Source organism: Melospiza georgiana, chromosome 6 (assembly GCF_028018845.1).
Source record: "Melospiza georgiana isolate bMelGeo1 chromosome 6, bMelGeo1.pri, whole genome shotgun sequence".
NCBI classification, from domain to species: Eukaryota; Metazoa; Chordata; class Aves; order Passeriformes; family Passerellidae; genus Melospiza; species Melospiza georgiana.
Genome location: NC_080435.1, coordinates 11,529,766 through 11,673,944, shown reverse-complemented (window position 1 = coordinate 11,673,944; position 144,179 = coordinate 11,529,766). Strand labels below are relative to the sequence as shown.

At 41.8% G+C, this 144,179-nt stretch overlaps 1 protein-coding gene across 1 annotated transcript; it reads left to right on the top strand.

Annotated features, from left to right (window-relative positions):
* The first annotated feature begins 30,006 nt into the window (after positions 1 to 30,006).
* On the top strand, positions 30,007 to 137,562 carry LDLRAD3 (low density lipoprotein receptor class A domain containing 3). The gene is made up of 6 exons (XM_058027196.1): positions 30,007 to 30,060; positions 65,060 to 65,206; positions 84,077 to 84,202; positions 86,605 to 86,739; positions 130,813 to 131,158; positions 132,760 to 137,562. Exons 1-6 carry the CDS (start codon positions 30,027 to 30,029, stop codon positions 133,019 to 133,021), a joined length of 1,050 nt encoding a protein of 349 aa, XP_057883179.1. The 5' UTR covers positions 30,007 to 30,026; the 3' UTR covers positions 133,022 to 137,562.
* The last annotated feature ends 6,617 nt before the right edge of the window (positions 137,563 to 144,179 follow it).

The window sequence follows — 144,179 nt, the reverse complement described above, 5'->3', positions numbered from 1 at the left end:
TTGGAGCAATATTAAATAATTACTCTTGGAAAGTTGAAATGGGGTTTGGACAGGCAAACAAAGAGACACAATTCAGTGATGCCAACTATCTGAAGGAAAACCTTTGGTCTTTAACATCAGTGCTGAGTGGCTGCTGTGCTCACACAGGCTTTACATTTCAACTGGGAGGCTTTTTAAGTAGCAAAATATTCGCAGATGGATATACCCAAACCACTGAAGTCCTGAGCTCTCCTGTGAGCCCTGTGGTGCATGGGTAGGTCTGCAGCACCTGTGGTGCAGTCGTGCACATGGGGCTGATTGCAAAACACAGGGGTTTGTGCTGGTGCTGGCACTTCTCTTTTCTATCTAATGCTTTTATAAGTCTCTTTCTTGGGGCAATGAGCTTCCTCTACTGCTTCAGAAGGGCTGACCTGCTCACCTGTAAGACAAATGCTGCAAGCAGCAAACCAGGGGCATTTCAGTGCAGTTGCTGAGGCTTTGTCCTCTGTTTGGATGAGACCATGCGTTTCTGAAGGTATCAAGATGTTATGTTCAGTGCTCCTACACTTATTCTTTGTGATTGTAGTCCAAAAACTGATTTGAGGGCTGGTTTTCTTTCTCTATTTTCTCCTTAGAGAAGCTGCCTACCTATGAACAGTTCTCTTCCATTGAGTCACTGAGAAAGAGACCTGGCTTCAGGGAGGGAGTCCAGGTAGATGAGGTGATGTGTTTTGGCTCCAAGACAGGAATTCAGGGTCTTAGCAGCTGGTTTGAGTGCCTAAACCAGGCTGAAACATCTGCTGAAGCAGGAGGGAACAGGCTTGGGATCCTGCCTGGGAACACATGTATGCCCATCCCCTGCTGTTCCCAGACTTGCCAAGTATTTAATCCTCTGTGGGCTGGGACTTGAAAAGGTTATATTTGACCTCCTCTGAATGGGAAACGCTCCTGACAGGGTACAACGGAAACAAAATCAAGTTCAAAGAAAGACAGGAATGTGGCTTGCTAGAGTTGGGATTAGGCTGTGTGGATTTATAAGGATTTATCCCACCCTGCTATTTGGTCATTACCATGTTGCAATGTGTGGTGAAAAACACCTGGCTATGGTCACCTTTTCCTTCTGCAGTACTGGGGCATCTCCCAGCAGTGTGTTTGGAGGCACTACAGCACATAGCAAAAGAGATCTCAGACTTTTCATCCTGGATCCATCAGGATTTAAATGCAAATATTGATGTTTAAAACTTGAAATTCCCCTAAATTTTGGAAAAGTTCATATTTGAATATTGTGCTTCAAGCCCCTTATGGCACTGCAGTTGTCTGATTGAGGTTAAACAAAAAACAAACAAACAAACAAAAAACCAAAAAAACCCAAACAATAAAAAAATCAACAACTCAGCTTTAAAAGAGCAGCAGCACTGAGCAGACCTCGTGTGCAGTAGCTGGCTTTGTCTTTTTTGTACAGCCAAATGTCACAACTGCAGGTAAAAATATTTATCTCTGTAGCATACATGAAGAGACCATGAGGAGTCATTGCATCTCCCTGCTGCTCTCTGTTCAGCAGCACTGGGGAGGGTAAACACCCTCAGTGTGCAAATGCCCCAAGTCAGGCCATTGAGAGAGAGCCTCCCCTCAGAATATTATCTCCCACCACAAAATCCCATTGTTAACTAATACCAGCTGAGATGTTTCCATAGGGAAGTAAATAAATAAGGGCCTTCCTCCCTTCCCCAGCTTGTTGCAGGGAAACCACCCACGATGTGTTTGAGGGGAAAGAAAAGAAACAAGCTCCCTGATGTGCAAATCCAAAGAAACTGAAAATGATTGATTCCTCCCTGTTGAGGTATATTGCAAATAAGGGCTTTGTCTCCCAGCTTTAGAAAAGGCAGTGTGTTTAGAGCACGTCCACTTCCTTGTGCCAGAGGGGTTTCAGCAAAGAACAAGGGGTGAAAGCAAAGCAGCCTCGTTGGGGGCTAGGGAGGAGCAGCCCGTGCTCCTCTGCGCCAGAGGCTGAGGCAGAGGATGCTGATGTGGTTCAGACAGGGCTGAGGAGCTGCCAGAGCCGCCTGCTCACACACCCAGGGAGTGCCATGGCCAGGAGGGCAAGGGTGAACACCCAGGGCTGCCTGCAGCTCTGTCTGCTGTGTGCAGTCTTGCCCTGGTGCTAATGTGAATTTATCGTCGGAGCTGGCTGCAAAGCCCTTTTTAATATTAGCAGCCAGGTCCTGTGGGGCACCACTGTGTGTGGCCCTGGAGAGACATGCCAGCAGATGGTTCCTATCCCTGAGAGCCATGCAGCAAAGAGGCAAAGCATCCCAGAGGAGGCACAAAAATCCTATGTATTTCTAAGTGGGGAAACTGAGGCATGAAGCAACAGCCACTGCAAAAATGTGATAAATAAATCCTCTGCCTCCACAGGCAAAGGGATAGGGAGTGCAGCCATATGCAAGGGCAGGCTGTGGGGAAGCAGCAGAATTATCCCATACCTGGGTCTTAGAATAGTTAAGGTTGGGGAAGACCTCTAAGATCATCTGGTCCAACTGTTAACCCAGCACTGCCATGTTCATCAGTAAACCATGTCCCCACGTGCCACATCCATACATTTTTGGAACACTTCTGAGTTTGGTGAGTCAACCCCTTCCCTGGACAGCCTGTTTCAATGCCTGATCACCCTTACAGTCAAGAAACTTTTCCTAATATCCCATTTAAACCTGCCCTCGTGCAATTTGAGGCCATTTGCTCTTGTGCTATCTCTTGTTACCTGGGAGAAGAAGCCAGCCCTCACCTGTGTACACCCTCCTTTCAGATAATTGAAGAGAGTGATAAAGTCTCCCCTGAACCTCCTTTTCTCCAGGCTAAACACCCCCACTTCCCTCAGCTGCTCCTCACAAGACTTGTGCTCCAGACCCTTCACCACCTCCATTGCCCTTCTCTGGACACGCTCCAGCACCTCAGTGTCTTTCCTGTAGGGAGGGGCCCAGGACTGAACACAGGACCTGAGGTGAGCCCTTGTCAGTGGGAAGTACAGGGGGACCATCACTGCTGTTACTGTTTGGTTTTTTATCTCATTGCTTCTTCCAGTAAATTGCTCTTACCTCAGCCTGTGATCTCTGCCTGGTGTTACCCTTCAGAGGGGAGTAGGGAGGAGCAGCTCACAGTTTTCTTTTTAATGGGAGCACTAAATTGGGAGCACCATTCCTAAAGCATGACACAGGGGCTTTATTCTACTCCCTATTTCAGTTTTCCAGCTCAGGGGATGGGTACTCCATGGTTCCAAGCTCCCTGCAGGTGCCTGGGGCCACTCTTGATGCTCACTGCTGGGTCTGGCCAGCTTTCCTGCATCAGCCTGGACATGCAGCATCTGGGAAGTGTCAGTATTTAATCCTCACACCTCAGTCCTAGACATGGCCTTGGTGGTTTCCCTGAGTCCACTGTGACCTCTTTGCTGGTGACACTGGAGATGCTGGGTCCCCACTGCATGCAGGCAGGTAGTGAGGGAGACGAGGAACACCTGATGCTGGAACTTTGAGAGCCTACCCTGTGTAACCCACAGAGGACATTGTTCCTCACATTGCTCCCCACCACTTTGTTCCTTCCTCATCAGTTTTGCTGCCCCTGAGAAAGGGATAAGGCAGAAAGTTTTACTTACCCTGTCCAATAAAAACCTCACTGTCCTATGGACCCCTAGAGCTGAAGAAACAACTGACATATGAGGTCTGCTGATGCACTCTGATGGATCTTTGTTGGGAGGTAGGAAAAGTAGCAAAGCCTCTCCCAAGAAGAAGAATCAGCTGCCTGCTTGACTGAAAGCAGGGAAGCGAAGTGATGGATGCTGCTGTTCCTCCTGAGAGAGGTACAGCCACAAAGAGGTGCCAAAAGCACTGGAAGAGCAGGGAGGTAAGAGTGGCAGGGTCAGAACTGGTAGGGTGGCTGTACTGACTCGCAGGGTGCTGCTCTGATGGACACCAGCTCCCTCTGCTGCAGTGGGACTTCAATTTCTGAAGTTGCAGTCATGAGTCACCAATCTTGATGGCATCTCATCTCTTACACCAATTTCCTGCCCTGGCTGCCGATCCAGGCCATAATCACTTTGTTTTTTCCCAGGGCCAGACAAGAAGTAGACTGGAAATTAGTTGAGAGCTGAGGTGAAATGAAGAAGAAGTATGATCCCCCAAGGAAAAGCATTTCTCAGTTAATGAAGTGTGAACCCAATAGCAGGGAAGGGCTGAAGAGCAGCAAGCCACCATATTCATTAAACCTCTGTGCACTCTGAAACATAATGAGGGCCACAGCCATGCTGGTCAGTAGCCACAATGTGGAGCAAAGGCTCAAGCCTGGTGCAGTGAGATAGTCAGAGGCATCAGTCACATGTCTGCCCATTTCTTGTGTTTCTGTGCTCCTGTTAATTTGTTTTCCACTTTAAAAAGAGGTGAGATAGGAGAAAAGATGTCACAGAGTCTCTTTTCAGGTGGGAATTGCAACACTACTCTGGTTGGTTGTAGGTGGCGTTACTGGGCTGAGGGGTGAAATTCCAAAGCCACAAATCCCACTGGCAGGCAGCTGAGTGTGGGAAGAGGTAAGCTGGCAAGCAACTCCTGCCCACTGTCTGTCAGGTTCAGGGTGTCTTTTGTGGCTGTTCTATCAGGGGCCTGACAGCCACACTTCCCACATGCTGGGGCCTAAAAGAAAACTGTGACACTCATGTTATGGTCAGGAGTAGCCTCTTGAGCATGCACTGCACTCAAATATTGTACATATGCACAATACATATGCATACAAATGTTGTGCCCTGTCTCCTAACAGCAGTAACTGGTCTCTTAGTCTTTTTGAAGATAAAGTAAATCATGAGATTAATTTCCTCTCTTTTTTTTTGGATACCCTTGTCAGCAGTAAAGTATATTAAATACATTGTAAGCAAAAGCCCTCATGCTACTAGAGAAAATATATTCATTTAGGGAGACACCATGCCAGCAGGTTTTCAGCATGTGTCTTTATTGCTAACTGGTTCTTTGTGGGCATACAGATAGGTCATGACCACTGGCAAATCAGTTGAGCTCCACAGAAAATCTTTTTTCATATAAACTGCATTTTCAGACAGGCAGGATGAACTTACCATCCTTCTTGAAATGTGGAGGGCTCTGGGAGTTGAGCCTGGGGCATTGCTGGAGCAGCAGCAGGATCCCAGAGCACCACATTCAACCTCCAAGCTCCTGCCCAGGCCAGGGCACCCTGGGGCCAACCTGGAAACCTGCTGACCCCTTCAGTGTAAAGACTCATCCCGGGATTTTCCCTGCCTGTGTTAGTGTAAAACCCAGTCAACCACCACCACCAGAGAGACCAGCCTTGGGGAGGGCAGGGTCTAGGGAGCAGGGTGTATCTGGCACCCTTGGAAGCTCTGCTCTGTTGTGTTCCAAGCCATAAAACCCAAAGCTCCTCAAACTGCTGACAAGCTCTGGCAATGCCATGGCTCTGCTCAGAGTTGGAGTAGGGCAATGTCCCTGATGAATGGGATTTCAAGTGCATACCCCGAGGCTTCATCCACTGAGCGACCTCCCTGCTCCCACCTCCTACCCAGCCTTTGTACTGCTCCCATGGCTTCCACAGCCTTTCTGGGATGTGAGGTTCTGCCTGTGGACTTCTGCCATGCCTGGGTTGGAAGAGCTGTGGTGCTGCTCACAGCTGAAAGAGATTATGTCCTTCTGAAAGACCAGAGTGAGCAACAGGGAGTTATGAGGACCCCAAAGGCAAACCCCATGTCTCTGCTGGGTGGGAGTGAAGCAGGGATGAAAGGAAGATCCTGCCAAGATAAATCCTGCTTTCTGGAGGCCCAAGAGCTGTGTGGTACATCCTGTCACATGGACAGATGTCAGCTTTCAAGAGGGCAGGAGAGATCATCAGCAACCCTGAAGGACACAGAGTAAACTCTTCCCATGCCTCTCCGTTCTGGATCTTGTGGGAATGTCAGCAGAGGGAGAAATAATACATCAGTCACCTGATACCTTCCACCAAAAAAAAAACCCCAAAAATAGATTTTCCAGTAAAAAGCGTATTAATGTGGTTTCTTTCCCCATTTGCAGAGCAGACAAGACAAATATGACCTAGTTTTCACAGGTGCTGGGCACCCAAGAACCCACTAGCTTCAGCAGATGGTGCAGATGCTTGGGTCCTCTGAAAGAAAGAAACCAGGTCATAAATCTCTCTGCCTCTACCAGTGTCATCTTCAAACTTTTTAATTAAAAAAACTCTGCCTTCTATTGTTTCTGGGATCTGGAAATTAATTGTCATTAATACAGTTTAAGGTTCTGTTGCTCAGATCCTTTTGCCCTTCAGGTGAGTGGTATGATCAGAAATCTGGAACACACTGTATCCCTGCTGCCTTAAGGGAAAAAACTAATCTGTTTTTGAAATTCATTTTGCAGGAGTTGTGAGCCTCGTTGAGCTCTGTGCTGCTGCAGCTCCCCTTTGGTGGCAAGTGGTATTTCAGGTGAGCTGGCTGTGTGACTGTATCAGGTCCTCATAACTACTGCTGCTAAAACAGGTCCTGTGAATAAATGTGGAGAGGGGAGAGGGCAAGTGAAATGAGATATATTTTCACTTTGTGAATCTAGATGGAAATTTTCCCAGCATTTCACATCCATAGTCATATTTCTTTTTCTCTCTTTTTCCTCTTTTTCTTTCCCTGTGTATGTATGTGTAATCTACAGCACTTTCTGCATTGCTTTGCTCCTTCATCTTTGCCTGTCAACACCTCTCAGACAGAGGCCTTTCCCCTGACTCCTTTCTCCCCACAGCTAAGTAACCATGAGTAACCATGGCTGTGCCTGGTGCACTGTTCCCTGAGCCGTGTGTGGTCTGTTTGGTATGTAGCCCTCACAGCCTCTGCATTTGCTCAAAAGCAGCTGGTGAGCAAAGAGCACAACAGCGCATGCTGTGCTGCCGGGGCTGTGCCTCCGTTTCTTGCCGGCTCCTCTGTGCATCATGGGAGGATTTCTTATTTGCATGTTCTCTACTTCCAGGCATGCCAGGCACACACACTCAAATGAAAGACAGTCGTGTTTAATGCCTTTTCTGCATCTTGATCTGAAATTCAGAAAACAAAAATCTCAAGAGTAAATGCTCCCTTGGTGTGTATTGCAGCTTGTCCAGATACAGCTTTTCTACCAGCTTTTCCCTGTCACTTTGTTCTGCCATCCTATATCAGTACTGCACTGCTCTGTGCCCTTGCAGAAGGGCACCACAGTACAGATGGAGATATTACTCATTAATAACTAATATTTTTGACTTTGGTAACATCTGCAACATGGCAGTTGACTTTGACATGGAGAAGACAAAAGATAATTTCCCCATAATCTTTGTAGCCTTCTTCACTCTCTGGAAAACAGAAAAAAACTGTCAAGGTTTCTTCTTCATAGTCAAGGTTTGAACACACAAATGTTGAATGGCCCAGATTAGCAGAGGGTGCATTATCATTTTCAGCGCCTTGCCAGAATCATGTCCACATATCACTAAAATGTATGGACTCGTGCAGCAATCTGATATGCACAATCACACACTTCCTCTACTCCCTCTGTGGAAATGCAGCCCTACCTGTGCTCACATGGTGAGCATTGCTCAGACCATGGATGTATGTCTCTATCCACAGGCACGGGCTGTCGTGGGGAGCAAGGGTAAAAGTGGAACTGATGCTACACAGCCCCATTAGTTTTTGTCTGACATCAAGGCTGTTGAAGAAAAATGTCTAGATTTGAGGCAACTGCTTGAGGTGTCATCTATTCATGTAAATTTTCTAAAACACTTAAAAGAAAGCAATTCTCTTACTCCGTGGTTTATAGGTAACAGTACATAACTCCCAAGAGAGAATACTAGAAATTTTGAGTTACACATTAGTAAGTTTACATGGGAAGTGTATAAGGGAAGATTAAAAAATATGTTTATCTATAGTTGCAGGAAGCTGGCCTTGGTGGTCTATTAAGTCCCTTCCTTACACTCCTAGTAATCTTCAAGAAACTTACCTTGTAGCCAGTAAATGTCCCAGCAGCTTGTGTGAAGGATGGAGAAGCAGAACAGTATAGTTGCCTATCTCTATAGCCAGTGGGTGGGTGGCTCTCCAGGGCCTTGGCTGTAAGGCTCTGGGTTGTGTTTTCTTGTTAGTCTTTACTGCAAATGAAATAACCACACCCACACAAATTATAAAAAGTACTTCTAAAGCAGACTACTTTTTTCCCCCTTCATAACTAAAGTGACTGAAAATGAACAAAATGCAATCCTTGGTTAGGGATGCAGCTCAAATCAAATCAACCAAGTCATGAATTGGCAGCAGTATGAAATGAAGTCAACAGCTGATCAAATCATCAAATAAGCACATACAAGATTGGAGAAATGAAGCCACACAACGTATGGTGAATTTTATGAAACAATAAGCAGTGCTCCTCCTTACTTCAGTTACATTTGTCACTTGCCCACACATACTTTCTTTCTCTTTGCCTTCCTAAAAATCTTTGGGTTTTTTCCCTTGGAAGTAGCTGAAGAAGGTAACTTTGTTCATTTTAAGTCAGCAAGTATCATCTGTTGATGATGGATATATTTGGTGTGACACCAGCTGAGGAAGTACTTAGAGTTTGAAAACTAGGAGTGGTTAGAGTTGCTTCTTGTTGTTATATGCAATATGATACTTTTATTAGATAAGCCTATTTCATAGGATGGATGATCAGAGTTGTTTGGAGAAGAAGGAGAAGAAACCAAGGGGAAATCTCTGTCTTTTCTTCCTGAGAGCTTAGAGAAGGTTCTGACCACAACTGACAGACACAACTTCTGGCTTGGCCTAGCTGCACCCCCTGAACTGCTCTGGCACACCCAGGGCTGTGTGGGCTGTCCTAGGTGGTGAAGGAGAGATGGCATAAGTCATGCCAATACCCACAGAGAAGCCAGGAAAAGAGGGCTGAAGCCCCGAAAACATAATTGGCACATATGCTGCAGTTTGACTTGAGGTGTTTGGTGCAGATATAATGAGACATCTCATAGTTATTAAGCTAAAGAGAGTAGATATGTTTCTAAAAGCAAAGATAAGCTGTGTGAACACAACATCATACAATACATCCTCAATTAAATTCTTATTGGCCTAACAACAGGTTGCTATCATAGTACTACTTCCCCACTGAAAATTATATTAGCTGTGAATACATAATGTTTCTTTTCTCATTTGGATGATCAGAACTGCCCTCTGTGTGTGAGAGAACTTGAGCTCAAGGATTTAAGATTTCTCCGGAAATTCAGAAACATGGCATTTTACATGCTGTATATCCACAGTTGTACTGCTAGTGTAGTTTGTAGGCTCTTGCTGTCACAATGAAGAACAGTCTTGCAGAGGCCCCTCGGCAGTCCTAGTGCCACAGAGGTTTCTTACTCCTTCCAATTTGCATGTCCTATTTGTTCAACGTGACATATTTATTGCTAGCTTCAGTCTTGCATGGTCGACTTACCTTACAGCCTGTGCAGTGCAAAGCAGGAGAGAAAACTTAATGAAGGCAAGTCAGATGGCACAAGATAAAAGCCTCCAGGCTTTTTCTGGGCTGAGGGAGAGACATTGAGTGTGATTTCGTTTCCTGTGCTGATAGGCTAAGACCCCACCTGCCAGTATTGCTTGCTGAAGAGATGGGCTGACAGCACTTTACCAAAAGAGGCTGCTGTTATTTACATTAGGAGAGGATTATCCAGATTCTGAGACTTTGTTGGCTACAAGTGCTTCATGCGGTGGCAGGATAAAGGAATGAAATTCAGATGAGAAGACAACTCATGGAAACTTTGTGGGAAAGTAGCATTGCTACACTGAGTTAAACCAGGATTGGCATGGATCCTGGCTCTTGCTCTTACTTCACAACACTGTCAGTGGGCTCAGGGCTCTAGATTGCTTGTGGTGACCATATGTTGATATGCAGGGAGCATTTCACCACTGTGTTTGCTGTTAATTAGCTGTAGTGATGCTTCAGTGATGCAGAGAAGCCAGGACTAAGTGGCAGCAGAGTCTTCAGCCTGTAGGTATGTCCCAAGGCAATTGCCACCTACTTCGAGGCTGCTCCCTCCCAGGCTGCTAATGCTGTTTACTGAGGTGACCCTGGCAGTTCTCTCCACTGTCCAAGCAGTTCAAGATAACTAACACAGAGCTGCTCTTTGCTTCCGAGTCGTGTGAATTAGAATTTTCCTTTCAAGAAAATTCTTTTTTCTGTTGTATGATTCAAAGGATTTGATTCCTTTCCAACAGATACAAGATTCCTCAACATGTATATTGACAGTTATTTGGTATACCAAAGAGGTGGAGCTTCGGGACAGAAAGGGAAGCATCTTCCCAATAAAGTCCACAGCTGCAATATAATGGAGAAAATTTTCCTGGTTTATATCTCACTTGAGAAAAAGTTGCTCTCATGGCAAATAGTCACTGTAAAACTCCACTCTGACCGTGAGGAAGACCCACTGTGGTGCGTTCCCTGTGCAGGCGCTGCTGCTGTCCCTGGTGGGGGAAGAAAAGAGCTGGAGCATTGGTCTGCCAGTGGTTTACTTGAGCAAAATCACTTTTCTGATTTTCCTGCAGCCTTCCTGGCAGCTTGCTTGGACCCTTGAGTGCTACCCAGGTATCAACAGGTAAGGCCCTGATGTGATGTGAGCAGCACTGACACCAGATGAATGCCCATGAGGCCAAGTAATTCTTTCACCAAAAGGAGGGCTTTTTTTTCTGTTCTGTAGAAAATCAACTAGAAGATATCTCAGAAGAAAATTCAGTTTCCATGAAATACTTGGGACAAACTATTGTCGTTTTGGAGTGTGCTAGGATCTGATCAGGGTTCTTACACTGATGAAAAGTGGCTTAGGAAAAAGCAGAACATCTTTCATCTCTGTCAGCCCAGCACAAACTGTTCTTTGTTTCTCCCCCTCTGCTCTTTCCCTGCTGCACAGGTGTCCTGTTCTTGAGCTGCAAAGGAAAAACTGGTTTTGTTTTCTTCTTGCTTTAATTGTGCTTTCCGAGTGTTTGTGTGTAGCCGAAGGGCAACATGCACCTGCTTGTACAAACTTCAAATAGACCCATTTGCTCTCATTTTTTAAGCAAGAGATTCAAGGGATGTCAAATGTGGGCATCTGTTTCTCAAAGGAAATAGTGATGTCAGCTTGTCATAATTCACTCCTGTTCCTGCATCCTGTGTAGTGAAGCAGCAACCCACGCACAGCTGGAATCCTTGCCAACAAAAGAACAACAGCAGGTAGGTGAAATCCACACAGTGCCTCATTTGGGTCTTTGAGCTTGGATTCTTAACAAGATTCCGGTGCTGTGTGACCTTTTGCTAGGTTGCCAGACAGAGGCGAATTTTTCTTTTGTAGGAAAACAAACAAAAAAATCACCTGACTTCAATGGATTAGCTGTCAAAATGCTTTCCATGTGTGGCGGTATTCTGTTTGTTATTTGCTTTTGTCTTCTGTTCCCAAGGGGTTAATTAAGACATGTATCCTTCCTGGGCTATATTTTTACTGTAGAGAGACTGAAAACACAGATTTGTTTTTATCTGTGACAATGTAGTCATATGTCCTGAATTGCCTCTGGCAGAGCCAGAAGCAGCTTAGGAGAGCAGCCAATATATCTTCCTCCTGATGCAAAGTTCCTCCTTGAAGGGCAGTCCTTGTGTTTTAATCAATATGATATATAGGAACTTCGATTACTTTTCTTGCTACTGTCTGTTTCTCTGTTATTCACAAATCTTAGAGTTATCTGGAAACCCTGAAGATTTTGACTGTGTTTATAATTTTGGCTCTCCAATGAAGTCTGATTCTAGTTGCAATTAATGCATATTAAGACTCATACATTCAGATTTGTTTCACCATTTTGCTTTTAAATACTGGAAAGGCTGTACTGCTCTGCCACAACATGTCTGTTGGTAAATGAAGCATTATATCCTTTGAGTTTTATCTCACAACATCCAGTTCAATATTTCCTGATTCCATAGAAACCTATATGTTATCTTGCAGCTTATAGAGATGCTGGTGAGCATCTAAATATCCCTCCCTCAAGGCCCTGGATAGTGCAAGGGCTTGTGCAAACTGTTGTATCCACTTAGAGCCTTTCTCTTTAAAGAAACAAAACTGAGAACAGCGAAAACAAGAAACAGGGATAAAAAAGAGAAATCAAAAATTCTCCAGAAGGGCTGGTGGGTCACAAAGAGGTAGAGGAGGATGAACCTATAGCTGTAGTCCAGAAGACCAGAAAACTCAGAGGGTTTTGGCTCAAGTGCTATATGTAGGGCAAACTGTTTGGCCTCTGCTCCAGTGAGGAAAGAAGGATTTGTCTCAAGGCTAATTTGGCTGCCCTCATTTGCAACACAAGTACTGATTTTGTGGCAGCAAACCCAAACTATGAGGACCCTTCAGGTGATGCCAAATGGAAGACTGGAAGAAACCAGAGCCATACCCACTGTCAGGCAGCTCCACCTGTGGAGATCATCCAGTGGGATGCTGTGAGTCTCAAGCTGTTACAGTCCTACTTGCCAATGGCCTCTTCCTTGCTGGGTCAAGAGATATTTTTTTATGTCAAGAGAAGGGGCTGTATCACGACTACACATGGGAATGTTTCTTTAAAAAGAGGAAAGGCAGGCTGCCACCAAAGGGAGCCCAGTCCATACTGAAATCTTGAAAAGACCCAGAGAAAGACAATGTCAGTGTAAGGATTTCTGCAGTTCTATATCCAATCTATAAAGACCATAGGCCCTACTTTCTGTCTCAGTCAGCAACATGGAAGATAAGGGTGTTATATCTCCATTGAAAAGATTAATGTCAAGCATGAGGATTAGTTCTCTACAGCGCAAGAGATTAAGTTTGGATTTTGCAAGATATCCCATTATCAGCTTTCTCCCCAGACAGTCCCCGCAGGCCTGTACCACCCTTCCTGGACAACACTGGAATTTTGGGGAGTGTCTCTCATTCAGCTGTATTTCCTTTTGCTCCAACTCCGCATTAAAAAAACCACTGCACTGAAACTGTCCTTCACTGTGCTGATTTACCAGGCCTCACCCCCATCCCCTCAAGGACAAAACCTATATCCTGAATTAGAAAGGTGAAAGGACCAAGTTTTCTCCTGCCAGGTGCAGGACTAAGGCCACAAGTCCTGTTGTCAATCCAACTGTGCCAGTCAGAGGTGGTACCTCCTCCTCTGGCTGTAGCCACCACTGTTCATCAGCTCACCTGGCAAACTGGTTTGTGTGAGCATTCCTGGTCCTGTTCCAGGCAAAACCAACTGGAATAACTCACAGCAGGCTCTTACATTATTTTAATTAATCCAGATAATTTTGCCCGAAATGGATTAAGAGGTGCTTTAACTGGGAAGTCGGGGCAGATATCAATTTTTCACCCTCTTTGAACCAGCTGAAGGAAAGTCTTCTCCTGTATTCAGATATCTGCACTACCAAGAGGCAGGAGCAAGACACAGGTGTGTGCCAGATGGAGATCCGAGGGGATGTGACAGCGAAGGCTGTGCTGACAGCCTCGAAATGCAAAGTGCCTATGGCCTGACTTCACCCAGGAGCATGTGCTCCAGCAGCTGTGGCTGTTTTGGGTAAGCCTGGCTTCAGGACGTTCTTCAATTCTTGTGCTGTTAAGATGATTTCCAGCAGTGCTTTTTGCCTCACTGGTTAAACAGCCCTGACTTAAGGCAAGGCTGGGTACAAACCTGCCTCTTGCTGGTCAGGGTGCAAATGCCATGGGGCTGTTATCTCTTATCATTGCAGCATCATTCTTAGCTTGGCTCGGTTCTTTGCTCTGGGTCTGTGTTCCACTGACTGAGTAAAGTGCATAGAGGAACACTTCTTCCTGCTTGTGTTAAATACTTTAACTTCTTGAGGCAGAGACCCTGAATAGGAGGAGCTCTACCTGTTGGCAAAACTGTACTTGAAGGAAAATCAGGGCTTTGTTTGTGAATCTTTGAGCTGCTTTGATTGCATAGGAAGGCTTCATATCTAATATCATCAAATATGCTTTCCAGACAGTAAAACCAGAGTCACAGAAGAGAAACAGATGTCTAACTTTTCACAGGAACACATGCCAAGGCAGAGAATATGAATCTCACTGTAGAAAAGGTCAGACTCCCAAAATAATAAACCAATTTAATTATCTTTTCATTAATTATGTATTTCTGTGCAAACTTGGGAACAGTTATACTCTCCCTTAAATTAACATCTTGGCAAAGGGAAAGTACTTCATGGTGTAAGGTGGGTGGCCAGCTCTGATTCAGTGCCTCTGTTTTATCTGCCTAAGAAACAGCAAGGGAAGAGCACAGCAGCTGTTCCGACTGCCATCAGGAGGCACCACCATTCCAGGACCCTCCTGCCCACGCTTGGCCTCCTCAGCAAAATCCTCTGATTTATCCTCTAAAAACTGAAGGAAGAGGAAGGAGGAGACTTTGTATCTTTATTTATCACACTGGCTTTAAAACACGGTGGTTTTTAAATCTTTGAATTTACTACATTGTTATTTCCCATAGCACCTCTACATCAGGGGCCCAGCATTTAGGGTGATGCCAGGCAGCCAGGGACATTTGCATGACTGACCTGTGTCTCCTTTCAAATTACATCACTCTCTTTGCACACTTAGTCTGCAGGACCCCACGGATTTGTAACATGACCTGGAGTGCACTGACACCATACAGTTTATGCTCTGTCCCCACTGAGCTGATGATGTAGCAATGAAATCTGACAGCTAAGAAAAATGCATCCCAAATTGAATAATCAAGGAGGTGTCAAAGGAAAGATTCTGTTTTATTATGACCTATAAAACAGTAGGAAAAGGCCCTGTGCATTTTTCTCAGCTTTAAATAGATTGCTTAATGGGTTGTGCTGAGGTAAATACATGTGTGTATAATGATAACTTCAAAGTTATTGTGTCCATACAAATGGTCCCTCACAATACAAAAAAAAAGAGTAATAGATTATGTATGAAAATGAAAATACTTCTATATCTTTCTTGTCAGTTTTTATTTTGCACTTGTGGAAGCTTCATTTAATCTCTGGCAATAACTAATTTCCCCTGGGTTCTCAGCCTTGTCCTTCCTGCCTCTAATACCAGATTGGCAGCTCAGTAACAAACAGTTAAAAGCAGTATCATGGGGTGAATATAATCATGGCCAGTAACTGGGCAACTGCCCACTTAATCTGATTACTGGCCTGTGACGAGCTGTAGCCTGTTAACCTTGTTTTGACCAGCTTCCTGACACTTGTGGCACAAATGAAGTGTGACATGATTAAAAGAGACTGATCAGTTTTGCTCACCATGACAATACCCGTCAGCTGCTGTGCTGAGGATTCACAAAGCAGCAAAAGCTTTGAAGTCCCATGATTTAGCTGTTATGATTGCTCTCCTCTGGCTGGTGGGATGGCTGTCCTCTCCAAGCACATGCAGTTCAGTGAGGACATGGCAACTTTTCCATGGTGGCTCCCTGTAGATGTCCGCAGGGCCCAGCTTGTCTCCCAGAAGCATGTCTGCAGAGCAGAGGTGGGTTTGGTACATACCTGATGTAACAGGCAGATGATGAACTTAGCAGATGAGAGAGAAGTGGGATAGTGCAATGGGAGAGAGACAAAAAGCAAACACAGCTCTAGGAATATATTTAGTATTCAAACTATGTTTTGACATGGTTTTGGGGTAGTTTTTGGCCAGATAGTTTAAAACTGAAAATATTACTCATGTAATAATCCAAGTATTCTGCAATAGGTTGTTTTCTAATGGCTTGAGCTGCATTTAGGGGGTAGGCTTTCCGCTCCAAAAGGATCATTTCCCTTATGTGAAGCCTTGCATATTTTAAGGGCAAAATGACTTTTACAGTCATCCTGGTCCTCTGCATAATGTTTTGGACTGTCTCCCCTGGGCACTGGAGGACAATGTCTTTGCTGAAGAGCATACTGGGTTGCCTGCTGTTGGTGCTGTTGATGCAGTGCTCTGAGCAGCTACAGATGCTACATGTCCAGTAAGTTAATGTGCTGATGTGCCCTTCATATAGTAAAAAACAAAAAAATCTCAGCTAACCTTGCAAGCTCTCTTGTTTACTGGAAAAGGCTGATGGGGAAAAAGGAAGGAGATACCAAGAGGAGCATTAAGTTGAAAAGGAAGTAATTACCATGGATAAGATATGAAATCAAGGAAAGTATTTTCCTCCCTGTCATGGCCATTTATTTTTGCTAATCCATGTGCATGCAGGCACAGGACATCATGGGAGATGACTAAACTCACATGAGAGAGCTCGAATCTGGCAGCCAGGGGAAATGCTATCTAGGAAGACAGTAACTCACTTTTCACCCTTGGTAATTTTGTGAATGATTTCAGGGCCAAACACTCACAAGTTCAGGATTACCTAGCAGAAAATTATATGACTGTCAGCCATCTGAATGGTTTTGAGTGAAGATGAACAAGGCATGTAAGCTGAGTCAGAGACTACTGTTAACTTATCACTTGTCTGACCTTAACTGCTCTCTAATTACAGTGTCTAGGTCCCGGGTGCTTTAGATAAATGCCTATAATAATATAATACCTGTTAGAGGAGGACTGGTAGTGCTTTGTATGTAGACAGATCAGGTGGAGAAGGGGACTAAGGGCATTAAGTCCTCTGAGACAAAGTGCAGGCAGGTCTGGTGCCTGCTGCCAGCTTCTCCTCCCTGCCCACTGCCTGGGATGACACCGCTGTGGGGCCCAACAGGACCTGGGGGAGCCACCCCTGTTTCCCCTCCTTGCACCCTTCCCGTCTCCCAGTGAATGCTGCCTCAGAAGATAAAGCCTCAGATGGCCCACAATGGACAGGGGCACTCCATTGCTCCCAGGACACGTTGTTAGTGGGCTGTGGTAGTGCAGGGAGCAGGCAGCAGGCCATGAGGCTGTTTTGCTTGGCAGCAGACACCCCACATTATGGCATTCATAATGCATAAGCACAGTACAGTATCCAGCTGATGTGTGCCTGGCTGCTATGCTCTGCCAACCACAGCATGGATGGGGTGGCCTGGGAGACAGGGATGGAGCCTCTAATCTGTGAAATCCAGTCCTATCTGATGGTCCCTTGGTGGGGCATGAATCCCTGGCAAGCTAACACCAGGAACTAGTTTAAGCTTCTCTTCTGGAAATGCTGTAGGGGAAGAAGCCCTGACAGGTACTTAGCCCAGGCTAGAAAACACAACCTGGGGGCTTCTCAGAGCCTGTGTCCCATGGTCTCTTTCTTTCCTTAGGGAAGGACTGGTCTCTGCCATGCTGGTAAGCTTTGGCCACCTGAGACCTCAAGCTGAACACTGCCTGAGTGCAGCAGCAAGGCAGCTGCCTGCCTCCCCAAAGACAGGGAGGTTGTCTCATCACCAAGGGCAAGTAGCCAGGTGCTGCACCACACTTGCAAGAATGTTTATAGCAGCCTCATACAGAGGTCACAGTCATGGGTGGTGCCTTCCTTGGGCTGAGCACAGGGGCAGCACCCTGGGAAATTGTCATCCAAATGGGTAAAGAGCAGCAGAGAAGCAACCACAGCAAAATCCTGCTGTCTCCCAAAAGGGAACATGGATGGAATAGAATATCCTCTTGGTCAGCTCCTACAACTCATATTGGAAATGGATAACAGCACCCCAGTACTCCACCAAGGCAAAGACTTTCTGGGCTAGTTTTACAGTGTGAAATTATTTTTCCATTCCTGATATAAGTCTCCATTCTCTCTTCTGAATGTAGATTAAATTCAAAGATTTATTGTATATTTTTAATACCCCGCCTTTTTTTCCTCAGGTGCCTGCTCTTGCATTTCTCAGTGATTCCCTATGGTGACACTCATGAAAACACACTGTTAAATAGGAATCACAGATGCCATGATGAATTCCCCAATGTCACAGCCAAAAGGGAGGTGGAGGAGGTAAGAGTTAAGGACAAGAAGTTGGTTTTAATCCTACATGCTGCAAGAAACAATATTTTAAATGTCATTTTGGAATCTTTTGAGAGTATCTCTTTCCTGAAAGGATTCCTTGGAAGCTCTTAAGTGGCTTTGGTAAGTCTTTGCATTGCGTTTAGGCCATACATCTCTGACATGGATGATCTGGGAACTCTATCTCCTGCTTCAGAACAATAGGGCAGACTCTAAACATTGGTTTAACTATTTATCTTCTATTTGGGACAGGATCGATGCAAGATCTGTAATAATATGCCAGACAGAAGTTGTCTTGACCTGAAGATGTTAGATTGCTTGATGTTACTAGCTGTTTCTTAGCATTACTGTTGCCTGGTTTCCTGTTTACTTACCATTTGCTTTAAAGTATCTTAACAGACCTGATGTGGTAACAATTCATTAACTCCTTCTTCCTCTGCACAGAGCAGAAAAAATGTGTGTCCTCCTAACTTAGTGATGAAGACAGGAAATTTGCCATGAGAGGCTTATGCTACTGCTATGATCTGTCTCAGTCTTGAAGAAATACAACTTGTGTTGCTCTTTTAGAGTCTCCAGCTCCCCTTGCCATAGGATTCTCCTGATTAATTTTTCTTTACTTATCCATTTTCTATGCTTTACAATCTTCACAAACTGTATATAACAAAAACTTATATTCAAATGTGTTTACAAGCTGGAGCTTTCTTTTTTCTTCCATGCAGAAATCAGAGTATGGACAGCTATCTTTTAAATTACACCTCTCAGATTGTTTCAGGCCAGCTTAATCTGGCTTGCTAAATTTCAGTGTGAGTCACAATTCAGCCATTAGAAAGGTCAAACTTGGAAATAACTGATTGACTTAAAAATAAAATTTTGAAAAGAGGGTTAATAAAGACAAATCTCACTTTCATGCTATCCCAAATCCCACTAGCATGCTATTTGATGCAGCTAGTTCAGACACCAGCATTTCAAACAGTTCTGCTCAGGCCTGACTTATGCTAAAATCTGCAAGCTCAGGGAAGCACTCCCTGTGTGTACCACTAAATTTTTACAAGCTAACCCAAAGAAATGCTTATACAGTGCTCTAGTCAATCCAGAAAGGCTTCTAACAATACATGGAATAAACACTTAGCTGCTACCAAATAAATCAATCACCCCTCTGGCCATCTAAGTGCAAGACAATCCTATGCTAAGGATTTGTGCAACATCTCATGCAAAACTGTAAGTGTAACACAAAGAGTAATGAAGCTATTTCATGGGTATTAGCACCAGCTTCTAAAAAATGAACCTTTTGACTTCAGGTTATTTTGTTTTCAGATCCAGATTTGCACTGGTTTTACATGAAATTTCAAACCAGTGAAAACTTTGCTTTGTTTTCAGTTTAAGTCTGATTGATGCACACCTATGAGACACTTGGGTCAGCAGAGCTGATTCAGATTCACCTGGGTCGAAGCAAGGAGGTTCTCAGATATCTAACTACGTGCTGCTGAGTGGGGAAACCCAAACCTTCTCCCCTACCGTTTCTCTCCTTTCTGCACAATCCCTGTTGTTATGCAGCCACATGTGGGTGCAGGGTACAGGGATCACTCCTGTATTCTGCTACATCCTCTCCTACAGCTCCTGTTAAACTGGTCCTTTTTTTCCAGCTTTTGTGCTGAGGTTTGATGGTAAGCCTACATGATAGAAACAGTTTCCCTGATAGTGACTCTGTGGTGTTTCCATGGGGCTCTTTCCATGAAGTCTGTCCACTGTCCCATGAAGTCAGCTGGATGGTCCTTCACTGGATATCTTGCCCATTCATGTTACCACATTTGGATATGTGGCTTTGCATAGTGCTCTGTTAATTCTGGCTGGAGTATGAGAAAAGATGTTGTTTCCACCCTCTCCTCATCAGTGAGGCTGGAAACAACATTTCATAAACATAACTGTCCTTTACTGTAACTCAAACCTGCTCTTTCTGTTGGACACAGAAAGAGAGGAAGAGAGGAGAGGTTTTTTTTGCTGGGGGAGGCCTGCTGGTCAATGGTGTCCCAGTGGGAATTGCTGACTGGAGAGTTTCAGGTGAGACTGGAGTTGCTAGGGCTTGAATTCCAATTCTGGTTTGTGGCAAAGTCATTCATTTTGTTCTTGGCCCTGCTGACATTGCAAGTATCTCCTGGACCTGAAAAGTCTTTTGTGATTCTGTCAGGTGAAGCAAATACCAATGGGTGCATAAGAGAGGTCACTTTGGATTTCCATACAGACAGCTTTTCTTTTTTTTTTTTTTTTTTTCCTTTCTTTAATGAGATTTCAGGAGAGGGTGAGAGAAGGTGGGTGATAGAACATTATGATGGACCTTGTAATTGCTTATACAGCTTTCTAACCTACCTGTGTTAACAAGAGTGTGATGGAGGAGAGGCAAGGGGCTGACTGCTCGCTGTAGAGTTGTGGGGAAGGGCAGGGATGCATGCAGGGGTAGAGAAGGGCCCTTCTGACATTGCATGCATAATCTAATCTGGGCCATAATAATTTGCTACTGGCTCAGCATCAGTCACATTGTTAGCCTAATGCTGAAATTAGATCTTGTCTGTCACTGACATTTGTTTTCCTATCTGCACCATCTCTGTACTGCAGTACTTCCTGGCTCAATTCATGTGGGACCAACAATCCCAGTTATGTCGATACAGACATAGCAGAAAGCTTTTACTGAGCACTCCCTGCAGACAAGGCAAACCATCAAAGTGAGTGTTTCAATATGCCATTGCTCTCTTGTGTAAAATAAGAGCAACTCCTCACTACAACTTGGGGTCTTATTCCCATCCAACACCCTGCACTGGTCACAAACAAGCAATCAACAATAAAAATATCATAGAATCATATCCCTTATTGCCCTGGGTTTGGCTGGGATAGAGTTAATTGTCTCCGGAGTAGCTGGCATGGGACTGTGTTTGGATTTGTGGTGGAAACAGTGTTGACAACACAGGGATGTTTTCCTTGCTGATGAGCAGTGTTTACAAGGAGCCCAGGCCTTTTCTGCTCCTCATGCATCCCACCAGTGAGGAGTCTGGGGGGGGCACAAGGAGCCTTGAGGGGACAGCTGACCCCAGCTGAGCACAGGGATGTTCCAGACCACAGGACTTCAAGCTCAGCACATGAAGCTGGGGAAGCAGAAGGAAGGGGGTACATTCAGAGTGATGGTGTTTGTCTTCCCAAAGCACTGTTATGGGTGACAGAGCCCTGCTTTCCTGGGGATAGCTGAACAGCTGCCCATGGAAAGTGGTGAAGGAATTATTTCTTTTGCTTTGCTGTGTGCATGGCTTTTGCTTTACACATAGAACTTTATCTCAACACAGAAACTTTCTCACTTTTACCCTTCCGATTGTCTCCCCCACCCACCAAGGGAGAGTGAGTGAGTGGCTGCATGGGGCTGAGCTGTTGGCTGAGGTTAAACCACAATACATGTCTAAATCCATTCCATACCTGTGTCTATGCTGTGTGCAGTCAAGCTGAGATGACTGAGCTGCTGGGACACAGTCATTCAGTCACTGCTTCTCTTCCTCTAAAGGTTCCTCTCTAGGAAATAGAGATTCAGTCTTTCTGGCCCCTGCATCAGACTTGGGTCATACAAGTTTGGGCTGTGATCTTATATATTAAACACAATTTAGCCATTACATTTATCAGTTAGGAAGCATCCAAGTGATCAGAAGCAGTGCCAAGGAATGGAAGATGCACTTTGCTCAAATCAGGGCTGCTAGAGCCACCACACTGAAAATGCTGCAGATACTGAAGTTTTCCTTTTTCCCAGAAAGGGAATGGACACAAAATTATATTTCATTAAAGGGTTCTTGCAATAACCAGTGAGTTTTTCATCCTTCAGAAAATTAGAGAAACCTGGACAATTTCCTGTGTGGGTCATAAATTTCTGCTGAGCCTCCCAGGGTGCAAACTTTTTTCTGTACTCACTACTGATGATTGTACCTCAGGGGTGGGAGAAGGGATCTGAGCCCCAGTTTAAGCACACCCTCTTGCCCCAGGAGGTCTGCAGCTCACAGGGTGTTGGCTCTGCATCTGTATAAGCTCCAGACATTTCCAGTGCAGTTGTTTCCACTGGAGCCAGACATGGTGGGCTTCTTTCACATTTAATTGAGAGAACTAGGCATTTCTGGGGATTTAGCTCATCCTGAAGCAGACATTTAAAAGGCCAGATGAACCCTAAAAGTGCTTAAGAGGACTTTATTCAAGAACAGCTTGAGGAACATTAGCCATTGAAAAGACTGTATATTGGACAAAATCCAAATTTCAGATTATCATTTAAAAATCAAACCTTTTAAACGCACATTTTAATGTAAAAACCTCGTTCAACTTACCCTTGTTAGCAAACATAGAATTACTTAATTCACAGTTTTTAAATACCAGCCACGTTCTCAGTAGGAACTGCAAACACCATGTAGGTTATCTTCTTCTGACATCTTGTTGCCTTGTATTTCAGGAGAGCTTCGAAGAGATAAGATGCGTTCCTTCCTTCACTTCTTACCTTATCTCAAAGTAATTTTGTGGTCAAGACCATTTTGAAGGACTGATTTAGAACCTCAGGGTTCAATTCCAAAAGAATTAATTTAAGATCTGGCACTCAGAAAATTCAGTTTTAGCTTAGGGCTTATTTTCCTATGAAGTTTTTAGAATCCTGGCTACTCCATTGCCTCCCACCTTGTGTTTTTAATTACTTGCCTGCTTCTGGTTACCTTCCTTCTGCCCTGTATACAAAGGCATCAGTGTGAGATAGCACCAAATATTTTGTGAAAATATTTAGAAAAAGATTCCCACATATACGCTTAAAAGGTAGCTTTCATTATGTGATTCTTTTATGACCTGGAGCAAAAGACAGGCACTCTACTTCTAAAATAGACGTTAAACCAGAGGCAGACTTAAACTTTCAGACCTTCAGGTGACACAGACACCATGGGAGGTGTAACATTTTACGTTAGCAGGGGATTTACATGCATAATGTAGTTTTAGATCATTTTTGCTGCAAATTACAGCAAATTTTCATTACCTAGACAAATCAATTTGACTTTTATTATTTACTTGTTAGATGCTCTTTAAGGGACAGCTGGAGCCAAACTGCTAGGAGATATGCATTGATCCATTCACTTATTGATTAGCTACTTTACTTCCAAATAATCCCCCCTGTTTACTTGTCTTCATTTACTTTAGATTCTGGAAGCAGCCTGGAAATTTCACACACTGCCCATTACCTCAATGGAAAGTATTGATATGCTGATTGTCCAAGAGGTGATTGGAAGACTTGGTAACAGCATAATCATCTTGCTGTTCTATATGCTCTTTATGAACACTTCCTTTGAAATCATTGGCTGAAAATATTGACATGTTAGGTAATGACTAAAACTCATATTTTGAATTAAACTCACCCATTTCCCCCTCAAGTGCAATGGATTTTTAATGAGTCCCTCCAGAAGACACAAGTACTCAGAAGACAAAGTGAAATAAAACTGTGACCTGAGTAGGGGAGAGGTGGGAGGTGAGGAGCTTGTAAACAAGAACTTTGTGTGGCTTTGTAGCTAGAGAACTGTAACTACAGAAATTCCTAACTGATCTCCATATTTATAAATAGGTGTCTTGATTTGACTGCAGACACCAGCCAAACCCCACACAGCCACTCACTCCCTTCCCTCCAGTGGGATGGGGGAAAGAATCAGAAGATTAAATGTGGGAAAACTCATGGGTTGCGATAAAGACAGTTCAATAAGGAAAGCAAAAGCCACACACATGAGCAAAGCAAAACAAGGTTTTTATTCATCACTTCCCAAGAGCAGGCAGGAGTTCAGCCATCCCCAGGAGATGGGCCCCCTCACATGTAATGGTGACTTGAGAAGACAAATGCCATCACTGTGCATGTCCCCCTTCCACCGTCCCCAGCTTTTTTGCTCAGCATGATGTCATATGGTCTGGGCTACCCTGTGTCAGCTGGGTCAGCTGTTCCAGCTGAGCAACCTCAGCCTATTTGCTGGTGGGGCAATGCAATAAGCAGAAAAGGCCTTGACACTGTGCAAGCGTTGCTCAGAAATAATAAAAACATCTGTCTATTATTAATGATTTCAGTGCAAATCCAAGACATAGACCCATGCTAGCACTGTGAAGAAAATCACCTCCACCTCATCCAAAACCAGCACAACAGGTAAGAATAGAAAGGATGCAATAGTTTGGAAAGTGTCATTATTTTGCAATTGATTCTGCTAGTGTAGGCCCCCCTGGCACTCCGCAGAATAGGACTGAAAGATAAAACAGGTATCAGAACTTTCCACTAGCATTTCTGATTTTGAACACTGTCCTTTGTACCAGATTAGTTGGAATTGGGAATTTACTTGGCTTGAGCAAGCAATGTGGAATAGACAGACGGGTGCTGGCAAGTATGGGGGTGTGTGTGTTTGTGGATGGGCGGCTGGAAGAGGGAAAACTGCTCTGAAAATGACCCAGCTGAAATTTAACATAGCTCAGAGTAAAATAAAGATGAGGAGAAACAGCTGTGTGCCACCTGAGTGATAAAAATTAGGGGTGATATCCTGCACCTTTTTGTGATATCAGGGAACACAGAGACATCACCCAGTAATACTCCCAAGTTGCCATCACAAGTAGGCTGAGTTGTGAGCTAAGTCCCTTGGTTGCTGTCAGGAAATGCTGCTACGGCCAAGGATTCCAGCCTCCTACAATGGTAGTATGGGATAGCTCAAGAACAAAAGCATTGCACTATCAGTCCTGCACTGCCCAGGTTATGGACAAATTGTCTTCACAAGACTTTTCATCTCTGGTTTCTGAGTCCCAAACAGGGAGCATTGTTAGAGCTGCAGCTCAGGCCAAACAGGAGCTGCACAGCAGAGGGCCCTTTGCAGACTGGGCAAAGAAAGAAATGAAAATGAATGGGCCAAAGCTTTGGGACCTCCCCTTTTCATAGCACTACAGCAATAGCACTAGAGCAGAAAAGCCAATGGCTATTGAAAGCTATGAGTCTCTAACTTGCTGAGCCCAGAACCTGGCAGGAGAGGAGGAAGAGGGTTCCATACTTAAGATAACCTCATCCATACTAGCAGAACATCACAGATTTGGTCTATCATAACATACATTTAATGAGCCTCTTTCTGGAGGCTCATTAAATCCCTTTTGTGTACACAAACTACAGAGTAGCTCACATCTCTAGAGACCAGTCCTAGAATTAACCATTTGCATGCCTGAGGAAGCAGTGATGAGTGTGCTCCTGAGAGGACAAAGGCAGGCCAAAGAGGTTGGGCCTGAATCCAAGGCTGGTACTGCTGGAGCTCAAGGGAAGATGCATGAGTTTGCCCAGATGCTTTGTGTCACTGCAGGCTCTGGAGCCCATGGTGCACAGGGGGCAGGAGAGGCCTGTCTCACTCTGAGCTCCATCCCAGTTCAATTTGCTTTCTTTCAGAAGGTTGCCAATGTATTTGCACATGTCTCAGAACTGTCCCTTGCTTTTGTTTTTATCCTTATGTTTTAAACTGGCACAGTGATGAGGACCATACCAATGCAAACAGTTACTAGCCCTTCACATGTCAAGATGAGAGAATCAAATGAGTCATTTCAGGGAATCTGAGTGCCTGGTATGACTCCTCCTTTAAAAACTGATCTCCAACCCTGTTTTGCAGAGAGAATATTGCTTCAACAGCCAGGAGAACTGGAGATCAGAACATTACAAAGCCATAATGAAGATGAATTCTCATGGATAGATGGATATAGGCTGATATGCTAATATACCTGTTTAACTTGATAGATGCTAATGCTGATGACGAGTTCATAAATATATTTGGATCCACATTTATACTTTTGCTGCAGTGTGTTAAAAATTTGATTATTATTATATTGAATCCTTCAAAAAGCTGTTGCTAATCACAGCTCCAAACTCCCAGGCTTGCTAAGTGGCAGTTCTGTCACATACAAAATATTGCAATACATTATAACAAATTTTTATCCTTAATTACAACAGTCCTGACTTTTCATCATTATCAATCCTGTCACTGAGCATGACACATATAAACTACTAGTATTAATTTTGTTCAGAGTTCTATTTACAGATTGAAGTCAGCAAATTTAGATTGTACCTAGAGAGATTATTGCATTTTGCTCTTTTGCCTCAAACCAATGTCAGCTTCCTAAAAAATCAACTTCTACCTTATAAGAATGATTGTGAAAATAAATATGGGTTGTATACTGAGCTGATTAGAAACAAGAAATGAAAAATTTGAGCTTCAGCTTACAACATGCTGAGAATTGGTACTTCCTAGAGAGGTCAGGTTCTCTTGGGGATGCAGATCCTCTGCAATGCACTTAGGAATAATCATTTGTTCCCCCTAGATAAGAGCTGGCAGGTGTGCCAATGTGAGTTGTTGGAGACACTCCATGACCTGCAAAACCTAAAAAAGAACCATTTTAAACTCAGGCTTGCTGCCGCCATATCTGGAACACTGGGCCCAGTCTGGGCTCCTCAGTACAAGAAGGCCATGGAGCCCCTTGAGCAGGTCCAGTGGAGGGCTACAAGGATGTTCTGGAGCATCTCTCTTAGAAGGGTTGGAGGAGGGAACTGGGCCTGTTCAGCCTGGAGAAGGCTGAGAGGATATTTCATCAATGTATCTGTACTTGCGTATCTGAAGGGGGTCACCAAGAGAATGGAGCCAGGCTCTCCTTGCTGGCTCCAAGCATTGGGATGAGAGGCAGAATCTGATGCACTGCAAGTTCCACTCGAATATATGGAAGCATTTTACTGTGTGGGTGTCTGAGTACTGAACAGATTTCCCAGAGAAGCTCAGGGGTCTCTCTCATGGCAGATACTCAAAAGCTGTCTGGACACAACCCCAAGTGTTGTGTTCTAGGGAAATCCTACTTGAGCAGAGAATTTGGACCATATGGTCCCACCAGTGGTCCTTTTGAACCTTACCCATGTTGCGATTCTGTAATTCTGTGGTCTTGTAGGAATACCAATGAGTCTTCTGTGATAAGCTTGTTTGAAGAAAATTTCCCTTTCTAGCCTTTAACCACAGTGCACACAGCTAAAAAATGTGGCTTTCTCATAATGGATCCTATGACAACTTGTCATTACTTCAGCATAATTTACTATGAAGCTAATCTCTTTTTCAGAGTATATTCCTTGTTTTTGCTGATTATAGGCTGCATTACTGGCAGCCATTCAGAATCTAGCCACATTCTGAGCAACCTGAAATTATTTATTTATCCTTTATCTTTGTGGTGTAGATGGCTGGTAGTTTCATTGAGAGTCAAAGCATGGGTTGACAAGAGTGACTTGCTTGTGGGCACACAAAGTCTGCAGCAGAGCTGGGATCACATCTTGCTTTGAGGGACAAACCCAGAAATCTCCCCTGGTGAGAGAGGAGAAGGCAGTTCATGTAGGGATAAAGAGAATCAGAGTGTGTATTGTTGACCTGAGGCCTGTGTCTATTCACTTGCACATACCCAGACTATTTGTTTGTTGGCTGATGTAGCTGGAAGTTCACTAATGTTCACACATATCCCCTCAGAAGTGATAGTGCACCTACATGTAAGATAGCTGGAAACAGGATTTAATTAGAATATAAGATAGGCCGTGGTGATCAAACACAGGGCTCAGCTAGATCTGGCCAGCCCCCTTCATCCCCTTTTTCCTTTATTTTCCCACATTTTTTCCTCCTCAACTCACCTCATAGATTTCCTTCTCCCTTTCTGCATTCTTTGCCCTAAACATTGCACAGTAAATCTTGCAGGTTCCCAAAATACTGTTCCCATTGCATCCCTTCACAAATCCTATACCATAGGCAAAAATCACCTTTAGTATGCAAGGCATCTGGGAGACATTTCTTGGCAGACGTCTTTCTCACTAGCTACCAAGGTTTAATCAGTTTTATCTGATGTTCTTGGGAGCAGCCAGTGTTGTCTGGTGCATTTTCCCTGATGAAGTTACTGAGGTTTCTCTTCCTGTCTTTGTTACCCCTGCATCTTTGTGTTAACAGGGATTACACTTTTAGTCACACAACCTAACATCCGAAAGGTAACGAGGAATCACACTGGACCTTTTATTCTGTGCTGGCTAAGAAACTGAGGTGTACAAAACGCTTTCACAGACAAAGAGCTTCCCACCTAATCTCAGCAAACCAGAAGATCCTGCTTCTTGGGAGCTGCTGAGGAGGCTCCCATCCCCCTTGCTTTGCCTCTGAACCCCAGTTGCTGCATGTAGTCAGGGTGAGTTGGCAGGAGCCCACCAGGTGGTGAGATGGCCACACTGGGGTGCCACACGGACCCCGGGAAGGAAGGGCAGCAGCTGGAGATCTGTGTCCTGGCAGGCAGAGGAAATTCCCAGAGCCACATCCCTCAGGAGTCAGAAACCACTCCTCCTTCTCAGACCCCCTTCTGGAAACTAGTTTCCAAGCTGACTTCTACGTGGGAATTAGCTATCAGTGGTTAAAATACCACTGAAAAACTAACAGAAGCTACATGTAAGTATTCAAATAAAAGCCTTATTTTAAATAAAAAATTTAATTAATCTTTCCAAATGCTGTGAAACCCTTATCAGTAAATCTCCACAAGCTCCTCTGAGTATGTTAAACACGAATTGTAAGAATTCTGCTTGAAACATTATTATTGTGCAGATCAGCTGAGCACAGTTTTAGAAATAATTTGGCAGCTTCTTACTGCTATAAACTGGCTTTAATTCTTAGCTAAAATACCTTCGGCACTAAGCCTTCCTCTCCAGCTTTTAAATACATGCTGCAAGCTTTTTAGAGAGTTAAACTTTATTCTATACACATGCAGATCTACTTATGTACTTGACACTCACACAGGGGAATACTTTACAACCAAAAGGTACCACTTAATGAACTGCTCATGATTTTTGCACGAAAGCAGAATGGCACACAGTAACGTGGGTTTCTTCCTGGTCATCATATACTGAAAAATGTTGTTCCTTAAAACAAGGCCCACTCCTGCTCCCACTGAAACCAAATAGGGTCAGGATTGGGCCCCTAGATTGAAAATGCAACAGAAATTTCCCAAATGCTGTGTCTCAGAGCCTTACTAGGATAGTAAACCCTACGGCTGGCTCTGATTTCCCTTTCTACTTGGCACTTCCCCCTGTACTGGGCACTGGTGAGGTCAAACTTCGAGTATTGTGTCCAGTTCTGGGCCTCTCAATTCAGGAAGGACATTGAGGTGCTGGAGTGTGTCCAGAGAAGGGCAACAGGGGTGGGGAAGGGTCTGGAGCACAAGTCCTGTGAGCAGCTGAGGGAGCTGGGGATGTTCAGCCTGGGGAAAAGGAGGCTCAGGGGTGACCTTATCACTCTCTACAACTGCCTGGGAGGAGGCTGCAGCCAGGTGGGGCTTGGCCTCTTCTCCCAGCCAGCCAGTAACAGAATGAGAGGACGTAGTCTTAAACTGAGTCAGGGGAGGTTTAGCTTGGATAGTAGGAGGAATTTCTTCACAGAAAGGGTGATTAGATATTGAAATGAACTGCTCAGGGAGGTGCTAGAGTTACTGTCCCTGGAAGTGTTTAAGAAAAGACTGTACATGGCACTCAGCGCCAAGGTCTAGTTGACAAGGTAGTGTTTGGTCATAAGTTGGAGTTGATGATCTCAGAAGTGATTCTGACTGGCTATGGAAATACCTTGTCTTCTAGTTAGGGAATAAAGTTTAGAAGAGCATGCATCAGAAGATGTAAGGGGAAGCTTTTTGAAAGCAATAAACCCCTTGGTCATTGCAGAAGGTGTTGAGTAAGCACGTATGCCCCTGCAGGGGTGCAGCTCGGACGCAAACTCTTCCAGGTGTTCCTAAAGGGTTCCTGTCCGCCGCTGCACGGCAAGCGGAGAGTTTGTTGTAAGAAACGCCAATGCCACCGCAACCCGGCCGTCAAAACTGGCCGGAGGTGTCTGATGGGTAGCAGAGGTGAGGAAGATGAGGCGACCCTTAAGCCTTGCGGACAGGGCGGCGGCGGCCGCGGGTGGGCACGGCCGCCCAGCGGGGCGGGGCGGGGCGGCGGCACCACCCCCGGGCCCTCCCCCGGGCCGGCCCCCGCACCGCCGCTCCCCGCCGCAGGCTCCGTCGGGCCGGACTGGCGGAGCAGCCCCGAAGTTTGCGGGGCGGCCGGCGCGGGGCCATGTGGCTGCTGTGGCTGCTGCTGGGCTCGGCGGGTGAGTGCGGGCGGGGGCGGTGCCCCGGGGCGCTGCCCGCCAGCGAGGGGGCGGCTCCGCTCGGCGGGGGAGGGCGCCGGGGCCTCCTCGGCACCCCCGCCTCCCTGGGCGGCTCGTGGCGGGCCGGGGGCGCCGCCGGCCGCCCCTCCCCGGGCTGCGCTCGCCGCGCTCCCCTCCCTTTCCGGCCGGGCCGGGATGCCCACGGCGGGGGTGCGGCGGGTGCGTGTCGGCCCCTCCGCCCCTCTGGGCGTGCTCGGGGTGGTCCCGGCCCCAGCGGGGGTGAGCGGGGCTGGCGTGGGGCGAGGCGCGTGGAGCGGGGCCGAACCGGGCATCGAAGTCTCCGCCGGGCCGAAGGGGCCGCGGCTCCGCTGGTGCATCCCGGGCCGGGCCCCCTTCTCCTTTGCGAGGCCGCCTCGGGGCCAGGGAGGCCGTGGCGGGTGCGGGCGACCCTGCGGCGGTGGGCCCGCGTTGGGATGTGGCCAAGTGAAGCGCTCGGGTCCTGGCTGGCTTTACTTGGGGTGCGGAAAGGGGATTTCATACTTATTGCTCATATTTGTCTGTACAGAAACTCTTTCTCCCCGCCACGGTCGGCATATGCCTGTCAAAATTGGCGAGTTGGTGATGTTTTGTGCAGCTTTGCTGCAGGTGTGAATTATTTCTGCAACATGATCTTAGCGGGCACTTTTCCATACAGTGTAAGTAGCCTGGCTGCATGCTGCTGTGTCTGTTTCCGAATCACGCCTTGGCGATGAAGTGATGACACACAGTGTGTAAAACTCAGATTATCAAGCTCAAATTATTTTCTTTTCTTGTCTTTTAAGAGTATTTGTTGTCATGAAGAACTCGTAAGTTTCACAGCTTCTATGGTAAAAGTTTGGTGTAGACGGATAGGAAGGAGGAGAAGAGTGACAGGACTTGCACTGTTTTGAAATTAGACGACTGCAAACTTTGACTGTGACACTCATAAGTCTTTGGAGGTTTAGGTATCTTTGTAAAACTATTTCTGCTGTTCCATTTTTGGGAGGCGTCAGACGAAGCTTAAGTTTGTTTACCTGGATTGTGTTGCCTTCTTCCTTATTAATTTCCATTCTATTACTGCCAAAATTTCATCTAATTATTCACAGCAAGTTACATGTTTCCATGTGTTGAATATATTTGCTTGTAATACCACCCTTAGATTAACACGGAGGGATCCCATCTACAAGATACTGATCTTGACATCGGAAGGTTTCCCAGCCACCCACACCCCATATTCCTGCTCCACCTTGGCTTGGGGGCAGTGACAAAGACCTGTTTCTTGTGTGGAAGTTGGTACTTCAGCTTTTTGACTACTGGCTGTGGTTCTTGCACAACGTTCTTGCAGTTACTTAACCAGAGACTCTGGTTTACTTTGGGGCAGAATCAAAGAAATCTCTGAAACTTCTTTTTTCATGTGTTCTGTTTTTCTTTTGAAAAATAAAGTAGGGGGTCTTCAGGGATTTGTTTTTTAGATGTTGCTTCCTCTGTATATTTTGGCGTCCCTGCAAGCTTCCCACAGGGAGCATAAGTTTGTCTCTGCCTGGCCTTCACTCTGTTTTGAATTTTACTTCTGGTAACTCCTGATATAAAATATAAATACTTCTTTTCCTATTGAATCTTTTTTGGGTACAGATGGGAAACCTTGCAACCCTAGGGATGAATTTCAGTTAACGGAAGATAAACAGAGTATAGTGTCCCTGTCTAAACAGTCGTTCTGCTAGTGTGCAGAAGTAACTGTTGACTTGCATTGGCAGTGAACCTTTGCAAGGCAAAGTTGATCTTTTATTTTTGTCCTTATTCATAATATTGTAGTTGTATCAAGTAGTGCTTTCCATCCTGAAAAAGCCTATCCGCATGGGAAAAGTTTTACTTTGTTATGATACTCGAGTTTGAACTTACACCAGGCTTGTTAATTTCAGTTGGTAACTAACTAGTAATTGATCAGAAAGAGACTATGGATCTGAAGTTTCAGCCTCTGTTCCTTGCACAGGAGCTTCCTGGTTACCTTCCTTTCCTCTTCTAGTCCCCATCTCATGTAAGTCTCATCAAGCTCTTGGGCAGCTCACACACCACGCACCCAGTTCCTTTCATCTCTCGTTCTCTTGCCAGTATAAGCAGGTCAGGCTCAGCTCGGATCCCCTCCTGCTGCCCTGTACATGTCATAGTGTGACCCAGTTTCCAGCACTTTGCTTTGGCTCAGTGTCTGCCCAGGAGTTCCTGGATGTAGGTTAGGTCCTGCAAGGATTCCTGTTTCCAGCTCAGACTGTAACAACATTATCAGGTTAAGTTAATATAGAAGGAGGTCTGTTAGAAAACAGACATCTGTGTTTATCTTCTACTGCTTGTATGAAGTAATGGAAGCTGATCTACACACAGTTACAGTGAGTTTTGGAAAGGATTGTTTCAGTGAATTGCAAGTACACTACAGCCGAAAACCCAATAAAATGTAAACAATCCCTAACAGAAAAATGAGTTCTGTAATCCTGACTGCCACTGTCCTGTGTATTCAAGACAATTTTTTTAGTTTAAAGAAACCTAAATCCTACTGAACATGTTTTGAACATATCTTTGTGTATTTTTTTCTTTGACCTGTATATCATCCATTAAGAAGAAAAATGGCAGGAGTCAGAAACATTCAGGTAAATTAACTGCTTTTAGAAAGTGAGCAAAAAGGGACACTGTTTTTACTGACAATTACACACCTTTCTGTTTTAACTGAAGAAGGTTTTACAGTGTCAGTCTTTGACTGGAGAATCAAAATGCAGTGCACAGCTGGGATTTCTAAGTATCATCCCCAGGAGTCAGTTCAATATAAGGGCCTTTCTGATACATTAGTCAAATATATAATGTAGATATTATGCCTCTTAAAATATACTCACCTTGCTCTGTATTAAGGGAAGCTTCTGTGTCTTATTCCCTCCAGTATTTTGGTCTAAGATTGTTAGAATCAGGACCCATTCTACAGATAGCATAAACATGAAGGGCCACACGTGTGCTTTCATTACATTTTCCAACTTCACCTCAAAATCTTGCAAAAAACCAGAACATCCCTAAAATCAGGCAGGGATAGGAGCTATTTGAAGAGTCGTGTTACTTCGTTAGTCTGTATTGTGTAATATCTGCTAACTTAAAACTTCCACATGGTGTTAAGGAGATAGCCATTATTTCCTTACATGGGTCTTAATTTGTACTGATATTCAGAGGTATTGCTAATAGTAGAATTTCTTTGCTGAAGAGCTTATGTACTGCATGGCAGGAGTAATCAGCAGTACTGAGTGGTGGTCTCCACTGTTAGATAAGCAGAGAGAAAAAAGCCACTGTCTACTTGAATACTCATGTCTGTATTGTATATTCAGTAGGTCTATTCTGTGTTTTTCAGGCAGTCCTCTTGAAAACTCTTAAACTGAGTCTAGTGCTTCATAACCAGTGTTTGTCTTTCTTGGTACATAAGCCAGCTGTGAGCGTGGGTAGGACATCAGTGTGGGAGAGATGGAGGAAGATTCCTGGAGTTGGTAAGTCAAGAAACTTCCAGCTTGGGACAGTAATAAACAACAAGCACTGGATATTCGCTGAAGATATGAGTCTGCCAGTGGTCATAATGAGAGCAGCCAGGGGTACTCACTCCAATGCAAAGCTCCCCAGCCATGCTGAGGAGAATGTGGGATTTGTCACAGGAGCCTGTGCCCACACACACAAGTTGTTTTGAATCAGTTTCTGGTTATTTGACATTTGATGTTTGAGGCTGTTGTCAGACTTTACTCTTGCAAGTACATTTTTTGAGCAGGGAGTGAAATAAGCAGAGGATGATTTGGGGGAGGTATGTCCTTGGCTAGATTTAAACAGATTTCTCTTACTCACTGAATGTGGGGAGTTGCGGGGCCCAGGAGCTTCCCAGCATCCCATCTTGCCTGGCACAATCCCTGCAAAGAATCTGCAGTTGCCAGGTTGAGAGGGAGGAAGTATGACTGCAATGTTGCAGTCACATGTTGTGACAGAAAATGAAGATTGTTATAAAGAAAATAGGTAGTAAAAATGCACCCTTTGTATAAATGTGAAATAAATTGTTACAAGCATGCAGTCAGTCTGTAGTGCTTGATATACTGAGACCAGCAAGCTCCATACCTCTTTAGAGAAAAAAGTTTCCTGGTGATACTATAATACATTTATTGTGACAATAGGGACCTGCATCCTGCTTTCGTTCTTATGCTGATTATCTACTGGGTGAGGAATAAAATGGTTCCCTTTGCTGTAAATCTGGTAGACTGTTACAGGGTTATGTTGATTTGTTAAGTAGCAGTGATGAATTGAGCTGAGATTCAAGCATCTCTGTGTTTCAGTGCAATGTGGGAAGGCCTAATTAAAAATTAATTTGTCACCTGGAGAAAGAATTTGTTTTGGTTTTTGTTTGTGTTATTTACGTTTTTTAAATTTTAATTTATTTTTCCAAACTGGTACATTTTACCAGAGTAGTGTCTGTCATATATCCTGTTCTGTGGTTACTCTTTCTGTCCATGTGAGCAGAAATGCAATAATGGAGAAGGCCTGAAAAATCTGTAGCTGAGATCTGCTGTGATGGTAGCCGTGCTCTCCATTTCAGTGTCTCATCTGTTGTAGAAGCTGGTGAGTTTTATGAATTGCTAGAAAGCCTGGAAGGCTGTTCAGTTGTCCTGCTTGCTGCAGACTGGAGCTGTGGATATTCTGGCTTTGGTGCAAGACACTGTGATAACTATTTCAACTGACATTTTCAGGGTTTGAAAGGATTTGAAAACAGCTTCATTATCAGCTGGCAGGTTTCGAAGATGAGGAAGGAGAAACATCTTGGGTCTCAATAGTTGGTTTTTGGCATTTTTGTCTTTTAGGTATTACAACAACTCTTCTGTCCTGGCAGGATCTCATAATGGGCTATATTTAAGATGCAGAAGGGAATATTTCAAGTGAAAACAGTTTTAATTATGTATTTTAAGGCAGCTCTCAAGTTAAACATAGAATGACAGATTGCCCTTTGCTTGAAATGTAAATAGATCATGGCTGGAAGTAATTGTATAGTCAGCCATTAGGATAATCGGTTTATCATACATTTACTGACTGCTATAGAATTTTTGAGGAGGAGCTCATATTTATTAAGAAAAAAAAAAAAAAAAAAAAAAAAAAAAAAACCCAAACCAACAACAAAATTGAAAATTAAACAAACAGTTTAAGAAAAACAAGGAAACAAAACACCATGGCAGAAAGCATTCGTCTAAATTAGTTACCTCTGATAGTGAACTTTTGATTTATATGATCAATGGGATTTTGCATTTGCAAGGACTGTGTGTGTGTCCAGATTAATTGACATCTAGAAGCTTGTAAGCTGCAGTAACTTGATCAGATGTTTAGTTTCTTTCATGCAGCCTCTTGTGCTAGTGAAACTGTCAGACTAAAAGGCATTTTAGGCCAACCTCACCTTGCATGCAGTGTTGTCTATCAGGACAGAAAAATCCTTTTAGGAGAGAAGACGGTGTAATAGTAGCTGGCTTGGTGTGTGGGTGTGTTTTAACTTGCACATGGGAAATGCTGAGGCAGTGAGATTTCTAAATGGAGCCCTTGGTCTCTTGTTGCTTATAGAGATCCCCACTTACCCACTTCTTGGTTGCAAAGGAACTTGTGGAATCACGTACTTATTTTAGTTGCAGCTTATACAGATGTGTACTCTTTGGAAGTTGGAGAGAAATAATAGGTAGCTCCTGTTAGTGTGAGAAATGTGTTGAAGAATTGGGGAATCATATGGGTGGATAATCAAAAGGCCCCAGAGGAACAAAATGAAAATGGAAGCAATTTGGGGGGGGTGGGGTGGCTGCTGATAATTTTTTCCTCTGTGTTTCTTAAGCCTTCTTCCAGCCGTGGGCTGGACAGCTGTGAACTTGTCACAATTAAAACATATCAAGCAAAGCTCCTCTTTGTCAATGTGTAAATGGTTGAGTAAGTTGCTGTGTCACATGTCAGAGTGAACAGGGAGCTGAGGTAATGAATGGAAGGTGATGTGGCTGTGAAACTGCTAAAATCTGGGATCATTTAGGATTGGGAGCTAATGAACTCCGAGGTCCTGATACTATGTCTTCTTAGCCAAAAAGTTTCTATTTTAAAATGGCTTTGGTATCTCTCAAGGAGCCTGAGACTTAAATTATTAAAGATTGGGAAGTCTATAAGTTTAATATGGTTGAAATATGCTGTTGTGTTATGAAATAGCTTTTTTCAATAGGGGCAAAAAAATACAGTTTTTCAGGTTGTAGTGCTATTTTTATTCTTTAGTAGGGATTCTGATTAGTTTTTTTCCTTCTAAATTAAAGGAGAAATCCCTAAGTACTGCACCTTGCCCTGGGTCTCTGGTGTTGTGTTATCTTTTATCTGCTTAGACAGATTCCAGATGGCTCCTAGGGAATGTTATCAGGGAGATTCCTGGTTCAGGATTCTCTTATTGAAAATTTTAGATGGAAACCAGTTACATCACATGAGGTATCCTGTGTTGGTCTATTTTGAAACTGTTGGGTTTGTTGGATGAAAAGTTAGATTTTTAGGTAACATTTTCCTGTGAGGCTTTATCTCTGTTTTCATAACATGTAATAATGTTATGGCAGCAAGTAGGTTGTGGTTCTATTAAAAATTAATATGTGAATTCTGGCTATTAAGTATTTGTGTTCAAATTCCATCACTCCTTGGAGTAATTTCTCTTGCTTTATGTATTTTAGATGAATTTATCACTTCAATTGTTAATGAGTCAGATGATGCTTATAGCTCCAGACAGAACACCATCGCCGGCCATGTGTATATGTGTCAGCTAAAGACTTGTATTCTTCTGGGCAAAGCTGTTCACCGTTTTAGTGCTGCAGGATCTACAGGGGGATAGGATAGAAGAAAATAAAGGTAGTGTAGAAAGTAATCTTACCTCTAAGGAGTTGCAGCTGGGCCAATTAGCAAAGATTAGGAGCAGGGCTGACTTTAACAGGGCACAGCTGTAACCAGTGAGAAGAAGAGTGCTATAAAAGAATGGGGTGGCTGGTTGAGAAGGGAACTGGAGTCAGTGGCTGCTTTGTGAAGGAGTTGGAGTCAGTGCTCTGAGGAGCTGCCCACGAGAAGCACCAAGACGGTATGGAACTTTTGTGATAAGGAGACAACAGTATGGAGCCCCTGCAATGAGATGACAACAGATCTGTTCCAGGTTGTGTTGCTGATCAGGGTATGACTTTGGGCAAGATTTAATTCTTTCCTCACTATATCCACTCCTTTTTTATTTGTCTTTTTTTTTTTTTTTTTTTTTTTTTTTTTTGACACCAGCTTTCCTGCTATCTTTCTTTGATGCTGTTAGTGCTACCCTAATTTTAGTCAAGAGCTATGTGCCACAAATATCAGGCATATGTTTTTACAGTTCAAAATAGTGGGTTTGGCATTTAAGAGATGTTCAGCCTTGCCTGGTGTGGATTTGATGTGAGATAAGTAGATTTTTCTTGATATGATAATTTTTAGTCAGGTATTCCTGTTTTTTTCCCTTTCTTTTTTGTTGTTAGCATAAAGGCATTAGGGTTCCTCAGACATAGGAGTGTTAGGTGTACAAAGATGTGAAGCATGCTAGAGACACAAAAATTAATGTACTTAGGAAAATCCATGTATTTGTCAAGTTGCACCTTCTCTCCCTTTTGTAAGGCAGGGCAGGAGCTGACAACTTGAAGTACTGTTGCTTGTCTGGGGTGCTCTGCACAGGTAACCCATGGTTCAGGACCGTGTCAAACCTGCTAAATAGTGCTGCTTGACGGGGAATGCAGTTACTGCTTACACATGGCTACAGAAGGGAATGCTTGAGCTTGCAATTTTGAGTTTCAAGGCTGCCAATTCAGTCTCAGGGCTGGTATTCTGCTCCTGTCTCCCAATGCAAGAAGTTATGTTAAGGGCTGTTAAATGTTTCTGCTTCTATTTGTATAAGCTTTGCTAAAATTCTGCAGCTAAAGATAGCCATTATTTCTCAGATTGTGAATCCCTTTCTTGTCAGATTTAAACTCCTTTCTTTTTCTTTCTTTGCTTGCATCCTTGTTCTCTTGTTGTGAAGCTGCATGCTGATGACTTAGTCTTTACATGCTTCTTTTCATAGATGATTTGTGCCACTTCCTTCCTCCTCTCAGTATCCTTTTCTCTTTTTTTCCTTCTTGCCTCATGACCTCACCAAAGTGTACCCATTGATGATGCATAGAGCTAGCCATGGATTTCCTCATCATGCCTCTGTACTTAAAAAGAAAGATGCTGTTATGTATACTTACAATATCTATGCCAAACTTGTAGTTAGGAATTGTCATTTTTCCATTGCCTCTATCTACTGCAGGTCTTCTGCTTCACTCTCCCACCAGTGCTGGGCTTGCTTTTCTTCTCCCTGTCTTCCCTGTCCATTGCTTAGCTATGCTGTGTGCTAAGGCTCAGCTTTAGGCTGTGTAGGACTTTGCTGCTGTGTTTGGGAGGTGGAGTTTAGTAAGAGCAGACTACTTGGGACTTGGTGTTACTTAGTTTCTGGTACAATTTATAAGTGAAATGTGCATCTTAAGCAAATGAGCTCTTTCTCAGGGATCATTAATGAAGGATAGGTAATATTTACGTGACACGATGAAAGGCATGATTTATAAATTGCTAAATCATTTGTGAATGCATTGTTAAATATGTGCAGTCATAGACTAGTTAGAGAGTTAAATATGTAGAGTTGCTTCACCTGCCAAAGTGCATCAGTTCTTCATAAATTAGTAGAGTCAGCATGTGTGACCTTCAAAGGAAACACACTGCAATCAATGAGTTTCAATGGCCAAATAAGTCCTAACCTGTTAGCCAGCCTCCTGCCAATGGCACAAGTTGCTCTTGTGGCTGGGTCCAAAACTGTGAAGTCTTAAAAGCTGGGTGGAACTGCACGCTCCTAAACTGAATATATGGTTATATGGAGCCTGATGTGCATGGTTTTTGTCCTGAGGAGAATGGCTGTCCACCAAAAGAGTTTGAGGCTCTGATGGTGATCTTGAAGATACCAAACTAAATCTTCCATGATCTGATCAACAGTAAGAAATGCCTTCTCAAGGCCTTGGCATCATGTAAAATCTGAACATCTTTGCTTGTTTGTGTAACTGGAAAAGCACAGTATAGATGCTGCAATCAAGATCTGCTCAGTGTGGTGGAAAGCAGCCTGCACTTGTGAAATCCTGGAGTCTGGAAGAACTTACTGCTCGATCGCTATTAAAAGACCAAGTCCTTGAACTAAGTAGGTATAATTCAGAATTGGCTAAGGAAGATCAGTGTTTGTGGTGATTGCTGTCTTTCAAACTCAAAAAAGGCTTTTTCCTTTCAGCAAGTTTTTTAAAAGGTAAAAAGAAGATGGAGAGGGGGAAAAACAATCCATATGGCTGAAGTTCAGTACTTGGTTGTGAGTGAAATGAGAGCATAAATGGACTTACAGGTAGAATTGTGAAAAAAACCAACCCAAAACACTGTGAACTTTTAAATGAGCAGATCATTCATTTTCCTATGTGACCAGGGTTCTAGATGTTAAACTTGACATTAATTGAATCGAGTCCTGTTGGAATTCTGATTTATGTTCTCTAAGAAGTGTTTGGTAGCCCTGTCTTAAAAGGGGAGATCTACATACTCTTCTTAGGCATTTTCAGTCCTGTGAATATACTGGCTTTGAATATCAGCAAGTGTGGAGGGAAAAGTACATCCCTGTGATATTTTTCAGCTTACACATTCTTAATCCAACCACAAGCATTTGTCCTTTTGCAGTCAGATGGAGGACTTCCCTCTGTTATCTGCAAGCAGTATTTAAGTTTCAGGAACCTATTCTTTTTATCTCCTCTGAAAATGGAGCTTCCACGTGTAGTATACAAATCAAGAATCTGCTTCTGTCCAAAGATCAAAGTGGTCTGTATAGAACATTAACAGAGTACTTGGAAGATAAAAAGGACATTGATAGTAGAGTTCCTAAGAGAATTTTTAAACAATATGAGTTGGCAGTACCAGTTGTACCCTGAAAGTCTTCCATGAGGAATGTGAGCTTCTAAATTGCAAGTTTGAAGTAGAGCGTTGTCAGATTTTTTCCCTTATAGGGATTACTGTCAGTATCATGTTTTTTGGAATGTTTTTTATTGCAACCTTTCTTTTCAAAAAAAGAGTCCAGAATAGCAGTGACCTTATTTTGTACTTGAATTATATGTCCAGTAAGGTTAAGAGCACAATAGCCATTTTTCTTCTTTAAATTTTCGTAAAATGAGAGAGAAAATGTTTTTCAGTGTAATTTTGTATTTGCACTGCAATTTCAAGTGATTGAAATGCCTGCCCTTTTCAACAACTGAGATATTAGACATTTCATGGAATACTCCTGATTCAGAGGTCCTGCATGTATTCTTTTTTGAGGTAGCATGTAAGAGTGTGTCTCTCTTAGTTACATCAACAGAGTCCACCCAAAAGTGGTGCGTAGTTGATGACATTGGTTTGCACAGCTGCACCTACTCATCAGTCTCAAGTTTTTCAATAGAGTACAGGAAGGGTTTGCTATTCTTATGCAAAATTGTGCATGTTAGTTACACAGGAAAGGCCCAGTGTCTCTTCCTGCTGTGGCTTTGGTAATGTTCAGGCTTTCAAAGTTAAAGGCTCTTTACTTATTAATGGTTTCTACATGAGATAGACTTCAGCATCTAATCAGATTGAATATCCTTAAAATTTCTAATGGGATCCTTGAAAATCTGCCAATGGACTATATAGGTTTTCTGATGAATTGTTTTAATTGAGCTCTGCCTTGCTATTTGGTTAACAGTCTTCAGGGTAGCCTCAGGCTGCTTACTTTCCAATTTCCTTGTGTTATCTGTAGATAAATGTCCACCTCATTGGAGCTTAATGGCCAATTAGCTGAGTCAAATAAAATCTGGAAACACAAGAACCAGTGCTGATCATTGGCAGGATATTCATGTCCTAACTGAGGTTGAATCCAGAGTTGCTGACCTGCTGACTGCTGCTGCTCCTTGTGAGTAGTCTCAAGGGGAAACTGCTCAGCCACAGATTAGCTGGTTTTTCCCTGCAGTGTTGGTACTTTTGTTTCCTCATCAGTTGTTGCAAAATGAGGCAGATTTCTATTGTGAGCAAACTTTCCAGTTGGAGAAGCAATCAGTGTAACTTCCTTTGGGCCTGTATTGAAAGACCTCTGTAAGGCCCATTAGATCCTGTTAAAGTTAGGCCCACATACAGTCATAGACTCACCACGGTTGGGAAAGTCTTTCAAGACTGGCGCCAGCCTTTGACTGAACCACCAGCATGTCAACTAAACCATAGCACTAAGTGTCATGTCCAGTTGCTTCTTGAATACCTCCAGGGGTGGTGATGCCACCATCTCCCTGGGTATCCCATCCCAGTGCTCACCCTTTCAGTGAAAAAATTCTTCCTAATGTCCAGCCTCAACCTCCCCTGGTGCAGCTTGAGGCTGTCCTCTTGTCCTGTTGCTGGTTGCCTGGGAGAAGAGGCCAAACCCCACTTGGCTACAACCTCTTCTTGGGCATTTGTAGAGAGTGATGAGGTCCCCCGAGCCTCCTTTTCTCCAGGCTGAACACCCCCAGCTCCCTCAGGACCCATACTTCACCTTGTTGAGCCTCATACAGCTGGCTTTGGCACATTGATCCGGCCTGCCCAGCAGGTCAGCACTCCTGCCCAACGTAGCACCGTCTGCAAACTGGCTGACAGGACACTTGGTCCTCTCAGTCAGTTTAATGCCTCATTGATAGAGGTATTAAACAGGACTGGACCCAACACTGAGCTCTGCAGAACACCACTTATGAGTGGCCACCAGCTGGATGTACGTTCGCCAGTAGACCTGGCTATCCAGCCAGTTTTTAACCTAGCAAAGAGTGCATGATTTAGACTTCTAAAAAATCAGGTGGTTATCTCCAGTTTGTAAAGGAAGCGTGTCTGATATGGGATGTCTCAAATGAGCAGTGGCATTGAGGAAATAGAATGATCTTTGCACCTTTGCCAGTCTGGCCCTTGAAGATGGAATATGTTGGGTGTTTGCAAACACAAGCCTTCCAAGCTACTTTGCACATTCCTGTAAGAAAACTAACTTAGCCCAGATTTAGTTACTGTTCCAGCATTGTTTGCTTTGGTTAAGAAGGACTGTGTTGGCCTGTTGTGTTGGAAAAAATGCATTACTGAAATGCTGTAGTAAATGTTTTGGTTAGAGAACCATCTGAGTGATCTTAACGGTCAAAATTAAACCCTAGGTGTAAGCAGCTATACCAAGAGCTAGTCATTGTATAGTTGCAGGGCAGAGTGATTTTTGGATACTTTGAAACATACAGATTTATAATCTGTTTTCAAACAAGCTTCCCAAGTTGTTCCCTTTTCCCATTAATCACATCCCAGCATTAAACAAAGTAAAGGGTATGTGCAAAAGGAAAACAGAAATTGAACCATACCAGGTGTTCTTGTTGAACCTGTAAGTGTAAATAAGAGGGCAGTTAATTTCTGTATCTAAAATGGTTTGAGTTTCTTAGGTCTAGGGGATCACTTATCTCTAGAGTTACTATGTGAACTGAATCTAGTTGGTAGTTGGAGCTGCAATTTCCCAAACTCCTTCCTGCTTATCTGTTAGAGTGGTCCTTCCTATTTTAGTCAGAATCCAGGAACTGTGTATCAGCTGCATACCTGCATAACTCAAAGATTTTTGATTATAAAAATATAAAACTGCGTGTTTGCTGCTGAGGAATCAATGGAGTTTGCAGACAATACCAGGCAGGGTGGGAATGTTGATCTGATGGAGGGTAGGAAGGATCTGCAGAGGGATCTGGGCAGGCTGGATCAATGGGACAAAGCCGATTGTGTGAAGTTCAACAAGGCAAGGTGCCGAGTCCTGAGGCACTTGGATCACAGCAACCCCATGCAATACTGTAGGCTTGGGGGAAAGTGGCTGGAAAGATGTCCTGTGGAAAAGGACCTGGGGGTGCTGGTTGACTGCAGCTGAACATGAGAAGGTCAATGGCTTCCTAGCATAAATCAGTGTGGCCTGCAGGACCAGAACAGTGATTGTCCCCTGTACTCTGCACAGGTGAGGCTGCACCTTGAATCCTGTGTTCAGTTTTGGGCCCCTCACTGCCAGAAAGACATTGAGGTAGTGGAATGAGTCCAGAGTAGAGCACTGGAGCTAGTGAAGGGTCTGGAGCACAAGTCCTGTGGGGAGCAGCTGAAGGAGCTGGTGTAGTTTAACCTGCAGAAAAGGAGGCTTTTCTGGGGGGAAACCTTACTGCTGTCTACAACACCCTGAAAGAACATTGTGGTGAGCTGAGGTAGACAGAGTAACAAGCAATAGGACAAGAGGAAATGGCCTGAAGTTGTGCCAGGGCAAGTTTATATTGGGAATAAGGAAAAAATTCTTCACTGAAGGGGCGATCAGGCATTGGAACAGATTGCCCAGCAAATGGTGAAATCTCAGTCCCTGGAAGTGTTCAAAAAACATGTAGATGTGGTCCTTAGGGATATGATGTAGTAGTGAACTTGTCAGTGCTGGGTTAATGCTTGGACTCAGTGATTATTGAGGCCTTTTCCCTCCTTAATGATTATATGATGCACAGATGGGCTTTAATATTAATAGTTTGCATTTTTTATGATATTTCTTTAAAAACAGTTTATATATTTGGCAGACAACTGATCAGTATATATCTCCAGGTACTCATCTTCTCAGCATCCAAGCAGGGTGGAAACATAAATTATGGATGCTGGCAGTATTCCCATGGGATAGGAGAGCATTAGTAGTCATTAACAGATAAGGAAAACTGAAGCCAAGGAAAGCAGAATAATATGATCATGTAAGACATCTGTGGCAGGGCTGAACCCTATCTCCAGTCATCTCAAATTCCATACAGAAAGCTGCCCTTCCCTGAAAGACATCCTGTCTGCAAGGCTGGACTACATGGCAGGTACTGACAGTCATCTTCTGCCTCCTGAAGCTTATGTCACCAGCATTCCTGTCAGAGAGCTGACTACAAGTCAGCACACTCGCATGGGTGTAGCCATTGTGGTGTTTGAAGGGACATCGTGGTGCTTCACACCAGCTGGATGACGTATGGCCACTAATTTGTAAAGCTGCATCTGTGTCTGCCTCAGCTCTGGCAGCTGCTCTTGAGGGTGAAAGCTTTACAAGTGTGAGAGACTTACCTTTAAGTGCAGGTAGACAATAGCCTGTCTGCTTGCTAAGTCTGATGAACAATTGTGAAGGGGCAGGATAGATAATGTGCAGTGAATGCTCACATCCTCCTTTGTCTGTTTGGTTTTTAATGGTATAAATAGATAATGGCATCAGTTGGAAAGCTCAGTTGTGAAGTATGGTAGGAGTAGAGTGAGTTCTCTTTCCTAGATCACTTTTATGTGTTAGTGATAGGAAATGTTCCTGTATGGCATTACTGACAGCCTTGAGTGGCTGGCAAGAATGTTTTAAATCTGAGACTGAATTCTTGGCTTTCTTCTGAGTTTCTAGTTGAATATATTTGCATTGGCAAAATAAGTTGGCTGACTTAAACACATGTTAAGTACAGACTTAAAGTATCTTGAAATAGTAGAGCTTGAATACCTTCTTTGCTTTCTCAAGGGCAAATTCTGCCACTGAACATATGTTGTAGATCACATTTTAAAGTGGTTTTTCCCTGGCTTCAATTTTGCTGTCCTTTATTTTGAGCAGCCTTTTTCTCCCCACCTCTGAAATGGTAGTAGGATGTGGTTACTGAAATTATTTATTCTGTACCTGGAGCATTCACTGTGCCTCTCTGAAGCAGGAGTGTGTTACAAATCAAGGTAATGTGTGACCATGTGCAAACAGAACTGAGATAACGTGCTAGAGATAAATGATCCTCGGCAAGTCGCAATGTCGCAGAATTGTTTGCTGTCTGCCTGGCTTTGTGCCATCTGCAAAATGGGGATAGCACTTACCCACCTCAGTTTCTTTAGTTTCATAAATGCTGGTAAGTGCTCGGTTCCCCAAAGTGAGTGTCATCAATAATTCATTATCACTTAATTGCTGGAGCTGATTTCTGATTGATTTGCTAAGTAAGACGCTAGGAAGTGGTAGCTGCCAGTGTCAGTTCCACTTCTCTGCTTTTCCCAATGTTTTATGCGGTTGTTGTGCACATGCCTTTTCCCTTCTCCTCCATGAATGCTTTGCCCTCAAGCCCCACTAAAATTTTAGTAGCTTATGAAAAGAATGGAACAAACAGCATCAGATAAGATGGTGGATTTCTTTTTGCATCAGCAAAGCAGCAGGTCTAGGAAGGGCTGAAACTCAGACTGAACTTGGAGGACTCAGCTTTGCGTGTGTGATACACTGTCACTGTTTGTTACTTTTGCTTCTTTCTTTGTTCAAGTAGGCTACTTCTCGACTGCTGTCTTTTCCTCTTGCTGATGCTCAAAGTGCTTGCTTGTCTCTAAGCTTGTGTGAGAAGGCTGTTTCAGTTGTCCCTTTTAGAGCCCTACTTTGAATCATATGCGAGTTATTTCTGATAGTTTTTCATTATAATCAGAATATGTAGGTTGGGAGTGGATAACAGTTGTATATGTTTTGCTTTTTTACGTGAGGATTCATAGATGAGGACTTGGAGTTGTGCAGGTTCTCCTTCCAGTGCGTCCTGCTAGCAAGAAATTAGTGCCTCCAGTCTCCTAGGGTGGAGCATTGGCAGATTTCTTTTTGGATGCTAGAGAGGGGAACTTTAAAATAGATGTCCTGAAAAATATGTGGTGCTTATTTTTATTAGCATAGGGTAGTCTCTGTTCTGTGTAAGATGTGAACTAAAATATAGATGAGGAGGCAGGGCAGTATCACACTCTCTGATATGTAGAAATGAGAGATGGAGAAGAAGTATTCGTTTATCTATGTAGCTTATCCCCTGGGACATTGCAAGGGTTTTTCATCTACTTTCCTGGATGAAGGTCCAAAGATAAATAGCTACAACTGGACTTTATTCATATGTTTTCTGATTACTTTCTTAAAATTTGGGACATTGCCTCACCTTGCAGAAACTGTTTAACACTTGTGCAGGGTTTGGCAGTGCCAAATGTTTTCAAACCCTGTGCTGCATCCTAAAAACCAGTGCTCAGTCTGTTGGAGCATGTCTTTCATCTGAGTGTGGTTTGCAAGGAGGCGTTAAAGGAAAATATATGGTTTGTTTTTTGGGGTGGGTTATTTGTGTGTTTGTTTTTTTTGTTTTTGTATTAACATACATAGCTTCCAGATTGATTCAGTTCTATCTTAAACACACATGAAGAATGATTTTTTTACTATTTTTATACATTCTTGAGAATTTGCATCACAATTCTTTAAAATAACCTCAATGGGTTTGTTTAAGTGCATTAACTTTCTGCCTTCAACTGCTGTGGGAATAAAAATGAATTGACATCTCAGTTCTCAGAGATGACAGAATATCCTGATTTGAAAGGAACCCACAGGCATCATCAAGTCCAGATATTGGCCCTGCACAGGACACCCCCAAGAATCACACCCTATGCCTGAGAGCATTGTTCAGATGCTTCTTGAACTCTGTCAGGCTTGGAACTGTGACCACTTCCCTGGGGAGCCTCTTCCAGTGCCCAAGCACCCTTTGTTGGTTTTGTTTTAATGTGTTCTGATATCTTTAAACTTCATTAAAGGGACCAGTCTGGAAAGAATATCCGTGTCAATCAGCTGCTTTGTGGGATTCCTTAGAGACCTACTGCAGTCTTGCTTCAGTTTCTGTTTACCAAGCTTCCTTTAAAAAGTGTTGGTTTCAAAATGAAATTTTGCACGATGATATTTCATTAAAATGAAAAAGTTAATCTTTTCAGCTTGCTGAACTTTGTTAGGTCTGTAGTCACTCTTGTCTGTCTTCAGGGAAAGAGGACACAAATGATGCTGCTGCTGCTTTGAGTAAATAGTTTTCCATGGACGAGTTGTCAAACTCAGAGTTTTGACTTTAATGTGTTGCAGCTAGGATGTTTTGCACAACAATGTACCTGCCTCGTGTTCCTAAATCTGTTCTTCTGTTTATTAACAGGAATATTTATTGTCAACCTTTCTAGGCAGCAAATTGAGAGAGGGAAAAGAGTAATTTTCAAGTCTGTACAATGGCTTAGAACATCACTTTCCACAAACAAGAGTAATCCTTGAATCAGTGCTTTTCTCAAGTGAGATTTTAACATCTTCAGTGGAGAAGCTCTGATATAAAGGTGCAGCAGAAGGAAGAATTAAGACTTGGGGAAGGAGTAATTAGTTTCCGGTTTCCAGTGGCACAATGAATTTTGTGCTTTTGGTTTGGGAATACATAGGGGAAGGAAACTCTTTCTGCCATACATTTGAAGTTTTTCTGTGGTTTTGGTCTTGCCATAGAGATTTTTTCAGTGCTAAGTAAATGTTTGATCACAAAGCATCTCTGTCAGTGTGTGCTTGCTGCCAAGATGCTTCTGAAACACAGAAGGTATGTGGACATACTGGGAAAGTTGTGTCACCGCCCTTCTCTGGCAGTCGCTGTGATTGACGGTCCCTTGTGTCTGAGTGTGATGGAGAATGTCAGCCAGGTGGAGGGTGATCTGCAATACACTGAAAAATTCATAATGGCCACTCAAATGATGGCAGTGATGACACTGCAGAGTTACCTTGTGGTGGCTGTCTCTGAGAAAGTCTTCCTGCTTTTTGGATGAAGCTTCCAGACTGCTGAAGGATGCTCTGTACCATTTCTGATCATATGAATGAACTTGGTGATCAGATAAGGTGAAAGGAAGCAAGAACTTATATCCTCATCCTAAGGATGTCTTTGTTAGGGGTGTTGTATTATAGGCATTTTCACATGACCTTGTCTTAAGTTCACACATGGAATAAATGGGTACTGTTTGATGGAGGTAACACTTCAGTTAAGTTTTTGTGTGCAGTCATCAGCTGTAATGCAGTCAATACGTAGTGTATTCTAAATTTATTTAGTGGAAAATCTGGAGAAAACGCAGCCATAGTGCAAAGAGCTAACAGATAATATTGTTTCTGGTTGAGCCATATCATCTGCTTTGTGGGTAAAACACAACAATATGATCTAGGACACAGCTTGAACAAAGTTTCTTGGTCCTGGGTGAATCTTAGCACTCCATTATATTTTCTATGTTAGTTTTCCCTTTATACTTTGAGATTGTTCACAGAATATAGGTCAGTGTACATGGCCAAAAGGAATGTTATTTTTGTGTTAACCCCCTGAATCAGAAATATCTATACACAAAACTTGTAGCAAAGCAACAAGTGCATAAATATTTCCTATGTTATAGACTATATTATGATTGAATATGTGAAAATTAATTGCCTAGGAGATGAGGAGAATGTGAAAGACTATAGTAATCACATTCAGCCTTTCTTGAGTGATTAAAAATGAAGTTAAATTAGTTCTGTTTATTAGTTGAGCTTCATCCCTTTTTTTTCCCCCAAAGGGACTAACCCTTGAAATAAAGTGAAGCCCTGTTGCTTGAGTAGAAAGCAAACACAATTGAAGTGCTTTCAGCATAACAGAGTTATTTTTATACAGTTAATTTTTCCTGCAGCCACTCCAGTTACATGGCTGTTAACAGTTAAATTATGAATGAGGTAGTCTGAAGGAAGCCTCTCCTGACTCTCAGCATCCTCTTTTGTTTGGGTTGGTCACCAGGGTCACAGGAGTCTCATTCCACATGGGGCAGTATGAGATGCAGACAGGCTTTCTTCCGGACTTGAGGAGAATGTGACTGAGTTGTCTGTCATTCACAAATCTCAGCTCTTCTGGGTCCTTAAACTCAAGGAGTTTAGGTTCTGGTGCAGTGAATGATGAGCATTCTCGTACAGACTGATGAACAAAGGCATGTCTGGAATGATCCAGGCTGCGAGGTGCTTGCTTGGGGGTCTCTGAAAACAGATCAGCCTGATGTCTTGTATAATATATGAGTCACAGGTTAGCCAATGATGTCACCATTCTCATCATGTTGCTTATCCTGTGTCCTAGACAGTATGGCTTATTGTCTTTTTGTGTTGTGTAATGTCTCCTGCCAACAGGATGGCACAGCTTACCTGTTAAATTGAGCATTAGTGATAATAACAATGAAAACATCCTTTTTTGGAAGCATCTTGACAGATAGTGACTTTTTTTGTGTGTAATAAAAAGAATATTGAAAGTGGTCCCAAGTTCATGGTCTTTATGACATAAGCACAGGATTTGTCTTCTTGGCTAAATATTTTTTGCTTAGGTGATGATCTCCACATACTTCAGTAAGCTGCCAGTATTGGGAAGTAGAACTGAAGAGAAAATTTAGAGAAGATAATTGTGTTAAATGAAAGCCCCCTCCTACTTGTCTTGTAGGAAGAAAGTCTTCACTCTCTTTATTCATTTTTTCCCATTTGCTTTACATCTTGTCTGATGCAAAGTATGTGAAACCTTTCTGAAGTTTTAACTAATTTTCCAGTTATAGCAGAGTCTGTTACCTCAGAGCTTTGCACTTCACCTGTGAAGCCTGTTTTTCTGATGCTAATGGAGCAGCTTCAGAGAATAGGCAAAGCCTCACTGTATGGGTGGTTGGAGTTTACTGGGCTTTCCAGCAGTGGAGGTGGCAGCTGTGACTGTGACCCTTCAAAAGAAGATCTGAGCAGAATCTGTCCTTGACTTTTAAGAAAATTACTGCAGTCAAAATTAGAGAAATGAGTCTCTGAAGAATCTCAGGTGCCTTTTTAAGAACTTTATCACTCCCAAGTGTCTTCAGTTCAGGTTTCCCCAGGAGAAAACTGAATTTTCAATGTTTGGCAAGATTCCTGTTCTTTTAAATATAGGCCTGTGTTTAAAGAGAGGGCATGTGTGACAGAGGCTCTGGTGCTGAAGGACTGAAGATCTCAGTAAGTCTGGAGTAAGTCTGCTTAGGTATTTGGTTAGAAAATCCGACTCCAAATGAGCAGAAGCAAGTAAAGACTGTGAGTGGGTTGAGATATTGTTCTGCCAAGGAAGAATCAGAGTTGTCATAACAGCAGTGATGCACTGCCACGCTGACTCTTGGAAATGCAAAGGCTGGAGGCTGCTTTGCTTTTGTTGCACTTTTCTGTTAAGTAGGAGAAACCTCGGCTAGTGTCTGTATGCCTTACACTGGTGATCTCTTGATGGCAGTGGGTGTCAGTCTGGCACTGTGTATTACTTAACAAAGTGTCCTTAAAAATACCTATTATGTACAGTTTTCATTGTCTTTTGAACTTCTTGGAATGAGTGAGAAGGACAGGAAGGTGCAAATGTGTATGTGAGTAGTGCTGGGAGAGCTACAATTAGAGCTAGCCAGTCGCTGATTTCTTGGGGCTGTGAAAGAAAATTAAATATTGTTGTTACAGAGAAAATATGTTCAGGTTGTCCTTGTATTCCAAAGGCATATCCTGCTGCTTGTTTTTTCTTACCAAGATTTGATAGCTGCTTGGCAGAAGTCTTGGCATTGCTTGGCACTAGCAATTCTCTGCTCATCAACTTGAAAAGAATGATTGCTGAAACTCAGAAATGCACAGTTTTGAGCTGCACTGTTTTCATCACTATCAAGTCAATACAGTTTGATTTTTCTTACTTCTTTCTTTCCAGAGATTTGGGGAAAAACCAGAAAAGCTTTCATAAAGTCTGGTATCTTTCTTTTAATTCTCATTAATCAAATACAGTCTCCAGCAGTAAAAACATGATGTGAGACCCACTATGCTAAATTTACACCCTGCAATTTTCAAACATTAGTTGCCACTAAATTTGCAGAGGGACTGGAACCAAATATACCTGCTTTGTAATTATATCTGCTGGGTTGGTATTTATGGAAATAGCCAACCAAGCCAACAAGAGTCAAAATTAAAATTAACCCTTATGGCAGTATGCTGAAACTGCTGTTCATTATTGTGTCGAGCAAGGTGCTGAAGAACCTCTGTTCTGGCCAGCCTCAGGTGCCACTGCAGCGATAATGCTTGCTTTCCAAGAAGCTTGAAGAAAAGATTGACAAATTTATGAGCTTAGTGCACGCTAAGTTCCAGCTTGGATTTTGTGTGGAAACAAATGTGTCCTGCCTTGGAACCAAGTCCTGTGCACTTTGCGAATCAAAGATCTATTACTATGTAGATTCCATGTCTTTTGTCTATGCATTTTGAGTTCTCTGGTTTACTGAGATATTAAGATTTTTGTTTAGTTGAAAATTTTCATGAGGTTCCTGAGATCTTGTGTGTTTCTTCTGATCCTAGTGTGTGCAGCTCTGTAGGTGATTCCCCAGCTCATGGGTTTTCCCTGCAGCCCTCAGCGTTTGCCAGTTTGGCGCACTCTGCCTGGACATGTCTTTGCCCCAGCTTCTACAGAATGAACACTTTGTAGCATACAGAAATACGATGGGTGCCAGAAGGAATGTGGACCTTTCAGTTTGTTTAGCCAGGAAAATGATATGTGGCATTATAGCATTGGGTTTTCGAGATCTCCTGAGTTTTGATTTGGCTCAGTGGAGAATACCCGTTAGAAAAAAAAATGTTGAATGAAGCCTTAAAAGGCAAGAATGGGTTTGTAGTTAACCGGAAATGTATTCATTTTTGTTAGCTGAGTTTGTGCCTGGGATTGACTCATCTGAATGAAACACATCCAGGTTTGGAAGCTGCAAAAGGGCTCAAGTGAGACACCCAAAATATTTGGATTATGGGCTGAAATATGTAGTCTTTCTTAACTAGAGCCTACTGGGAAGCTTTCTTCTGAGGCTTTTTGTGTCATAGGCAGTTTGAGTAGGGTAGATAGGATATTTTTTTCTTTTGGGACCAGGATATGTATCTAAAAAGCAGATGCCCCCTTTTTTTTTTTTTTGAGAATTTTTTCAGAGGATTTTAGGAAATAAAGGAAACAGAACTGTCAGGAAGCAAAAAGTGGGGAAAGGAATAAAGTTAGTGCACTATGCACACTGAATCTTGGTCTTTTTGTTTTGTGGCCCTTTCCAGAGTCACTTGTCTGCAGTTGCATCCGCTGCTCCTAGGGGAAGTTCATTTTTCTCACACTCTTGTGAAAAGCTTCTCTGCTTTTTGCTAAATCTTTCTCTGTCTGCTTTCATTCCAGTATTCTTCACTCTTTGCTGTGCTGTTAAATACAGCAGCTGTTGAAAGAGCCAAACTCCAAGATTATCTATGTTGCAGTGAACCCCCTGATTTTACTGCTAGCTCAAAAGCAGTTTGGGGTACGTGGTGTGTGGAACGGTGTCTTGCTGTGGCAGTACTGGCTGGAAAGAATTGGTCAGCAGTGCCTTGCAGGAAGATTGCACAGCCCCACTGTGCTCCCCATGTTCATGTCCTGTTGTGTGGAGGCACTGTATACATTCATCTACAGGAAACAACATCATTGCTCTTGGCTATGGCTTCTGGCACAATAAGTGAAAGACATAAAGTGAAACTAAACTCCAGTGAAAAGAGTGAGACCCTCCCTTCAATATAATCCCTGCCATATATCTCCCTAACAGCACATTTCCTATTGACAAAATGCAAATTCTACTTATTTTTCTGGTTTTGATTTGCTTACAGAAAGCATCAGCAGTCTAATCCATGCAGCAAACACTGAGTAACTTTATCTTCTGGATAAATTTTTATTATTGCTGTATAAAGCACATCAAAGAGCTCAGTTTGAATGGGAGAAAATGGTACTTTAAGTAAGTGGTTGTAAAAGCTGTTATTTCTCACTTGAAATTATTATTTTCTAGGTCTCTGGTAGTGATGATGGGAAATTTCCAACTTCAAATAAATAACCATTGCTTGCGTATGTCTGTCATTCCTGAGCCCCATCTTCTGCCCCCACTTAACTCTCTTTGAGGCTTACCTAGTGGAGGCCATGTGACCAGAGGTAGGGGAAAAGGGCAAATACAGAGTCTTCTGTAAAAAGAGAAACCTCTCAACTCTAAAGTAATGACAAAATCTCTTCAAGTGGACCTGGAGCATGATATTTGAAGAGGCTTGTGTCCTGTGGTTAAATTAGACCAGTATGTTAGCAGGGGTCTCCAAAATACTGTGAGTGGTGAGAGCTCCTGGACTGTCTGAAGGATGTTGCTATGACTGCCCCATGGCTTATAAGGCATATAGGGTAGATAAAAATCAGCTGATTATATCCCAGGCTGGTGATCCTCTGAAATCAAAGCTCTGTTTTGGCTTGTCTTGTTAAAATTGGTTTTCTCTAACAGGGTCCAGTTCTGCATTCTGCAGCTGGTGAGCAATGAGTTGCCTTTCTTCTTAAAGATTCAGGGATGTTCTAAGTTCACTTTGCATCATTTTTTATCACTCAGTACACATGGTCTTCATGTATGCCCTCTTTTCAGTCTCACTCCTACCTCTTTGTTGGATTTGCATGTATATGAAGAGGTTATAATGTATTTCCAGGTGATGCTTCTGTTTAGGAATACTATCCCATCTTCACTGTCTGTGTGCTGTCACTATCACATAGTACAATCTGTCCCTTTTCTTATACTATTGCCTTTCCTTGACTCTGATTGTCTTCTAGTAGTTCTTCTAATTTTAACTGTTGATTCAGTGTATTTAGAAAAATGTTCTTGTCCCTCTTCCAGATTTTTTAGGAGCCTCAGGAGAGGTTTCTGGTCTCCTTTTCTTTTCTTAGGGCAAGACTTCAAAGCAGGAGCTGAGTTGCCTTCCTTTGGTAGGGAAGTCTGCAGATCTGTCTCTTACCTAGATGCAAATCATGGTTATCTGTCCTCAATCTCCTCACACTTGGAAATTAGCTCAGTGTTGTTGAGTGAAGGGTATGAGTTTTTTCTTTATAGTTAAGGACAGTGTTGATGTTTTGTTTTGTTACCCTGTCCTGCATCCTGGCTTTCCTTGGGCTCGGTTCCTCTTTGGAGCCTCACACGCATCTGTCTCTTCCAGGCCCTTTTTGAGGTGTGACCTTTTCATGCAGTGTCAGAGCCCAAGTTCTCCCCTCATTACCAGTAGCACAGCTTATCTTCCCCTCCTGATGTACTGTCACATCCTAAATGCAAACTCTGCACAGGGACGGCCCCTCTGCCAATCTCTATTATCAGAAAGATAATAGTTTCCACAACTTCATCTTGGTTTGCCTTCACCATTATTCCACAGTGAGTTTGCTTTCAGAGCCCTGCACCTTTTGTCCCTAGCACACCTTTGAGATGGTCAGTGATCAGTGCTGAGGATACACTTGGAGCAGGTGCTGAGTGTGCAGCTGCAGTGGGAACTGCAGGTTGTGCCCTGCCTGGGAGAAATGCTGGGAGCCCCAGGCACGGAAGGGGCTGTGACTGGGTGCTGTCCCTTAGCACAGCAGAGGGCACAGGCACCTGTGGCACTGGCCAAGTGACCTGACACTGGGACGCAGCAGGAGTTAAGGACTCAGTTGGAAGACCCCAGACTTTTGGCAGCACAGACAGGCTATGAAAGCACAGGAATTCCTTTGCTCAGGCTTCCTCTCCAGAGGAACCAGCTCAAGCTGGTTTTGTGTTATGCACCATGATTAAATTACTTAAAGGAACCAGAGATTTATGAGTGCACTACGTGAAACCAGGGTTAATGTGGTAAGGAGACCTTGTCTGACGGTGTGAGTGTGGGGTAGTCAAGTGCACCCATTGGGTCACTGGAGCCACCCACTGTGTAGGGGTTTCAGTCCCAGCAGTGAGGAGTGTGATAGTAGGAGTGTGACTGCCAGAGTGCCTCCTGGGTGGTTGGACAGGAAAGTTCCTGTGACACCAGTAAATGTCAGTGTGGGAGACCAGCCTTCGCCATTTACACTTATGCTGGGACACACAGTGGCATGTTTGGTTCTGACAGGCAGCTATCCTTGCTGGAAAAGACTGATACACAGCTATCAAGAAGAAATTAGTGCTCTTGAAAACTCTGCTGCTTAAAGAAGCAATTGTGGCATAGTTGTTAAAGACAAGCAACTTTGTGAGACTAAGTGGTGTCTACTGCAGTTGAAAATGGCAGAAGCATTTGCTCTAGGTTACCTGACTTAGCCTGAGGAAAGGCTGCAGTCCTTGTTGTGTTCTTAATCATGCATGTTCCTTTCTCTCTGTTTTGTGGTGGCATAAGTTCTTGAAACTTTGTAGTGGGTTGATTCAGGCAGCACTGAGACCTACAGGCTCTAGGTTATGTGTTTTTTAAAGCTTGCTGCTCACCTGTGGTGGAGTTTATGCAAGTAGATGGTAAGAGGAAGACAGGAATTTTTGCCTGGGTTTAAAGAAAGATGGGGCTATTTGCTCTGATTTAAATCAGCTTAAACTCTTGAGGGCATGCACCTTTAGCTAATCAGCTATGTAGAGAAAGCAGCACAGAAAAGTTTGACATGGAGTTTCTGCCCCTGAGCAGCAATAGCATTCCATGCTGTCATCATTGGAGGGACTTGGACTCTGTGGGCTCTCTATAGGTGCAGAGGTTGTAATTTTGTATGGTTGGGATTTTCCTTGCTGGCTGAAACATTCTTTTGCCTTACCAGTTAATGACATCTGTTTGTTTTTCCTGTAACATGTAGCTCTTTCTTGAACTGCATTCACTTGCAAAGTGAATTTGATCACTCGATTCTATGTCTGATCTGTGTGCTGAGATGTGAGACTACAGAAATATATTTAATATTGTTAGAAGTGCTGAGCAACTACTCACTGAAGAAGAGGAAAGATGATAACTTTGCTGAAGCACTCTTTCTCCCCTTCTGTGTTTTTGTACTGCTGCATCTTTGGGCGTTGTTTTTGTATGCTGGGATGTAAAAGAGGGAGGCGTGTGTCCAGTGTCAGCTACCAATTCCAAAGGACTTCAGTGGTTTTTATGCTTGTAAGCTAGTGTACTTTAACCATTGCCATAGTAAAATGTTCCTAGAGCAACTGACATTATGGAATTGGGTTTTTTCCAGAGAATTAACACTTTTACAGCCTCACAGTTAACTTTTGCCAGTTCTTGTGATTACTTCTTATTGGAACAGCGCTTTAAGTGATTGCTATGTGACATAACAGAACAGCTTGAAGCACCACTTGCTTTTGGGAAATAACCTAATAGTGAATTCAGTTGTTTTCTCCAGACAGAGCAACTGTGGGATTTTTCTTACATCCTGTGTAAGGCCTTAATGTATTTGCCCAGCTAGTAAGGGTGACCATCCCAGAATTTGCAGAGCTAACCATCTTCTCTGAGAGCCCCGAAATGCAGGTAATTCAACACATGTTTTTAAGCAAGAAAATGTGTTAACAGCCATCTATGAGCTCTTGCATCTGCACACTGCAAAAAAAGTCCTTGCAGAAATAAGTCTCAAAAGGCAATGAAAAGCATTTGATCTTTGAAAGCTAATGTTCTAATTCTGATTGGGAAACTTAAACTTAGTTGTGGTAGGTAGGTTTTTTATTGGCATAGAATGTCATGTGAGGAAGTTTAAACCTAGTCCCTCCCAGCTGTTAGAAAAACAATAGAATGCCTAGAGTGCTTCTTGGTAAACGGAAGGGGCTTTTTAATCACTTCTATTGCTCTTCTGTTACTCCTTTAAATTTGATGAATGAATCAGACTCAGTCTTGCTGCTGTTGTATTTCAGGCATGATCTCAGTATTTTCTGGGCAGAATGTCGAGCTTGGCCTGTTTTTTGGGAAATTGGAGTAGTGTGATGGATCACATGAGCTTATTATCCACTTGTTTACCCCTACTCCCCATTTAATTTCTTATAGGCACATCTGTTTGATACAAAAACTGATGCCAAGTAATTACAAGTGTATTATTAAATGAAAGACAGGAATAATGAAATCTAAATTCTGTCATAAGATCTGTTGTAGGTTTTCTGCATAACTGTGCATAAATCCTTTAGTCTTTTGTTTTTGTGGAGACAAAAATAATGTTTTCCTCAGGGTGTTGTAGTAACATGCCATAGAATCATAGAACATGCTGAGTTGGAAGAGACCCATCTGGATCATCAAGTTTAACTCCTGGCCCAGCACAGGACACCCCAAGAATTCCACCCTGAGAGCATTATCCAAACGCATCTTGAGCTCTGTCAGGTTTGGTGCCGTGGCCACTTCCCTGGGGAGCCTGTTCCAGTGCCCAGCCACCTCTGAGTGAAATCTTTTTCTAATATCCAACCTAGGCCTGCTCTAACACAACTTCAGGCCATTCCCTTGGGTCTTGGCACTGGTCACCAGAGAGAAGAGACCTGCACCTGCCTCGCCTCTTCCCTTCAGGAGAGAACTTCAGGCTGCAGTGAGGTCTCCCCTCAGTCTCCTCCATGCTGGACAAACCAAGTGACCTCAGCTGCTCCTCACACAGCTTCCCCTCAAGGCCCTTCACCATCCTCATGGCCCTCCTTTGGACCCTCTCTAACAGCTTCATGTCATTTTTATCACATTGTGGCACCCAAATCTGCCCCCAGCACTGGAGGTGAGGCTGCCCCAGTGCAGAGCAGGACAATCCCCTCCCTTTTCTGGCTGGTGATGCTGTCCCTGATGCCCCCAGGACAGGGTTGGCCCTCCTGGCTGCCAGGGCCCTGCTGGCTCAGATCCAGCTTCCCATAAACAGGACCCCCAGGGCCCTTTCCATGGCACTGCTCTACAGCCTCTCATTTCCTATCTATACAGACAACCAGGGCTGTTGCCCTGTTCTACAAGTGCAGAATCTGGCACTTGCCCTTGTTAGACTTCACATAGTTGGTGTCCCTCAAAGGTATTAAAAATAAAATGTTTTCATCTTTGCTGCCACTTAAAGGAAGCAGTGTGGGTAGCTCTAGCTTGGATAAGAGCAGCGTAAAATCTCCATTTGACCTTTTTGCTGGGGAATGCTTGTCTTTCGAGGTGCACCAAGTTCAGTAATCTAAACTATTCCTTCCTCCTTATTTATTTCTGCATCCTTTTTCTATTTAAACGTGTACTAGTTTGGAGCTGTGTTCACTCTACACTGTTAATGGCCCACAGCCTGTTTCCCTTCCATCATGATAAGTGTGCTGAGAGCCTGCAGACCTGGGGGATGTATTTTTGGTGTATACTCAAGCAGCTGCACTGCTGCTGAGACAAGCAAGTGGGGAAGCTTTAGTGAGATGCCCAGTCCCCCAAATATAGAATCCAGCCATGAAGGGTGCAGGATTAAAGTAAGCCTGTTCACCTCAGCTCACTTCCTGCACATGTTGTTGCAAGGAAAAAGCAAATGGTTGTTTAATAGGAAATGGTTTAGAAGATTATATTTAATTAAGGTGCTTCCATGGCTAAGTGCTGAAATGCAGCCACCTACTACAGGGTGTGTCAATTGCTTCAACTAACATGGTAAGATATTTAAAAGAAGATACTCTGTTCTATGCAAATTGTGTTATTTAAGGTGGGGACCATGATGCATTAATTGATCTCCAGTTCAACAAAGTCAGGTTTTGCAGTGAGGAATTAATGGGTGAATGATGGACATTGGGTAGTAGTCAGAGTTCCTTGCTGCAGTAGTTTTTCTAAATGCCAAGAAGCTATCCATTTTAGTGCTCTAAGAGGGATGGCTTTCCCACTGTCTTTGACTTGCCTCAGTAATACTTAGCATTTGATTTGAAGCTACCATAGGAGTTTCTGGTCTTTTGGCTAAGATTGATCCATGGTAAATCTTGAAAATGCCAGATACCAAATATACCTCATCTCATGGAAAACTGAAGGAGAGGAAGTTGAACCTAATCAATGAGCAGTTCCTTGAGTAATCACCAATTGCCTACTGCTTCAGTGAAGAAACATTTTTGAGCACTTGTACTGCAGTGGGACTGTCAATCTGCCCTTAGAAATAACCCTCATAACTTCTAATATATCACGTGCACTGTAATCATCGGGCAGTTTAAATGAGGATAGGGGAGTATAGGGATTAGAACTACTCAAGGGGATTTAAGTGGCCAGATAGTTAGTGGCAGGTGTCCTTTACTTGTGGCAGATGGCTTAGGTGTTGTCAGGGGTTTCACTGCAGAGCAAGAGAGCGCTTGTCTTATTCTTTGGTTCCCAAAGCCAGCCTGAATGTGCACAGGCATGCTTTTCTTCTGTTCTGGCAAGGACCTTTGCAGCAGTGCATAGGAAAGCAGATTAAACTGAAGACTGGCATTTTTGCTGATTTACACGATACACTTATGAACATTGAGCTGCAAACAACTTTTTGGGTAATACCAAAGGTGTTTATTTGAGACATGGAACGTAAAGTTCACCCTCATTGATGTATTTTCCTTACCCTTTTGGTGCTGTTAATGAGCAATCTTTTTATACCCTACGTGCTTGAATTCAGTACGGGTGCCTTCCTCTTCAAAACTAAACAATGGGTGAAGTGTAATAGAGAGGTTGAACATGTTTGTCCCACTCTCTCTCTCTGGGTGACTGTTGTAAGTCCTGACTTTCTCCCATAAGCACAAATTGTCTCTGCCTTCTGTTTCAGTGTAGTGAGCATTAATCCAAGTCTGCCTTAACGCTACTGGTGTTATTTTGCTGACAATATACTTCTATTGCCAGTGAAGTTTGTGCATGCACATGTTAAACTGCGGTTTATAGGCAAAGCACTTTCTTTGTGCTTAGCTTTTGAATTCCTCCTCTGAATGCATCACTGCTGTAGATCTCTGTAAAGTGGACATGGAGTGAGTCACATGCTTCATGTGAACATAAAGAGGTATGAAAAGAAACATCTGTCCTGTGGGGCTAAATTCACAGAAGCAACTGGAAGTAGTTTTTTGTTCTCTGAGGAATCAAATCTCGTAATAGCCTACCAGTCACTTGACTGTGCTTATTTGCAGTCTTCTGAGATGAAAGAAGAAGATCAAATAATGTTTGTTCAAGTCTGCTAATATTGCTGGCTTTTCTTTATTTGCCATGTGTTTTGCTGGTGATCAAGTATTGGCAGGTATTGAAGGTATGTCTTTTGGATGCCATCTTGCTGCAAATTCCAGTTACTGACTTACTGTAGTCTCTCTCCATTTGTTTTCATAACATGTTGCAGATTTCAGTAGAGTTAAAACAGATTTCTGATGTGATTAAACCTAGTGTGGATTTATACCTGGGAAAGGTTTAAGCAGAAACTAAAAATTAGTATGGAGTATAATATGTGCATGGTGTGACAGGAAGGTATCATCAGTAGCCCTCAGCCTCACAGCTACATACCAATCTGATCAAAAGAATTCTCTTATGTAAAGAGAATTATATGTAAAGCTTTAAGCAGTAATCCATTGAAAGTATTCTGTGAAGATCCCATGATTCCCACAAAATACATACCAAAGCTTTGGCGGGAAGAGTTCATGCTTCAACCTTGGTGATGGATCCCTCTTGCCACGAGGCTGACATTACTGGCTTTGTTCTTAAGGGCAATGAACATATATGTATCCTGTATTTCTTCCTCAAAACCTCCTTGGCCAAGCTGATTGCCTGCTCTTACTGATTATACTTTCTGATACAGCACTGTGTGATCAGTAATGATCTGTTCCATAATGTCCACAATTCTCTGGAGTGCTTTCAGGTAAAGGTGGTTTTGTGAAGGATATCCTTGACTTACTTTCTTAATACAGTGTGAAGTGCTTGCTCAGTATGACTTTTCCTTTCATTTATTTTCCCCTGATTCTTTTTTGGGGAATATTAAATATTTAGATACCAACATTTTTGCAAGTGGCTGCTAAAACAGATTGATTTTCCTTACTCAGTCCCCTTCAGAGTGAAACACGAGTCCGGTTTTTTATATTCAGTCCAGATGGTATGCTGCTTAAAGTGAGCAATGTGTTGCAGTGAAAATGGACCACTTTCCCCTTCTTTCCTTCCTCCTTTCCTTAACCGAACACATCCATGTAGCTCCTATTTGGGTTGAATTCAAAATTAATCAAAGAGGCTGCAGGGTAAATATGTCAACTTTGGAATGCCAGCTCTGCCAGATTGAAGGAGTTTCTGCCCTTGCCAACAGGCAGTGCCACAAGTTGGCCATAGAAAGCCTGACATCTTTATGGACCTTGTTAGAAAAATGGACATGATGATGTGTTTTGGTCCTTTCCGTGTCTGTACTGGGTATCTGTGACACTGCTCCTCCTGGTGCATGTGCTGTCCTGCATTGGGCTGTGTGCTGGGTGGGCAGGAGCATCGCATTCCTGAGGGCTGGGAGCTGAGGACCACACTGAGGATTTCTTTGAGAGGCTTTTTAAGATCCATGAGGGGAGACTTAAAAAGTGTGAGGAAAGCTGAAGGGGTAATACCATTTAAAGCAGTTCCACATGTGCCATTGTTTTGGCAGTTTTTTTATCCACCAATGGATTTTTTGGGCATGGAGTAATGCGCAAAACAAGCTTCTAGATGTGTGACTCTCAAATTGCTTTCTGTAACATGCAACTCTCCTAGGAGCTGATGAAGGTCCTAGGAAGTAAGGGAAGTATTGGTTGCTTTGAAACCAGATCGAGTCAGATTTCCCATGTTCCCATTCCTCAGCAAAGCTTGGGTAGGGCTGTCTGCAAGTATCTTGATCTGCCACTATCTTTTGTTTGTTTGGTGAAAGGGTTAATAATACATCCTTTAAAAGAATATTGAGGATAAGGTTATTATATGACAGAGGAAATCCTGTAAATAACTTACTGGGTAACAAAATTTGATACCTGTTCCTGGAATGTTGCTTCAGTCTAATAGGGTAGAAGTATGGCATTTATTTAAAGGAGTTATTAAAAGGAACAGAGACTTGATAATGCTTTTTTAGGGAACTTGTTTTTGTTCGTGCTTTTTGAAACTCTAAAAATTTCTAAAATGAGTTAGCTTGGTCTAATTTTTTTCATTAAAGGAATGTGGAGATCATGGCTGAAACTTTTCAGCAGGATAACAGTAGTAGATCTGATAGGAGCTGACATTTGGTTATTCTGCACAGAAGGTGTTACAGTGCTTGTGATATATCCAGTTATGTTTTTTCCTGGGAACACCAGGATGCTTCATGGAGCAAAGGCAGTTCTGTAGCTGGGACAGGTGGCTGTGAAACCTGCTGCTGGTTCTTAGCTAGCAACTTGCCCAAGTCAAGAAGAAATCTCACTTAAGTGTTCACAGAAGGACTTCTTATTTAAAATAACACCTATTTAAATAACACCAAGTCTTTGCTTCCATGTGGAAGGGGAGCAGGTTGGATGAGAGATATGAGGTTAGATAAGAAGGTAGTGCAGAACTATGGAGAGAGATGCCATGAGACCTGTGCCTTTTTCATGTTGCTGCCTAAATGTACTGCCTTAGTTTCTTAGGTTTTGAGAGAGTAAAAGTCTTGGTAATTTCTAGTTCTCATACCAAGTTTGAATAAGCTGTTTTATATGAGATTTATTCTTTGCCAGAACATTAGTTTTGTAGTATCTGAGAACTTGTTAATTCTAGTGAAAGTTAAGAAGTTTCCCAGTAGCACCATACTGACCTGAAACTGCTTTTAGGGGTGACTGTGGAGAAGGGAATTAGTTAGATTCTACTGTTGAAGTTCTTACATGCCTTATAACTAGCTTGAGTACACTGACTGAACTTCTGCATTACAGAGAATACTGAGGTATCTCTTTCCTGTCTTGATCTGACAATGGCATCCTCTAATTTTGTGTTACTGTGGTAGGTTTTCTCCAGTGGCAGGCAGAGGTGGTGTTCATGCTCTGCGAGTGGCTTGCTAATAAAAGGTTGTGCAAATGCTGAGAGCTTCACCCTGCAGCTCTTCAAGTTGGGCGATTTCTATTTGGTCGTTACTTAGCAGGTACATATCAGTGATACAAAGACTGAGCTGAATGTGTTTGGTTACTGTTCTAACAGGAAAAAAATGCCTTAAACAGCACCAAGGTCCTTGCTGTTTGAACACAGAAGTGCAGAACTCAGTTAAGGGGTGCTGTATGGCTGCCCTAGCCTGGGGGTGCTGGTTGGCAGCATGGTATCTGTTTGGTGTTGCAGGGCATGAGTAGCCAAGGACAAACTGTTGCCATTGAAGGTGAAGTTTGGTGTAGCGTTTCCCCAGGAGCTGCTGGGAGCCTGGGAGCAGTGAGGGCCCTGCCTGACTGGGATGGAGATGAGTTTGTTCCAGTGTGTTGTAGGCTGTAACAGTGTGGAGAGCCAAACCTGCTGCTTCTCCCTGGGAAGAGCAGTGATCCAGGGAATCAAACTGAGGTTTGAATGACACTGCTAAAAGATGTCTAATTGCCAGCTGCCTGCCTGGGCATGCATTTTGGTGGCTGTCACTCTCTTTCTTTAAGGTGCTACATACAGTATGAGGGTTACAGGTGGCTCTGGAGACCTTATTTCCACCTTTTTTTCTGAACTCCATTGTCTTCTAACAGCTCAGGGCAAATTTCCATTAAGGCATCTGCTCTGTGTTGGCAGATTCTTGAAACATCCCCAGGAAAGTCAGCCATTTGCAAGAAATAACATTTGAAAGGAAGTACATTGTTTGAGATGGACATAGGTTTAGACTGCCTCCCTGAAGCATTCCTCTGTATCTTTTGAAATAGTGATGTGAAACTTTGCAGTTTTGCCTGTGTCATGGATGGAGCATTGGGATACATTGAGGGGGAGGGAGAGAACACTCTACATTTATCTGATTCAGAAATTTCTGCAATGCCTCATGCACTAATCATGCTATAAAACTTATTATTTTGGTAGATGTGTTCTCCAAAGGTGCCTGTACAAAGCAGATTCCTCCCTGGGGCTTCAGGAATGAGCTAGACCTGAAACTTCTTATGCTGGCAGTTGTGATCGGCTCTGTGCCCTGTGCAGCACTGAAGAATGGGGCACTTGCCATGTTGTGTTCATAATAGTTTTCCTTGCCCTTGCTGGTCAGGCCTTCCTGAGAGAGGAAAGAGTTGGACTCCAAGAGCAACAGGAAGCAAGATGATGTAGGGATGGACAGTGGAGGGAGCCAACTACAGCTCTACCATTCCTCCAGAGTTCCAAAATTAATGTGGTTGTCCTCAAAATAGATAAATGATAGGTAAGTGGTTAAACTTAGTGTCAGCTTAGTTTGTTCTTCCTGCTTCTGACCCATGAAGGTATGCAGATTGGCAGTGGGGACGTGTTTTTAGGACATCCTTACCTGGGAAGTTTTGTATTTCTAAGGTTTTTACTTACTCAAGTATATGTTGCCTGGGACTAGTCTGGAATATGACAGGAAGACGAGGGGAAGGATATTATTTTTCTCACTTTCTGCCTTGTCTTGCAGCTTCCTCCCAGCTCTGTGACAGGTTGTGCCATTTTGATGCTTATTAAAGCCATTGGGTGTCATTGTTCTTCCTTCATTGAAGTTCGTTCACGTTTCGGTTATATCTGCATTCCAAAAGAAAATGCACAAAATTAGAAAAATGGTAGATTAAAATGGCTGACTAATGCTGTGTCTAACCTTGACAGCAGATCTCTAGGTTTCTTTCTCTCACTGTTCTCTTGATATCCAGTATCCTGCTACTGTCTCCCCTGCACTTGGCAGACTCAGTGTGCCAGCTGCCTTACTAGCTGTGGACAAATTGTGCCAGGGGACTGTATTGACATGAAGAAGCTCAATTCTAACTTTGACCAGAAGCACTATATTTAAAACTTAATTGAAAATCCAGTATGAATTAGTCACTGTGTTACCTTGTGCATAGCCCTTGGCTAATAACAACAAAACATTCTGCAAGCTAAGTACTAATCTGACAAAAGCATGGGAGGATAGAGCTGAGTTTATGTAGTCTCGTTTTTTTAATTCTGTTTAGACTGACCCTGTGAAGAAGAGAGAATTTTTTAAAAGTAAACATTGCTTTAACCAGGATAGAGGTTGCATGTGTGTTCCTAGAAAGAAAATAGCAAGAGGAAATCAGCAAAATAGTGTGTGAGAATGGAGAACAGATAAAATGAGAATTAAAGAAAAGGAAAGTGCTACCAAGTAACAGGCACAGGATACTGATAGGATAATGACAAAATAAGCAGGATCAGGGTCCATTTGTTTAATCTTCATTCAACCACTGATGAACAGCTTGCTCAGTGACAGCTTTTGCTGCCTTTGTTAAATCCTCAATGAACTTACCTCTCTTTCATTTCCTGCAGACAGCCAACTGTTGCCTGGGAATAACTTCACGAATGAATGCAACATTCCTGGAAACTTCATGTGCAGCAATGGACGCTGTATCCCGGGGGCCTGGCAGTGTGATGGGCTGCCAGACTGCTTTGATGACAGTGATGAGAAGGAATGCCGTAAGTGACCATTGCTGTGACCTTATCATGCTTTTTATCACAGGGCTTGGCTAGCTGGTGCTACTGCTGTGTTCTGTGTTAGAGAGGGAACAAAGCTGCTGCCGCTTTGCTCATTTGGATCTTGCTGGAAAAAACACTTAGTGTTTCAGGTCTTTAATGTTCTTTAATACAGAACTTGGGGAGGTACCTGAAGTGATGGATAAATTGAGATGGACTTGACTTACAATTCTTCCATGATGCTTTGTGATTTTTAGGTATCTTGTATGTACTGCTTCAGCACACTGGTGTAGTGCTGTAAGTTGACTTTCACCACATCAAACCTAGTTCCTTCCATTTCAAAATTGTTGACTGTACCCTGTGATTTTTATCTCCAATCAAAATGCAATTCTTAACTCTATGAAGTTTAACAATAACTTTCTAAAAAGTGGGCTAAATTAATTTGCTAATTGGTGTTTTTAAGTTTTAATCCTTCCTAAAGAACTTCTAGTTCTAGAGAGCTAAAAAAGTTTGATCTGATTCTCATCTGTGATTTCATCTTTCTTAGTATTAAGCAAGATTTCGTTGATGTTACTCGGCCACAACATGAAAATTTCTAGCCTACATGTGTTAACCAGACACAAAATTATGCTGTATCATAATGCTGTGATTTGAAAAGCACTTAAGAGTGAAAAAAATCAAATTTCATGTGATTCTAGAGCAACTGAGAAATTTCTGAGACATTACTGGTTTTCATGTAGCAAATGTGGTTTCTCTATGTGTATACTTTACAGAGGTTTTTTTTACACTTAAACTGAATTTATAAGAAGCTTACCTTTCCCAGGACATTTCCAAGACAACATTAGCTTTGCTGATAGAGCAGAAGGGAAAAAGAGTAGCTTCTTTCAAATTACCTGACTAGAAATACTTGAATTGTTAAATGATCTTGTTTTTAAAAACTTGATTCCTCTTCTTTAACCCCAGTAATCTGTCCCTTTTAAATAATGGGGCCTTCATACCTGTGCTGTGCAAATCTCCATATGTAGTTTTGCTTTAGGCCAGTGAGCTTTGCTCCCTTTCTAAAGAATTAAAACTATCTGTATGAAGTATCTAATGCTTTGCAGTCTTTTAAGTCATCAGGCTTGTGTTGCAGCCTTGAAGACAGGTTAATTTAATTTTTTTTCCCACTTAAATGTTGACATTAAAGGACAGGCCTTTGCAAGGATTGATCAGTGTCATGCACATCTCTTTAAACCCTAGCAGAAAATTGTATCAGTGGGAGCTTTGGGAAGAATAAAAATATCTGAAGTTCAACCTGTACCTTTCAGTGAGATGTTCCTGATGACAACAGCTATGTGACTCAGGTTCCTTATTACTTGGCTCCTGAATAGACTGCTGGCATGACTTTTGGTGTCTTGCTTCTACTTTTTAAAACAAGCTGAATGACAGTACTTCTTTGTATTTATAGGATACACACCAGAAGTTTCTGTGTCTCTAAGAATGTTGTTGTTGTCTGGCTTGCATAAATTTTTTCATTTGATACAATTAGATGATGTTTATGAAGATTTTCCTAATGAAGGCTGGACTGGGTATTTACTCAGGAATCAGTAAAAAGAAAATATGCTTTGTGACTCTGCTGAAAAATTTCCTTACCAAAATCAGTTGGGTCTGGTGAATTGCAGACAGTAATAAACATAGTAACTGACAATAAAATATAAATAGCTGTAAAATGGCAGTTCATAAAAGCTGTTCTTGTCACCACAGACTCGAATAAACCTCAGTGATGTAGGCTATGCTGTAGCTCTGAATTTTAAGTTGCTGCAGAACTGTCCTTCCTGGGGTTTTTTTTTTCAAATACTTTTATCCGGCTTGATTGGCTGACAGTTTCCTGGATGAGCAATCTTTTGATCCTGCACAAATTGATGGAGATAATTAGACTGTTCTTTCCTCTTGCCATACATTTACCTGCTATTGGATCACCCTCACAAATGTAAAACTAGCATACAAAAGAGGCTTGCAGGGAGAGCAATTGATGTGAATCCTGTGCTGGCCTGTTGTTAACAGGTCAGATAAGCCAAAACAGAATGCAGATAGTGCTCATTTGAATCTCCACATTTGTAGTGTTTCCAACCAGTCTTTTAGGTTATAAAGTAATCAGAGGTTGGATGGGCTTATACAGACCAAATCTGGTGTTAGATTTGTTCCCAGCTCAGAGATAAGGCATGGAAAAGCAGCCTTATAGGTATATATATATTTTTTTGGCATTTTAGTCTACAGTTTTCTACTTTCCTTCCATCAGAACAGAGCTCTACTTCCTAAAATTTACCTTGCAGTGAAATTAGAGTTGTTTTCTACTGTGATTTTGCTTTGCAGTAGCTGAGCTGCTGATGGTGAGCACAAAGCCATAGGAGTTGCATTAGCAGCATGAGATGGCTGAGTTCCCAGTGTGTTACTACTCGCAGCTGTACTTTAAGCTGCTTTGTCTGTGATTCCTCATCAAGTAACTATTTTGCACTGAAAAGTGTTAACCTTGCTTAAAAATGCCTCTGTGTGAGTAGGAGCTTGGTTACAGGGTTCATTTTTTGTGAAGATGAGTATGCTGTGTTGTGGCATGACCGTGAGGAAGTAGTCATGCAGACGTGTGTTGTGTGGAAAGTCTTTCTTTTCTGATTTGTCTTACAGTTGAATGTGGGTGTTCAACAATATTTTATTAATTCCGTTGCTCTAGCATCTCATCCTGTCTGCCCCCCTTTAAACAGGAAAACTTTGAACTCTGGGTCTGGTTCTGGATTTCTGTGGCCAGCAAGTGGAAAAGTGATGGTCTGTGTGAGGGGTAAATGAGATGCAAAGCGAATTACCTGCACATTGTCCATTCAAGTCTTAACTCTTCCCTTTCTTCCTTTTGGCCCTTTCCTGTTGCTTCTGCAGAACCATCTCTGTTAATCATGTCACTCTGCTTCTGGCCTTTCCTTCATCTCCCACACTTGCCAGAACCCACACACTCACATACCATCTGTCATCTTCTGTGCTTCCTCTGTGCCCTTACCTGTCACCTTAACACATCCCATGCCAGCTGTCTTTGTGCTGTTTAGTACACAGAACATTTCTCATACTCTTACCTTCTCTAATGGTGATGTGATGACTGAAAAATGTTACCTGGTTTTATCTGGGGTGGAGGGTTGAGGGAAAACATGAAAGGGAGGAAATAAGCTGAGACAGTGACTTCTCATTTTAGTACATCAGAACTACTTCTTGAAGAACAACCTTGCTTTGTTTCTTCCTCCAAGCAACTAATTGAGCTTGAAAAGGATTAATTTAACATATCAATGTGAATGTTTTGTGAGTACTTCCAGTTCTCTGTAGTTTGTGAGTAAACGGCTGTCAGCAGTGTGTCTCCCAGTGGAGAACTGTTTTGTAGTTCATTCCCATCTTCTGGTTCTCATTGCCAGGATTGCTCCTCAGCCAGTTGTCCAGTGTCTGTCATGCACATTTCTTTGAAGTGTTGCTATTATTACTGCTTTTCACCTGTGTAGATGATTTATAAAGGAAGCTGAGGCTCTTCTTCACAAATGTAGAATCTTTACCAACAGGACTTTTCTGTGAAGCTTGGAGAGATTGATTGCACAGATCCTAAATCCTCCTCTGGTTGCACACCAGGCTTTATAGATACCTGGTGTTAGTGCTTGCCCTGGTCAGGTTGGGAGCTGCATGCTGTCAGCACTCAGTTCTTTCTGTTATCAGGAATGGAAGATACAAAATTTTGCAAAATGAAGAGCCTGAATGGAAGGAGCCTAGAAATGTGTGCTTGCATGCTTTGAAACATTTTGAGGTAAATGGATTATCTCTAGTGCTGACTTTTATACCTACCTGCTGACCTATTCCTTTGGAGCCAAGACCTGTGTCTTGCTCTTGGAAGGTTTCTCATCTTGAGATTTAGGAGTGCATTAATATTCTTAGTTAAGCTCATAATTTACTCTGTCATCTCTGTTTCCTCCTTCCTTTGCCTCTTTGTACATCTTTGTATTAGATTATTACAGAGAGAACATTGTGAACACAGAATGGCTTTGTCACTAATGAGCAGCAGCTAGTGGGGAGATGGCATGTGCTGCCTTTGTCAGCTAACGAGCAGCAGATGGTGGGGATTCAGAGCATGGCACATCATCCACGCTAAGTGCCTGGCATGACAGCAGCCAGAATTAGAGACATACCAAATACCCAGGAGTCTAGATTTTCCTTTGTTGCTCTTCTGAGAGATGCCAAATTTGTATGTTTAGCTATGAGCAAATAGTGGCACACAGTGAAATAGTGACTATCTGTGTTAATCCAAGGGCTGAAGAGTGTAGGCTGTGGGCTAGAAGAAAACTGTGTGCAAGGATAGCCTGGGGGCAGCGTGTTCTCACTTGTTTCTGTTTCCAATTGGTGCTGTTGCTCGTTCAACACAAACATAAAGGTAAAGCAGATTTGAGTCAATGCTAAAAGCTGTGACTGGGTTGTATAGACATCTGAACAATGGAGTATCATCCATGTTTGTAAGGATGTGCTGCCAATGCACTCCTGGGCTGGCTGGCAAGAGCAGGTCTGTAGGAACATCCGGAACTGTGGTAATAAAAAGCTCATTTCATCACCAGCAATCCATTGTCATCAAACCTTGATCTCTGATCGTCCTTCAGACAGAGCAAGTCTCCTCCATGGGGGAGAATGTCTTTATTAAATTAAGTGCTGCATGAAAATGGTCCATTATAATTAGGATTCCCCAGACAGGTATTGAAGCCACCTGCCAAGCAGGCTTCTGCTAAAGGTCAATTCTGTCTCTCTGCCTGAGAGACATGTGCTTGTAGGGAACCCAGTGCAATCAGAACTGAGGGTTTTGTAATACCTGCAGTCCTGGGTTGCACTCAGCATGGTGTGGTGAGCCAAGCTTTTCTGCAGTTTCACAGCAGCAGGCTAACTCTCAAGGTGCTGAACACTGACTTGTATTTAGGCAATCTGAGAAACCAGTTTAATCCAAGTCTCTGGTAGATCCGGTAAGAACATTTCCGTTTGTGTCCGGAAATGTAAGCCCTTGGCACCCCTGCTGAAGCCAGGGTCTGGTGACAAACACTGTAGGAACTTCTACACCTGGTAGGCTGCATGCCATAGTGCAAGGATGAAGGTGGGAGGTGGGAATGTGTTCTGGTTACACTTGTGGCCATGCTTCTGTTGCTGGTTTTGCAAGAATGCAGAAGCATTTTCACCTGTCTTTGTCAGGTAAGTAGAATAACATTTGAGATAGTCCTGTAATTACTTGTTAATTGCTGATATGTTAGCATATTAATCTTTGATTTCGTCTTCTCTTGTATGTCTCTTAACTATGTTCTTGCTTTTACCCTGTAGAGTTGGAACTGTGTGTTTATGTATAGTAAACATGACCTATTTTGTCACATTCCATTCTGTGTCTCTTTTCTATATTGAGTATGTTTGCATTTCCATTTAATCTATCTCAGTGCACACAGGGTTTTGTATAAATGCTTTATAGTCTCAGAAGATTTTATAGATCAGGTGTCATTGGGATGTGGAGTGCTAGGGTGGGAGATGTGGCACGAGTAAGCCTGCATCATTCAAAGTGTTTGTATCTGCACGCTTGCTCTAAATCTTCATCGTCTCTGCACTGGTGAGGACTCACACTGGATTAGCAGTATATTGTAGTTTGAAAGTGCAACACATAGTAACCATTTTTAAGTTTCCCCGAGGTTTGCTGTACCTTATTTTCCTTGTTTTTTCCATCTCCAATATGAAGCTTTCTTACCAGACAAATGTTTACTGCTCCCTCTGGTGTTCACTTGCAACAGGTGTTGGAGCTCCCTACGCTGAGGAGCAGCGAGGCCACGGGTTCCTAATGATCAGCTACACACAGCCCTGGGAGAGAGAGAAAGAGTCTTTTCAGAGGAATGCCGCATGAAACCCACGCTCTGCAATTAGTAGCCCGGGTTTCCTAGATCATGTGAAGAATATTTTACTGTGCTCTAAACCCTTTCATTTGGGAAACTGAAACTCTTGGAGAACAAAAGCAGATTAGCTAGTTTTTTTTCAGGTGAATTTTAACTGCCTTAATTGCATTCAGTTTCTACAAAGGAGGTATTTTTTAACAACTGCATCTGAGGGCTGGAAAGTATTTGAAAAAGAAAAAATCCCACTGGAACCAAAGTCAAGTCTGAGGAAGTTTGTCTGTCATTGGAGAAGCTCTTGAGTGCAAGAACTCCTACACTTGCTGGCACGGGCTGCAGTAGTAGAAAGAAGGTGGTTTGAGTGGGGGCTGCAACAGCTTCAAAGCCATGTCATATGCTTGGAAGCCTCAAATGAGGAGTGTCAGACTGCCTTGTCCTGCCCTCTTTGATGCAGGCTATATTTCAGGAGGTGGCCTTTAGATTTGTTGCTGTTTGCTGCTTTTAAAAACAAACCACAAAGGTAAATAATGGAGTTTGCTCTCAATCAAGAGCATGCTTTGAGTCTGCTCTACAGGAAGTTCACAAGTTGATAGATTAAGGCACATTATGTGTGCTTTTCCCTTTCTAAGTCCCAAAATTACAATTTAGGCAAAGGCAAAATTTAGTATTAAATGGTCATTACTAACAACTCAAATCATTCTGGCAACAGTCTGAATTTAGATGTGTGTCATCACCTTGTTAAGGTTTGCTCTGAGAGCAGTCAAAATCGTGACTTCCACACTGCTAAGAATAAGTAACCAGCTTTAATAGCTACTTTTAAAGACCGAGAAAAAAAATCTTGTAAAGACAATGAATGCTACAATCTTTATAAGGTATTTAATAAGTGCTTATTATGACAGTGCAGTTATTACAGCTGAAGACATTTTGCTTGGATTTAACCACTTAGCAGGGTCAGTCTAATGAATGGCTTTCATGTACAGGAACAAAGGGCACAAAGTAACTCTGGCTCCCATCCTTTTAAATACTAGGCTTTCAATTCAACAAGCAGAGCTCAGTGCACTGAAGAATGAGATGTGGTGTTTTGCTAGAAAAGAAAATAGAAATGTCTGCCTCATTCAGAAGGGATTGTCTAAACCAGTTGAGATCTAGAAATACAGCAGTGGGCCAGGATTTGGGCAGGATTAATCCTACCCATCAGTAAAGAATAGTGACTTTGAATTAATACTCAGTAGCCCCAGAAAATTATGCTTAAAGCATCAGTTAAAGCTAGGTGTAGACGAAGAGTAGCTCTTGAGAAGATGAGGGGCAGGGTTGATATTTAGAAGAGATGCTTTCAGATTCCTGGGATTAAGATCCAGCGTTGTGTACCTGCAACAAGTTTTTGGATTGCCTCATCATAAATAAAGTTGAAGGCATCTCAGCTGCTGCAGTCTGTAGTTGCTAGGTGTATCTTTTAGCTTTGAGAAGATACCGTTGCTGATAAGTTGTGTTCTGTCTAGCTAGTGAACAGCTTATAGGCAGTGTGAGCTAAATAGCTGTGAAGTGGTCCTGTATCAAAGCTCACTCATTTTTAGAGAAGATAAGTATTCATTTGTTTCTTATTTGCAAGTAAGTGATTTAGTGACCTGGCACTTAAAAAAAGTAAGCAAACCCCAAAAACACTAAAAGGGGAACTCCAGCATTGAAATCACTTTTTCATATCTGAGGATTTTGTTACAACCTTATGATTGTAACACAATTCAAAAGTATTATAGCTAAACTTGTAGTCTTCAGTTCATTGAACCTCTGTCTGCTACTTTGGGAAGTGTGGAGTGTCTGTGATAAGGCTCAAAGTACTTACCAGAGGATTAGGTGGCCATGAACTTTAGTCATTGTCTGTGTGTAGCTGATGACAAGCTGCTGCTGCAGATGGATGTGTACCAAGACAGACAAATGGTTGATACAAACTGGGCTTAACCCAAACCCTAAGAATCAGCCCAACCCTAGGTGAGGGGATACAAGGTGTATGGGGGTGAGGCTGGTGCCAAGCAGAAAGGTTGGGAAGGAGCCATGTCTTGGCAGTTCCGTGTTCCCCTTGGGATGCCTTTTGCAGCTGCAGTGTGCCTGGAGCTCTGGGCTTTGTGGTTTTCTAAACACTAACCCTAGGCCTATCCCTAACCGTAAGTAGAGCAACAAAAGTTGCCTAGCTGTCAAATACTGATGCATTTTAAGTGATCTGTGATCCCCTGTGGGCATAATGGAGGTTTATACTGGCATAATGAACATGCTAAATTAGAAATACCTTAATATAAAATTAGTATGTTAAAGTAATTAGTAGAAATACAGGTGATGGAATATTCCATTGGCCTGAGTAGTGCTAACATCTGTGTGAAAGGTGGAAGTGTGAGGCTTGTGGCATTTGTTTGAGAGTGTGATCTGGGAGTTCAACTTTCCTTGTAAATAAGAGTTTACTAAGAGTCTACCTTTGTGGTTGCATGGTTTACTCTACATCTCTATCCCAGTGCATTTTAAATGCTTCCAAAGGAAACAGGAGGAGTCACAGAATCTGTGTCATGAAAATGATTGGAATTGGAAGGGGTTTCTGAAGGTCATAGTCAAACTCCTCTGCTAAAGCAGGTATACCTGCAGCCAATTGCACAGGATCATGTTCATGCAGCTTTTCAATATCTCCAGAGGAGGAGACTATAGAACTTCTGTGAGCAGCACTAGCTCTGGACAGAATCCTTCCAACTCAGCCTCACCAAGGCAAGGTAGAGCGGCCTTGGCTTTCATCTAGTGCTCAGGTACCTCTTTTGTTCTCCATGATCTTTCAGAGGTGATAGAGAATAGCTTAGCAGTAGCATCTTTCGACGCATGTCGGTGCATCCCATTGGGGTCCATGGATTTGTGGGTGTCAGGTTTGCCTGATCTCCTACCTGTTCTTCCTCAGCCAAGGGAAAGCCAGACTTTCTCTCTTGCCTCCATGGTTTAGGATTCCCAAGGGTTGCCCTCAGCAAAGACTAAGGCAAAGAAGGCATTCAGTATCTCAGCCTTCTCTGTATTCTTTGTCACCAGGGCACCCACCTCATTACCAAATGGGTGGACCCAAATTTTCCCTGTTCTTCCTTTTGCTATTGATGTACTTAAAGAAGCCCTTCTTGGTGTCCTTGACATTCATTGCCCATTAATTCTAAATGGACTTTAGCTGTTCTTATAGCTTTTCCTATCTACTCTGATAGTGTTCCTGTGTTCCTCCCAAGTGACTTGTCCCTTTTTCCACTTTCAATACTATTTCTTTTTGTTTGATGTTTGCCTGAATCTCCTTGCTTATTCATGCAGGTCTTTTGTCCTCTTCACTTGATTTCTTACTCATAGGGATGCACCTGCCCCCTTTGGTGCATCCCTATGAATAAGAAATTAAACAATCTGGAGGTTGGAGGAAGCACTACTTGAGTATTAACCAGTTCTCTTGGACCTTCCCACCTTTAGGGCCATGACTCATAGGATTTGCCTCTGGATTCCTTTGGCCTTGAGAATGCCAAAGCTAGCTCTCATGTAGTCCAGGCTGTAATTGCAGTTATTGCCTGGCTTTCTTCACATCCCCAGCCAGTCCTTCCTTGTTTGTCACTACAAGGTCCAGCAGCACACCTCTCCTCAATGGCTCCCCCACCACCTGTGTCAAAGCCTGTGTTACCATTAGTGCTCTGCAGGGGCCTCCTGGGCTCCTGTCTGCCCACAAGTTGTTTGTCCAGCAGAGATCAGGATGGCTGAAGTTCCCCATGAGCACCAGAGCCTGTGACTGCGAGGCTCCTTCCAGCTGACTGGAGAATTCCTCATTGACTTCCCCTTCCTGACAGGGTGGCCTATAACAAACACCCACAGAATCTGTGTCACCCATGTTGTCCCTTACGTGTTGACTTCCTACCTGTAAGCTCTTGTCTGGTTCTTCACCCAGCCCGAGGCAGAGCTCCATACATCCCAGCTGCTTTCTCACATAAAGAGCAGTTCCAGCACCTCACATTGCTGGCCTGTCTTTCCTAGAAAGGATGTAGCCATCCATGACAGCATTCCAGTCATGTGAGCCATCCCGCCACGTCTCTGTAACTGCAGAGGATGTGCACACAGATCTCTAATTCTGCCTGGTTTTTCCCTGTGCTGTGTGTTGGTGTACTGGCATTTCAGAGAGGTAATGGTTCCTGCAGGTTTTGCTGGAGGAAGGGGATGCAGGAGGATCTGCCAAAGCCATGGACACCCTTGAGATAGTTTTCCTTCTGGATCTCATCTTGGTAGTCAGATCAGGAACATTTGTTGTTGCTATGGTTGGCCTGGCTTATTTGCCAGCTGGATGTGATGTAGTAAATGTTGTCACTTTGGACCTCACGCTTCAGTTTAATGCCTGCTCACTGAGTTGGCCAGTCTTGGCCAAAGTCTTGCCTTTTCTAAACAGCTGGATCCCTTACAGGATGGTATATAGGTGTGGATATTCTCAGTTTGGTTGAAGAAAGAATAATTTCTCACAGGCTGAGCCTGGGAAACTTAGAGGAAAGAATGAAAATAATTCTCTCTTTCTGTAACTGTTGTTTAGAGATATGATTCTCCAGTGTGCTATTCATAGTTCACCAATAGTGAGAGAAGATTCCTCAAGGCCAATCAGGTCTCAAGTCCACCAATGTTTCTCTAAGAACTATAGATTTCTAATAATAAAGTATCTTTTCACGCCTTCTAATGATGGAGTTTCTGTATCACCTTCATCTGTCCCCAATACCACTCCAGTGATAAATAGGCATTATTTTTTATATTGACAACTTTTGGTGGGGAGTGTGTTAGTATATGGAAGGAGAAAATCTAACAGCAGGACCTGAACTTAGGAAGAGAGAAATATTCTGCCAGAATTAGCATCCTGAAAGGGTCATGGCAATGAAAAGCTGCTGTCAGTAGATTTTGTGTATTAATGTTAATAAGGATTGTCATGTGCTAGAATTCCAGCAAACCAATCTTTAGATGTCTCGTTCTTATTTAGAACCCAGTAATAATTTGTGTAAAAATCTAATGACATTAACAGTCTTTTTCTAGATAACTAGAATACATAGCAGAAAGCTAGGAATTTCTCAATGAAGGTAGTTGTATGTTGTGTAGTAGATGCACATATACACATGGAAGACCTCTGGACTTCTGGTTGCATATCAAAATCAGTAAGTGCTTTTAAGTCTCTTCCTGCTTCCTGTCATCTCCAGGTTGACCTGGAATATTTCTTGCAGGTAGGTAAAAAAGTCAGAATTCTTAAGCAAAGCTGGATATTAAACAATGCATGAAATGAGCATCAGCATTAATTGGGAAGATGCTGTAAGGCAGCTGCTGATTTTTTTGCCACTTACTCAGATGGCTCTCAAACTTGGAATATCAAACTGGAATTAGCTCTTGCTTTTACTCATGATTAAGCAACCAAATACTTAGTAGTTATAATAAGATTTGTAATTAAGTGACCATGGTGAATGTTTCATTTGAAGCTCAATTACACATGAGTAGGGGCAAGTGTAATAGCTGCTTATGTTTGATAGCATTTTATGCAGGGAGATCAAAAGGGTTTGTGGTGCTAATTATTTAATCCTCTTGATGGAGGTCAGTAAATAGCCCGATTGGAGAGCTTGGAATTGGACAGGTTTAACAGTTGGATGGAATCAGTGGTACAACTGAAGGAAAAAGAACAGGTAGGTAGTATCCCAGAATAGAGTGAGGGATTGTAGCCTATCAGGCACACAGTTGTTCCTGAGGAATACTGCTACTGGAGTGCTTAAGGGTGGTGTTCTGTCCTGCCTGTTTGCATCCTGAGCAAGTCAACATCTCTGAAACTGTGCTCACTTTGTCCTTTGGTATGATGTTGTTGTTCGGGTTGTTTAGTGAGTAGTAACTTCTAAAATACTTCTCTTAGTGAGAAACTGGTTTACTGAATGTGTGAAAACCAAGGTTTTTGTCCATGCTCTCCATGCTCTGGCATCTCTGCTTTGTGGTGATTTTGAAGGACTAAACGTAGACTCCTAGACCATGAAGGATTACTTTAAGGCCTTACTGTCTGGCAAGAATTAAAGGTCACCGACTCATAGGAATTCAGCTCTGAAGTGCTTTCTTTTTTTGCTCTTTTAGAAGGAAGCCATATACTTTTCATGGCAGCAGACTCCCTTGATTTTTTTTTTTTTTTTTTGCTTTAGCATTGTCCTTTCTCTCTTCCTGCTAACTACAGTGTAAACATTACTCATGTAAGTGGCTGATAGTTTACCATATTGGAGGCAACCTCTGATGCTTCCTACTGGGCTAATTTCACTACTTAAAAACCCATAAAATTGCTTCCTTTAAAATAAAGCACACCTTAGGCTCTTTTCCTCTATGTTTGCATTAGCAGTTTAAGAATAGCAATTCTTTCACCGGCCTTGTTAAACAGGGAGCAAAAGCAAGAGTGACCCGAGGGCTTTTTATAGGTGCAGTGAATGCTCTGCAGTTTGGCTGTGTTTTGTATCATAACTCAGTAACTTTAATAGTTGTTTAGTTTTGAACTGGAGAAGTTCTGACATAGTGGACTATTGAGTGCATTTTATACTGCAGTATTACTCAAGTGCTAGCTTTTTTTCTAGATAGGAAAAAGCAAGCAGAGGAAGTGAAACTTCTGTGTTGTTCTGCAAGACAGCCCTGTTCTAGAGCTCTGTGAACCAACACATGATGCATTTGCCTCCAGTGGTTTTCCCATTGGGAACAGGTAGCAGTGGCTTTCCCATTGGGAACAGAACTGAAAATACTGTAGGGTCCAAACAGCAGTTAACTGATGCAAAATAACTGAGTGTTAACAGGGTTTATATCAGTTCTTGGAGTGAAAGGAATCAGATCCTGGTGCCATCCAGCTTGTGTTACATGTTGTCAAATCGGTCCTTCTTTGTAAATTGAAGTTGAAACCCTTATCTCCTTCATGTAAAGCCTTTACTGAAATGCTGCATCTCACCATGCATTCATCAAAAGAATCTGGTTTTACAGTGCTGTCTGATGTGGCTGTAATCCCTTACCGAAATTACCCACAACAGAATTTAAGGTGGTTTATTATCAAAGTCAGGAAAATACTGATGTCTGTGCAATAATGCAGCATCTGCATGCAGTGGTTTCTGTCTGGAGAGTTGCCCTTGTCGCATGCAAGTAATCAAGTTTTGATTAGCTAAACAAATCATTATCTGTTGCTGAGTTGAGATGCATAGCTGTGAAGCAGCATAAAGTTACTTGATTGCTGCTTGGAGAGGTTCTAAGGCAACAATTTAGTTCAAAGATGCTCTGGTTCTGTGTAGCTTACTTCTGTCTGTACGTTCTATCTGCTGCATCCTGTTTCCTCACTTCAGATTACAAAATAATTGAGAAACATTTTAAAACTGAAATGTTTGTAAAGTTAAAAGGAAATAAGCTTGTTTACTGGCCACATGTATGGGGTGCCTGCTGTGTGCTCTTTGCATGTTGTACGAGTAATTAGTGCCCGGTTCACTATAACTACCTGTGAAATGCTTGAGGCATAGATAAGCTGGCTCAACTGCAACAGTCATAGAATCACTGAACGGTTCTGGTTGGAAAGGATCTTAAAGATCCTCTAGTTCCAGTCCTCCTGTCCGTGTGCAGGGATGCCTTTCTCTAGACCAGATTGCTCAGAACCCCATCCAACATGGCCTTGAACACTTCCAGGGGTGAGGCATCTGCAGCTTCTCCAAGCAGCCTGTTCCAGTGCCTCACAATCCTCACATTAAATAATTTATTCCTTATATCCAATCTAAATTTACTACTCCCTTTCAGCTTAAGTCCTGTCACCACATGGTCTTGTAAATAGTCCCTCTCCAGCTTTCTTGTAGATCCCCTTCAGCTACAGAAAGGTCACAGTAAAGTCACCCCAGAGCCTTCTCTTCACCAGGCTGAGCAACTCCAAGTCTCTCAGCCTGGTCTCATAGGAGAGGTGCTCCAGTTCTGTGATCCATTCTCTGGCCTCCCTCTAACAGGTCAATGTCCCTCCTGTGCTGAGAACCCCAGAGCTGGATGCAGTACTCTGGGGGTCTCACAAGGACAGAGTAAAGAGGTGGAATGCCCTCCATTGTCCTGCTGGCCACACTGCTTTGGATGCTGCCCAGCATACATTTGACTTTCTGGGCCACATGTGCAGATTGCTGGGTCATGTACAGTCTTGTCCACCAGAATCCCCAAGTCCTCCTTGGCAGAGCTGCTCTCAGTCCATTCACCCTCCAGCCTGTTTACACATCAGGGTTTCCTTGACCCAGGTGCAGCACTTTGTACTTGATCTTGTTAAACTTACAGTTAATACTGTTAATTATAAAATGCATTTGATGTCTTTGCTGCTTTATGTGTGAAAAGAAAAATCACCTGCCCATTGCAGATCAGTTGTAACCTTCTAATCAGGTTCCAAGTCATCGTAGCCATGAGTACCAAAATTGCTTTTATTCAAGAGTGTTATCTATATACTGCATAAGGTTTTACACAGTATTGCCAAATCTGATTTCTTTTTCTCTCCTATTGTGCATCTCTGCTGAGAAATAATAAAATGGATCACACTTTTTTAAAAATAGTGCAGTTTCACACTTGAGATCCTAAAGATAGCAAAATGTTTTTCTGTTACTGCTGTAGAGCTGTGCCTGCAAACTGTCACATTGTCAGTGGAGTGTACTACTGGTCCTGATGGGAAGTTAGTATTTTTTTAGAGTTTGAAAGTAGAGGGTGGGAGGATTAGGTTCTGTGTAGCATAAGGAGCGACTTCACACATCACATGTACAACTGCCAAAATTAGGTTTTTTTTAACTTAAGCGAAGCAACCTGGAGGGAGCATTTGGCAAACTTGTACTGTGGCCAGCAACCCTCTGCCACCATCTTCACCATTTCCTTCATGTTTCAATTTTAAGACATGAAAAGAGTATTTTAGTGAAGAGCAATTTCTTCCCATGGGTGATGGAGTCATAGAAGGCTCCTCAAGTTCATGGTAGTTCACGGATGCCTCTTTTTAAATACCATGGCAATTCCCTTTTGTGTAATGTAAATACAGATTCACATTCATCTTCCAGTCCTGGGTCGCTTTTGCCATGAACAGGTAAAAGAAATAAAGAGTGGAACTGGAGTGAATTGATTCTTTTTTGACTTAGGCTCACAAATTGGTTGAATGGCAGGTTTTTTGGGGTGTATTTAGTACTTGCTATATTGAATCCAGAGTGACAGTTTTGTAAGTTGCTCTGTGGTTTCTTGCTGTATTTCATCCCTTCCTGTCCAGTGTGTGGTCTTTTGGTTTCTTTCTTTCTGGAGACATGGATTCAAGGGCACTTGCCTGCAAGTTCCTTTAAAAGCAACCAACTTCCTCCCTTCCCTTTCCTTTAGCTGGTTGTAATACCTTGGATAAATAAGGTCAAACAATCCACATGTGCCTGTTCATTTTTTCACTTCTCTTCTGTCATTTCCAGATCTCCCTGTAATTCTTGATTATCCTGAGCCTGTTTCAACCAAGCATAGCAGAGAAGAATATAGATTGCAAAGACAATGCTGTTCTTGAAAGCTTATTGAGGCTAAAATCACTGAAATAGCCAATAGATAGCTGCTGTTAGATCAATATAAAGCTTCTCACATACAGATCTGCCTGAAAACTCTTAACCTGTGCAGTAGGAGGCACAATGATGAGCAAAGAAGAAGAAAACTCCTTTTGTAACAGTCATGTAATGGGAGCTGGAATTGCAGAGGAATGCTGGGATAGTGCAGCACATGACTTGAATGTGCTATAGGCTGTCATGGTTCTGGTATATGTATCTGTTACTTGTTAGGGTGCCAGACCTGAAGAAAATTATAGCCCTTCGTGTTTAGAGTATTTCCAGAGATCCTGCAGAATGGGAAGGTAGGTTTCTACTCTGGAAGAAATTATTGTCCTTTCCATAGGAACTTTATGAGCAGTGAGCAAAAAACGCTTACTTGAAAACCTTGGGAAAACTATGCCAGGGGACAAGAAGGATGTCAAATTGAAAATAAAGCTGAAATTCTTCAGTGGAGTTCTCCAGAGTCAGGGGACGTGACTTGGACTTAGCCTTTACTGGTTTCTAATTTTTTCTGCATTTGTGTACAGCATATGAAAAATGCATTTTGTGTCTGGAATTGGAACTTGGAAAACTAAGTTCTCTTTGGGAGCAAGACTTGTGTCTAGTAAGCGACTGACTGACTCGTGAAATGCTAGGTGGTTGAAATGCTCTTTTATATTCCTAGGGTCTCTAGTATGAGTTTGAACTTGGATTGGTTTATATATCTTGTCTATTGCAAGTATAATGAATTAAATTTGAGTTTTGTTTGTTATTTTTTCCTTCTCTCCAGTTAAAAGAAAAATAAAATCAGTGGACTATCAAAAAGGGAAACTTAGAGATAATTTGAAGGTGTTTAGTTCCTTGTTTGTTTTTGGTCTGTGGTTACTAGTATGTGGGGTTTTTTTATGAACAGTTATTGTAAAACAGAATTTTCTTGTGCTCTGGCTGCTGTCTCTGGAGGAGGAGGAGAAGATAGAAAGATGTCTGGGGATAAAATGTTTACCTAAACATTATATAACTATCTAAGTAATACTTACATTAGATAATTGTCCTGAATGGTTTCTTCCTCTTTTTTGGTGGGATATCTGTATGCTTTGTAGAGAAGAAAGAATTCTTAACTTTGTTTCTGGTTATTCCAGCATGATTTTCTTCCAGGTGTGTCCAAACATTAAATATTACTTATGGCTTTACTGTGGTAGCTCAAGGCAATGTCCCAGATGTGCTTTGTACCCTTTGGGGCCAGAGCAGCCGAGGATGTTGTGACCTGTGCCTGTCATGCCTGAAACGGGGCTCGTGCACAGCTCACTGCGTGTTCACTCTGCTTAGGAATGTGCAGCCACATCACCCCTTCAGAGGGCCAGAGGCTCTGGTTTTGACAATTCACGGTCTGAAATCTGTCAGGAAGAATAGGCTACAAGAGTAAGAGAATGTCCATGCTAGAAATGTTAAAAGTAAATAATTTTGAAGCCTTAATTTGTCAAGATTTTCAAAGAGGACAAAGAGCATCGTTGAGTATGGTTTGCCAGAAAGTTGATAGTCTCTGAATTCAGACTCCAAGTGACAAAAGTAAACCTGCTTGGAGAAATGGGTAACAGTAAATGTTAACAGAGGCAAAAGCACAGTTGCTTCCCTCTTGCCTTATTTCTTCTCCTTCTTGAAACTCTTGGAACTTCTTCCTTTTGTCCCCTCTGGAACCGTTCTGGCTCAAAATGCATCTCTAAATTAAGTTGTCCAGAAGCACTTGGAGTGTGTTCACTGTAGGGTTTCAGAAAGATGTTAGCTCTTATAGAAAGATAAACAGCAACAAAAGCACAACATGTGAAACATTGAGCACCTCTTCACGTGTGTGTGCTATTATCACTCTCTTCCAGCAGCATCTTGGCTGACTTGTTAGTGCATTAGTACGGACTGTTTGCTTTGATGACATTGAATCTGTTGCTGAGGTTTTGCTGCCTTTGTTTAAAGATTTTAGGGGCTATGATGTTGCCTCACACCTCGGGGTTATTAAATTATTTAGCTGAGATCTGTCTGTCCTAGAATTCTAACACAGAAGCTGATCTTTGAAGTTGTGTGAAGAATTGCAGGGGTTTCAGATGTCTCTGCTGATGGTTTTCTATTGCCAGAGGTGTGAAGCACAGTGGCTACTTCAGGGTAATTTATTCTTTTTCTGCAAAGTAACGGCTCACTTTCTTTTCCCCAAGTGGACCTTGGATAGTCTTCAGAAAAAGTGGTAGTTGAATATATGAAATTTAGTGATACATCTTATTTTACTTCATCATAATTACTTCATGATTCTAATTGAAAACTACTAATAAAATGAAGAAAAACACGTAAGAGAGGAACTGCAAGAATTTGATTTCAGAGGACACTAAAGCAAGTGAGAATTACTGTAGTTGTGGTTTAAAACAATTTATATGCCCTCCATTGAGTGATGGACATAGCTAATCCTGGAAGAGAGGATTCCTTCCAAATTAATGCTGTTTATCCCTGTTAGATATACTTTTTTTTGGTCTGTACACTGATAGGACCTGACTTTGTCCTGGCTTTGTAAAACTGGGCAGCTTGGTGTATTGATGTGCCTTAGGGCCACATTAAAAAAACTTGCCCCTTGCTGTGGTACCTGTGAGTTGTAAGCATGTCTTAGATTTGGTGTAGGAGTAGGAAACATTTGCTTAAAAGGCCAACAAGCTCTGGATCTTGCTTCTTCCCTGATGTTCTCCCATCAGTGGTGTTACCACATTGCAGCATACACACCTTCCTGCAGGGACTGCCTTTGCTTTAGAGCAGACTGTCCAAAGTCTTCAGTGTCCTGTGGTGTGGTCTATCAAGTAATAAGATAATTTAAAAAAGCAAAAGTGTAACCATTTGTCTTGTAAAATTGCTTTTTTTGTTGGGAGTTGTTTTGTTCTCAGCTGGTGATATGATACCACAGTACTTAACTCATGCTTGCCTTGAGCATCGTGGTGGAACCTGTCTGCATTACTATGGCTGAGGGCAGTGTTTCTTGCTATGAAAAGTGGCTGTGCAGTAAAGTAAAAAATGCATAGCACTTGAGATCATCGTGAGATGCTGTAATCATGTGTTAAACACATTTTGATGCTATTGTTAGTATTTAATGTTTTATAAATAGCTCTGCTGTGCAGCATGAGATAACAGTGGTTGTTTTTTCACCCAGTTTTATATCAATCATGTTGAATAAAGGCAGTGTTATTTGTGTTTGCAGCCTGAAAAATTTTTTAATGAGGGTCTCTTGTTTTTCTTAGTCGCACAAAGACACTAATTTGCTTGTAAGGCACCTAACATCGGTGCCAACAGCACTACATAGAGCACCCTTAACTATACTGCTACAATAGGATCTCTAGCCATTGTAAATTGTTTTCCTCACCTCTGCCCACTTCTGTCTCTTCTCACAGCAAAAGCCAAATCCAAATGTGGTGCCACGTTCTTCCCCTGTGCCAGCGGGATCCACTGCATCATTGGCCGCTTCCGGTGCAACGGCTTCGAGGACTGTCCCGACGGCAGCGATGAGGAGAACTGCAGTAAGTGGGAGCCTGCTTGCAAGTGAGGGCACTGCTGCTTATTTCAACTAATCGATGCTACTTAGAAAGGAAACAGTAGCCTTCCATTTCTGAGTCAAATATTCTCCCTGTCATTTACGACCCAGACAATCCTTGGTTTTTCACTTCATGAAAATGAGTCTGCCTTTTCTTTTTAGGTCCATCTCAGTCTTGCTTTGTATATGATGCCTGTGTGTTACTCCAAGCCCCTGAAATTAGTTTTAAGCTGCATGTTTGCTTTGAACACGTTCTCTGTACTCAGATGTAACTCAGATTGGACAAATATTAAATATAATTTGAGTTGTTCCATTTTATTTGCCTGTTTCATGTCACTGAAGAATATGATGTATTTGGTCATCAGTGCATCTGGGTTTCTCTGTTTATGCGTGTTCTCAAGCAACAAAAAAAGCAAATAATGATATATTTAGTGAAACAGGTTCTTGGAAGGAGAGGCAGATTCTTGAAGCCAGACATGCCTGCCAATGTGCAGCAGCAGGGAAGTTGTAGCAGAGAGATGATCTGAAGTACTGCTTGTTTTGGGCTAAACCCTCTGCATGTGGCTACACAGATCCATTTGTGTCTGTAAGTCTAGCAGGGATATAGCAGAGCAGTAGGGAAATGTTATGTTGAATCCAGCAGCTCTGCTGTTACTATCAAGAGCTGGTAAAAGCATGGGTCTCTAGGTGAAAGCTTGCAGCAAAATACTTGCTCATTCTCCTGTCAGAGGCATACTGAGGTTTTGTTTTCAATGACTTTTAAAGGTCAGGAGGAGGACAACAGACAGCAGCTTTCAAAGATAACAAAAGGGGCAATCTTTAGCATGATCTGTCACTGTCTGCTTGTGGAGGACTTGCCTTTCTGGTTGGTGTGCTTCCACAGCGTGACCCTCTCAAGGTGGCATCTGTTGTTGTCCTGGAGAGTCTAGTTTGGGCCCTTCAAGGACTGTGTGGCTGTGGCAAAGAGTCAGTATTTCTGAGGAGAAAGTGAAGCCAGAGAAGCATTGAAGGCTAAGGAAATTACTCTTGGTTACGTTTGAACACGTGGACTAAAAATAAAATTTGGCAGAAGTGCTTTGACTATCCTTAAGGTGGTGGACTGACAAGTGGCAAGTCTCAACTGAAAGTGCACCAGCTTATGGAGTTCATTAGGAATGACACAATTTCCTTTGAGCTTGTAATGTGTAGCTCTAATGGGACCTTAAAGCTGATGATAACATGCTACTGATCTCTCCATTATTCTATGCCAGTGAGGCACTTGGTGTTTTTTAGCATGTCTAAATGTCTAGTTACTGCTTATGAAGAGGATCAACCATTTAGGTTCTGAGGTGACTTCAAAAATCAATGTGGTATGCAAGCGTGCAGGAGTTTCAAACCAAAGGAGTTTTAGCATGTTTGTGCTGAACAAGCTTTTGGGGAACTGGAGAAATTGGGAGTGTTTGTTATTTTTTCCTGCAGGTTATATGCAGGACAGATTTTAAAGTTGTATTTATTTATTTATTTTTTAAAAACTCTTTAAATTTAGCTTTTACTTTAAAGCCAAAAAAGTGGAAGCCAGTTAGTATTTGGAAACAAATCCCCTTTGTTGTTGTGGTAAAGAAGCCGCTTGAAGTAGACAGGGCATCTAAGCAGCCTTTTTAAAATTTTCAGTTGAAAAGTTGCATTCTATTTCAGTCACCCCATTACCAAAAAATGTTTGGAGTTCAGAGAAGAGTGCCAAAAAGTATTAAAGGACAGAGATTGATTTATGAGTAGATATTAAAACCAGCTAAAATATGCATATCTCAGCTAAGTGATGACTGTGTTGAAGGATATGGTTATATATGACATATATGAGGGGTGTAGGCATTGTTCCTTAAAAAGGAGTTGAAATTTAAGCAGTGAGAGGCTGAGAGATTTCAGTATCGCTGTTATATCAATTCAAAATAGTGAGGAGAATGGGGAAGAGAATCAGAGGTAAATAAACCACTGCCTGGCAGTTCTCAGTCAAAATTGTTGTCTTAAAATAGGAAACTTCAGCTAAACTGAGCCTTCTGTAATGAGAATCAACAGGCAGTGTTTATGGTAGGCAGTTCTACCCTCCATATGTCTTCGGTGTGAGCAAATGTGGAACAGTGATCATGATTGGGCTCTCATGAAAATGAACAGAAGGCTTATCACAACTGTGGGTGGGCTAAATCTCTGCTAATTGTGATGAATCTTGCATAAATTAGAAGTTTCAGCTCTCCCTGGTTAGAGAGCCAGGGCTGGTTTGATTGCCAAGTTACTCCCACATACCTATGGAATTGACCAGCTGTTGAGTTGTGACCCGTGGCTGATGCTTATCAGCTATTTAACTGCCTGAGCAAGAGAATTCCTAATGAAAGGTCTCACTTTCTCTTTTTGCAGCAGCAAATCCCTTGCTTTGCTCTACTGCCAGATTCCACTGTAAAAATGGTCTTTGCATTGATAAAAGCTTTGTGTGCGACAGTCAAAATAACTGCCAAGACAACAGCGATGAAGAAAGCTGTGAAAGCCCTCAAGGTAGGTACAGGGGTTTTATTCTCCTCTGCAATATTATACCAGCTCAACACAGAACGGGCTCAGCAGCAAATACGATTCTATTGGCTTGCTCTGTGTTGGCTAGCGCTGCAGATAGCGAGAGAGAAATGTGTAGAGAGTGTGCACATGCATACATTGCATTCTCAGTGCTCAGAAGAGTAGTATCTTTCTCAGGTAGTAAAAATACACTTTTGCAGGAAGCACTTGTAATCTGTGATCCAGTGCTCACTGAAGTTGCTGGGAATCCATTTAGTCCTTCTGGCAGATGGATTGGACCTGGGGGGAGGTTGATAGTAAAACCTGAGTTGGAAGTGAATCTGTCTGTTTACCGGATGAGTAAATCTTGTGTATGCTTAAAGCTTTAGATCTTCATTGCTCAGTTACCTTCTGAAAGATGTTTAACTTCAGGACATGTCTACAATGAAAGCATTTATTCTTACCCTTCTCCTGAAGACAGGGAAGCAAATTTTTATTTGAAAATTTTTGTGTATTGAGTCTTGGGAGAATCTTAAAACACAGTGACATTTTTATTCTTTATAACCTATCATATAAGTCTACAGGTAGTGTTTCTCAGTTTTGTTTTCTATAACTTAATACCACAGTATTTTATAAAACAAGAAGTATGTATGAATGACTTGAGATTAACACACAGTATATTGGGCATCTGTTGCTAAACATTTTAATGTCTGAGTTACTAGCAAGAAGCCGGAGTAGAAAAAATGTCAGAGATGGTGAATATTTTCAGGGGAGATGTGGGGTGCTTCAGCCTGTAGAAAGCAGGACAGATGAAGAGAGATAAAAGCAGCATATGAAGGAAGTTGTAATTAGTGGAATTGAAGGACAATTACTTTACTATCTACTTGCACTGATGTATTAGTCCTTTGTGGAAAATAAAATAATCCTGAGCTTAAGATGCTGATAAAAAATAATTCTGAGCTGACAAACATTCTTGACAACTCACAGAAGAAGAGGAAAAACATACAAAAGCAATGCTAACAAAACAGGGGTTTATAGCAGTGGTGTGTGACAGACTCTTCTGTGTCACACCTCTGCTTAACCTGTGAGCTCTTTTCTTGGCTCCACATGTAAAGGTTGGAGGGGTCACCTTGCTAACTCTTCTGGGTGCTGAGCTACATCACAGCCTGGGAATGTAGCTGTGCTGGGAGCAGAGCCTTGGAGAGGGGCTGGCCTGCCCCTGCTCTGTCAGGAGCGGGATGAAAGGGCTGCCAAGGGCCTATAGCACGTGCCCAGGACTGGGCTGTTCTTCACTACAGGTCTAAGGCAGCCTAATCACATTCATGTGGGTGGTCAGGTTTCTTTTGCTTTCTCTTTTTATTTTTTTTATTTTGGCTTCTGAAGCTTAAAACAGCAGTGCTATTCTCTTAGATTGGGATGACTGCTTCCTCTGCAGATTAATTGGCTGGATTGTCTCCAGGTTGTTTGTTGTCATGACAATCTGCTTTTGGAACTGACAGTCAGGCTTAAGAGAAGAAAAGAGCTGTATTTCATGAAGCTGTTACTTTTGTCTTCATATTTGGTCCTTCTGGAAATGTTAGACTAGTAAGAGGGTAAGCAAAGTAATTCTTTCTGATTATATATGTGAAAGAGACCCAAACAAGGAAGAAGAAACTCTCTCCATTAGGACAAGAACAGCCATGGTTGTGGGCTAGTTTAAAAAACAAATGGTCAAAGTATGGGGTTGGGAATGAGGCGTTCCCAAAGTGAAATGCTGGCTGTGGGGAACCTGTGTAATTGGCTTTTCCCTTTGGCACCTCAGCCTCCCTGAATTGCTGTTTCACCATCTGTAAGTGGACAATGTGTGGGTACCTGTCTTTCAAAGCTAGGATTAAAACAGTGTGATGTGTTCAACTTTCCATCTGAATATAAATGACGATTCCCTCTGGAGCTTGCAGCTATGGGTATGTCTGTCCTGGCTTGCAAACACAGCAACTACTTTGTGTTAATTGGGAATTAGATGCTACTGTGGACAGTCCTTAATTTCTCACAATTCTTTCTACAGCAGATCTAATTACTGTAATTACAATGTGTTCATGTTCACACAGTACTGAAGTATCCTGGTCATTAACTTGAACTCAAGTGCCGTGGGTACTTAGGGACAGAGCAAGGCAAATCTGTAGGGTGTTATTAAATGAAGATAGAGGGGTTTCTTCCCACTGGCTGTGTTATGTCAAATGTGGTAGCTTTAGTTCAGTGTGAGTGTAATCTGACATATGAGATTGTCCTTGTGTGCTGTTTTTCTATCTGTAAATGTGTTGATTTAGAAGTCACTAAGCTTCTGAACCACTGCATGATAGTGTTGTTATCACCGTTTAACAGATGGGGAAGAGAGGGCATAGATCAGCTAAAGGAAATGCTCCTGGAGTGCCATCCTGGCTGGTAGGAATAGAGCTTCAGCCGTGCTTGTCTGCTTCAGGGGCATGCCATTAGACTTAATCAATGTTTGCAAACTGTTTTGAGATACTATGACAACATGGGAAATAGAAGTGTGAATTATTAATTGCTACTTTGCTCTCCTTCTGCTCTTGGGTATACTGACAAGCTTTTTAAATTATCACCTCTTCCTGCTCCTCCATGAACTTCAAAGGCTCCTTTATCCTGCTGTCATTAGCAGAGCTCCAGTAGTGTATCAGTTTGGTTTGTGTCAGATACTCCTCCATGCATAAAGATCCTTTCAGTCAAGAAGGGTCACTCTGCAGACAAGGGAAATGGGAATGTGGCCTCCTACTGAAAAAGTACTGACCCAGCTTTGACATGGAACACTTCAAAATGTGCCATCCTCGATGAATAACAGCTTTGCTAGCATGCTGCAATTTGAGATGAACCTGAAGATGTGCATTTATAAAGATTAATTTTAGTCACAAATAAGAGCAGATTCATTTGACAGGAGGGAGGGCCCCATGATTTAGTTGTGAAAATGAGAAGATCAAATTTTGGAGGATGTTGCTGTCCTCCTTTCTCCTTAACACTTGTAACTGAGTGTTGTGTATTTTACAAAGGTCTGTGTGTGATGAGGAACGTGTCAGATTAAAAAGTGCCAATTTAGCAGCAAGTCAAAGAATTCTTGTCTAATTCCTCACAGAAGTTATCTGTAGCTCTTGTCACTGTCATGATGAACTTCAGAGCAATTCTTTTAATCACTCCAGCTCATCTCAGTTTTCCTGCAGTGAAGTAGCATGGTACAATATTTCCCTTAATCTGGAATGTGATATATTCATCAAAGTATGTGCTTGAGTTTTGGGATTGGATGGAAGTTATAATTGCTTGGATTATCCACACCAATCAAATACATGAATTACTTTAGAACTGTTCTTTCTAGGGCTTTACTCCAGGTTTAACAAAACCAGCAGTGATTAGAAATTTCTGCTCCTGTTCTGTGGTTTTTTTATCTCAATTCAGAGGAAAGTTTCTCTACCTGACACACTTTTCTCCTATGCCTCTGTTTAGCTGACAGTGTTAATCTTAATCATTCATAGCATCTACTCTGGGTGTACTCCTTAGGCCTATCTGTTGCTGGGGGGATTTCCTGTTCTGTGACAGGCATCCACTCAATCTGGAAGGAATTACTCTTTTTCAGTATCTTCCAAAAACCATATAAATTTGTTCAGCTCTAGGACTGTGTTTAATTTATTCTCTTAATTAGTTTGGGGTTTTTTAAATCTAAATGTGTCCTCACGGTGGTTCTTTTCCTCCTTTTTGTAGTTTTAGTTTAGAAGACTTCAATGCTAACAAAAGCATACTGGGTAGTTTAATTCAAACTACCATTTTTCTTTCGCAGCCCTTCTTTTTTCTCCATCTAAGTTGCTAAATACCTTTACTAGCTTTAACCCTGTTGCCTAGGAAAGGGAGTTTTATTGCTGCTAGTCTGTATTCACTCTGCTGCTGTAAAGAGAGGCTCTTGACTTAAGTTATATTCCTGAAATTCTAGCTCTGCAGTTGTTTGTAAACAGTACTATTGTGGTCAACTTATAAACCAAATGTTTTGCAAGTGTTCAGAAGTTAATTCTTGTTCTATTTAGTAATGTCCACTGCTGTCCATGTGGATATCTCTTATTTTTATTTTTTGTGTATCTTTTCATTGAATTTGCATTATGATTTTTATATACCCCAGTATTCTAAAACAGATTTAGAAGCATACATAGTTTTAGAAGTCTGTTCTTTTCACTGGGGCATTTATAAATAAATTGCTTATATAAAACCTGTAGTAAAAAGTAAATCTGACCCTGTGTCGAATAAGAGGAAAATAATTCAAAATGATAACTTCCTAAAATGAATCTTTAAGTGATAATATGAATTCTGTGATGATAATTTCTGTGGATTAAGTTATAGGCAAAGCTGGAAGTGGACTGGCTGTAGAAGTAAACCCCAAGGCCATTACAACTGTTTGCATGATTTAGTCACAATGCAAAGTGGGTTTTAGAACTGACAGCTGAGTGGAATACATGTACTCTAAATTTCAATGAAATACCACAAAACCTAGTTTATGAAGCACAGATAGCTCTCAGAACATCCTGCTCTGTATGGAGCTTGTAAACAGCCCTTTGCACATGATAAATTGAAATTCTGAAATTCCCAAATGCTATGGCATCACTTAGACATCCCAAGGCTTTGTAGTCTGATCCTGTCTGTATACAGAGTTTTATTGAGTCTCTGACTCATTATTGTCTCATTCTGTAAACTGAAGCTCAAGTTGCAATTATTGTGCATAATCTTAGCCCAGATTCAGCCTGCAGCAGGAATTTAATACTCAGAGGCAGACTGAATAGAAGCAGAAGCATAAAGAAGGACACAAATAAAATGTCACCAAATGTTTTATTAAATGGAGGCTTTGCCTGACCATATTTAGCTCTCTAATATCCTTCTTTTGTAATACTTACTAATAGAAATGGTTTTGTTAGCTGTGACTTTTTTCTTTCCTATGTTTCTCCATTCCCTGAATCCATGCTTCCTCTTCTTTCCCTTTTTTTTCTCCTCAAAATATTATTTATTTGAGAGGGTTCTTGTCATGGAAAAAATGTATCCATCTATTTGGGATGAACATGGGGTCTAACAGGCAGGGTGAGGTATTGGAGGCAGGTGTTCCTGTGGCTGGTACTGACCTTTCAGGTGATGGGTGAGTTCATCTCTGTTAATTTTGACTGCATGTGGACTCTGTGGTCTGTGCTGCCTCCCAGGGCAGGCCGTCATTTGTAAAATGGATTGTTGATCACTTGATAAGAACAGCTGATAATAACCAACTGTAGATGGGCCCAGACTCATTCAGAAACATGGTATCTTCTGAGCTGGATTGAGAGAGGAACTCTTACTTCTCTGTGCATGGAGGCTTTGGAATTAAAGCAGTTTAAAATAGATGTGGGGACCTCAGGGAGAGGTCCACTGGTACAAGTGGATTTGAGTTTCTATTCCTCTCAGCTCCCTGAGCTTGTGAGTATGACAAGGTTTTGTTGTAGCAAATGTAGATGAGGAATAGTCTCCTTGTAGGCCAGCATGTTGCTTCTACAGGCCTGTCATTTTGGCAGAGTAATAAAAGACATGCTGCCAAACTGTTATGCTGCTCCTGCTTGGAGCACAGATGTTCTATTAAGGGCAACTGTAATGTGAGGATAGACAAGCAATGACTTCAAGTCTTCAAATGGGCAACAAACTTACTTTAAAAGGTGTTTCTAGATCTGAGGTGTCCAGACTCTACTTAATCCCCTGCTCAGCTCACCTTTGATGACTTCAAGTCAGATTTACCAGCAGATGATGACTTGGCTACTGTAAAAATCAGTTTTATGATCTAGATCAAATCTTGGATGGGTTGTTGTGTCACTGGGAGTCACCATGTTTACCAACAGCTTTATCAGAGAGAATGGGGAAGAAGAATAGGATCTGGCAACAATCACCTTGACCTGAAAGCAATTCCTTGAATATAGTAAGGATGGAGAAGTACCATGGCGCTTCCAGCTTGTGTTAAGTATGTTCTTTAGACAGGTATACTTCAAAATGCCTTCCCTCAAGGCACACCTTACTCCCATCATGGAAGTGCTGGTCTCGCTGGAATGCCTCACTGGAATGCCTCACTGGACTTCTATTGTAATACCATGATTTTTAATTTTTGGTTGGTTGGGTTTTTTGTTACTGGAATTGAAATTGCAGTTCTCAGGCTACTTGCAAAAACAGGAGGTGCAGGGATACTTCTCTTTCATCAAGTGGCTGATGAGAAGACCTGGGAACTGACTCTGGAAAGGCATGGGGTCTTCTCACCTGTGCAGAGATGAAATGTGAGCTCTGAATGCTTGTCTCCAGATATTCTTACCTTCACTTTGTGGCATTTATGTCTAATTAAAAGTTCCCAAGAGAGGTGATGACATGGATATCCAGTTTCATTGCCTGTGCTTCAAAACTTCAAAAACAGGCTATAAAATGTTACACTTGAGGAAGACAAGTGTGAAATAAAGGACATTCTTTTTCCCCATTGATCTTGAGGTTCATTAAATTCTCTTGAGATCTCGTTAGTAAAAATAAATAAATTCCTGTGAAATACATTTTCCACAAGTTTATAACATTATGTTGGTGTTTGAAATACACTGTATGTATTGGCATGTCATGCCATGCCCTGGCTGCTGAATTGCATTAACTTTTCATTATGTCAATGTGATCTAATGGTGCAAAAGGCTCCTGTTGCTGGACTCTAGGTGCCAGACCCAAGTCTTTTTGCTGCCACTGGGGGAAATCCAAATAAAAGGCACAGATGTTAATCTTTGACTTGCTGTGAAACAAAATCAGTTCCAAAATCACCAGGTAAGGTGACCAAATGTGTTTTCTATAGTTGCTGTAGAAAATGATTATAGCATTTGTATTTAAAATGAAACCTTCTATTGTTGCAGTTTCAGTACAGGCGCAACCTGTTTTTTGTTGGAAAATGGGAGTTGTCATAGCAAACATTTGTCATGGAAGAGCCTCCACAAAGGTTTCCTGGGTTAAGTACTGGAGAGACACTCTCAGTAGCAGAGTGGGAGTTGGCTTGGCTGTGTCTTCTGTTTCATGTTCTCATTAATCACTGGCCTGCCCCAGCCTGTAATTCTGCTTTCAAGCCCAGCTGGGAGCTGGTCTGCATGGCTCTCCCACTAGGTCTGGCCCCATCAACCTTGCACTTTTAGTAAAACCTTGCTGTTTAGCCTGATTAGTGGCATTGATCTCTGGTAGTAATAATGCTTTAGCCTAAATCTAGCTTTGAGACCTGTGTGCATTAACCAGGTCAGCAGAAAGTGTGAGGCTAATTTATGCTTAAGTGCCCTTGTTAATCTTGGTCTGGCACTGTCATGTGTGTAACCACTGGTTAGAAATGATTTCCCAAGATGAACTACTGAGGAAGGTGGCTGCATTCAGCAGTTTGCACTGGGACTTAGGCAGAGTACCACTGTCCCTTTCTTTCTTTTTAGAAGTTGGACTGTGTTCTTTCTGCAGCAATTTTTTTCTGAAATTGGCAAGAAGACCAGTTTTGTTGCATATACCTGGGATGGAGGGGTGGGGCACAGATCTCAGCTACTTGAGTGTGTCCAACTTTGGGGTGGTTTTTTAGGTTTTGGTTGGTTTTTTCCACCTGCAGCTGCCAACAGTAAAGTTGGAAGATGTGGCTCCTAAAATGTCGGGCTACAACTCTATCCCCAGCAGTAACTAGTTTTGCATGTGGTTAAAATCTGTTTATTTTCACTACTTCAGTTATATCTAGGAATAATTTGTGGCATATGAGCTCTGGCAGAGCTTGTAGTTTTGTTCTTACACAGAGCTAAAGCCACAAGCAGAGCCAACATGGCCAGAGTAAAAGGGTCTCCATTCAGACTGTGTAGCAGTTTAGTACATAGCCAATTATGTGATTGCCCTAAAGCAATATGTTTTCAGTGTAGACAATCCCCTAGATCAGGGTTACCAGGCTCTGCTGAGAAGTGTTACTGACATTTGCTCAACAACAAGGTCAGTGGCTCCAGGTTAGCCAGATTCCTTTAGCTGAAATCTGTGCTGCTGCAATGCATTTGGTTTGTAGGGAGGAGAGGAGGTAGAAATGCAGAATTGTCCCTAGAAGTGCAGGTGATCCTATGAGTGCAGGACCTCAACAGACCTTGGCAGTTTGTGTCTATTACTTTGAGAAATCCTTGTTTAGGGTGGTTCCTGTTTTTCTCTAAGTGGCTTCACTTCACTGTGCTAGCATAGCTACAGTTTTATTCTGCCTTACAGAAAATATGATTTTATGTGATCCTATAGGAGAAATAAAGGTATGGAAAACTGAATTGTGGGGGATACCAAATCACTGAGGTGATATTAATGTCAAAGTGTATCTACCAGGTCTTACCAATCTTCATGCCCACTCCTTCCATGTGCTGGTCCCAGCCAGGTCAATGGAAGCAACTGAAGGCATTTGTTTCTTTATTGTAGATGATACTTAAGTTGCCATGCCAGTGTGCTGTATTCACTGGAGCACACATTGCTTGAGGATGGCTTTAAAGCCCAAGCCAGCTGCCAGCCAAGGTTCCAGAAAAACTGGAAATATTCATACTGGCTGATCTAAAACTAAATGAAACTTGAGGAGTATGTGGATTATCATGAAAAAGGAAGTTTCTTGCCAGGCTTTAGATTAAGCTGAGATTCATCCTCAGCCAAACATTTCAGTACCTGTAAATGTGTGAAGGATGAGGCTGTTGAATTCTAGATTTTCCTTCTCTGTTGCTCTTGCATTCAGTCTTGTGTCCCAGACTCTGATCAGGCTTCCTTGCAAAGCTGGGAACTGCAGTGGATTTTCTTCAGCCTGCTGAAAATTGTGAAGTGATGAGAGACATTACACCAGTATTTAGTGTTCATGTTGCTCCCTGAGCTTGGCAAAGTAACTCATGCTCCCATCTCACGTTACCAGATTTTTGGTGCTAATTTGCTGTAAAGCATTGTGTTTAAAAATCCATATTTATGAGGGATGTTAAAACATAAAGTAATTATATGGTTTTCAATTACATAAACATCAACATGCAATGCAAATTAGAAGCTGAATAATTTTCTGTTTATTTGTAATATAGAGTCTATGCAAACAGTAAAACCTGGAGAATGAGCAGGGGGACAAGTATGAAGAGTTTGGTGCCATAAAGTGCTTTTAGAGTCTCTGTTCAGTTCAGATGTCAAAACAGGTATGGGCTATTAAGGGAGGTCACAACCTGGTGAGTGGCAGCATTGGGTTCAGAACTCCTGTTGATACATATGCCCCGTTGTAGGGACACACTTTGTGGTAATTGGCTTGGGGCTGTGACTGAGCCTCATCCCCAGTGGGCACAGCTGTGAGGAGCAGGTGAGCAGCACTGACAGCAACGAGCCATGGAGTGCCCAGGGGCACTGACCAACCACCAAAGGGAACAGAGGGCCCACAGGTGCAGTGCATCAACATGAGGGGTATAAAGGTTGGGCTAAAGAACAAGAGAAGCAGATGCTTGCAGCCTTCTGAAGTAAGTTTGCTCTGTATGAATAGATGCCTGAAGCCTTCTGATGTGGTAAGGTGTTATTCTGTATGAGTTGAAGCTTTCTGAAATTGTATAGTGATACTCTGTGTACTGTGGCTGTCTCAACTGTGACATATGCTGTGGCATCTCATGATTAAATAGTGCTTCCATTAATGTGGCTGAAGGCAGGGACACTTGGGATTGCCTGTTCTCATGTCCTGAGCATCTCTGATGCTCACTGCTACTGGTGTGGTAAATAACCTTGGGCAGTTTGGGTTGTATGCCTCATCTCTATTTTGCATGGGAAAAATACCAAACTTTCAACTTTTAAAAGGTGTGCAAAATATTATTAAGCTGTTTGAAGAAAATAAATTATTCATAATTTCTGAATATTGTCGATCAGCTGCAGTACACCAGCCAGTCACTGTTCGGTCTGGTCATTGGTGCTGAAGTACATCCTCTGGGGCTTCAAAGCAGAGGCTTTCAAAGCTTCTAACAGCATTAATGCACTACAGTAAATGCAATTATTATCGAGCTCTTAAGTGGACATAATTTTGAGGATCTGGTGTTTTTGTTAAGGGGTAGGAAATGTGTTACCTGTGGGAATTAAAAACTAACTCGTTCCATTTGTTCAAGGGTTTTTTGCAGATTGTAATTTCCCTCTGCCTCCTTCATGCTGAATAGTAAACAAACACCAGCCTTGATTTAGTGATGGCTGTTAGGAAAATGCTTTAAAACTTTTTGAGCTATTTTTTTCACTGCAAATAGTGTTTATGGTTTTCTACAGAAGACTAAGAACTGTGCTGCAGCACAAGTTCTAGACCTCAGAGGTTTTCTGGACTAAAATTTGAACTGTTTTGTCAGTCACCTTCAAAGTCCATACTGGCTGGAGCCTGGCTGACCGGTTTGTGAGGATGTGGTTTGGAGTTAGTTTGAGGGAAAGGGAACGTTATGTGCAATTAAAATGAAAGCTCTGCAAGGTAACTTGTGCTTATACTTGTAAGAATCAATAGTTGTGGGAATACTGCAAGGGAATATTGTATGGGTCCTTACAGTAAGTCACCATCAAATTTAATTTTATTTCATACTGTAGAATTAGAAAACAATAAGTATGTGACTTCAGGAATGCAGTGCTGTGAGGGAAGTTGTGTCCTTGCTTAGAAACTGGTCAACTCTGATCAACCACAAAAAGGGGAATGAGAAGACCATATGTTCCATTCAAAACTGAACAAATTCGAGGTTGATTTTCTTTGTTGTTTTTACTTGCTATTAAAGCAGAATTTTTCTGTCCAGATTGGAACAGGTATGTTTGGGATAGATTTGATAGCGAGGTTCTTCAGAGATGGGCTCAGACAGGGAGGCTGCAGCAGGAATGAGAGGATGGAAGCAGCTGTTGTGATAAAGGATGAGGCCTGGTGGCAGAGAGCAGAGCTTACTGTGCTAATAGTGCTGCACAGCTGTACATCACAGGTAGAGGCTTAAGCCATGCTCCTCCTTTTTTCTTTTTTTTTTTTTTTTTCTCTAATTACATTTTATGAAAGGCTCAGTTTGCCACGGTCTTGTCAATTGCTGTTGCGTGAGAGGCAGCTCCTATAATTAAGACTGAGGTGGTAGTAACATGCTGTTCATCTGCACACACGATCAGTTGATCAGTTTTGTGATGAATTAGCTGCCAAGGTTTACAATCCTGAGCCCAAATTCTTGCTTTTTTCATTGAAGTCACAGCAGTGTGATTGAATCACTCAGTGTTTGTGGAAGCCACTGCTGGCCTCTCCCTTGTTTTCCAGACTACCTTTTGCACCTCTTGATATGTAAATCCCAGTTGATGGTTAGTTGGCAGCCATATGAGATCAGGTTCTAGCTATGACTGATAATTGCAAGAAAATATTCAGGGAGTGCCTTCCTGGCCAAGGTGGATGTAATTCAAGACTCTGTATGTGAAGGAGTGCTGGCTGGAAGTGCCTGAGGAAACGTGCAGATGTGGTGTTGTGAGCCCATATTTTGGAGACAGATCCCAGCAGATGCCTCTGCAAGCTGTATGGCCTGTCTGAGGTGGAAACCAAGCACCTGGAAAACCACTGTGCAATGAGTTAACCTTTGAATAATGCATTTCCCAGCAAGGTACCCGAATGCTTTTGGTTTGTGTCCCTCTTATCTGTACATCAGCAATATGGTCAATCTTTCCAGAAAGCCTGATGTAAATACAGGGTAGAGGAAACATACTGAACCTGTTTCTCCTGTTTCTGTGCTTTCATTCATCATTTCACCTTCACCATATTCTCTACTTTCTTTTGTTGGAAAAACTCTTCAAGTAAAGAAATTAAGTCAAACTTGTGCTGCTCCCCCCCATCTTTTTTTTTTTTTTTCAGTTACTTTCTTTCCTGTAAGACATCAGGGCCTTTTCCCCATTTGTTTCTGTTTGTTTGCTTTGGTTTCTTTCTGTCTTCAAATTTTGCATCTTGCTTTTTTGTCGCACATTTGTTTTTGCCTTTTCTGAATGTGTTAACAATGGGAGCTCTGCACTAAGCCATATCCAGACTTCTCTATCATCTCTAGTTAAAACATCACAAAGTTTTGTTGCTCTGTACAGGTAAATCTCTCCTACGTAATAATTGTCCTCCTATTTTAGTGTCACTTTGGAGGGAGTAGGAGATCATCTAGGCTTAAAATATAAACAAATATAAGAAAACCCTCAAAACCCAAAGGCAGGAGCAATCACACATCTCCCTGAGAAGACTGGGTATAAGTTCTTTTCTTTTCCATCTCTGGACCACATCTCTTTTCTCCAGTGAGATTGCCAGACAGTGGCCCTCTACAAGAACATTGCCCCCTGGCAGTATTGATAGCAGTTGTGTGTTTCTTTCAGCAGAGATTTATTGGAAGGTTAGTGGTGTCTGCAGTTCACAATCAGGTGAGAAAAGGAGTCAGTTTCTGCTCTGGTTGTGCTATAGCTGTTAGAGCTGGAATTTCCTTTCTGCCTTTTTTACCATATTATTTGTACTGCTTGTATTTTATGGCCATGATTTATAGCATATGTCACGAGTTTCTCTGATGCTGCTAGCAGTTCCCTGTGGTTTGCTAGGTGGGGGCAGTGTCCTGATGCTTTTGACATGAGGTGTGTTTGTTGGCTGCAGTACCTTCCCTTTGGACACCAGAACCAAGCCCTTGCACTGGAAGGAGGTGATGGGGGGGAATGTCTTGAAAGAAGTTACTGCGTTAAACATCTGCTGGAGGAGAGAGTTTCCACAAGAACTGGGTTAATAGTCTGCTTCTGGAGTGTAAGCTGGGGCAGGCCTTTGGCCAACCCCAGTCACATGCAGCACACAGCAGCAAACGTGGCTTTGCAGAGATTGGGGTGCAGAGCAGGAACTCATACATTAAAAGGGAGGAGGGGGAGGAAGCCTTTGCAGCTGGCCTGAGTGCAGGCTCCTGCCAGCAGTTGTCCAGAAGCATCCCTCACTGCCCTGAGTTCTGAGAGTGGTGCTTCAGAGAAAAATCTCCCTGGGCTTTTTTCAACCACAAGTCTTTGTCATGCATAACAGGGTGGAGTTCTCTGCTGTGCTCTTCCCCAAGTTTTTCAGTTGTGGGAGATATGGGAGGGGGAAAAAATTATTCAGACTTCTTAAATTTGTTCTTTTCCAGGGGCTGCAGGACTGCTCCTCCAAAACCATTATTTTACATTATGACAGTCGTCTCTGGAATTGCAATCGCGTCATATTCTGTCTCTTCTCCGGATAATTTCAACAGACTTCTTTAGCTTTTGGCTTTTTCTTTCTTTTCTTTTCCATACCCTTTTCCCTTCTACTTTTACTATGCAGTGAGAAAGCCAAGGAAATTAAGAGGGTGCTGCACACCTCTGCCCTTTTCACATTGAGAAAGGAATGTGTCTCTTTTATGTGTGCTATGGCTCTGTCCCAACAAGAAAGCCAAAACTTATGAAGTGGTTTTTTTTTCCAAAACATATGTTTAGATGCACAAGTAAGGTCAACTTCTAGTAGGTTCTGTACTCCTAGGCAAATTTGAAAAGATCACCCTTTTATATAATGTCAATATGGGTTTTCTTTAAAGGAGGTAAACAATGAAGCACCAAAGATAACTTAATACAAGCAAGGCTTCTCCCTGCTTGAAAGAATGCTGACTGGAGCAGATATCACAGTCCTTCTTTCCACTTATTTCCTTGTTAGAGGCTTCAAGAAGGATCACCATACCTTGACAATTCAGTTTGCCCTATCCTGTACGCTGTGCTATGCTTTGTTCAGTCTAAATTTCAAGGCCTCAGGCTGTGAGGATTTAATTACTGTTTCTAGGGGATTATTGTAACTGCAGCTCTCATATGTTTTTCTGTTCTAACCTCACCTCTGCTCTAAAGGCAAGGAAAACTCAAGTGTTACATAGCCTATGTGGTTTCAAGGCCTCTGCAAGCCTGTAGAATGACTCTTAACTTTTACCTTTCCTTTGTCTTTTGCATCCAGAATAAACTTTCTAGATCATTGATTTATCCTGAATGGGATATTTAATTTATCTCAGTTGTTTTGGATGAAAACTGATGCTGAGATAAGTGAGGTTTCCCCTTCACTGGGCTGCTTCCACTCTTTCTGTGAACTATACATTAAATGTGCTTCCTGTTTTTAATGAACACTCAATCCCAGCTGCATTTTTTTAATTAAGGTCTTGTGGACCAGTTCTTGCTGAGTCTTGCTAAATTACTCTTGCAAGAAGATTCACATTGGCTAGAGGTAGGATCATGTAGCGCTGAGCTTGTCCTTTGGCTTGTTACTTTTCCAGTGGTTAGATCAGCTGCATTTAGGTCCATTTTGTCATTAGGAAGTTATGAAATTGCTGCTTTGTGGCTTCATCTTCAAACATCAACCTTTCTGTTGACATTTTGTGCATGGTTCAACCTGGCCTGATCTCATTCTGTCCTCTGCATTCTATGTGACCTGCAAGTCTCGTGTGTTTGCATAGGTGCTTCATTTCAGAGGAGTACAGGAGGGATACAGATGTTATGACTTCATTTTTATTATGCTGTTTGGGCTTTTTTGATCTCTGGAACTCACAACAATGATCAAACAAGGATTCTCTTTCATTTTTCTTGGCATTAGTTTCTCTCTCCATGGATGTAAGTGACTGAGGTCAGTTTTCAGAGTCAGTGACTGGTAAATCACATTAATCCATCCTTAGTCCAGCTGAATTTATTGCCTATTTGTGTTTTTTGCTGGATCTCAATTTCTAAACCTTGCTTTTGCCCTACATAGTTTACACTTCCAGTCTGGAACACTAAATGTATCTTGTGATCCTGGCAGTAAATGCTTGGTGTTTCCTCCTCCCTATTTAGCTGCTTCCTTGGGCAAGATCCAGTTCCAGGCCCTTGTCCCCTGCCTGGCCCAGGGAATGGCCAGGGTTTGTTGCAGGGAGGGAGCTCTGCCTGGTGTCCAGCTGCTGTGGGTAGAGGTAGCTCTGCTGCAGCCTCAGAAAGTGCTCAACAGCATCTGTTTTCTTAGGCACTCTCAGGCTGCATGAAAATTATTTCAAGCAGCAGAAAAGCATTTGTACTAGCCAAGTATTGCATGAAGGATCCAGAAAACAGATCTGGCTAGGAGATCTTCCATGGGAGGGTAGAAAGAGAAGAAGAAGAAAATAAGAGAAACTTTTAGAGGGAATTCAGTGAGGTCGAAAGGAAGATCCCTTTGGCCATAATAGTGAAGTTTGAGTCCTATTTTTCCTTTCTTCTGCCCCACCAGTATCTCTTAAAACTTCTAGTTGTTGCTGCTGCATGTTAAAATGTGTTTCCCTTCTGTCATTCTTTGCTTCATCTCACATTGATTCACTGGCAATGCTTTACCAGCCCTGTCTCACCCATGCTGGTGAAAATCCTTTCCTTTGCCCTTTGGGCAGAGAGTCTGAAAGTGCAGGCGAATGTTCAGTGCTCTTCATTTGCTGAGACACAGGGATGCTCTGCTGAAATGAGGGAGTATGTCACCCAGTGCAGAACACAAAAAGGAGTGGTTATTGCTTGTGATGGTTATTCGGAGGGCTTGACTCTCTTCTCTCTCTAACTGGGAAAAATTCTCTGATGTCCTCTACACCAGCTTATTTGTAATTTTCTGATGAATCTGAAAGGGATGCTGACTGTTGCAAGTGTCTCTTAGCGACATGAGAAGCTCTAGGTTTTTCTGCTGGGCCTTGTGGGCTTGGCAGTTTGGTGTCACCTTCCCCTGGGCAGTTTTCCCCCTCTGGTGATAAATGGTGTATGGTATGGCTGTGGTTTGGCTGATGTGGTTTTCGTTCTGTTGGTGGAGAAGAAGTGGGAAAGGTGCAAAAGTAGATGTAAGTGGGAGACAAGGTCCTTTACCAATATGCAGTCTAAGAAAGGAGAGGGAGAGGTTTGTTCTCTGACAGTAATGTGTGAGTAGGAGCATTTTCAGAAGAGATTATCAACCTGTTTTTTCCCCTCTTGATTTCATGCTGCACCTTAGCCATCTGTTCTGTCAGCCCTGGAGAAAGCTGCTGCTTTCCCTAGTTTCACTTGCTTACCCAAGGTTGTGAAAGTTTATTCCTTGCAAGGACAAAGCTCTTGTCTGTTGTCATTTAAAAGCATTTGCTATTATGAGTTATGATGCCCCTTATGTTCTGCCCAAGTGGGCTTTAAATGAAGCACAGGTTTGGTTCATCGAAGTACAGCTGTCACTGCAGCAGGAGTCCTTAGTGTTGGTGTAGTTCTCATTCCTACAGGAGAGAGAGAATTTCCCACTCTACAGATTCACCATCATTTTTTACAACTTACTACTACATCTTTAAAATGCTTCCAAATGGGCTTCCAAATGGGCTTCCAAAGCTCAGGCTTTTCAGTCTGTCTTCGGTTAGGTACATCCTAATATCAGTTTTTCCTTGCAAACTATCAGTAGCTAAATTCATTACACAAGCTTGCTTGGAGGAGTCATGTTCATAGAAGTCCAGAAGGCAAAGTGAGAGTCCTGAGAGCTCACACAGAAGAACTGCTTTGCTCTCTGTGAACACTCGGTGCTGTGGTAGTGCCAGCTCTGGGGTTTGTTTTGCTTTCCAGAGAAATTGCAGTGAGAGTGATGGGGCACGGCCTAAGGGAAGTTGTAATCTGGGTCCTGTGAAAAGTGCCAATAAACTGCAAATCGGGTATTGACACTTAAATGCAGGACTATAATTCAATGAGGATCTTGTGCTTTCATCTGAGACAAAACCTTGAATATTGTGACTCTTGGCATGGTGGTGTGGCAGTATTCCTGATGAAAGTGAATTCCTATTTTTACTGTTGGCAGTAGCTTTTTGATTCCCTTTTTTCCTGTCTTGCACTGTCACAAGCATCTCAGGAAAGTCATTTACCCTAATCCTGTGTTTGACTCATGAGACCCAAGGAGCTAGTAGCTTGAGAATAAATTGCTGTAGAAATTGCATTCATAAATATCATGAACAGCCTCCTTAAAGTGGTGTTTGATTACTTGAGACAAAGCTTTCAAAACATTAAAACAGTTTAAAATAATCACTTGGCTAAAGCAATAACATTCTGTGGATGCATTTCATTTTTCACAACCCTCTATTTCCCTTTTCAGAAAATGGACAAGAAGCCTGTATTAAAAAGCAATTAAATCTGCAACCCAAGCAAGACATGGAAAATTCAAAATTTAATGCTAATGCACTTTTTGCAGATGATTGTTGCCCACTCACATGCACACAAGTATGCACATCATTAACATTGACAAAGAGCTGACTGTTAACTTTGAGATTTTTGGTTTCCAAGAGTTTATTACACAATCCTATTATGTAAATGTGGTTTTGTTAACTTGTGCAGTTGCCAGGAGAATTAGTGTCTGTCTATACAGCTGCATGAGATGCATCCGCAAAAGCTGGGTAGGACTCTCTGTTCTGTTGAAAAAGAGTCATGTTGCTTTGATTTATAACTAATCTTTAAAAGTTTAAAGAATCCTGACAATATAAACCAAACAAATCTAACAGTGTGATGGCAGTGTTTGGCAAATGAGACCATGTCCTGCATGGTATTGTGTGTATTCCACTAAAGCTTGGGGGAGTTACTGCTGCATATTTGCTGACTTTCTTTAAGGAAAGGCATGTGTTGTGAGGCTGTGTGAAAATACATAGAACAAAAACTTCTGGCTATTTGGCTAAAAAAAAAAAAATTAGCGTTGGGTCCCTAATTTTTTCTAGTACGTTACAGGAAGTGTTTGTCAGGGGAGTGAGGTTTGACAAAGCCTTATTCCTGTTACACCTGGAGACCTGATGTATTTGTTCTTGATTGTATGTCTGATCCAACATGAGAACACCACATGAAACATCCTACTGCTTGGAACTTTCCTGGCTGGAGGGCAGCTCTGGGAGTTCCCATGTCAGGTAGTTCACCTACCAGAAAATAGAATTAGAAGGCTTATTAAAGTCTAGTTGTGGGTGTTAGTCATGTACAGGCAGAAGCTGGCAGGGACAGGTGATGTGCGTGGGAGGATTTATTTACCCTGGGAGAATACTGTCCTTCTGTGAAGGTACAATTTGTGGTACATGGTACCAAAACTACTTTTTGTGAGTGCTGTCAAGTGCCATTGGAAATAGCATTCACAAATTGTCCCATCCTTCTGTGAAAACAAATTCCTTCTAGCTCTCAGGGTTGGGAGGGGGGATTCAATAGGCAGATTGTTCAAGGCCATACTTCGAGGCCCATTAGTTGACCTTAAAAGGTTGTCAGTTTATGAATTCTGACTTTGAAGCTTGCAATGGATGAAGTTAGGATTGCTGTTCAGGATGGAAGAGAATTTGACCTGTTAAATTGAGAGGTTTGTGTTTGGCAAAGAACTTTACTCCACAGGTCTGCGTTATGCTGAGAACATGGACAATGCAGCTTCTTAGCACTTCTAAACTTGTAGTTTGATTGTTGCACAATATTTAATGAATTATATATACCTAGAGGTCAGGGTCAATTTTTTTAAGTGTTAAATCTGATCACTTCCATGTGGTTTTAAGCTTAGAGTGAAAAGCAGTAACTTGATAATTACTCAGTATATCCTTCGTAATGTCTTTACAGCACAGTCTGGTTTGAACATTGCTCTTCCTCCTCACACCAGCAAGATAAATCAGTTGCATTTTTTGTTGTCCTGGCATCTGCAGCCAGACAGGGATGGAGATGAGGCTTCATCGTGAAGCAGTGAACCATCACAGGTTCGTCACATCCCAAGTGCTGTCTGGCTGGCAGGGGAGGCTCCTGAGCTGCAGTGTGAATGTTCAGTGGTGAAACCTGCCACCTTCTGTAAGAGCGTCGCCTTGGCTTCCAGAGAGCGGCAGATCCAGAGCATCTCTGCTACTGGTGGGCTCATTTTCCATGATCTGGTTCATGAATATTCAACTCATGACTATGGGCTTTAACAGTCAAAGCTTTTCGTTTGTCCTTGTCCAATAGAGATTGATTTGAAAGCTGAAATAATGTTGGCGTGCTTCCCATATTTTGCCCCAGATATTTTGCTATGGATATTCCTGTTTCATCACATTTTTATGACTTGAAAATAGGCCACTTCAGACACCTTCCTGTGTAAAAATTGAGCTAGACCTTTTTCAAGATGAACCTTTAAAATTAGAAACTTCACACTTGAATGTCAGAGTTGTGTATAATTTCCTGTGCTGACAGCTACATTGCCTCTGTCAAGGATGAGTGAAATGTCTTGAGCTATTGCTAAGTAAGTTTGTGCCTGTTTCAAGAGCTGCTATGCCTCTGTGGCACAGATAAAGAAGTTATCTCTAGGTTGTGTTGTGGCTGAGCTTTTCTGGTGTGTTACAGTCACTCTGCAGGGATTATCAGCCTTTCAAATAATTGTGCCATGCCAGGGTTATGCTAGTTATATTTTAGTTTCTGTTTTGCTGTTAATGGTGTCATGTAAGTGCTGAGTTTTTGTGTTTAAAATTGTTAGAGCAAAAGGAAGATATTTTTTCTCTGGGCTGCACATAGAAAACTCTGGAATAACATGTTTGATTTTCTATCAGAATAGCTTGCCATAGCCTCTGTCACTCCAGTGGGTAATGTTTTCCCTTCTGGTTCCCATTACTATAATTAAATGCATTCAGAGCATTCTGTTTCTGTCTATTAACATGTAATCATGTGATTGATTCTTGTATGCCAAGTAGATATTTTTTCCAAAGGAAATATTTATTTACATCAGTTTTCAGATCAGCTATGTAGTCAAGTGCTTATGAGTGGCATTTTCATGTGCAGCTTGAACACTGGCATTTCCAACTTCTGTCCTCTGCACTTCTCCCTCATGTGCCTCCGCAGCTTTCTGCTGCTTTAATTGTTAGTTCCCTCACTACCATGCTTAGTCAGATGTTCAAAGCACTGGTTATTTAACTTGCCAAGAGAAGATGTTACTGTATCCTGTGGATTTTTTTATTGATCAGGATTTAGTGGGAGGCTGACTTGCCTCTCTGAACAGATTGCTTGTGTCAAGGAAAGCTGCTGACCAAGGATATTTTTAGACCTTGTTAATGATCCAGAGAATGTACTGTCAAATATTTTCTTTTCAGTCTGTTTTATTTTTCTTTGGCATCACATCAGGTTAACATTAAGCTTTTTGTGTTTGCATCCTTTCATACTATAAATTATTTGCCTTCTTTGTTATAACTGTCTATGCCAACCTTGTGACTCTGTTTCTCTGTTCTCAATTACTTTTGTTCCCTGATCCATAGGAATAATATTGTCTCTGAACTATAGTAGAATTTCTAAAAGTGGCCAGTAACTGTAAAAATGAACAAATCTAAAGCATTCATACAAACACCCTATTTTTCTACCCCAAAGAATTAAAATGTATGTCCATGGATAAGGCATTGATGATCAATACTGTTTTCCTTCAATCTGCCTTGTGTCAGAGGATAGGATCGGTACGAGACCATGGTTCCAGAATTGTTAATCCTGGGAATGTTTGCTGTTCTGTCAGTCAGAGGTACAGATTTGGCTATGTTTTTGTTGTTAACTGCAGCATTGAGTTTAGGTCAGTTGAAGAAAGACTGGTGATGTCTATCCAGCACAATGTTTTCAGATGCAGGCATTTTTTTTTAAATTTCTTAACCCAAAGTAGCACTTTGCATCATGGCCCAGGCATTTTTGGTTTCAGACTGCAGACTTGTGCTGGGGATGCAGTGGCTCAGCAGAATGTCACTAATCTAGGAAAGGTATTGAAGCCCCATCTGTGAGTAGATACTCATTGCATGCTTCATTTACTGCCATCCTATGCTGACTAGATTTCACCTAAAAGCAGGAGCTGTCTTAATCTTCAGAGATGTAAAGAAGTCATTTCTTTATGCTGAATTTTCCAGTCCACTGTGGCTCCAGAATTTATTGTTGTTTGTACTTCAGACCAATTGCAGAGTAAATGGGAACATCCCAGCTGTTTGTGCTGGTGTAGCCATGGCTGCATTGACAGACTCGGGAGCAGAGTATTGCTGATAAGTCTTGTGGTCCTAATCTGCTGTTTTATTGATATTGTAATGATTCTAATGATTCCTCTATACAGAGCATCTTCCTAGGGAAGAAGGATTTTCTAGGTGTATTTGTGGAGCTTAGCTTTTTGAATGCATCCTCCAGAGAAGGAAGAGAGCTGCTGGAGGGAGTCTTGGCATTTAGTCATGCATTTGACAGTGCAATTGAGTGCTTACTTGCTGAATATGTGAAGGTATTCCCTGCTCTTGATCCCTCTCAGTGTTACTAAAGGGATCTGCATTGTTGGCAACTGGTTTTGCAAATCAAAAAATATATTGTTTTTATTTTTAAAAATACTTTCTATTCCTACTCTGCTTTTAGCTAGAGGAGAAATACAGGAATGATCTGTCAGAAGGCTTCCTGGCACACTGGAATCATCACCAGAGATCATAAAGATTAAACAAGGCATCCTTGACATTTGGGCCATCTAATCAAAGGATTGAGAGACTAAATTTAATTCCTTGATCATCTGTGATCCTACTATGTGACTTACAGCAAGTTTCTGTTGACATAATTTTTCCCCCAACTTTTTAAGTTAGCAGTTGCACTTCCTTTATCTTCAAAGGGTATAATTAGAGATTTATGTAAACTATTTGTTGATTGCTTACTTAATCATGGAATCGTTAACACCAGTTTGGGTTGGGACGTCAAAGATCATCTAGTTCCAAGCTCTCTGCCAGGGGCAGGGACACTTCCTGCTGGATCAGTTTGCTCAGAGCCTCACCCAGCCTAGCCTTGAACAGGGTGGTACATCCATGACTTCTCTGGACAGCTTCTTCCAGTGCCTCACCTCCCTCACTGTAAAGAATTTCTACCTAATACATAATCTGAATCTGCTGTCAGTTGAGAGCCACCCCCTTTGTCCTGTCACTATATGCCCTTGTAAAAAGACATTAAAAAGACAGTAAGCATTAGTATCTTGTCTCTTGTATCCAGCAGGACAGAAACATACTGTCACAAGTTCACTTGATGACATTGCTCAGGAAGAAGTTGTGAGTGCGTTTCTCCTTTGGACATGCCCTTGGAAAGGTTAGGAGTAGATGCAGTTTCCCCAGGCATCTCTGACAAGGTGTTTGGGAGTAGGGTGATCTTGACTGGATCCTGCTGTATGTTTGCAGTTCAATTCAAATCATGTTTCTCCCAGTAGATTATTTCACTTCTAGCAGTGAGGTGCTCCTGTATGTGGAGTTTCCCAAAAAAGCTTTTAATACTTCATTATGCTGACACACAGAACTGTTGTGTGGCTTCTGCATGGGTGAAATGGGCATTTTTCAGCTTGTGGAACATACTTGTATCAATCAGCAATTTGAAGGGCAACAGGGAAAATATTGTTCCCCTGCTGATCAATAGAGTCTGATTGTAGACATTAGTCTTTGTTTTCTAGCGTGACTCTTTTTATGCCTTGTTAATCCTCTTGAGCAGCAAGAAGAGTCTAATACTGAAGATCCATTTCACCTAGGAATTCTTATAAGAATGCTTTAGAGTTGTATAAAAAATAATGTCACAAGAGGATATTTGCAAAATAAGTATTTACATTATGATCTCAAAATACTTACTCTGGCCTCTAAATCTATAAAATGTTTTTATCTCTTTTCATATATTTACATTTCCATTTGAAATTAGTCCAGTGGTTAAATGGAAATATCAGAACACCAGAATACGATTAAGTCACTCTTTTGCTTTGTCTGTGTAAGTAAATAATGATGAATCAAAGTTTATAATTTGTCTCTTACTATCTGTTTTGTTTTGAGACTTTTTATTGGGTGGGGTTTTTTTTTGCTTACACAGGTAATTTTTGTCTCCTGGATAGCCTTTTTCCTTTTTGCAGTCTTGACATATAATTTTAACGACTATAGGTATATTATCCCTGCTTCTGGTTTTTTGTAGGTTTTCTTTTCATTAAGCTTGGTGTGCATTAGAAAGTCAGATTTTAGTTCTTTTGAAAGACTGTCCTTATTAATTAAATCCACTAATTATCAGGAAGAGGTTAATATTTTCTCACTAAAACAGTGCAATTAAAAGTGTTTCCAGGGTGTGCTTCCTCAAAAGATAAGTTTATGCTCATTCAGATCTGCTCTTCTTGGAAATAGAGAGGGAGGAATTTTTGTTGCAAATCAGTGATAAAGGCCAAAAGATGAAATAAACATGAGAACAGGGAAGGCAGTGAGGCCTTTTTTTCTGTTACAGAGGTGGAGGAGAATTTTTGCTAATTAACCACAGGAAGAAACATCTGGTGTTCTATTGAGGCTTTTTACTTGGAAAGTAATTTCTTTGTTGGCATCTTCATAATGATCATGCTCACACAGTCAGTGTATGTGGTGGCCTCTGTTCCCCTGAAGTTACAACGTACAAGCCCCATGGAGTCTGGGGGATGACACAAGTGCTGTGGAGGTCCTAGGGAAATGAAACTCATTGCTTCTTGATTTACTGGCAATCCAAACCTGGCACACTCCCGTGCCCCCTCAACTCAGCAAAGAACAGCTCTTGTTTGTTAATTGCTTATAATCAATATCTGAGAAGACACTGTTTTGTTTTGGCATCTTCGGAAGTGAAGTCTGAAAGGAAACTTCTAACACGTTAAAATTTAAACCCATTTACCATTCTGAAGACAATTCTGAATTTTATATGATTCTGTACATACTGAAAAGAATTAATATAAACTCTACATCATGTAAAATATTATGTATGTTATGCAGTTCATTGATGTGAATTCTGTGTTCAGTGCTGCTCATTCAGCTGCTTCTGTTCAGTTTCTCTGCATAGCTAAGTGCAACAGTCCTCAGGTTACCCAAATTTAAAAGATAATATTAATTCTGTCACAAATAAATGTGATAGAAATACAGTGTCTACCACTTTAAATCACCAGTTCAAAGAAATGACCAGTCAAGCTGAAAATCCAGCGAATGGGGTCAGTATGTTGTGTGAGGCAAAAACATCGTTCCCTTAAAGAGTATGAAAGCAGCAAGAAGAATAGAGGCTGTGGAACAGTTATTAACATTTATAGTAGTCAATGAGCAATAAAACAGTTTTCTATTTTCCTAACAAGTATGATGCATGTATTGTATGCACAGCTGTATAATACTGAGCTAAGCAAAAATTAGAGCAATGCAATAATCAGCTCTGAGATCGGATGCTGGTGGTGACAGTGGTTTTTCACTTTCCTATTTGGGTGCTGAGGGATGCCATCCTGAGTTCCTCTGGGTTGTGTGGTCTCAGAATTGTCCCTTTTGCTTGAAAAAGAGTATATTATTACAACTTTTGTACCAAGATAAATATTGGGACTTGTATAAATAAGATTTTGATATTTTTTCACATCTGTAGAGGTGTGGGAGAAGGGAAGGAGAAAAAGAAGTGCAAGAAAAAATTAATTTATTTAAAGCCTCCTGAATGCCAAATTTTGAGTAATTGTCTTTCTAAGGAGATCTGCAGTGTATGTCATTATCCACCCATTTCCTTTTAACACAATTCAAAGAAATGCATGCCTTGTGCTTTAAGGGGAAATGTGCTAAGAGGAAGATTCTTGGTGTTACTCCTCTCACAGGCCAGGTGAATTTTATAATAGTGTAGAGAAGACCTGGCTGACTGTTTTCCTTATCTTATAAAATGAAGTATTGATAATTTTTCCTTATCTTATAAAATGAAGTATTGATAATTTAAAGATAAAAACAGCTGTTGGCCATAAATGAAGCCAAGCGATGATGGAAAATGAAGCTGTACAGGTTTATGTGTGTGAAGACATGCCCAGCAATACATTGGTACTGACATGGTACTTTAAACTCAGCCATACATTTATGTGCACCTCAATTTCATATTCAGCTGACAGCTCTGGGATCACTTGGGCTGAGCAGGAGGGGAGGAGGCTGTGCCCCTGCCATTGTCTAGGTAGATTTCTACCAAGGATACCTGTGCACATGTCCTATCTGGAAGCTGTTGGCTAACCTGCAGTCCACAGGACTGGTTTCTCACTGAGATGAAGGCTGTCTAACGTCAGCAGCACAGCACGTTAAAAAAATTTACATTTGCATCAGTGCGAAAACTAAAATGTGTCTGTTGTTTCAAGCCTCAGCAAGTGCTTGGAAGTACCATACTAATATTGGAGCATGAAAATGTTAGCAAGTACTGATCAAATTTGTTGTGAATGCTTGACAGCCAGTCTTTAAATTTTGTGGGTGGTGTCGTTTAAAAAAAAAAAATTTGAAATAATGGCTTTGTAGATGTCCTTAGAGGAATTCTGCAAGACTAGATGCCGTGAGGGAATCAATATTAAGATTGTCAAAATGTTAAGGACCTAATCTGAGTATAACATACTCCATTTTAAATGAGTAGTAAGTCATCTGGTATTGTAGCAATTAATCTGGTGTAAATGAGATTAAAATCAATATCAGATTAGGGGCTAATGGGACCCACTGATTGGTGTGGGTGTGATTTCAGGGACTGGGGAGAAATTCCTATAGCCTATTCTGCTGTGCAAACTTTGCTTTGTTCTTTCCCCTGTTTTCTACTGTACTTTTTCTCTGTGCCTGAATTTGCAAATTCTCATAATTTATAATTACAATTTAAGAGCTCTCCTTAGGAGGGAGCATTTCAAAATTGCCTTGTAATCTCTGCTAGGAAAGATAAACCTGAAATCAGAACAGATGGGGAAATTTTATTTTTATTAAATAGATGTTACAAACTCAGATCTTTCTGCCTGATATTGATGCAGTTGGCTTATATTCTTACTGGTTTTTGTTGAGCCCCAATTCTGTCTGATTTTCTCACACTCTTGCTTTATTGTTCCATGTTCCTTGCATTCAGGTTGCAGTGCAGCTGGCTGACAGATGAGGGGGAATTGCATTTGTTTTTCTTTGAACAAACTGTATTAATTATAATGCCTCCCACTGGGCTTGCAGTTTGCTTTAAGTAGCACATATCATTAGCTTTTAAAAACTGACAGGATCATAAACTTCATATTATTTTATCTTAAATGGTGTATGATTTAAATGCACAGTAGAACCACAAGGCAGAACAGCAAACCTGCACTCACAATTCTGTGTGCTACAGAAAAAAAGTGTTTTTCTTCCTGAGGAGAAAGCATCTGTATTAACTAGAAGGGATAGAAAGTTTGGGGTTTTTTTCAGTCCACAGTGCAAGTTAATTTTTAACTGTCTGTCCAGAGCAATCAAAATTGAACATTAATACAGTCTTAACAGATGTGTTCTTTTTCATATACATGTACATATATTACTGTAGAACAGGTTCCTGGCATGTTTTCTTCCTGCCAAAAAGCTTTTGGTAATGAACAACAGACTTCATCCATGGACGTGTTGTGGCTTGAATAGTGGAGGTCTGTATCTTCTGTTTCTTGATTTTCAGCCTAGTTCAAAATATTCTTCTAGACAGATGAAAGCACTTGCTTGCATCTTTTTCTGATATTTTAATGATCAGGAGTTTGTCAGAGCAGAGGGGTGAAAGGAAAATTCCAGAATACCTGGTTTACTATAGGGTACCAAGAAAAATAGTTAGGAGCATGTGCTATGTGCTTTATAAGGGTGTCATTAGTTACAGGAGAAAGTCAGAACCTTGGGCTACGTTCATACAATTCAGTCTGAGTTGGGGTTTATTTAAGTCTCCCCTTGAAGTGTTAAAAATTCAGGTGTAGGATGGAGAGGAGCTGGAAAAGAAGGAATTTCCATAAAGTATTTAAGATGTTTATCACACACCATGTGTTGCCATCTAAATACTTATGCTTTGTGGCATGCATTCAGCAAGTATAAGTAAATAGAACCAATGAAGTTGGTCTGTGGGCTTCAGGTGAAAGCAAATTTTCCTTGTTTAAGAAAGTGTTTGCCTTGTATGATGTAATGCAGCAGATTTTTCACTTGGTCCCTTATTTAAAAATAGTGCAGTATAAAGGATTGTTAAATAAGGATGTACAGTTCATTGAGTGAAATGCTGTATATCCTGTTAGCAGTGGAACAACAAACAACTAGTGAGCAAATGAATTAGTTTCATTAGAGTTTCAATAAAGAAACTATGCCAAAGACATAGTCAGAAAAAAAGTTTGTTGCTAATCTTTCTACAATACGCTGATGATAATGGTGGACATAATGAGAAGGATGTGGTTTTGAAAGGTCTGTGCCACTGTATAGCAAGCAGTTAGTCCAAAGAGGGACCTGGATTAATGCAGCTGAAGTGTTCTGTATCTGCTTCCATTTGGGTGGAGCAAAGCAGTTTGGCTTTGGTTTCACGCATGTCTCTGACTGAGATGCTCTCAGCTGGAGTTCATTTATCAAAGACTCCCAAGGTGAAGGGCTCACGTGCACAAACAGGATTAATTTCCACCAGAAATGTAACATTTGCATTCACTTACCTCAGAAATACTCAGGATAAGCTGAATTTCCCTTTCATCCTCTATCAGGGTTAGTTAAATCTTTGTTGGAGAATGGAATACCTTGCTGCCCTCATCCTAAAATGTTTATGAGCAAAAGACCTTAAGAGAGAACCTTGAACTCTACAGCTTCAGGGTATATGGGTGGAAACACTCTTTTTATATCATTTTATTGCTTTGTAGGAGGGAATTGGAGAGTCCTTGGGTCGGTAAGGGAGAGAAAGAGGGAGGATGATCCAAAAGAGGTGTGGGAGGAGGCAGCTCTGTGTTCCATTCTCCAACATTTATATGTATTTATATGTATAGGAAAGCATAAGCAGTCCTTGCAGAAGAGATGAGACTTGGCATCTCCTGTTTCCTGGGTGAACTCTGTAATTGTTTGGCCTCAACCTAGACGGTAGGTTCAGTAACTTGGGGAGATGAAAGAATCACAGCCCCAATTGCCTTTGTTATCAGATGCTAGTGAAGAAAGAGAATGGAAGAATACTGATTTTGTGTTGAATGTCATAATGCTGCAGTTCTGTTACAGAATTAGCATGCAATGAGGAACATGCATAATATTTGTTCTGTACAATGAGTGTCAAGTTTGGAGTGTTTGTGTAAGATGCAGCATTAAAAAGAGGGTGTGCAGCATAGAATGTCATTGTTTTCTCCTTGATCTCTACCGGTCCTATTACTTCAAAACTGGTTCAGTTATTTTCCTGGATATGATCTCTTGGTACTCATCCTTAAAGCATCATGGGTTTGTTCCCAAGGGCAGAAAACCTTTCCTTTACTGAAATTTGGCAAGTCACTTTCAAAAGAATGCAATTTTTCTGAGTCTGAAAACCTGATTTATTGCTGAATCCCCACAGAGGATATAGAAAGTGTCATATGTTATACATTCTATGGTGTTTTTGTCTAGACAGAGTATTAGAGTAGGGTTGCAAAGATACTCAGGAACATCTGCAATTTTTAAATGCAAGAGGACTCTATTACTAAGTACCTTCTCGGCTGCCAGTTGCTTTTCACTGCATACTTAGGTTTTTAATAAATACAAACGTCTGTAGTTGCCTCCTACTAAACAGCTTTGCCCTGTTTTCACCTACTCAGATCTGTCACTAAGCGGGTAATTGCCCTCATTGCTTGAGGTTTGTCCAGAACCAGAATCACTGTCTGCATCTGACATAGAGCCTTTAGGATTCTTGGTCAAAAATCTTAGTGCAGAAAAAGGATGAAGGTATACACAAATCGTCCTTCAAAGAGGTCTGGAAATCAGTGGGTGGGTTTCAGATTGCTGACAGCTATCCCAGAAGTCCCTGCAGGACGTAACTCAGGAGACAACAGAACTTCTTACTTTCATTGTGGTGGGTGTGTTCTTGGTCTCTTTCAATCCCCTGGTGTGAACAGGACAAGACTCTGCTCAAGGTGACAAGCCTCACTCTCATGTCTGATGGGAGCTGCTTTGAACTGATATCATGTGGCCTGAAAGACTCCTCTTTCCTTTCCCCTTTCCTGTGCCACCCATTGTCCCCAAGAGAGCTCTGACCATTCCACTTGAAGTGACCTGACCCTGACTCCCACACTGAGATGGCTGAAATGGTCACAGTGATGAGTCAGAGGAGAAAAGTATCAATCAGACATGAAGAAGTCTGGGGACTTCTGCATCAGGTCCAATCTTACTAGGCTGACAAAGTTAATGCTGAATAGGCTGTTTCCCTAAAAGAGACTGATTTATTTCCTTCAAATATTCAGTTGCCATAGACCTCAGGTATGTTAGGATTAAACTTGTAAAGCCAGTACTTCTTTGTGAGCATTGTATTACTGAGAATGATATTTAAACTGTGCCATAAGGGACAAATTTGTGTCCAGCATCCTGCCAGACTGAGGATTTTCCATTATACTGAGGTCATCCTGCTAACCTTCACTGGCTTCAAGGGAAAATAAGCTCATTTTAAACCACAGCAGTAATTAAATCTGCATGCCTACTTGACTGATTTAATGTTTAATTAAAGCAGAAGTATTGTGGTGGGGTAGTTGAAATAAATGACTGTCAATATGTGTAACACTGACAGAATTGTTTTTCCTTGTTCTTTTTAGGTTTTAAAAATGCTTTTTAGTGTAGTATGTAGGTATGCACTGAGAAATCCTTAGAACATCTGAACTAGCATGAAATTTTTGAACTGTGTTTTCTGAGGCTCAAATAAGAGCATAGAACACTTTCATCACATAAAGGTGCAGAGTACAAAATATCATGAATTTCACACCAAATCATTCATTGTATTTTTGTGTATACATCTGTGTAACACTTGCTACCAGAATGAAGTTTCTTTGGTTAAGAAAATGTGAGACTGATTTACAAAAAGCTTTGCAATTTTATGTGGGTAGAAGTATTGAACTATAGTCAGTCTATGAAAATGTGCGAGTGAATTCGTGTTTTGCTTCAACTTTTAAACTGGACATAATAAACAAGTAGGGTTTTTCCTCATTGAAATGCAAATTATCTGTAAAACTGAAATCATTGCCTTCTGACACTGTACCAGTCTAGTTTATTCAGAACCTCATAGCTAATAACACACATGTGGCTCACAGGTTCACAGCTACTCACTGGCAGCTCTTAGTCTACTGGGACAGAACAAATATTGTATTCATTTACTGGTAAGGGATCCCTTGTCATAGGTCTTTGACACTTGCTGAAAGAGCTTTCTTGGCATTCTTGGACTCTTGACTTTCAGTGATTTTTCTTATTCATTACCTTTTTAATTACTCCCCAACCACCCTGATTTTTGTTGCAACAAGATATTGAACTAATCTACAGAAATTTAAATATTTCTACAGACTTGAAAGATTCTACAGAAATTGAAAGCAAAAGATTGTAAGGGAAAAATTACCCATGGAGTCATTGGCTTATGGAGATTTATAGTGAAGGAGTGAGGAACAAGTGCTCTCCTAGCAAAGTTCTCTTATGCTTTTGAAAGTCTTCTATCTGATTAGAAATTTGCAAGATTTCTTGACAGACGGAAAAAAATAAACACAGCAAGATTGAAGCTTTGAAGTTAAGATTGAAAAGGTGTTTAAAATAAAGACGTTGTTTTGTTTAAAACAATAATGAATTATTTGAGTGGGCAAAACCCACTAATATTGCCACTATTATAACATCCTAAGGACATGGGTTTAAATGAAAATAATACTGAAATAATAAAAATAGTGGGCTGAGTTACATGGGACTATATGGTGTTTGCCCTGAAATGTCCCCTGGTTTGCTGAGATGTGTCACTGGTCCTCTTTGAGTGCCAGTTGTGTTTTGGAAATTTCTGGGATCCCCATCCAGGGGTTCTGCATCTTCTGTCTGTTGTCACAGCATGGCATCAAGATACTTCCTTAGTTGATAGGAAGATTTTGTGTTGTTCTTCATTAAAGGCACTCCCAAATCAGTAAATCACAATTAACTGCAGAGACTACCCTAGAAAACAAGGACACTGTGTGCTTCCGGGGCTAAGTCAAAACTTTTTGGGCAATTATTTTTCTAGACCAAGTCAAATCTTGGCTCTTCCCCTCTTCCCATACCTCTTAAGGGAGGAAATGTTCATTACTTTTTCAAAATCAGTTGTAGAACTGGACATCCAAAATCAATAGTCACCCTTACAATATTAGCACAATGCTTAAACCATAGTCAAATGAAATTCCATTTGAGCTTTATCTAAGCTAAGTGTGGCTGATAGCAGTCTCTGCCTCAAGGGATGACATGCTAATGCACTGCACCAGAGGCCAAGGGCCACTGGGCAGGCTGAAAATTCTATGGAAAGTGTAGCACTACCAAGCATATGGTACATATGCATTAGAGCAACGCTCTCTTATTTTAAATGATAACATTTACACTACTCCCCTCTGCTGTATTACTAAAAGCCATTAAAATAGCATTTTGGTTATGGCACCATCTGAGGTAAAAGCACCATGCTTTCAAGAATGACTGGTTTGAAAAATTTTAATTTTCAATTAAGCTTGAAAGGACAAAGTGCAAAATTAACTAACTTGCAATTAATTTCAGTAGTAATTATGTAAAAAATTCCAGGCATACAGAAGATGAGAAGCATGGCATAATTAGTTGTGGAGGTTTTTACTGCTGTAATTACAGTGATAAATATGTATGAGGCTGTTTGGGGAAGGGAAGCACAGCAAGCAATTGTATTTAATTAAACTTTTAGCTGGCTTAGTTATGGAGACTGCTCTTTGTTTTAATCCCTTCAAAACTGCAATGACACTCCCAAGGCAGGATAGTTACACCCCAGTGTGTGAAAATTGCATTTTAGGTTTTATTTTTCCTAGGTAGAGGTCTCCCAGGTCATCTGTCACTTTATGAATTACAGGTAACCACTATGTTCCAATTTTACAGCTCTTGAAACTTTTGTGAAAAGCCTGATGAAAGCAAATTGCACAATTTGTTGTTTGTGTATTTAAAATTCAAAATAAGGATGTAGAATTGCACAGGTGAGCATGATGCAGAGGAACCATCAAGCACAAGGTAAGAGTGACTGCTAAATAGTTATGTTAGAATCAGTCAGGCCTTCAGCATCCAGAGGTCTTTGTTTATGGGGTGTTTATCTACAGCTACAAAATCTGCTGAAAAATTAACACTGTTTGTAAAGGGAGCAAGGAGTCATGCAGACCAGTGTGTGTCTGTGGTTTGTTACGCATTTTTATTCAGTATTTTTTAGATACTTAATTTGTTCCACTTAGACTAGAATCCAGTGTGATTTGGTCTTTTTTTCTTCTTTTAATTTTCTTTCCTAATTTGAGTTTAAACAAGTTTTTAAGCTGAGACATAGGCATATTAAATCAGCCTCCATCTTTAACGTGTGAACACTGTATATAGACAGCTTGTTAAAATACCACAGAGTGCTGGGGAGGACAGGACTGGGTTGCTCAAGGATAATTAAATGCACCTTAAGAGTAAAGCAATAAAGCTGCCTCCTATTTGATAGTAAAGAAAAAGTAAATAATTCATTAAAGTCTTTGTGTGTGTGGAGAGCAGGGTATGGCTGATGGAAGCTGAGAATTCCCAGTTTCTGATCCTGGCTGACAATCTTTAGCTCTGCAACTTGAAGTGACTTGTTTTATTAATTTAAGAATCTTGCTTTTTAGGTATGGAATAGGTTTACCTATCTTGTTGGATTACTGTAACATTTATGTGATTTGTCTTTAAATACTTATAGTGCTAAAAAATACTGTAGTTGGTCATTTGTATCTGTACTATAAAGGAGTAGTAGTAAATGATTTTGTTTCTTCCTCTTTCAAATTAGATAAACTCTTAACCTTTGTTAAGAGTGATTTTTAAAATTGCAGCAGATGCTTGTGTGTAAGTGGAAACATGTCTCAACTATTACAAATTATGCTCCCTAGAAGCTTTTACCCAGCCTACACAGTCCCCCAGCTTTTGTTTAAATTTAGTCATGAAGCATCATTTTACCTATTTTCTCTTCTTCCTGAGAAGTGTTTCATTAAATTTGTATTGCATCTTTTCCCTTTTACCCTCGTTCACCTTTAGTTCTGATCTGTCCAATAATCTAAGAATTAGTCACTGAGCTTATTTTTTATAACCAGAGGCTATTATAAATACCTCAGTCATATCTCCTCTTAGTAATATTTTCTCAATACTAAATAAAGCATGCTTTTTTCCCTCTTGATATTTAAGCCCTGTTTCCCCCATTCATCATCTTTGTTTCTCAGGCTGCACTCTCCGTCAACCTAATTCTGTCTTCAAGTAAGCTGGCCAAAGTAGGCTGCCAGTGTTCAAACATGGTTTCATTGGGGTTTTGCAGAATCATGCCATAATGCAGTTAATATCCTTTCCTTGTGATAAGCCAGTTTTCTATTAACCTTCTTTACCACTGCTATGCATTAGCTGAAGTTTCTGTCAATAAAGGTTCGTTCTCATGTGACACATTAGCTAATTCAGTGCCTTTTAAACTATGCTAAGCTGTACTAATCATTATTATTTGCCTCCAGTCTTTTCAGGCAGAACGAGAACTATAAGTATGCCACCAAAAATCTCTTCATTTGCCCTTGCATACAGTAATTATCTTGACATAGTGATTAATAATTATGATTCTTGCCTCTTAATACAAATTTTAAAATACATTTTTCTTTCTTGCATTGTACACATGCTTTTCATATCAAGAATTGCACAATTCAGTATGACTAGTTTAGTCAGTCAGCCAGGGTCAAAGGGAAAATAAATGTTTCCACAATCTCTCTGGAAACAAAAAGCAAGACTACATCTTCAGCAATAATAAAATCTGGCGCTCTCACATTCATTAGGCTGCATTTGTCAGTGCTGAATAAACAGCCTTTCATCAAGTGCAGCAATTTTCTCTGTTCTGTAATTAAAGATATTTTTTTGCTTAATTTATTTATATGAAAACTTGCTGAAGTGAGACCAAAATTTTTATAATGCATATTTCAAAAAAAAAGGTTCTGGATCAAGTCCCAGGTACTATAACATCTTGATTTACTGTCTGAAATATTATACTAAGTCCATTCACAGGGTAAAGGTGTCCAAGTGTCCTCTGCACTCTAAAGGAGGGGCTGAGCTCCTCCTTCCGTTCTGAACGCATGGTTAGCTTCTAAGGCTTACAGAATTTATTGATTTGTCAATGAAGTATGAACTCCTACTGAACTTGGGAGAATAATGGGATCATGTAACAAGTGATATAAAGCTCTTTACAAGAGGGCCACCATCCTCATTGTTAGAAGGTGTTTTTCGTATTTTTTCTGTGCATCTGAAGACAGGTTTGGTGAAACAAACACAGGTGTGTCAGCTCACCAGGAGAAATAACCCAAATTTAGGTTCTGTGAGGTGTTTTGGGTTATTTGATTGGCAGGGTGAAAGTGTTGCTATTTCTGACTGCAGGCCAGTGTAAGCATTCACTGGCCTGGACTGTCAGAGGTCTCAGGGTATTTCCAAAGCACAGCTAGACCATTGCTAGCTCAAGGGGATCTGTTCCAGTGCTGCATTCTCCTTGCCACTTTCCAAGTTGCACCTCACACCAGAGCTACCCATGTAGGTAGTAAGTTACTGTGGTGCCTTCCCTTTGGAGGTCAGTGGTTCAAATTCAGCCTGGATTGTACATACTTTAAATTTATAGGAATTTTTTTTTTATATTCATCAGAAAAACTTTAAGAAACTCTCCTGAGGACTTACGGGAATGATCGTCCCTATGGAGTGATCAGTGTAACTGGAAATCTAGGCATGGAGGCACATGGTGCTACTAGTGTTTATTCACTGACAGAGGTGACAGCTCTAATCAATTAGATGTGTGAAATAAAGCTATGATTTCTCACATTAGTAATTTGGGACACTTCAGTGTTTGTTCAAACACTGCAGTGTTTGAAAGCCCTGCGCTTACATTGTTAGAGCAGGCATGGTTTTGATTCTCATTAGTTTCAAACTTCTGTATTTTAACATATTATAGGCTTCCCTGCAATGTTTTCTTCAGCCTAAACAATCCCTTCTTGGTAGTTAGTGTCTATGTGGGCATCTTCATGTTGTTCTCCATCAAGCTATGATTCACCTTTGCTCTTTTTTTTTTAAGTGTGATGTCCTGAGCTGGATATATGCTTGAGCACACACCTTGCTAGAGCTAGATTCTGTTGGGTTTGTATTTTTCACTGCCAGTGAACATACCGTTCCCTGCTGACGCCTGACTGCACGTGATCCTGACCATTTCTGCTATTTTAAAATAAGTTTTAAATTTGATCTCATCTAGCTGGGTTGATGTGCCTAACAGCAAGCTGAATAATCATTCTCTGTCATTCAGGTAATTACTGAATAGTTTCAGCTTCAGAGCAGAGCCTTTTGGACCCCCCTGAAAAGCTTTCAGTTTTCTAATGAGCCACAGCAGCCACAGCCTTTAAATGTTTCCCTCCCATTCCCTATTTTCAGTGTCATCTCTTCTGATCAAGTGAGTTTTTTATCAGAGGGTGAAAAGCACATGTTTATCTTCTTCCTGGTGTTAATGCCTTCCAGATGCTTGTTAGTGTCCCATTTGTGTACACTAGCTTTCAAATGCAGCTTTTTTCTTTTTCTTCTCTTTGCCTCATTTGCTTCTCTGTTCTTTCTTCCTCCCTCTCTCTTTCTCTGGCATTTGACAGTCTGGGTCTTGTGATCAGGAAGGCCAAAAAGGGCGGTGCAAGAGCTGCTTTCACAGCCAATTGCTGTCCTCTCTGCTGTTGTGTTTTGCTCTTTTTTTTCCCCTGTTGTATGTATGTGCATATAATATGTAAGGAAATATTTACAATTTGGTTTGCAGCCAGGTGCAATGTTTCTTAAGACCTTCCTGGAACCTGAACAGTGAAGCTACTGAGGCCACTGTTTGGCAGGAGTTTCTTGAGTTTACAAAACTTGTGCCTAAGGGAAACATTAGTTTGTATGTCAAACAAATGTAATGCAAAGTCAAGATAATTTTAAGAGGGAAAGCATCTCAGAATGTAACTTCACACAGGTGCACTGTCTGTTGGAGCCAAGCACTGAGCTAATCTTGCTTTGGACTCAGTGTCTACCCACATTGCTCAGTTGTTGTAGTGTTTCCTTTCCTCTCCAGTCTCCTTTTGATTCGTTGGGCCAGAGGGTGGCCTGCAGGCTCTTGCTGGAGTGCATTTGCTGCTGGTTTCTTCTGTGGCATCCTGGAGGCAGTCATTGAAGGGGCATTGAGTAGGTATGAATGAATGGCTGATGGAAAGGGATTAGGTGACCTGGAAGGTATTCTCTGTCTCTGCAGATTTGTTTCTTTTTTTATTTGGGATCACTACCTGCTCATGGTTTCTAGATTGTTAGTAGCTTCTTGAACAAGTGAAACTATGTGTACTGTGTATCTGGTAACATCTCCACAATTCTGGAAAATAAGTAGGATTGACAATATTAATATGTAAAATAGGACATGGATGTTGTACTAATACTTTTTCAAAAATCAGAGCCATTAAAATACAGTTCTTGAACGATTAGACTAAATTTATAAACTGATTATAAACTTACTCTAAAATAGATTTAAATCACATTTAAGCAGTATTTCTTGCCATGTATACCTGACTGCAGGCTCCATAAATCCTGCACTGTATTTCTTCAAGCCTTATTATCCTTCTTATGCTCCAGCTGTTCATAGCACTAATCAGCACCCAGGAAAAAGTTAATGTGCACATTCTAGCTGAGCACTGTGTGGCTCTTCTTGCCAGCCTCCAGAATAAACACTATAAAAATGCAATTCAGCTGTCCTGCACAGCATCCCACATTCAGCTTTTCCCAGACATTCTGCTGAAATAACATGCATTTTTTCAGGCATATAGATCACTCAAGATGAATTGGTAACAGTTTTGCAATGGGTGTAATTTCTTTTCACAGTTTATAGATGATAAAAACACAAGCATTTCATCCACAAATTTTCATTTTAATTAGTTTAATTTCTGTTTTTATTTGTTGGGTTTTTCTGCCTCCTAGATATTCACATCATTCCAAGGAATATTAGTGGAGTATGTCATGGAAACTTGGATTCTAAACACTTAGAGAATAGGAAAAGCAGAGCCACCCACGGCCTTTGCCAAACCTGTTTTCCATCACACTTTTGGCTTAGAATTGTACTGATGACCTTTCAAAATTAATCAAGGTTGGGCATGCCTTTGCACTGGCAGGGAGCTGATACAATGTCCAGGTTCTTTCCTGGCTCAGAGCTCCAATTAACCTTTGCAGAAGACAGCACAGTGCACTTGCACGTACATTTGCCAGTGATGCCAAGGGGTTTTGGTAGAAAATAGTATGCTTTAGTTAAAGTGAAGATGAAGCTGATGTTACAGAATCAAAGAATCACTAGGGCTGGAAGTGACCTCTTGAATGTCTCCAGAGAGAGATGACATAATTTCCTTGGACAACCTATTCCAGTGTTCTGCCACCCTCAATGTAAAGTAATTCTTTTTCATGATGAGGTGGAACTTGTATTCTAGTGTATGTCCATTACTCCTTAAGTATTGGAGACTGAGTATGCTTGGGTCTTGCTGGTTGGGTTTTATAGCTCTGTTAACATCCCCATTAAAATATTATATTGTTTTAACTTTCAAGACTGTCCTATACTACTCACTAATGGTACACAAGAGATTACACAGCAGCCAAAGACCCCAAACCTGGACTTTTTATGCACTTGGAGAATACTGTGTGAGACTGGAATATCTCTTGGGAGATTGGAGGAAGGAGCAGGCTATGCTTTAGGATCAGTGGCTGTTATCTTCAGCTTAGGCACCTTGTTTGAAATGGCACTAGAGCCTGGGAGATGTGTAGTTGTCATGTCATGCTCAGCAAGAGCACCAGAGCATGTTTATGCTAGGAAGATAATACTGTTTTTCTTTCTTTGAAGCAGATTCTTGATTTATTTTATAACTTGGTCTACTAAAGAGCCTTCTGGTGGGTGCAGTTAGAAATTTTCTTTCTGCAGAGCAGGTTTAATTTAGTGCTTGGAGGGGCCAATAGTAGCACAAGCCCTTAAAGCTTTCAGTGCCCCATACTCTTCCTGAGTGGCATCTTCCTGTCCTAAAATGTTACCAGAACTCTATAGTAACTAATTTCATGGTAGCCTTGTTAATGGTGACCCTACATTTACTAACCAGAAAGAGGAGACTTACAGGACAAAGTTCCTTATTATGTTTTACCCCTCTTTTGGGCTGGGTTTTTTTAGTGGCTATGATTTAATCAAAGTACGCCACTATCCTATCATGTGTCCAGGAACTGCTGCATAGATCAGTGCTGGAGTAATTCTAAATTACTTCTGAGTAACACTTTAATTTCCTCCTTGGGCTCCCTCCAGCTGCCAAGCCTGGACCTTTTGTTTCTGTGCTTTATGGCAGGTTTTGGCTTTGCAGGTTTTTACATTGCTGCCAAGTTAATTTTAGAACTTTGGTTGCTATGACTACTGCTAAGTATTTCTTAGTTCTCCACTTATTTGCTCAGTTTGCTGCTTTTCTTTGTGTGTGTGAAGTGCATGGAGTAATTATCCTGCCCTGCAGAAGATAAAGGATGGCATGTGAGAGGTGAGGCTCTTGATCTTCAGGCTGACTCAGCTGCTCATTTAGAGCAGCTGCAAAGACTTGAAAGCACAGCTCTTGCAGCGTGTGGTCAGGAGGAGGATTTAAGTCTGGGGAGGAAGGCACTGGTAATGCACCCATTCTGGTGCACCGAATGAGACATGCTGGCACTGCTTCTAATTCTGCTGACTGCTACTGTCCTTAGGTTTATCTGTGTCTTGCTAGCTACTTTTATAACTATATATAGTTCCAAGTCTTACACTTAGCTTTACATTCTTGGGAGCAGTAACCATTATTTTGCTTAGAGCCTCTAAAGTGCATTATGCAGAGAAATTCTGTTTCGTTGCTCTGAGCTGAAGTTGCTATACTAATACCAATAGTGATGTAAATATATAAATATATATGTACAGCTAACTAGTTCTTCATATCAAGAGGTCCTGCTGTGTTTGTGCAGGCTTTCAGATGTCTTTCCAGTCATCTGAAAGAATAGGTAAAGACAGAGCATCAATGGTATTTAAGACTTTTGACTGATATTTGAAGCACTTTTCAGGAAAATGTAGTTCTTGTCAGTATGAAACAGCTTTGGAGAATGTCCTGGGAACGTCTCTATCTAGTTTTCAGGTGAGGCTAGCCAGGCAGAGCTGGAGAAAATTACCTGATGGGCAACTTCAAGAGCTGGGAATAGATCCACCCTTTGCTCCAACTTCTTGGATGAAGGGCTGTTCTGTTTGCTGTGGTTCTGGGCTGTGGGCATTTGGGACACTTGTGATTAGCAGGGAGTTAAGCACAGGATAACCTTGGTGCTGTTTGAAGCCACGACATCTGTGCAGGTGCCTGTTGTCTGTCTGTGCAGCCATAACTTACAGACATACCTGAAAGGAGCTTCATCCTGATGCCTTCCCAGAAATCTTACCCATTTACCAAGTACCTGTCAAGCAAAAATATAATCATATTGTATTCCTTTGGCCAATTCCCATAGATAAGATCTGTTTAGTATGTGTAACACTTCCATTAGTGAATCTCTATTCTGTGCCTGAAACAGAGAATGCCATAGCAGGGCAAAAACACGCTTTGAATGCAGTTGAAAACAAATCCTTGTCTCTGGTGTCTATGGGAACTGTGAAGCTGTTCAGGAGGGGAACAGTGGTAACCTAGCAGGAGGCTTCATGAGGTCAAGGTGCTGTGTTGTCTAAGAGAAATCTTGTTTGTAACACTGAGAAGGGTAATAGGGAAAAAAGATTAGAAAAACATCACTAGAATAAAGAACATTCTGAGAGTTCAGTGCACAAAAATCTATGAAAGGCTTATTTAATGGTACATGAAATCATTAAGGATGAAAAATTTAATAAGAGTTTTGAGAGACTTAGCTGGATGTCCTAAGAACTCCAAACACAAAAAGTAAATAATGTGCAGAGGCTCTGCCTGTCTGCATATGATTTTTGTTCTTTAACCTTCCAAGCTGCAGCTCTGCACTTTAACCAGTTGGAATTTAAATGTGTTGTTACAGTAGCATCTTTGTTGGAGATGGACCGTGACTCGTGCTCATTAAGGCTACAGATGTCTGCTCAGATTATGTATTTCAAAAGCTTTTTCTCCAATGAACTGTGAAAAGCCAGGCTTGAGCAGAGGATTGTGAAAGATAAAATAATAGCCTCTCATCCCTGTGTCTGGCAGACTTAATGCAGTTACTCTCAGATCTTTTTTAAACTTTGAGACAGCAAATTTGTTCACAGTCAATAAAATAGACTTTTAAGCACAACCTGCTATGTTTCCTTTATCAGTATTTTCCTAAATTGTTCACAAGGCTTTTTACACTCCAAAAATCTTTAATCTGTGAATTTGGCATTTCCCAGATACTGGGGTTTAATAGGCATAAGTGGCATTGATAAACTGTTTATATGTGGCATGATAGAAAATGGATCTTCTTAAGGGGAAAAAAAAGGCACAAAATAGTAAATACTCCATGAATTTAAATGAAATTTGTTTTCCCACTCACTGTTTTTCATACATTTGCGCTTAGTAGCAGAACAGACAGAGCTTTTTAAACCTACCTGGATAATGCCTGCTTCTCCTGGGAGACGATAACTGAATTACCAAGAAATTCAGCTAAATGACTTCTGTGATGTGTAAACATTTGCTGAAAGTTATTAGAGCAGAGCTAAAGAGTCATGGATTTTGTTTCCTTAAGTAGTCATGCATGTCCTACAGACAGTTTTCAGGTGCTCTCTTTATCTCACCTTCTCCCTTTTACATTGAGTGCCAGATGGATAGAGGTTCATCAGGCAGTCTCAGCTCAGTACCCCTCATTCCCTTCCAAACCTCTGAATATTCACCAGGCTCTACAAAAAAACTAGAATGTTATCAAGGAATTCTAAAAAGTTACTTATTTAACATGATCAGGTACATAGGAAGACAAAGCAAAAACTTGATGCAAAAGTCTCCTGTATGCAAAACTGTCTCATAGTTCTCTACTATGTTTTGGTTTAGCTATGCCATAGAGCAATGTTCTTGTCAAACATTAATTTGGAAGACCATTAAGGGCAGTTCACCTCTCTAGGACTGCAAGCCAAGCAGTGCTGATGGGCTCGGGTAATGTTACTTTCATCTTTTGTAGGCTTGGATTTACTGGCCTTGCTAGAAAAGAGAGATTAGGTACAGGTTGGTCTTTGTGGAATAAATTATATCACAGCAAAAGTGAAGTGCCGCTGGACTTCACTTGTGAGTGTGGATCGCTAAGGGACCTTAAGGTTATGTCTTCCTGGCCCAGAAAATCCACCAATAAGGTAAGAGTAATGTTGTTTTTGTGGTGAAAAAATATTTAGTTTCAGTGGTAGCTGAAGCTTCCTGGTTAGAACTCCATCTCAGGTACAGTGTGTTCCTGGACAGGTATAAAGACTATGCAGGTCTAGGGAGCTGGATCCTTTGTGTGGGGAGGGTGTCTCTGTGCAAATCCTCAGCTCTGCCTGGGGTGCAAGAAAGAGCACTTGACAAATGAACCACATTCTTTTCTCTTCACAGGATATATCTGTACTCCTCTGTGCTGCTTCATGTTGGACACACATGGGCTGGAATTAGCTGAACTGATGGAGATGCTAATTCCAGTCCCAAATACAATATTGCTGCTTTGGCTGGTTCAAAGGTTGCACCAGACAGCACTTTCAAAGCAGCACCCTAATACCTCTGCTTCTGGTTCAGAGACATCTACAAAGATCTGTAGGCATGCCCTTAGATTGCTCTGGGTTTCAGAAAGACAATTAATTAAATGGGAATACGAGAAACAGATCTGAACACCCAAAAAGGAATAGAGTTACTGGTAAATAAATGTTGCATTAGCCACAGTAATCCCAAATCTCCAAAACAGCGTGTTCGCTGCAAAGTTATCCCAAATCTCTGCAAAATGTCTATGGTTGTTGTATGAAAAGGACTGTAAAATCAGATAGATATTTTGTTTCACACTGTTCTGAAGCTGGTCATCAGATCCCATCTGACTTTTGACAAAGCAGTTTTTCTTCAGCAGTCTAGTTAACTTGTTTGGATTTATAGAACTGGTTCTTGTAGGACCTAGAAGATGTTATCCTAAACAAGTGGATAACTTTAAAAGTTTGGGAAAAAAAGTTGATGGATAATTCCCTTCTCATTTTTCTCCCCTTCTTAGTAAGATGGAGATTATACAGAGAAGAGTCTGTGCTGCTGCAGAATGACCCCATGGTAACTAGCTAGGTCTCATCAGGTCTGCAAAAGCATCCTGTTTTCAGCCTTATGCCAATGTACTGTAACCAGTGAGCCAAGTTGAATGAGAGTCTTATGGTGTTTTACTGGGATGTCATAATAGATTTACCTTCCTTGCACTTGCTGCAGGTATTAGTATTCATCCATGGGTCAGTCCTTGCAAATAAACTTCTTGATACTTGCATAAAAATGATCTGCTTGTCATTATATTCCCTGCACTGGCCCTTGTCTGCAATGCGTGACATGAATTCATTTCTCAGCTGTTGAATTTAGGGAGTGTATTAAAGGAGCCAGAGTAATATGTGATGAGCTGTAATTAAAATTACTAATGCATGTCAATTCCTTTCCTTCCTTCTGTTCTCATTTACATTCCTCATGCAGACTTGGTTCACTTTGCCGAGTGAGCCAGAGACCAACTGTTGACTGGAAACAGTGATTTCTGCTTTCTCTAGCACGGCTGCACAGGGAAATAAAGTTAGCAAAGATCCTCCCTGAGGTGTTACACTAAGTATCAGGAAAAGTCTGGCTTGCATCTGTCCTGCAAAGCTTTGGTCTGTGGTTGCAGTGGCATCGTCAGTGGAACAGCTCTATCTGAGTGGTAGTTTTTGTAGTTGGTAGCAGGATCAGTAATCACAGAATGGCTTGGGTTGGAATGAGCCATAAAGACCTTCTCGTTCCAGCCCCCCTGCTGGGAGCAGGGAAGCCTTTCACTAGGCCAGGTTGCTCAGAGCCCCATCCAGCCTGGCCTTGAGCACTTCTTGGGCTGGGGCATCCACAGCTTCTCTGAGCAACCTGTTCCAGTGCCTCACTACTCTCATAATGAAGAGATCATGGTTTCTTCGTTCTGTTATAGTCTTTTTTTTCCATCTCATCTCTTCTTATGAAAGTATGCTTTAAAATGGAGATGTTTAAAGGATTAGCCATTTTATGTTGTATTGTTTTACTGACAAATGCACAAGCTGTTTTTACTGATGCTGGAAATTGTGGTTTGGTGTTTAACCATGGAAGTGAACTGCAAAATGAAATAGAGAGAGATACCTAAAGCATCTTGGATGAAAACAATGGGCGCTTGAGTAAATATCTTCCATTATGCTGGGCACAGTGTATATTTCATTATCTGTTGTTAGAGAAATATGTTAGTGGTTCTGTTGCAATTCTGAATGACTGAAAAGCAGTTTTGCTTGATAAGGAAAAGAGAGGAAAATCACATGCCAAGACTTAACTGTGCCAGCCTTCTGCAGTAGGAAATTAGGAATTTGGATGGATCATCCACAATTGTGTGGATTTTGAGGTTCTGTTTGGTTTGGTTTGGTTTTTACTCAGCCTCATATTTTTCTTGAGGTAGATGAATGTCAGAATAGCCTGTTTGAGGCTATAAGGAATTACAGACTGCACAGAAAGAGAAATTCCTGCCCAAAAATATATTGCTCAATGGCTGCATGACTTTGTGGATGTGGGGCTTAAATAGTGTCAGGGGAATGTAAAGTAAAAAAAAAAAGACAGCCAAAACATGTTGCACCTTCTATATGTCTGGTTCTAGTGAGCTTTGCTGAGTGCAGCTGAAGTATTGTGCTTATGGCTTGGAACTGGGTATCTCACCTCTGGAAACCAAGGCTGTGACTGTTAGGTATGGGTGGGGGAGATACACATTGTAGTAGGAAGCATGAGCATTATCATGGGAGTATTTTCCTCTTTCTCAGCTTGTCTCTCCCTAGTAATTTACATGCTGGCACTACTGTGGATGAGGATGGACTGAGGGATACTTTACCATCTCCAATTTGCATGCACATCCTTTTAATGAGCTCATTTTTCACAATCTGAAAGAAAAGGGGAAAACTTTCTTTGTCACGCAGCGTGTTAGCAGAAAACACAGCGTAGGACAAAATCAATTTTATATTGAAACCAATCTCAGGCTTCCTTTTCCTTTTGTCTTGCAGAGGCAGGGAGCGGCCAGGATTACGTGACCTCTGAAAATCAGCTGCTTTACTACCCGAGCATTACCTACGCCATCATTGGCAGCTCTGTCATTTTCGTGCTCGTGGTGGCCTTCCTGGCCTTGGTGCTGCACCACCAGCGCAAGCGCAACAATCTGATGACGCTGCCGGTGCATCGGCTGCAGCACCCGGTGCTGCTGTCCCGCCTCGTGGTCCTTGACCACCCGCACCACTGCAGCGTCACCTACAACGTCAACAACGGCATCCAGTACGTGGCCAGCCAGCCCTACCCCAGGCCAGTGGAGCTGGACTCCCCACCGTCCTACTCGGAGGCTGTGCTCGACCAAAGGTATGTACAGGAGCTGAGTGTGGCCTCCCCACAGCATCCCTCTGCTGGTGGTAACCTGTGCTGCCGCTCCCCACTTACTGCTGCTGTTGACAGAAGTCCAGTGCTGTGCTTCTCTCACCTGCACAGAGTCAAGCTTCAGTAAATCTGAGATCATTCTGTGTGTGAAAAATTCTTGGTCCTCAGGTCGGTTTACTGTTACTGATATTAAAAGGGATTTGAGGTCAAGTCTCTTAGCACATATTGGTAGTAAGATTTTAAGAATGGCAGGAGAATGTATCATTTGTCTAGTAGTGATAACCTGTGCCAGTCTGAAATCAAAATGTGAAAACTGAATTTGGAGTTTCACCAAAAAAACCCCAGATAAGTTGTAGGTTATAGCACTGAAAAAAATACAGCCTTGTTCATTTATGATAACTATATAAAGGTGACAGCATTCGTCAGTTCTTTTATAAAGAGCTGTATCATTCTTCTGCTTTGCACTGTTTTACCTTTTACCAAGGGAAGAAAAGAACAGAACTCTGGAAAGGACTCTTCCTAATTTAAATAGCTGAAAGTGCTTTGAAGTTTGGTGTGGGTGTGGCTTGTATGTGATGCTTTTGGAGTTATGTAGTTATGACACTGGTTTAATTTGTAGATAATTAACCTTCATTTTAACCTCTGTCTGTAAAGTCTTTCCAAACAAAACTTGTAAGCAGACATCCCCTGTACCTAAAAAGGATATGGTACAAACTTTAACAATTCGGATTGTTCACTATCACCCTGTTGGTATTTACATGCAAACTATGGGATTTAAGAATAATTGTAAATTCCTATTCTCTGCTGCTTTTGGCTGCAGGTCCCTTGTCTTAATGTTGACTTTCATAATTATGATATATTTTCATTGTTAAGGACAACTAAATGAGCAGATGTCGAGATCGTAATCACTTTTCACCTGAGCTGATAAAACCATCAGCAGTTTTGGAGCTAATTGCTCCCAGTGCCTGTTACCAATCTGCTCAACCCTTACTTGCTTGCTATCAGAACAATGCAGTGCTGAATGCAGTGCTCATCTTGCCTGTGCCTGCTTAACAGTTGTTCTGCGTGTGATCTCATGACAGCCAAAGTGATTTGTCAGTGTGGAGAATTCAGTTTGTTATTTATTTGTAGACTGTAAGCCATTAATCTCTGTCACTTAGTGGAAGTTTCCTTGGAGCTTTCTTCTGCTGGCATCATCATCTATAGGTGTAAATTCACCACTTAATGTGACTTCTTTTAGTGTTTTCTCTGGAGTAAATGTTAAACAGAAAAGTTTTTTGCCTCTTGCACAGCTGTCTTTGAGCCAGCTTTGTTGGCAGTTCACAGCCATCTAACTCAGCTTGTGGATTGTTAAGTTGGTTGGCTGTAATTACTATATTGCACCTTGGCCAGAAACCTTGCTTCCTAGTGGTGGTGTGGATATTTTGAAATTACCTGAATAATGTGAGCAGGTCTGAGATCTCTTGATCTATGTCATAACTGAAAAGCTGAGAAATACTGTTTGTCTTTTTCATCATTGGAGTACTGTGTACAATCTCCTGTCCCACTGTTTTCAGTAACTTCTTACTCTGTTGTGTGTCTTACAGCAGACCACCTTGGTTTGACCTTCCTCCACCACCTTACTGTTCTGAATCTGAACCCCCTAATCAGGCAGACCTTCCTCCTTACCGCTCTCGGTCGGGGAGCTTGGCCAGCACTGACGGCCCCGTGGCAGAAAGCCCTGTGGGCACATCTGACAGCTGGACAAGAGACGTCCATGGCAGCGTGGATGGGCACAGAACTCTGCTGGAGAGGACAGTAGATCAGAGTGATCCTCTGATCAGCCACACTGCTGAAAGAGAAGTGTAACTGCTCCAGTAGTTGAGGTGGCCAGAAGGCATTTACTGTCTGGGTATATCTGCTGTGGCTAATGGGTTTCAGGGGGACGTGTGCCTGCCTGAATGATGACTTGTTTTGAGTTCACACTGAGTTAATATTTGAATTCAGCATTTTGGGCTCATCAAAGGCAGAGCAAGGAGACCTAAATGTAGAGTCGCATCATCTCTCCAGAGTATTTCTGTGAGCAAGTTCTGGTTCAGAAGAGAAACATCAGTGCTTTGTCAAAAGAACTGATGTGGTGTATTTATTGGACTGCTTACTGTATATGAATGTATATATGTGTTTGTATAATATTTACAGAAGTTGCACAGGAGAACTGTGCCACAAGGACTCGTTTTCAGACTGCCTTCCATCCTCTCAATGTGGGAGCTGTTTCTTGTTACTGTCTGGTGCCAACTGGTGGTGACTGAAGCACATGAGAGGCACTCATGCTGCTTGGAGATCTGGAGCCCAATGTCAGTCTCCTGGCAGTGCCCAAACTGCAGAAAATCTCCTATTGACGCATCTCTGCGTGGCCTGGAATGTTCTCACTGTGAAGGAGGTTTAAGCTTGTGAGGATGCAGCAACTCTAAGTCAGGTTTTTTCCCTCAGATGCCAGTATCTAGGCCAAATTTGCATGGATTGTCTCAGCAACACCACAAAGGTTGGCTTGTCTGTCAAATGTCAAGGCTGAGTACAGAGGCACTGAACCTTCTGAAAACAACAGGGCAGGGCTTCTTTTCCTGTGTGGCATAACATTACTCCATGTATTCCCTTTTAAAAAACCCACAACTGAACAACAAAACAAGCCCCCAAATTGTTCCAGCAAAAGCTTCAACACCAAAACTGCTTTGAGGCAAACACCCAGCACAGAAAGCTTTAATGTAGCTTGCTACATTAGTAGTTTGCTATATTTGTAAAATACCTGAAAGCAGGTCATGCAGTGAAAGGTGTGGGCTTGGCATCCCATCTACAGCATGTGTGTGAACAGACATGGATACCTGCCTGTGTGTAGGTATGTACAGAGTGTATCACTTGGGTTTAGTTCTGCTACACCACAAGAACTCTGATGTCAAAGTGTTGGTTTTGATAAGCTAATTGCTTTTCACAGAGTTTGCGTTATTCACGTTCATTTGGTTGAAATTGTAGCTTCTGCAGCAGAACTGTTTTTGTCTGTTCTGTCATAAGTCTTGTAATGGTCTCCTGTCAAAAGTGTTTCAGTGCACCTTGGTGAATCACCATGTGAAAGCACCTCTGAGGTTAAAGGTAATTAGAGAGGCAAGAGGGAAGAAGCTGTGAAATTAAATGACACTGCAGTGCTGTACTTATGCTCAGTATACAGAACACAGTGCAGTGTCTTCCTCTTGTCTGGAGGGAAATTTGCCTTGAAAAATTATTTGTGTTTGTTTATCCCACATTTCCCGCTCTTTCTATGTAAAAAAGAATAGTGTCATTAAACAGACTCTGCTTTTTAAAGGAAGTGAAGGAAGCTGACTGCCCACACCTTCTGCTTTCTTCCTCCCCATCTTTGCAAGGTAGATTCTTTTGCCCAAAGGCTATATGCTCAGAACCCAAGAATTTGGAGTGTAGGTGAGGCAACAGCTCAAGTTCAGTCTCAGTTCTTACAAACACCCCTGATTTTTTGGGGAGGGAGTTAGGGTGTTGTTTATTGGGTTGGTGTTTTTTGGGGTTTTTTTTTCATTTCCAGCTTTGGAGTCTGTTGCCACAATATGCAAGAGGCAGGGACCAGATAGGTTTACAAGCACAGGTCATTCCAGGACTGAGGACATGGTGGGGAGTCCTGGAGAATTCTAATGCTGATGGGCTAGGCTGACTTTGGAAGCAGATTAAGGGCAGCTTTCATTACAGGCTTAGGCAGCCTGTGGTGAAGTGCATTGGTGGAGATGCTCCTAGGTCCTTGCAAAGTAATGTATAAGAGTGGCTCAGATTTCATCCTTGCTGAGAACTCAAGCAATGTAATTATGCTGTCCTGCACAAAGCAGGATTTAGCTTTATTACTGACTGACCAAGGTCATAGGCAGGCTGTTGTCATTGCACAGAGCAGACAGCTATTCTTTATTTTACAGGTAGATCAGACTCAAGTATGTGAATGAGTTAATGGTACAGATGGGTGCAGGGACATCTCCTGTGATCACTGGACCCTGCCGTCCCTCTTGCCTTTCAGTGAGGTTCTGCTTGGCCTCTGTAAGAGAGCTGTGTTATGCTGTGTTAACCTTAATGGTTTTCTGTTACAGTTTTATAAACTTTGTATTTGCCTTGAAAAGACACCATTGAAGAGTTTGCAGTAGTTTCATTGTAATTAGGTATCTTTTTTATTTTAAAGTTGCCTAAAGGTGTACTAGTGAAACGAAAGCTTTGTGTCTACTACCCCTCAAACAAGCCTTCCACAGCGGATTGCATTTCACCATGTGTATTCTAAGACCCCAGAGGGTGTGCAGCCCAAATACTGTGTGCCTATGGCATTTGAAAAGTGTTGCCTCACATTGCTAAGAAGTAGGAAAAGAATGAATATAGCCTGTTTCTTCTGTCTTGTGTCAGTCACTGTCATATATGTACATATATATATTAAAAAATAAAAGATACTCTTTCAGGATGTATATATTCATGTAACTTTTGCATTAAGATAATCCATTTGGACTTTACCAAAAAATAAGAAAAAATGTTCTTAATGGTGTGATGTTTTCCCTTCCAGCTAAGGGTGTATTTATCTTTGTATAGGAATTGTCTAGTTTTTGACAACACAACTTAAAAGGAGATTGTGCCTTTCTGTTTGAATGTTGTTTGGAAAAGCTGTTACCTGCATTTCTGGGTGTTATGTGTCATTGTGTAGAGATCCAGAAAGAGCAACAAGTCTTGTCTTCCACTTCCTTGTTACTTGTGGGGACCGCTGAACTTTAAGGACTACAGCAATTCAGTGTTTGTTCAAAAAAGGTGTGCTAAAAGTTGGGGTGGCTCATCTTACTCCAGTTTTCTGGTTTGTAGAACAGGTTTGCTTGGCTATTTTCTTTAAAATTGCTGAAATTACACAGAAATTGTTTATGGTGTATCACTTCTAGTATGTTAATACAGCATTACGCTGCATTATTTAGTGGGATCTTTGGGAAAAGTGCTGATGAAATTAAATATTTCGTTGAAAATCCCGCAGCTTGTAGGGCTGAAGTTAAATGTTCATCCAATACCATGTGGTAGGGGTTTTTTTCGCTAGCAGATAAAACTGGAATTGATCATCCTGTTTGCAGTTGTTCTTAACCTTTTAGTTTGATCTTAGTCATCCAAGAGCTTTCCTTTCTACTTAATATTTAAACAAATGGATGTTATTTCACAGACTTATTCATACAAAAGTAAATTTAATTAAAGTTCTCTTCAAGAGCCAAATTCTGTTTCCACATCTGTACTGAATGGTGACCACTGTATTGAGTAGTTCTCAGTGCAGCTATTAATGTATTTGAACAAAAGAGTTTGAAGAAATGATTACTTGAAGTAAATAAAGGCATTTAAATGAAAGGTCATTTAAGTATAAACAAATAAATAAAATTCAGGAGCTTCAACTGTAACCTCTGCTGAAATCAGCGTGCTGTGTATTTAAAATGAAGCCATTAGTGATTCTGCTTGATAGTAATCTGAAGTTCCTTGTAAGGTAAATTGCCATTTACCTCTCTGGTATTGGAAATGGAAAACTGGCACTGATGCTTTTAAAAGAGAGCCTGTGAATAATTTTCTTGGCTCTTGTCTGCAGTGACATATACAAAAACACTGACTGCATTGCAAGTTTTAAATAACTGCATTCCTTCTTCCTCTACTTTTAAGCCAAATCAGTTTTATTTACACCACTTCACTTTGATACAGCTAATAGGGCCCTTGTGATAGATTTAGAAACTGAGTGGAAGAAAGAGATGACTCTCACTTTAATTAATGCTGCAGCTTGTTAATCTTGTGCTCTTTCCTTTTAGACATCGTAGCAAAGACAAATGGTTTTAGTAGATAAGGAAAACTATTAACGATGAAAAGGATGGAGGGGCACTGATTCTGATTTTTAATGAATCTTTAAAATTGTATAAATGAAGAAAAAATTGAATGCTGTGTTTTTTTCATGTGGTGATCAAATGACAAGTACTGTTTTTAACTGTTGCTTATTGGAAGCTACCTTGCATATAATGCCTGGAAATAAAATTGTAAGACAAGGGCTTTTCTTGCAGTTCTTAGTAGATCTGCAGTATTTTTTTTATTAACACAAGGTTATATTACAGCCATGGACTAAAATATGGACTGCAGGAAGAATTTCAATACTGTGCTGGATTTTGTCTGAATGTATCCCAGTACAGGACTGTGGCCTTCATTTGTCTTTTTTTTCTTTCTTTGAGGGGTTTTGTCAACTTGAAATGGAGATGTTACTTAAATGGTTTAAAAGAGGTTGTATGTCTAAAGCCAGCCTTGTCTTAAACTTTTGTAAACTGGAAATCTTCAAAAATGTATTCTGTATTCCTGAATAAAATTGATGTTTTAATACTGTTCGCAAGTGGGCATGTCCCCTGTCTCATAAAGTCTCAGTTGTTCTGGTTTTATAACCTCCTGCATGAGGCTTCTTACAATTTCTTTTACATTCCATGTTAAGTTTTGTTAATTCTTTTGGGTTTTAAATATATTTTTTAAATGAAGTTATATTGGAAATCACATGTACCTGTATGTATAAAAATCTACTGATCCATATTTATACAAATGAAAATTTCTTAATATCATAATTTCTCATTTTGCTGTCAAAGACAAGGTGTCAGAACCAGTTTTGTCTGCTTTGTTGCAAAGCTCTGGAGGCTGCAGCAGAGGTTGTGCTCTGTGCTGGCTGCTGTGTATGGATTGACCAGCAGAGCTCAGGGCTGTCAGCACTGGCCTCATGCTCCCCCTTTCTGCCTGCCACTTCCCACCCCTCATGTTCCCAGCAGAGTGTCCCTGTTTGTCTCTGGTCTGGCATCCACGTGCCAGGTGTGTGAGCCCGGTTTGAGTGCAGATGCTGCACGGAGGCCGCGTCTCTGCCTGTGCTCCTGAGTCAGGGCTCTGCCCCTGGCAGATGCCCCGTGCAGGCACCACCACTGTCAGGGGAACCATCCAGACCCACAAAGTCCTGTCACTCAAAGGATTGCTGTAAGAAGTACCCCAACGTTATAAAGTTATTTTCCCAGACTAAGGAGAACTAATTCAAATGTTGTGTCTAAATTGTTGAATCTCTGTAAGTATCCAGAAGTTGACATATTCCACTTCTGTGATTCTTTTCCTCTTGCTAACTTCACAAAGGCGTGCCAGTTTTATTGTTATCCTCATTAATTAAATCACATGCCCTGATTCAAATTCTCAGATGGAAGTCTTTTGTTTGGTGCTGGCAAACTGCCCCAAAATAGCTGTGGATCCAGAATTCTCCCCAGCAGCACAAGGGAGATGGAGCTGTTGAGGCTGCCACAGCGGGCTCTCTGCAGGAGAGGGAATACTGGGCTCTCAGGGCTGACTCATTCAGTCACACCCAGCAAAAGCTGTGTTTGAGAAATGTTGATAATAAATACTATAGTCTCCAGCTAAGCTCCTAATTAGTCTTTTTTATTCTCTCTGCTTTGATTTGTTTAAAGATCCTAATTTTTGCACCTTAAAAATTAAATGGGCAGCAGTGATTTCTGAGTGCAACATCTTTTCTTGCTGGTTTGCAAGCAGTCTATTAATCAGACAGCCTCAGTTATCTGTTGGAGAGAGAACTAAGCAGCTTTTCACTGTTTGGGGAGCTGTAGTCCAAAATGATGTGCTGTTATTAATTGAAGCAAAGACATCTTCATGTGGAAGTTCACAGCTCTTCTTCGCTTTTCAAAGGAAAGTTGAGGGTATGCATATTGCATAAAGCACTTTGGAAGAGTACTGGATGGATCTCTCTAGGGAATTATTTTTTTCTGTTTATCTGCCAAACATACTATGAATAGATAAACTGAAACATGATTCTCTGCTCTCCAAAATCCCAGTAGTATTCCTTACAGCCTTATTGCAGGGACCACTGGAGAAGAAGAGGTAGAGCAGTTTTGGGGCTGATCTGACCCTTAGCATTTCTGTGGGAATGGGGACAAAGTGTTTCAGTAGGTGCAGTTGCTTTGATGCTGGATACTGTGCAGAAGACCCCCATTCACTGAGAATTGATTTGGGACCATCACTTCCTATATTCTTCTCAACAGCCACTGTACAAGTGCCTTTTTTTTTTTTTTTTTTCCTGGTCTCTTACGCAAGGTTAATTCCTATCAGTTACCCTGAGGTAAAACCTTTCATCTGTTGTTATTTGATACCACAGCCTGTAACCCCTTCAGATTTAAACCACTGTCATTTTTCAGCACACAAAAGTACAATAACCTTCACCTGTGCAGGAACAACAGGAGTAACAGCCCAGCTTCACCCAAACCTCTCACTTCTCCAGGAGCACTCTGGCAGCATCATTTTGACTGAATGAATCCAAGTCTCTTACATTTATTTGCAACACCTGCTATTTCCTTGACAGATGTGGGTCCTGTAGTGGCACAGTGATGAAGAAGTATGATCTTGTGTTTGACAGAGTAGATTTTTCTTCTCATTTGTTGGTGAGAGAGTTATTTCAGAAAATGCTCCAAATGCTTCTTGCCCAATGCTGCATCCAAAGCAGCACTATCTCACAGAGGTGTGGGGCAAGGGGAGGACAGTAAGGTTGGCTGTTTAATGTGTATGTATATATATATATATAACTGCTTTGGAGATTTCTTACATGTTCCAGCTCTTGTACCTAAATAAGAAATATTTAAGTGCTGCACAGTAAGTGAATTTGCAGACTAAGGAAGTATGGTTGATACTTGGCTGCTCTTTTGCTAATTTCTGTTTACTCAAATATGATGCATAGTCAAGAGCAAAAATTCTCCATGCCTCTGTTGCTGTGTTTATTGTTCTCCCTTGGCAATCTGTGCAGAGCAGAGGAGTTAGCAGAACCAATGAATTACCTGAAGTGGATTTGGAGAGTGCTTTGCTTCAGAAATAAAGGAGCTGGCTTACATATCCACTTGCAAGGTGTCATGTTAGATATGCTGGTTGAGACATGAATTACATAAAATAAAATCGTACCTGAGCTTCTACAGGAAAAAAAAAAGGCAGCAAACTTGTGAATCTGAGAGATGCAGCAGCTCTTCATCAGCAAGGCCAGTCTGGGAGCTGGCTGCAGGTCAGGGTTAGAAATTCCTGCACTGTAACCCTTTGTGAAGCTGCAAGTGCAGCACTCAGAGGAAAAAGCAATGGTTGTTTCAGGTTTGGCAGCATGAATTAGTGTCTCTAGTATCTGATACCTGAAATATGTGAAAATCATTCCAGACCAATTGTCAGCTTCCTTCAGGAAGCTACATGGAAATCGTTTGGTTGCTTTGTTTGCATCATGTTTCTCAAGCAACTAACCTCACTCTCTTCCTTTTTATCCATTGCAGGGATGGCAGGAAGATTTGCACTGTTTAAGTAGGGACAGCTGAGGCAGGGAGAGACATCAAAATGAGTTTCAAGAATAACAGAACTTGCATCTTCCAAGATCCAGCTTCCTGACCACTGTATAGTGTTGTCTAATTCATGTATTTGAAATCTTTTAAATCCATTCCATTTAAAAGAAGATTTTTTGCAGATTTATGGAGGGAAAATAAAAAAAAGGTAAGTCTGGAGATGCAGGTAACTGTTTTAAGTTCTTTTTCTTTTCGTGAAAATTCTTGTAGTGATCAAAAAAATATGAACAAATGTTTGAATTCCTTATTTTCTTCTATCTTTTAGGTATCTGTTAGCCCTGTTATTTCTGCAGACTCATTGAAACAGTTACTCTGTATAGCTCTTCACATGGAGGGAAGATCTTGCTCTAGAATAAGATTCCAGGCTGGGTCTTACCCTGGAGTAGGTATTTCTGTAGGTTTCCACAAATGAATAACAAATAACAAATATGTGGACTCCAGAAGGGAGCTGGGGGAGTGTACTGGAAATGGTTTGCTGTAAATAATGCTGGTTTAAAGATGCACACTGGAATTACAGTGTGTGGGGGGAGGGCCACAGGTACTACAGGCCCTGAAGGAACACTTTGTCAGGTGGCTGGCATCAACATTTTCTGCTTTATGGAACAGGGGAAAGGAGGGGGAGCAGGTGGGAGGGAGAAATGTCATTTTGACCCTGAGTTTATAGGTAGCCCAAAGAGATACAAGGAACTACAGAGAGAAGAGTGTGACCTGGCTGCCTTTCATGCTGACATTTGAAAAATTAGCTCAAGATAGTGCTTTGAAGGGTAATATTATTAAAAAAATAAAAGAAGTCCCCACTTTCTTTTCTTGATACTGATATCAAGAATGAGATGGCTAACGTAGGCGAGAGTGATTCAAAATGATTTTTGGATGGCTTTTTTTCCCTTCCTTTGAAAATTTAGGTGAAGTTAATTATGGAATGGCAGCAGCATCCTAACTAAAGTGAGTGCTTTCATCTCACCTCCTGCTTTTAAAATAGCTGTGCTCTTATCTCTGCTTTGAGAAAGGGGGTGTGGGGGGAGAGCACCCTGGTGCTCTTGTAGCCTGACAGTCACCAGATGAATGAAAGGCCTTAGAAGACCTGAGGCCATTAAAACCTGCCAGCAAAGATATTAAGAGCCTGCCAATGTGCTGATAGCATGTTTTGTGTTAATCTGATGAAGTAAGCAGAGGAGCTGTTTTCAGCACAGGCCAGGTGCAGTGTAGGGAAGCATTTGCTGTGTTCAGTGGGATGGGCTTTGAGCTGCTCTGGGCTGGGAAGGGAAGGTGTCCTGTGACACCAGGACAGAGGACCAAATGCAAAAACCCTAAGAGGATGAGGCTGTGGCTGATAAGGCAGACAGGGACTTGGAGTGCTAATAGCATTGCTGCCTGCTAATCCCATCAGGGCAGCCCCTGCTCTTGGCTTTTTCCCTGGGGGTGTATGTACATGCCACGTGCCTGGTGAAATCCCAGGTCAGGTGAGAGCTGAGGGCAATACAACCGTGTCAGGGTGAGCAGGGTGAGCCTCCCTTCAGCTGCTGGGTAATGAGCCTTATAACCCCATTGTGAGCAGAGGCTAATCCTGCCTCATGGTGGGCTGGTAGCACCAGCAGCTCCAGGGGCTATTCATTACCTCTTAGTGCACAGGGCATGCCTGCACAGGCACATCGAGGGTTTCACATTCCTTTGAAGAAACAAGCACTTATTTCAGTGGATGCAGTGTGATCTGGCATTCTGCAATCACCTGCAGCCAATGGTTCTGGGATCCATGTGAGGAGAGATCTTGGATTGCTAAATATGCTCAATACAAGGGCTTTGGACTTCAGCCCTCCTACGGTGACTGAGGACAGTAGCTGAACCTCTGTGGCAGCCCCAGGACTAAGTCTGTCTGAAAGCCCTTAAACTACGTTATGGGATCCAAGTATCTCCTAAACAAAGCTTCACAGATCATTTTTGCCAAATGGGCTCTGACAGGTCTGAAGGCAAAGGGGAGGAAGGAGGTATAAGAATATGAACTGTCATCTGGAAACAGGTTTGTGCTGTACTCTTTGGCAAGTGATTTCACACCATCAGTCACCTATGAAGGATCCCTGATACTAGGGGAGGCTTCCCCTCACCACTACCAGCTGTTAGGAAAATGCCAGAGGATCTGTCTGGCGTTATCTCTGTTCAGTCTGAGAGTTTATTAAGATGCCTTGAAGAATTTTGGATTTTATTTGTGTCTGTGGTTAGATCTCCTTTGTCAGCTTGGCATTACATGTCCGTTTAGTGGAGGTTTGGTGCTCCTGTCCATGCTCTGTCTGAGGTTTGCCTTCTGCCCTTGCTTTCTCTTCAACTTACATGACTGCTTTACAGTGCCCTGCTGATGAAATGTAATTCAAGGAATTAAAGTAACCTCTGAGCTTTTACTGGATATTTTCACAGCCCAACATTCACCTGATATCCAATCTAAACCTCTTCAGCACAACTTGAGGCCATTTCCTCTCATCCATGTCACTTGTTAGCTGGGAGAAAAGGCCAGCCCCCAGCTCTGGCTACAATCTCCTTTCAGGCAGTCATAGAGAATGATCCGGTCCCCCTTGACCCTCCTTTTCCCCAGGCTAAACAATACCAGCTCTCTCAGCTGCTCCTCACAGGACTTGTGCTCCAGACCCTCCTGTTGCCTTCTCTGGACACACTCCAGCACCTCAATATCTTTGTTGCAGTGGGGGTCCAGAACTGGACACAGCACTTGAGGTTTGACCTCACCAGTGTACTCACCAGTACAGGGGGACAGTCACTGCCTGGCCCAGCTGGCCACACTATTGCTGAAACTATTTCTGATATTTTTGTCCCAGAGCTTGCCAGCATGGAGGTCTGGCTGCACTGTTGTGGCTTGACCAACTGCTTGAGTGTCTGCTCGCTGTCTTTAGGAGCCAGTGGGAAGAAGCAGCTAAGCATCCCTCTTCTGAAGTGGCAGTTTGGGAAAGCCTCTCCCTAGCAGCACTCTGCTGCTGGCTTGGTAACTCGAGACATGCCTGGCATCTGAGGCACCATTGATCCCAGTGCAGCCATATTTTCATCCAGCAGCCCATGCAAGGGGCAGTGTACTTCTCTGCAAGCAGTGCTCTGCCTTCAGAGAGATGAGCAGTGCATTGGTTATGATGTGTTTGTGGTTTTCAAGTGTCTTGTTTTTTCCAGTGGGAAATTAATAGCTTCAGCTGTAGTCTGGTGAGTCTAGGAGTCACAACTTTGGGAAGAACCTTCCAAAACCAGGTTCCAAACCAATCAAACATCTCAGATGGTTACTGCTGAGTTAATGACGCAGTGAATAAACAAATCACTGTGTGACCCTTCATGTTTCTAGTCTGCCTGATCTTCCTTTTCCCCCTGCAGCCTGCATCACCCAAAAATCAAACACAAGGCAGTATAATCAAATACAATGCAGTAGTCCCCTTTGCCTTCTCTGGCAGGGCTTGTTTTTCATCCTGTGCTACAGAACAAGGCGGGCATGAAGACATGAAGCAGAATTTGTTGCACCCCCTCTGGTTCAGCAGGAAATTACTCAGATTTTTTTCCAAGATCAATGAGTTGCCATCGTGTCCCAACAAGCTTGCACTCCCTGGTAGAGACATGAAAAA

Bases quoted from the DNA above. Each gene is read 5' to 3' on its own strand.
- LDLRAD3 (XM_058027196.1), top strand. From the start codon at position 30,027: ATGTGGCTGCTGTGGCTGCTGCTGGGCTCGGCGG. The intron at 65,207-84,076 runs GTAAGTGACCAT...CTCTTCTCACAG, and splicing joins CAGTGATGAGAAGGAATGCC to CAAAAGCCAAATCCAAATGT. The intron at 131,159-132,759 runs GTATGTACAGGA...TGTGTCTTACAG, and splicing joins GAGGCTGTGCTCGACCAAAG to CAGACCACCTTGGTTTGACC.